Source organism: Ooceraea biroi, chromosome 3 (assembly GCF_003672135.1).
Source record: "Ooceraea biroi isolate clonal line C1 chromosome 3, Obir_v5.4, whole genome shotgun sequence".
Lineage (NCBI taxonomy): Eukaryota > Metazoa > Arthropoda > Insecta > Hymenoptera > Formicidae > Ooceraea > Ooceraea biroi.
Window position 1 is genome coordinate 8994729 of NC_039508.1, and position 143043 is coordinate 9137771.

At 40.3% G+C, this 143043-nt stretch overlaps 15 protein-coding genes and 1 pseudogene across 22 annotated transcripts; 7 read left to right on the forward strand and 9 right to left on the reverse strand.

The window, feature by feature from the left end:
- Positions 1-12336: 12336 nt before the first annotated feature.
- Positions 12337-13452, reverse strand: LOC113561600 (annotated as a pseudogene).
- A 13302-nt stretch (positions 13453-26754) lies between these two features.
- On the reverse strand, positions 26755-27332 carry LOC113561657. Its single transcript, XM_026968394.1, has 2 exons — positions 27110-27332; positions 26755-27020 (listed from the first exon to the last, which is right to left on the reverse strand). Exons 1-2 carry the CDS (start codon positions 27179-27181, stop codon positions 26775-26777), a joined length of 318 nt encoding a protein of 105 aa, XP_026824195.1. The 5' UTR covers positions 27182-27332; the 3' UTR covers positions 26755-26774.
- A 3531-nt stretch (positions 27333-30863) lies between these two features.
- On the forward strand, positions 30864-32699 carry LOC105287118. Its single transcript, XM_011352551.2, has one exon. It carries the CDS (start codon positions 30864-30866, stop codon positions 32697-32699), a length of 1836 nt encoding a protein of 611 aa, XP_011350853.2.
- Positions 32700-32775: 76 nt separating this feature from the next.
- On the forward strand, positions 32776-35889 carry LOC105278128. Its single transcript, XM_011336979.2, has one exon. The coding sequence runs from the start codon at positions 32776-32778 to the stop codon at positions 35887-35889; it is 3114 nt and encodes a 1037-aa protein (XP_011335281.1).
- A 10407-nt stretch (positions 35890-46296) lies between these two features.
- LOC105278106 (ribonuclease Z, mitochondrial) lies at positions 46297-50531 on the forward strand. Of its 2 annotated transcripts, XM_011336934.3 has the most exons (7): positions 46297-46484; positions 46547-46700; positions 46797-47544; positions 47658-47977; positions 48102-48494; positions 48560-48903; positions 49113-50531. In XM_011336934.3, exons 2-7 carry the CDS (start codon positions 46599-46601, stop codon positions 49507-49509), a joined length of 2304 nt encoding a protein of 767 aa, XP_011335236.1. In that variant the 5' UTR covers positions 46297-46484; positions 46547-46598; the 3' UTR covers positions 49510-50531. The 2 variants fall into 2 exon arrangements, with proteins under 2 accessions (XP_011335236.1, XP_011335235.1); XM_011336933.3 differs by having other exon boundaries at positions 46297-46700.
- Positions 50509-63791, reverse strand: LOC105278105 (protein singed). The gene is made up of 8 exons (XM_011336932.3): positions 63471-63791; positions 55578-55722; positions 55026-55269; positions 54324-54457; positions 53628-53923; positions 53117-53277; positions 52563-53033; positions 50509-52333 (listed from the first exon to the last, which is right to left on the reverse strand). The coding sequence occupies exons 2-8, from the start codon at positions 55638-55640 to the stop codon at positions 52128-52130; spliced, it is 1575 nt and encodes a 524-aa protein (XP_011335234.1). The 5' UTR covers positions 55641-55722; positions 63471-63791; the 3' UTR covers positions 50509-52127.
- A 4991-nt stretch (positions 63792-68782) lies between these two features.
- LOC105278103 (rho GDP-dissociation inhibitor 2) lies at positions 68783-77568 on the reverse strand. Of its 3 annotated transcripts, XM_011336923.2 has the most exons (9): positions 76502-77397; positions 76187-76426; positions 75921-76116; positions 75520-75826; positions 74458-75433; positions 74211-74327; positions 71947-72132; positions 71294-71518; positions 68783-71081 (listed from the first exon to the last, which is right to left on the reverse strand). In XM_011336923.2, the coding sequence occupies exons 1-9, from the start codon at positions 77202-77204 to the stop codon at positions 70882-70884; spliced, it is 3150 nt and encodes a 1049-aa protein (XP_011335225.2). In that variant the 5' UTR covers positions 77205-77397; the 3' UTR covers positions 68783-70881. The 3 variants fall into 3 exon arrangements, 2 of the variants coding, with proteins under 2 accessions (XP_011335225.2, XP_011335231.1); XR_003406348.1 differs by lacking the exons at positions 68783-71081; positions 71294-71518 and adding an exon at positions 77488-77568 and having other exon boundaries at positions 71997-72102; positions 73405-74327; positions 76502-77221; XM_011336929.3 differs by lacking the exons at positions 74211-74327; positions 74458-75433; positions 75520-75826; ... (1 more) ...; positions 76187-76426; positions 76502-77397 and adding an exon at positions 72754-73264.
- LOC105278100 (phosphoribosyl pyrophosphate synthase-associated protein 2) lies at positions 77506-80439 on the reverse strand. Of its 3 annotated transcripts, none has more exons than XM_011336921.3 (6): positions 80423-80439; positions 79795-79948; positions 79014-79422; positions 78454-78732; positions 78230-78376; positions 77506-78161 (listed from the first exon to the last, which is right to left on the reverse strand). In XM_011336921.3, exons 2-6 carry the CDS (start codon positions 79872-79874, stop codon positions 78003-78005), a joined length of 1074 nt encoding a protein of 357 aa, XP_011335223.1. In that variant the 5' UTR covers positions 79875-79948; positions 80423-80439; the 3' UTR covers positions 77506-78002. The 3 variants fall into 3 exon arrangements, with proteins under 3 accessions (XP_011335223.1, XP_011335222.1, XP_011335221.1); XM_011336920.3 differs by lacking the exon at positions 80423-80439 and adding an exon at positions 80200-80416; XM_011336919.3 differs by lacking the exon at positions 80423-80439 and having other exon boundaries at positions 79795-80416.
- A 273-nt stretch (positions 80440-80712) lies between these two features.
- LOC105278099 (exocyst complex component 7) lies at positions 80713-85165 on the forward strand. 3 transcript variants are annotated; one of them, XM_011336916.3, is made up of 7 exons: positions 80713-81076; positions 81676-82027; positions 82108-82646; positions 82728-83279; positions 83954-84191; positions 84293-84562; positions 84789-85165. In XM_011336916.3, the coding sequence occupies exons 2-7, from the start codon at positions 81799-81801 to the stop codon at positions 85058-85060; spliced, it is 2100 nt and encodes a 699-aa protein (XP_011335218.1). In that variant the 5' UTR covers positions 80713-81076; positions 81676-81798; the 3' UTR covers positions 85061-85165. The 3 variants fall into 3 exon arrangements, with proteins under 3 accessions (XP_011335218.1, XP_011335219.1, XP_011335220.1); XM_011336917.3 differs by having other exon boundaries at positions 80713-81056; XM_011336918.3 differs by having other exon boundaries at positions 80713-80943.
- Positions 85166-86014: 849 nt separating this feature from the next.
- LOC105278098 (ras-related protein Rac1) lies at positions 86015-89099 on the reverse strand. The gene is made up of 3 exons (XM_011336915.3): positions 88664-89099; positions 87653-88040; positions 86015-87374 (listed from the first exon to the last, which is right to left on the reverse strand). Exons 1-3 carry the CDS (start codon positions 88696-88698, stop codon positions 87219-87221), a joined length of 579 nt encoding a protein of 192 aa, XP_011335217.1. The 5' UTR covers positions 88699-89099; the 3' UTR covers positions 86015-87218.
- A 277-nt stretch (positions 89100-89376) lies between these two features.
- On the forward strand, positions 89377-91923 carry LOC105278097 (alpha-(1,3)-fucosyltransferase 10). Its single transcript, XM_011336914.3, has 7 exons — positions 89377-89635; positions 89711-89753; positions 89837-89961; positions 90043-90262; positions 90485-90674; positions 90747-90924; positions 91000-91923. The coding sequence occupies exons 1-7, from the start codon at positions 89567-89569 to the stop codon at positions 91483-91485; spliced, it is 1311 nt and encodes a 436-aa protein (XP_011335216.1). The 5' UTR covers positions 89377-89566; the 3' UTR covers positions 91486-91923.
- LOC105278096 (tubulin-specific chaperone D) lies at positions 91590-96981 on the reverse strand. The gene is given in 17 exon segments (XM_026968401.1): positions 91590-92246; positions 92381-92683; positions 92783-92981; positions 93071-93225; positions 93363-93570; positions 93572-93740; positions 93849-94055; positions 94133-94291; positions 94366-94543; positions 94637-94742; positions 94829-94968; positions 95044-95273; positions 95367-95515; positions 95602-95836; positions 95927-96113; positions 96228-96366; positions 96461-96981. Coding segments are annotated over 17 exon segments (3567 nt in total). The 3' UTR covers positions 91590-91964.
- Positions 96982-101149: 4168 nt separating this feature from the next.
- LOC105278095 lies at positions 101150-103944 on the reverse strand. Its single transcript, XM_011336911.3, has 5 exons — positions 103926-103944; positions 102324-102407; positions 102012-102200; positions 101776-101909; positions 101150-101668 (listed from the first exon to the last, which is right to left on the reverse strand). Exons 2-5 carry the CDS (start codon positions 102377-102379, stop codon positions 101607-101609), a joined length of 441 nt encoding a protein of 146 aa, XP_011335213.2. The 5' UTR covers positions 102380-102407; positions 103926-103944; the 3' UTR covers positions 101150-101606.
- LOC105278085 (THAP domain-containing protein 4-like) lies at positions 103152-104103 on the forward strand. Its single transcript, XM_011336903.3, has 3 exons — positions 103152-103411; positions 103517-103773; positions 103873-104103. The coding sequence occupies exons 1-3, from the start codon at positions 103338-103340 to the stop codon at positions 104016-104018; spliced, it is 477 nt and encodes a 158-aa protein (XP_011335205.2). The 5' UTR covers positions 103152-103337; the 3' UTR covers positions 104019-104103.
- Positions 104104-113044: 8941 nt separating this feature from the next.
- LOC113561629 lies at positions 113045-113930 on the forward strand. The gene has a single exon (XM_026968239.1). The coding sequence runs from the start codon at positions 113156-113158 to the stop codon at positions 113909-113911; it is 756 nt and encodes a 251-aa protein (XP_026824040.1). The 5' UTR covers positions 113045-113155; the 3' UTR covers positions 113912-113930.
- Positions 113931-122416: 8486 nt separating this feature from the next.
- LOC113561628 lies at positions 122417-125950 on the reverse strand. Its single transcript, XM_026968238.1, has 2 exons — positions 125616-125950; positions 122417-124138 (listed from the first exon to the last, which is right to left on the reverse strand). The coding sequence occupies exons 1-2, from the start codon at positions 125915-125917 to the stop codon at positions 123583-123585; spliced, it is 858 nt and encodes a 285-aa protein (XP_026824039.1). The 5' UTR covers positions 125918-125950; the 3' UTR covers positions 122417-123582.
- Between the last annotated feature and the right edge of the window lie 17093 nt (positions 125951-143043).

Below are 143043 nucleotides of genomic sequence, written 5' to 3' on the forward strand. Positions count from 1 at the left end.
AGCGCCGACATTCACAACAATCCCTGATCAACGGTGCCGGACCGTCGATGTGCGTTCGTTGCCACGGTTGATTATAATGTTCGTAACAACGGCGGAAAGTCTGCACCTCTGAATCCGCTTTTATATGTTCCGGGAGCTTGTTCCGCACGTGTTCGATATAGTTCCCACACACTTGCAGTAGAACTACCTTTGGCACAAATTGTAACTGCTCAGCGGTTAAATCAAGTATATCGAAAGGACTCGTCAGCGTGACAAACATTTTGATACTGAGCGATCCGCGGTTTCACGCGCCTATAAATACGAGTGCGACTCCACACCTAGCAGTGACAAAATGAGATTCGTGCAGCAACCATTGACGATACGGGTTACAAACTGCGAGGACAGATTACGACAGATGGGGGACAATGAGGCGATACGTAAACATGGCCCGATGCTACCGACCACTATACGCGCGATCATCTGCGGTCCCTCGAATTGTGGTAAAACCAACGTTCTGATAAGCTTACTGGAAAGTCCGCATGGTGTACGTTTCGAGAACGTGTATGTGTACTCGAAGTCGTTGCAGCAGCTGAAAAGCAGTACCTAGAGAATCTGTTGACATCGATCGATGAAATCGGCTACTTTACATTCTCCAATAACAGTGACGTCATTTCACCGTGCGAGGCACGTCCAAACTCGATCTTCGTCTTTGATGACGTGGCGTGTGATAAGCAAGATACGGTGAGAGAATACTTCTCGATGGGATGTCACTCGAACGTCGACTCCTCTATCTCTGTCAGACGTACGCGAGAATACCGAAACATCTTATACGTGACAACGCAAATCTGCTGATCCTATTCAAACAGGATGGTACCAACTTGAAACATGTGTACAATGATCACGTGAATACCGACATGCCGTACGGTGATTTTTGTTCATTGTGCCACAGTTGTTGGCAACGCGAGTATGGATTCTTAGTGATAGACAAGGATAGTGCGCTTACTAACGGGCGGTACAGAAGAGGATTTAACGAATGTACGGTACCGCAAAGCGGTTAGTCGTTGTGGATATCCTGTCGGGGTGAAACGCGAACGATCGACAACATGGTTGGAAGCAATGATATTCGCGAGCGTGAAAAGATCGTGATGGAGATTGAGAAAACGAGCGAATCGATCCGCAAGAAACATCGTGCTCTGAAGACTGGTAAGATCGAGGATGATATCGCGGTAAGGAGACACCTCGGACCTATTATCGAACCGCTGCAAAAGACCGTTGACAACTCGAGCATGCGCGCGATGAAGGATGAGCCGGACGTGGTGGTTGAAGTACCCAGCACCCCGAAGCGCGAGTCAGACGTAGGGCTTGAAATACTACGCGCCCCGAAGCGTGAGAAGAAGAATGTGATAAGGACTGGGATAAAGAGGAAACTAGTTGTTGAATATTGATAGTTTAGTTGTGCTTCATTTAAAACAAGTCAAATAATGTATACGAGTGAATGCGAGAGACAACGCTAATCAATGTAAGCTCAATTAGTCCGGATATAGCGATCTCTCAGGATCATTCGAGAAACGTCGAACCACATTATTACTCATGCGCAAACATGTGGATCACAATCGTTTCCGTACAAAGTTGGGCACTCGCATTTCAGTAGTCGATCGATGAAGACGTGTTTCGTAATCTTCATTAAAATTCATTGTTCTTTCTTATACTTGAGTTATTTTTTTCACATAATCCTCATAATCCTTATCACTAGTGAACGGCTCGTTGAATCGCAAATCACATAAATCGAAACAGCTTCGAATCGAATCGAGCGATGCACCGGGTGCGCCAACGATAACCTCTACACCGCTTACGACGATTGGAACCGTACAATCGCCGATGAATCTTCCAACCGAGGACGAGAGCATTTTCGAAATCACGAACGAATCGTTCGCGACGTCCGTTCAACGAGAAGTGCAAACGCCAGAGGGTCAAGAAGCGTTGTGAGCTCAATTGGGTCCACTGGGCCAAAAGTACATCGGGGCTGTTATACGTGGTGACAAAGACATAGATAACGTTTACGGAGTTTATTTGAGCAATGATGGAATGAAGTTCGGTTGTAAGCCGTTCGATGTAGACTACGAAGATCACATAATTCTCGACAATGTTCGATACAAAGGTACACCAGGTCTTTACGAGCTGGTTTTCAAGAGAATTCCCGATGACATCGTGTACACGGATGACGATTTGGAAAAGTACAGGAGCATGCTGTTGGTGACGAACGCGTATAGACGCGATCACAGCGCGCGAGGTCAGGTAAAGAGTAACAGGGGACACAAGTACAAATACATAATCGCACCGTTACTACCAACTGCACCTAAGACGAAATCCGGAAGAGGATTACCCCGCGCTATGACACTGAACGACAATGCGATCGATTACGTGCATTGGGACGATTCAGTGAGCTGGTGGAGCGTCTACGATTGCTCAACGCTTTGCGTCAGGCTGGATACAACTCTCACGACAACGAGATGCTGTCGATCATCGAGGAACTTCGAGAAGCTGGCCTCATAATAAATTGACTCGTGTATCGTTAAAATGACTCAATTCGTCGACGTCACTCGCATCGAACGTGTATCAAACGTGTATAAACGGCTCAACAACGGCTAACGAACGTGTTTGAACGTGTATTGAACGTGGAACGAACGTATATCGAACGGCTTTCGAACGTGTTTGAACGTGTATCGAACGTGTATAAACGGCTCAAAAACGGCTAACGAACGTGTTTGAACGTATATCGAACGTGGAACGAACTTCGCGAGGCTGATATCATTATAAATTGAACGTACCATCGGGCACGTGAGTCAATCGAGCGGTGTTACTTGTAACGCGAAGATGACAATCAACGAGTCTGAAACGTTATTGCAGACGAGTGATAACATTGCTACGAAATCTAATATGGAGAAGAGCATCAATACTTTAAGAGTTAAACATGAAGAGCTCGAGAAGGAAATCATCGATATGCAGAAAAAAATCGCCATGTTAGATTTCTACCGAGACAGTGTTGACCGGAAAATAGACAGAAGAGTCGCTGAATTAAATGAAAAAATAGATAAGATGGATAAAAGATTCCCTACCGTTTACAGTATGCTTAGAAATCATGTGGCAAACAGCAACTACGAGACACGGGTAGGCTTCATTGCGGATTTGCAAAACGTTAACGCCCGTTTGGATACATATCAAAAAGAATCTAACGATAGAACACGTGAGCAGGAAAAGATTAATGCAGCTCAAAAAGAATTTAACAATATGGTGCATGAGCAGAGAAAGGTCAATGCAGGAAACATAACTGCAATGGAGAAGAACGTTTACTCGGCATGGGATGCTATAATGGAGCTCCGATCGAAGCATCCAAAAAATTAAATATAAACGCAACAGTGTATTAGAAAACAGCGTCATTACGAGTTGATTGGTCGATAGCTCTTCACTCCCTACGATATGGCATCGGTGAAATCTGTTGTCAAAAGTTTCGAAAAGCGTCGACTCGTCGAAGAACTGCATGCACCAGCGAGAAGAAATTTCCCACGAAGACGGGTCATTGTGTGTGGATTTGACGATCTGTGGCAGGCTGACCTCGTTGAGATGCGTCCGTATTCTCATGTCAACAGAGGATACTATTATATACTTACTGTCATCGACGTACTGAGCAAGTACGCATGGGCCGTGCCGCTCAAGAGCAAAGGTGGAAGCGAGGTAGCTGCTACGATTGCCAGAATAATTCGAGGGAGCAAGAGATGTCCGAAAAACTTGCAAACCGACCAGGGAAAGCAATTTTACAATACTGACGTACAACGACTCATGCGGAAACATAACATCAATCACTACTCCACGTATTCGGTGTTCAAGGCTTCGGTCGTCGAGCGATTCAACCGAACGTTGAAGAATAACATGTGGAAGATGTTTACGCTCAACGGAAATTACAAGTGGGTCGATGCGCTACCGCGGCTCGTTGCGGAGTACAACACCCGAAAACAACGAACGATCGGCATGCGACCCGCCGACGTAACCCCCGTGATTGCTGAGAGACTCTTGAGTATGGTGTACAGCGCGATAAAGATAGCAGGTCCAGCCAGGTTTAAAGCGGGCGCCTCGGTACGTGTCAGCAAGTACAAGACGGTCTTTGAAAAGGGTTACACACCAAATTGGACCACCGAGGTGTTTAAGATCATCAAAGTGCAACATACCAATCCCGTGACCTATATACTTGAGGATTATCGTGGAAAATCTATCTCAGGAGCGTCCTACGAGCACGAGTTGCATCGCGTGAGGTATCCGGACGTGTATCTCGTGGAGAAAGTACTGCGCAGGAGAGGTGACGAGGTCTACGTGAAGTGGCTGGGATTCGATGGATACACAATTCATGGATACACAAAGACAATGCTGTTTAATACATTTATTTCTTTCTTCACAAATATAAGGATATATAACAATATGATATATACGATATATGAAAATATAAGAAAATACAATGAAATACAACTCTTTATTATTATCCTATGATACATATTTTATTATTATCCTATGATACATATTTTATAACGGTACGCGGTAATGTCCCCACGGTAAGGTGTTGTAGACTTGGATACGATGTATCGTTTATCGTCATGCGGACTCAGAGCGATTTTCGTCTCACGAACGGTGTACACGTTATGCAGCTTTGACTGTACACGGGATTGATCTCGAGTCATTTCTATGCGATCTTTCAAACACTGCGTGTAATCGTCGAACGTTATTGTTCGTGTGACTACATTGGTCTTAACACCTTTCGCTTTCTTCGTATTTTTTTTACCGTCTACCTTCAAAGCATACATTTTCGCTCTAAGTCCAACGAATTCGGTCATTATAGCGCCATTGTTCTCGTCTTTCATTAAACCTGGTACTTTTTTGTTCATGAGCGGAATACTATAAATGTTGTCGGGCGCGTAATCACTCGTGTCGAATCTCGGAATGTCGCGTTTCATTTGATCGTACACGTCCTCGCACTCGATATGGTAAATTAAACTATCGGTATCCGTGTACACAACTTTGCATTTATCACGATAAAGAGGTAACATGTACTCGTGGTGAAACTCGTACAAACAGACCTTGGATATATCGAGGATGCACATACCCACGTAGATCGGTTTGTTGAATTTCACCTCGAGCTTACGCATTTCGATCGCGACTAGGTTTTCCGAAAAGACGCTCCGACTGTGAAAATTCGGTTTAGCGATCATTGCCTTCGCACCGTACCTTCCGTTCCATTTCGTTAACAGCTTAACGTCTACGTGATTGCGAACGTTCTCCATGGTTTTTCTAAATACCGCGTTATTCATCAGTTTATATAAATGTTTTTCAAAATCGTTTTTAGCGGCGGTTCTAAATCGCGTATTCAGTTCGATGTACTCGCGGAGCTATGGAGATTGTGTAAATTCTAAGACGCGATGAATTTTTGTGACGCGAAGACCGTGACGCGTACACTGTTGCAAATTGCGGTAATGAATGACGTACCGCTTCTTATCGTGTAACGTTGCAAGCAACTTATCCTGTCGGCTGCCCGGCGGCTTATCACGCATCGGACAGAACGGTAGGTCGGCGTGCGCGTCATGGAGATGCTGCGGATACTCGAGATCGACTTCAAGTACGTATCCTTTTGGCGAATCGGGAGCGATAGCGTTCACGTCGAAATTGGAAGTGTCGTCGACCCAACGAAAGTTCGCATAGGGCAGTGGTTGACACATCGTCTAACCGTACAAATTATTAACATCAAAATACATTAAATAAGATGAAGGTTTTGATGGGTCGTACAACTGCATGTACTTATTGTTGGCTTGTGCGTACCTGTGCGAACATTGGCTTAGGCCGCCGCGTATACTGCGTTCTACGAACATGACCATATCAATATCGGTAAGGAGTTCGAAATTTATACGAGTATGTTTGAGCATCGCGTCCCATGTAAAACCGGACAAAATGTAATAATACGCGGGATCAAGACCGTAACTGTTGATGCAACTATCGCGGAAATTTTCGAATACGTCTGCCAACAACAAGACATCCGTTTTCAAGTATAAATCGCTGTACTCGCCGAGCGTTCGAATGGCGAACCGTTGCCACACGCTAACAGCATGCGCGTAATCGCTCTCGGATACCGTATTACCGGTTAGCGAACTGTAGAATGATTCTCGCGATGGTAAGCGAGTATCCTCCAACTTTTCGGCGCAATCCACATATTCGTACGGGAAGACACCTTTTCGCGTAAGTAAATCAAAGTCATCGGTAGAGAGGTGCGCAAATTCGGACCGTACGATTCTGAGTTTATCTTTACTGAGAAATGATGACAATTTATCCAAACTACTATTCAGAAATCTTAACGAATCGATGAACCGTAATTGCACGTGGTTTCGGTATTTTTTGTCATCCGACTCATTAACATGTTTTGTAAAGGAAATATATTTTTCTTTATTTATCGGTAATACATCAACATTGCCCTCGAACGCGGTGGCTATTTCTTTAATGATAAAATGTGAGTCGTAGCCTGAGAAATTATGAAACACTATCGGAATGGTATAGGAATCTTTGTAATTTAAGTTACAATTAGAATGTGCGGGATCTCTGTACCGACCGGTGAGATGGCAATGATCGTGTACTCGCGTGTCGTCTGACGCGAACGGTTTCTTACAGATATGGCAATGCGTTGAACTGTTAAATTTTCCACACTCATCTCGCGTTAGATTTTCCATGGGGACATTTCTCGATAGAATTGATTTCACACGATGCGCTAAATCTTTTAATTGTTCGACGAACCACGCTATGCAGTCGATATCGCGACGGGATCGATACCCGGATAACGACTCGTCATAATTACATCGCACGTAATACGCAATGCTGAATACCTGGTGACGCTGGTACAGCTTCGGGTCATCCTCCTCCCCCGTCTTCTGCAGGATACATTCCAGATCGGCGTACACGACGAACGGTATTCTCTCCTTCCTGTTGTAGTTGGTGAAACTTAGCCACTTGTCCTCTTCATTTGGCAGAACGATGGCGCAGTCATTCATTCGTTGGCAATCCGCGGTGTGGGCCTCCAATTTCTCGTTGGTATGGAAATAATGTAGGCATCTGCAAGAATGGATGGATTTGTTACTTAATTTATTCTAGCAATGCATAAGTATTTATTGATTATATAAAGGTATAATAACGCTACTTACCGATCGCAAATGTATTTTTGCCCGTTCTTCTTGCTCAGTTGCGAGCTCACCAGCCGAAATAGATTCTTGATGCACGCGAAATGTCCCACGTTGTCAAGCGGATCCTGCATGTACAGCAGGTTCGCATGCTTGCACTTCTTCTCATCAGCGAGTCGTATCGGCACGATCATGAGTTTTTCCTTTTCCTTCTTCTTCTCCTGGATGGCGTATACGTTTACTGAGATATCGTTCAGAAGCTCAAAGTTTTTTATTTGCTTCAACGACACCGGAAACTCTATGCCCTGGAGATTCAGCACCGTTTATAATGCGGATGGGAAGATTTGCGTTCTGTGTGTTCTTCCGCAGGATGAAGAGCGGCAACCACCGACCACGCGAAACATGCATTGTCCTTCGATTGCACGTTCACCACTGCTTTTTTCAGCTTTATCTCCTCCGGTAATTTGATTTGACATCCAGCGTGCATCGGATTGTGCTTGTTGATGTTGATGGTCAAGTTCAATATACGCGACAATGCCCACCCGCTATCGCGCTCCTGGAACTCCTCGAGAGACGCCAGGGTGGGTTCGATCACGTATTGTGTGAACCACTCTTGCAAATCCAATGTCTTAAAGAGTTCACGATTTCTCGTGTTTATACTTTTATTGGCGGTCTTCTCATCCGCCACGAACTTCCCATTGAACATGGTGTTCACTTTTACGCTGTTGTGTCTATCAATAGCGTTCCGCACATGCTTCAGCACTATGATGCGAGCATCTTCCAAGAATCGTCGTGGGTCGATGTAATCCACATTGATCACTGCACCGGTCAGAACACGGTTTTTGAACGCGGTATCAATCTCTCGCCAAGAGAGTTCCGCGCTGGAAGGCTGTTCGGCGTGGTCACCGCCACCGACGTGTATGAAGCGTTTTTCCAATTCCTTCTTCAATCCCTCGAGCTGCGCAATTCGAGCCACTAACGAGTGATTTCGTCCTAGAGATAGTCGTGGACGCTTAGCACGACATTGTTCCTCTAATTGCTCGATGCACTCGTCACAACGTTGCACCCATGTGAAATATTCACCCAAAGTTGTCACTCGCGATGATTCTTCAACAAGATCTTCATCGATTTAGTAGAGTTCCATTTTGAGAAACTTTTTCCACAACACTTTTACTTTTCACACAAATGTTTCTTACAAAGAACTTTACTCGAAGTCCTTACTCTTTTATATTAGGACAATGTCTTATGAGAAGTTTACCGCAAATTTAGAATTTATGGCTAGTGGAGGGGAGACATCGCGTAAGGCGATTGGTCAGAGACGTGGGTGGGGGTGTGGCAAAGAGATTGGTTTCAAACTTTGTGAGAGATGGGACTTGGTGAGGAGGGGAGACATCACAAAGCGATTGGCTAGAGGCGCGGTGGGTGGAGATTATGTGAAAAAATGAGAGAAAAATTTTGGAATTTTAGTTTTGTTATCGATAACCTAACTATTGATAACCTAACTTTGTGTAATATAATAGTTTAACTTTGTACGTATGAAATCGCGATCAAGAATATAGCACAGCGCAAGATTAAGTTCTTGATATCATGCAAAGGAACGGAAGAGGCGATGAGGTATAAAATTGTTATTTTTATATATATATATATGTTCTTTTATTTTTTTATAAAATTTGTATATATTTTGAATGTTTTTTTATTATTTTTTATAAATCGTCATCATCTTCTTCGGAGGAGACCTGCGATTGTGAAAAAGGAGGCCTATGACGGTGGAGGTTGGTTGGTTGATGGTGATGATTCCTTCTGTAAAATAAATATTATAAATTGAAGACTAAGATTGACTTTTTCGTAATATACATTTTTTATTTAATATTACATACCTTTTTATCAGAGATCCGAGCACTTGCACGTGCATTGACGGCAAACGTCACAAAATCGCGTGATGCTATTAAAGGTATTGTGTGTACCCTCAAAGTAACTCCAGTCGAAGCAAGATGTATCGCTATTCCAGTACTCCAGGTGGGAGTTATACATCGATGATGACATTGATGGTCGACAAGGCCAAGTACGTTCATAACATCTACCTAAATCTTTATCCATAATTGTCACATCCACATGTCTCCTGAAACCCGCAGAAATCTTAAGATGCATAGAATAGTTGCTACTATAAATCTTTTCAACAATTTTCTCCACGTAATAAAGATTGGTTTCATTGTATGGTTGTACACCTTCACTTTCCTTTCTCCTACACTCTTCACGTGTTTGTCTGTATAATTTCCATTTTAAGCAACGAGGCCACTCCCGGACATCCTCCTGCCACAGATTCTCCTCAACAGCTTGTCTCGTGCATCGTTCACTGGTTCCATGTATTCCGAGTTCTCAGTCTCGTAAGAACTGTACTGGTGATATACCCGCGAACTTGTTCCACTTTTCTCGTGGGTCATCGAGAACATCGATTATATATTTTTTTAGCTGCGAGTGAGTATTCCCCATTTCTTCTCGAAGAACTTGTTACCATAGCACTTCTTTCTCACATTGAAAACATGAAATCTCGAAATGCTTCTCGTATTACATATATTGGATATGTCTAGGAATGAGGAGGAGTTTGCTGCTACTTTGGGTTTTGGAATGATGGAGGGGAGACATCGCGTAAGGCGATTGGTCAGAGACGTGGGTGTGGCAAAGAGATTGGTTTCAAACTTTGCGAGACATGGGACTTGGTGAGGTGGGGAGACATCACGCAAAGCGAGTGTCTAGAGGCGCGGCGGGTGGAGATTATGTGGAAAATGAGAGAAAAGTTTTGAAATGAATTTAGAAAAAGTATGAAAAAAGATAAAAAGTAAAAAGAATAGTGTTTATAAAACTTTGTACATATGAAATCACGATAAAGAGTATAGCATAGCGCAAGATTAAGTTCTCGATATCATGCAAAGAAACGGAAGAGGCGATGAGGTATAAAATAGTTATTTATATATATATATATATATATATATATAATATATATATATAAATGTTCTTTTATTTTTTTATAAAATTTGTATATATTTTGAATGTTTTTTTATTTTTATAAATCATCTTCGGAGGAGGAGACCTATGACGGTGGAGGTTGGTTGATGGTGACGATTCCTTCTGTAACATAAATATTATGATTATTACCATTATAATATTATAATAATTATACTTACATGATGATACTGAGTAACGTACAATGTTTTACTATGTGCATATTGAACACATGTAACGCGGGAAAATCATATATAGTGTAGCTCTGCAAGATGTGCACCAGAGACCGCGTATTCCATCCCAGGTGTCTACTTCGTGTCTTCGTATAACATACACTGTAGATCCTAGGTTTACTTCTCTTGGATTGATCGTACATGACATGCATAAGTATGTAGACCTAGCATTATCGTTCGTTGTATAGTAACAATATGTTGCACATACGATGGTTAGTGGGGAAAGGACCACTCTTTGGTATTCCGGCACTGCTCTGTGGATGACTTCTACGTGACTGTCATCACTACTGTACCCACTTTCTTCTGCTGTCAGGCTTTCCTCATCGCTGTCCATTAAAAGGCGTTCGCGGGCGGCCCGGTTCTCAATATCATCAATATCCATCTCGTGCCATTTCTTCAAACACTTTCTCACTCAACACTTTATACAGAACTTCTTTCTCAAGCTTCAAAATTCGGAATGCTCGTTTTGGAAATATCTTAGAAGAAGGAAGCTAATTTTAGGATGATGAGAGAACAAACAGGAGTAGGGTTTGCTAGAGGCGAGGGTGGAGACTTTGCGAGAGATGGGACTTGGTGAGGAGGGGATTTGTTGTTAATTTTGGGAACGTAGGTAATAATCTTCAGACCCGTGGTTTATCCGCTGGAATGTTTGATATCTTAAAATATATCTAGCATTCTAGCAACCGAGTGTCGGCGCTCAAATGGCGGCCGACCCGTGGTTGCGTAAACATTTTTTATAAATATTCATTCCTAGAAAATAGATAGAAAAATGCCGCAGAGTCATAACCATAATCTTAATTAATAATCCCTAAAATAAAGACTGATAAAGTGCCGCAGGGTCATAAACATACCCTTCGTGATGTCATACCCCCCCTCACCCCCGGGTTTGAACCGCCGACTTAGAACCGACTTGGGTTAGGACCGCGCATGAGTCATAACTGACCTGGGTTAGGATCGATCTTACCCCCTCCCCAAAAGTGGATTAGAACTCTCCTATACTCTCTACTCGCACGGGTAGGAGCGTTCAATTTTCCCAATCTATTATTGCGGGATCGAGAGCGTCGGTTGCTATTACCTCGAACGTATTCTTCTTCAATAGATTGATCATCGCTTTCGATAGACACAGATGCAAGGGCAGGGTGCGTGTTATGACTATGAGCGATTACATGCTTATTAAAACAATTATTAAAGTACTGAACGCAGCCTTCTTTAGGTATACAAAATAATCTAAAAATATAAACAAGCTACTTATCAGTGAACATTTAACTGTTATATATATAACAATCAATCCTATAATAGTGTATAACATATAATTAAACCAGCTTACGGTCTTTTCATACAATGTCTTTGTTCGATGGTGTTTACCTATTTCTTCCGCTTCCTTATATAATTCACCCAGGCTAGAGCTAGCCGATTTTAATAAGTTAATATCTAAGTGAGGTGTTTTACCGATATTCAATAATTGCAGCTCTGATACATTTACGTCATTGCGCTTGATATCCTCGCATAATTTATTGATCGTGAGGTTAACATTTTGAATAAAATCTTTATCGCGTGTGTCTATTATGCTTATCTATGCTTATCGTTTGACTGTGTAGTAAAACGTTATCTGAAATGGCATCGCATTCCGGGGATAGTTCGATTAGGCCGGTCGAAAGCAATTGTGTACTCCGCGGTTTGTCATCATTACAAAGAACGTGGAGGGTCTCCTCCCGCGGCGTAGAATAAAGCCAGGAATTTAAGGATTCCAATTGATACCAGACTGTGCTATGAATTTTCATTAGCCGAATATCGCATAATTCTTTTAAAATATATTCTAATCTAGCCGATCTCAGCAACTCTGATTCGCAATTATGGATAGTCGAGACTTGATATAACAGGTCTGTTTGCCTACATATCATCACATCGTTAATCTTTTTACATTATGTGATATCTCTATCGGTTAGATGGGTATACAATTGTTTATCAGTTCTAAGTCCTAAATATGTATGTATCGGATTTATAAACGCGTAAATGTTTTCTTTGTTTTGTTTAATGGGTAACGGAAGCAAGCGATATAGAATAAAATCGTTTTGTTCAATTAACGGAATTTGAATTACATATACTAACCTATGGTTTTTATAAAATATATTGATTTCGTTTGAGTCAATTAAATTAGTAAACTGGTTGGGTTCTAGTACTACGGGCAATTTCTTGTTCTTGTTCATATAATGTGAGTCTCCTAAATTATGGAATAATTCTTTCGGTGTGAGAATTTTGGGATGAAGTAGCCCCCTGCGCGCTAGCAATATAGCATTGGTAAGAATTTCTAGTTCCAGTTCGTATTCTAATAGCATCTCTGTACATTCCAACAAATATGAGTTCGCTTCAGTGTTCATTTGCGTCACGCTTAATCCAACGGAATTGTTTAATAACTGTTCGTTAAGTTTGTTTAAATTAAAATCGGTCTCTCTGAATTTCAGGTTGTTTGCTGCAAAAGCATTACTAAATTTAGTAATAGCTGATTATACGATACTGGTTTGCTTTTATATAAATCTGCTAATTGTCTGGAGTTATTATAAGCAAGGTCGATCTGGTTATTGTAATAATCGGCATCGAGCGAATCTAATGTGCCGAATAAAATTTTCGTAATTTGTCCTACGAAGTCGAAAACATCACACTTAACTTTACCACTACGATTAATGAACTGGAGTGTGTTATCGGATCGTCCTATCATATCATTGATAGTTTCTCTGTCTGTTTTTAAGACCGTTAATTTACGTTGGATACGTTCTAATTCTTGTAAACCGGAACATGTAATGTCTCGTGCGTAAAAGCTATAACATAGAATTTCGATTTTACTCGTATAGAATCTAAGTATGTTTTCTTTTCCTTCAAGAGGCGCAAGATTTACGTAATTAATAAATTTCCAGTGATCTCTAAAAATAGAAAGGCCGCCTAAATTCTCGAAATAGACCCCTGTCAGTCGTTTCAATGGTTGATTTACAAAGGCCTCGAAGGATTCTGACCTAGACGTCACTATCCACATCGTCCTGCAACGGAAAATGTGCACGTTTTAATTTATTGACATGCAGAATTTGCTTTCGTTTACCCCTTTTAATCTCGTAATTTACATTGCTTATCCTACGTATGATTTGGAATGGACCATCACATTGGTCTGTTAATTTTTTACTACCTGTTCGGACCATTTCATGTAATACGTAAACATAGTCGCCCGGATCCAATACTAATGGTTTTACCTTTCTGTCTTAATATTCTTTTGCCGATTCTTTCGCTTTGAGTAAATTGTCTCTTGCGTTTTTCCTTAAATATGTTAGTTTATCGATCAAATCTACTAAAACTTCTTTATGGGTAACCCCTTGTCGCGGTTCTATAAAAACAGATGGTAAACGCGGTTTTCGTCCGAATATGAGCTCATATGGTAATATTTTCGTTCCCTCGTGGTATGCAGTATTATATGAAAACATTGCGGCATTTAAGAATGAATCCCAGTTGTTCTGATTTTGGTTTTAAATATTCAGCTAATACGTGATGTGAGCGCTCCAGTGCCCCATTGGATTGAGGATGATAGACGCTAGTTTTTATTTGTTTCATTTTGAAAATTTTTGCAATCTCTTTCATTAGTTCTCCTGATATGTTACTATCCTGATCCGAAAGCAATTCCTTAGGCGAGCCAAAAGTGTAAATATATTTATTAACAATTATATCGGCTATGGTCGTACTATTTGTGTCTGACAAAGGGTATGCAGTGCAAAACTTTGTTAATTGATCTTGTGTGGTCAATATGTATTTATGTCCTTTTTCTGTTTCCGGGAGGGGACCTACAATATCTATTGCTACTTTGTCAAATGCACTTGGGATGTCGGTTATGATCATGGGTGCTTTTGTCTTTTCTCTAACTAATTTGCGTTTCTGGCAATCGTGACAAGCTCTGACATAATCTTTTACATCTCGTTTCATGCCATCCCATGAATAATACTGTTGTACTCGTTTTAACGTCGTTGTAACGCCTTTGTGACCTCCAATTTCTGAGTTATACAATTGTTTGAGAATGCTTTGTTTTATAACCGGATCGTCAATTTTTTGGGTTAAGGATTCTAATGAATATACTTTAATTGGCGTATCTTTAAATATTTTATCATCTGAGTTACTTTGGGTTTATGCACAGGATCTCCTATAGATGCCATTGAAATTACAGTTTTATTATTCGAAATAACATATTGTTTTAATTTAATTAGACAGTTAAACACGGTTTCGAAATTTATCGGTGCCGACTTATTGTCGCGCGTGACAAGATTTACTTCGGTTAAATTTTTCCTTTTTGTGATTTCAATGTTTCCGGGTGTAATTGTTATGTCCTTTGCTTTATTTTCGTTAGTTGTTGTGCGAACAATTTTAATTTTAGAAGAAGAATGATTTCTTTTACCAATAGTCCTTTTATGGTACCTGAAGTTTGAGGGATTATATTGTCGGTCCTCCACAAGGAGTCGTTCAGCGCATGCTGTAAAAACAGGCTGTAACTTATACCTGGGTCCCTACTACATGACGCTTCTATTGGCAAGGCCGATATTGGCGGATTTCTGGAAAGCGCGTCGGCATTGGTATTCTGTTTTCCTTCTTTATATAGAATAGTGTAGTTGTATTCTTCTAATTTTAATCGCCAACGCATTAATCGGGATGACGGATCTTTAACGTTGAAAAGCCAAACTAAAGGTTTATGATCGGTAATTATTTTGAAAGTTTTTCCATATAAGTACGGTCGAAAATGCTTTGTTGCCCACACAATAGCTAAAAGTTCTTTCTCTGTAGTATCGTAATTTCGTTCTGCTTTATTTAGGGTTCTAGAGGCGTATGCAACAGGAAAGTCGTTACCTATTGGTCCTTGCGACAGAATAGCACCTATTCCTTCATCACTGGCATCAGTTGTCAACAAAAATTCTTTATTGAAATTGGGATATTGTAAAATCGGTTGGCTTAATAATAATTGTTTTAACTTCTCGAAATTAATTTGTTGTCTTGTCTCCCATTTAAATGGTACGTTCTTCTTAAGAAGCGAAGTGAACGGTTGCGTAAGCTCACTGAAACTTTTAACAAATCGACGGTAATACCCCACAAGTCCCAGAAATTGTTTAATGTGTTTAACGTTTTTGGGGACGAGGTATTCTTGTACGGCTTTTAGTTTTTCCGGATTGGGTCGAACCCCCTCATTTGATATTACATGGTCTAAATATGTTAATTCTCGTTTAAAAAATTCGTACTTATCTAGTTGTAAACTAAGGCCAGCTTCTCTCAGTCGCTCGAAGAGTTGAATCAGCTTTTGTTTATGCTCTGCTAATGATTCCGCATAAACAACAATATCGTCTAAATAAACGAAACAACCATTTCCTAGTAATCCCATTAGAACATAGTCCATCAAACGTTGAAATGTCGCGGGAACATTCTTAAGTCCGAAAGGCATTTTTATATATTCAAAGTGACCATTGGGTGTGTTAAAAGCAGTTTTTGAAGCGTCTTTCGGATCCATAGGAATCTGATGAAATCCCGAAGCTAAATCGAAACATGAAAAATATCTAGCTTTGCCTAGTTGGTCTAAAATATCAGATATGTTTGGTAAAGAGTACGTGTTCCCGACTGTTTTTTCGTTCAATTTACGGAAATCGATCATTAATCGCTATTGCTTATTGCCGTCGGCGTCAGGCTTTTTGGGTACTATCCATAACGGTGAATTGTATGGTGACATCGATGGCTGAATGTCTTGTTCGAGTAGTTTATTAATTTGAGTTTTAATTTCATTTTTATGAATCGGCGGGTACCTATATTGTTTTACGCATATAGGAACATCATCGGGTGTATGTATAGCGTGTGTAATCTTGTCTGTTCCTTTTAATTTGTCTCCTGGTAAATAAAATATATCATTAAAATTTTCAATCACGGGTAAAATTGATTGTTTTTCTTCCTCGTTTAAGTGATTTAATCGGAGGCTTTCTTTCAACGAGTTCAATCTTGGTAATAAATTATTCGAGGTTACCGAAGCTATCTTATATGTAGGGCTGTCCCTCGGGCTCGTGGTGATGTCCACTGGCTCTACATCGATTACTGGTATCTCTAGATTTATTTCTTTGTCCGTCATATTAGCCGCATACATATGTTACGTCGCGGTAAAACCTCGACGACATATACCTGCAGGATTTTCACTGATTTCATGACCAAATGTCACAATATTGAGATAAGTAATAACGAACGGCGCCGGTATGCGTCTAGGCTTAGCGCATGCTGTGACCACATGGCCATCATAAAATAGCTACGAAGGGCTAAACGCCGCTGGCACTGCACAAGAATCTATTCAGTTCCATGAAAATTCCTGTAGCGCATTTTATTTATGTATAGATATATAACTAATAAATTTTAGACATATAAGAACCGCCTTTTTGTAGTGAGCACGCGATGCCGCGAAGAACGACTCTCTCAATAGAAAATAAGGTAAAAAGTCATTTCACAAAAACATATTATTCTATCTCTGGATTGCAAAGAGATAGAATAACCGTTGAAAAACGCAGTAAACATCCTTCACGTTGTAAAGTTATGGCGCAATCGAAAATATATTAGCTACACCGTAAGTTGTAAATTTAACGAAGTAACAATTTAGGGCAGGTTCTGTAGGCCTGGGGTAGTGTTTACGCGGAACCTCCCCACTATAGAACCGTGATAACACTAGACGACGAAGGCGTGGGTCCCAAAGTTCGAGACACCCTTAAACCTATTGGTCAAAGTTAACCCCCACAAGCGCAAATTTTAAACGCCCACCCCTTCGTCTAAGGTATAAAAAGAGCTGTCGATGCTCGGAACGGCGGAATTTTTCACTTAGAGTTTTCCAGAGTGTTTCCTAGAGTGTTTCAGAATTCTTTCGGTACCTTAATTTAGTCGATTTGATTCCGAGCATCTAGCATTCAGTTAGAGTCAGTGCGTAATTCGAGAAACCGAGCGCAACCCAACCAGGGCCCAGAAAGAGTGAGAGAGAGTCTGCGGCCGTTCACATCGTAGGAACAAGATAGGAATTACAATTCCTACGGTTACGAGTTCGACTACCAATTAACATGTTTAAGACCCTTTATTTTAAATACCTTTGTTTTAATTACCTTTTATTTTCAATAAAGAAGTTAAAATATAAAAACGAGAAATCTTGGTGAAGCTTCTTTTCCATTTTATCATTTCTCTCCCGTTCACATTTGTTAATTCCAAGTTATTGAAAGATTCTCGACTGGCGCTGCCGAAAAGCGTGGCCCTGGTCGCTCAAGTTGGCGCTACCAAGGAGTGTGGCTCTACCTTGTGTTCATAATCTCTTGATAACCCGCGAAATCAGATAACGTATAGTATACTTATGCCTACCAAAAAGGGGCGTAGAGTTCAAGAGAAGAAGTTTCGCTATCAGGTGCGACTCGCTTTTTCCAACAACCAAGATCCGTTCCCCTTCTTACAAAAATTATCAATCCTCGAAACGAACCAAACCTTGAGTAAAACACCCTTACGTTATCCGGAAAGTAACTATAGAGAACAATTACCCGAATTACCGTGCGATTCGTAAGGGTGATCCGCGACGCGTGGTCTACCGTTTACGAGCATTGTTTGGATTAACCAGGAAAGAAATAGAAATACCGAACTCGTACCCGATTCTTCCACCCGTTACAGAATCATAAGTCCACATTTGTTGCAACCTGTACTCTCCGTCCCAGGGTAAATTACTTGAATGTATTGACCCGAAAAGGAGCCTTTCAAATTATCATCGGACGTAGCAATTTTCCTTATAATTTCAATTATCCAATATAATTAAATCGGGCAATGTGCCGCGGAAGAGTACACTCGTTTCACCCTTCTCGAATTATCAACTCGGTACTCGAATACCAACGGCGAGCCTCCGCGGTTTCGTGTATGCAATACAAGGCGTTCCATCAATTCACTAGCCGTAGCCTGTTTTGCTGGAACTGTGTTAACGGACTTCCCTTGTCGGAACAACGCTCTTGTATTTACATATATAAACACGATCTAATGGTTGGATTCCGACGGTACGCTCGACGTGCCAAAATTGTAAAACCAAACTCGCCGTGTATTCGCCATTTTACAGTTGTGTGGCGTGTATAGACTGGCATTCTGCGTTGTGTGAGGAATTAAGATCCTCCGGGGAGGATATTCTCTAACTCGCGGATTCAACCGTGATTCGTTTTCGGGACGAGTTGATAGTAAGATTTCCGCTCGCTGTTGAACAGAGTTAGTCCGCGTCATTTCGCGACCGGCCAGGACGTAACACGTTTATGCTTTTCCCGTGTGATTTGTCTTTATTACGCCTTCTATTAAGGAAACACCGTGTTCTAATTCTTGTTGACTTACAAGTGCATTGTCCATATTGCATTGCATAGTTTGAATTTCTACGGCACAAATACTTCGACTAGGTAATGTTGTTCGAGTACTGAACTCTAATGGAAACGTTTGATTATTACTGATTGTTACCGTCCGTGTTTGAAAATCAATTTTTGCGTTTTCTTGGCGTAAAAATGTAATGATACCCTGTTCCTTTAAAGGAAATTTATTGGGCACTACATGAAATTCGTGAATTCCTGTATCGGACTGTAAGTATGCGGTTCCGAGGGTCTACTGTTTTTCCTCGGTTATGCCTTGAATTTCTATTTTATTGTCTATGTATACGAGTGTATCTTGATTTAGAGCGTTAGCTTTAATGATATTTATATCTGCGCCGGTATCTAACAAGAATCGGTCTCCTGGATTTCGGAGTTCGTGAAAGGGGATGCAGACGAGGTTTCTGGAGACTGTTCTAATTGTATATGTTCTTGCTCCCGATTTAAGAGAAGAACCGGATTCGCGCGGCTCGGTGTTTGGCCTGGGCGTCGCGCGCTTCTCGCTGGGCCTTGGTAGTTTAAATTTTGCGAGTATGAACTATTAGATGATTGACTATTATATCGATTGGATTGATCATTGCGTTGATTATCGTTTGAATAGTTTCTGTGATTATTGAGGCTAGACTTCCGTATGCGACCCACCTCCGATTTTGACGAATTTTTACAGACATGTAGTACATACTATATGAAGTCTATGACACAAGTGCGAATGTGCGGAAACGTGTAGTTTCTGAGGTATTCAAATTTTTATTATTGTCTTAAAAGTAGGATTGGTAAATCTACTGATTAGCGTACCCACCTCCTATCACCTTGTCCTTGACATATATTATAGAGGTCACCCTCCTGAGTGACCTTCAAAAGGTTTTAGCCGTCGGTCGTTGTTTACTAAAAAGTTATTAACAAAAGAAGTTTAATGATTTTGCACGAATTTTCAGCCGTCCACGACAAGCAAAAGGTTATATTTTCCGAAACTGGAGCCCCGGACACATACGCTCGGTTTCAGCCCGCTTCGCGGGAGGGCGGGGGGCAGAGGCTTCGCCCCCCCCCCCCCACCAGAACCAGTGTAACAAATTTCACACAGATTTCGATCACTTGGTACACGACACGGATGCCGGCGGGGGGGAGGGGCGAAGCCTCTCCCTCCCCGCCCTCCCGCGAAGCGGGCTGAAAACCGAGCGTACATGTCCGAGGCTCCAATTTCAGAAAATATAACCGGTAATTATACACATAAGGAGACATAAGTTTCGAAAATATAGTAGTTATTTTGAATATGAACGAACAAAATTTATTTAAAGCAGTGAATCATTAATATATAGAATAGTTTGTTTATAAATACAAAGTATTCTTTATTTTAACCAAAAGCACAAAACAGGTAAATACAAATTATTTTCTGCTTTAATCGAAATTAAAGACTTTTTCGAAACTACTTTAATCGAAAGTGAACAAACAATGACCGACGGGAAAGGTCAATGACCTTGACCTTGTTAGGGGTCAAGGTCAGTGTCAAGGTCAGTCAGAGATCATTTGGTGCGGGCTGTATAAAAGTAAATATTTACTAATTATTTTTCTTTTTATACATCTAAAAAGTGCATCTGAAACTTTATTTAGCTCGAATATGCATTTAGCTTAAAATGTGAATATTTCAAAAAGTAGAAGTTTCCGCACATTCACACTTGTGTCATTCGTCTTCATTTAGTATGTACTAGATGTCTGTAAAATTTCATCAAAATCGGAGGTGGGTCGTATACGGGAGTCTTACCCTCGTTAAGATCAGCTATGGGGTAGATAGATCTTACTAGCGCGGCATCTCCCGTCAATTTTGTCTGTAAAACCGCTCTGAAGAAAAATAGTTTGTCTTCAGGATCGACTAAGTCAGAAATCCCCTTACAATCGGCCGTAAATTGTGTGACTGGTACATTTTGGCCATCGAACACTGGTAAGAGTGATAAACTTTGACGAACAGGGAAATAACTACCATTGCTCGCAATAGACGATCTTCGACTTCGTCGGTCTGTGTCTAAATGATCCGCTTCTTTCGCAAGATTCGCTAACCTATTCGCGCGATCGCTTGCTCCGTCCATTATTATTTCCGTTAAAATCTAATGAACTATTGGTAATACAATAATTTTTACAGTCTCTAGGAATTTGAAAATTTATCGCTTACAGTAGTAAGATGCGCAGCATGTCGATGATCTGCCTCTCGAAATGTTCTACTTCCTTCGCTGTGACCCGTTATCGTGTTGGTCCTCCACGGAATTCCGTCGTCGTGGTTGCGCTCTTCAATCACTGGTTGCCACGTTCCTCGGAACGCTCTAGTCTTCGCCTTTTGTCTCGATTGTCACCGTCCGGGCTTTATCAGTCGCCAGATCCCAGCAGATTAATTGAAGTTCACGCTCTGGAGCTCGCTCGCACTCTTTACCAAATAGGGATATGAGTGACCAGAAGTCTTCTACTTCAGAAGTTTTCTCGAACTCTAGTCCTCGAAGTCCTCCACTTCTTCATTATCAGAATATTCTCGTGGATTGTATCCCGATGGATAAAGAGAAAATGTTCTTGCATTTTTAACAGCGTATCCCACCGCTGCCACCAATTGTTACGTTCCGCTCAGGAGAGGACGTAATAATATTTTAGGGTTACGTTGTACGCAGTGCCTTTATTAGAGTAAGCTCACAAAGATATTGCTTGAGTGCGATTAGGACAAGAAGTGACTACGGTTGGACTACGGCTAAAAATGGTGCAAAAGGGATCCGTACAGGGAAGGGATGGTATTTACAGCATGCATTCAATAGATGAGTCGGAGTTGTAGCTCTACCGGTAAGGTTACGGCACGTAACAGTGCACGCGTTCGCTGTTGCTGTACGCACCCGCGGTCACGTTACACTCTATACGGATAATGTTCACGTTGATGATGTTGATCGACGTGTCCGATTCGTGCTATTTTTGCGGTTGCAATATACGCTTCGACGAGAATCCCAACAGCAATCCAATGTTGTTTGGTTTTCCAAAATTTATTTTGTAGGTACAGTTGATCTCACTCTCGTCGTATTGTGATTAATACGAAGCACTATCGGAGATTCTTCGATCTTGTCGATGTTGCGGTGTTTGTCGTCGTTGGAACGAACCACGCGCCGCGGACGTTTCCGTGAAATTGTATGTTTCAAAAACTCGTTTATGTCTCGCAGTTCGTACGATCCCTCGGGAATCGTAATCTCCGTGTCGTCTTCGCCAAAGTAGAATTTATTGTTCGATGCGTTCACGTTCGGTATCGTGTGATAAGTCTCAAAGTCCAGTAGACCGAGCTCGTAATTACCGTCACTCAAATCTATGGTTGGAGAGTAGTTTACCGCGAAGATGCTACTCCTCCCGATCAGCGTAAGTGTCAGCGACATGATGAAGAAGAAACCATCTAGCAAATACTGAATATTCAAAGCACCTCGGTAGGCTTTAAATTCATATTGATCATCGACCGTTTGGAGAAACCTTAGACACATTTGTCCGCAGATACTCTGGTCATACGTTTGATATGATGTACGATTGTATTGAATCTTCACCGCATCTCCGAAATAGCGCACCAGTTCCTTGGGTGGCCGGAGATTACCAAAACTGTCAAAATATATCACGTGGTTTCCCCTCTCTGCATATGCTACCCAATGAGTACCAGTACCAGGACCCAACGCATCGTCCAGATTTACGATACCGCTCTCGTTTCGACGTACACCGCTTATCGGTAACTCATTACGCATGAAAACACCTCTAAAGTATGGTACGTGCATGCGCCTTGCCAGTTGATCCAATTGTAAATTGCTGTTTGCACACGCAGGCATCTTTATCGCCTTTTCGTCGTTTTTTTCTCTTCTTCGTTACTCCCTCTCCTTTGTAAAGACCAAGATACAAACCCTGTCCATAGTTGTACGGAGCGAGATACACTCCACGACCTTCCATTGCGCGATGGTGACGTTGCATTTCTTGTAGTTGACGTTGCACGGCTTTGCTGTCGTTCACCGCTTTCGCGACTCCCGCTGCCCCGGCGGCCAACGGTCCAAGCGCACCCAACATCGGTAGAATCGGCAATATACCGCCGCGGTTTGCTATCGGAAGTATCCGTTTCTTCGTCTTCGTCTTCGTCTTCGTCTTCGTCTTCGTCTTCGTCTTCGTACCCATACCGATCTTCGTCTTGGCTTTCATCACTGCCCAGACAGCCGTGGCGGCGGCTTTCTCACCTAGGGCATGGTATAAGAAGAAAGGTATACCCATAGACATAATAAGAATAGACCGAGCGTGAAGCGCAAAACGTGAAGCACAGCTAGAAAAGGACGGAAAGTAGGTGGAGGATCTCTTTCTCTCTCTGTTCGCGTCTTCCCCACTCTCCGCTCTTACCCCCACTCTTCTTTCCTTAGAGAGAGAGAGAGCAATCCTTCGCCTGCTTTCTCTCTTTTTCTACCTGTGATTCACTGCCAAGTTGAGAACACGCTCGGTCTATTCTTACTATGTCTATGGGTATACCAATGGAACGTATGCGCAGTAGTCCATGCGTCGACCAATAGGAATTGGGTCGAAATGCTCGAAACCAATATGGCTGCGAATGTCTGCGTTTGTATGAAAGGTGATAAATTGTAAAAGTAAGTTTTTATAATGTGCAATGTAATGTGTAATATTGTATAGTATAGTGCTATATAATCTTGGTATGTTTTGTAAAAAGTATATTTCTTTCATTCTAACTTATTGCACTAGTTCAGAAGTGCAACGAAAATGAACAGCCCTATAATATGCATATACGGTAATATTAATAAATATAAATATTCCATTCTACGCGATTCATTGCACCATATATTGTACATAGACTTGTAATTATTTTCAGCTTGTGTGTGTGTTACGGTTGCGTATAGTTACCAGTATTAATATTAATATCTCTTTCATTCCGTTTACACGCTTTCATCCATTGCTGTCGGATGGATTCATTTTTTGGAAATTGAAATAATTTATTAATATTTCTTTTGCATGTACTGTCTGTGCGACTGGTACAATTAATTACACAGCACGCAGGCATTTTCCTATGTAAACAAAACATACCAAGATTATATAGCACTATACTATACAATATTACACATTACATTGCACATTATAAAAACTTACTTTTATAATTTATCACCTTTCATACAAACGCAGACATTTGCAGCCATATTTGTTTCGAGCATTTCGACCCAAATTTCATTGGTTGCCGCTTGTCGAACCGCCGCAGCTATGCGCAATGATATACCTTTCTTCTTATACCATGACCTAGGGTAGAATCTCTCGCGCCGATGCGCTCTTTCGCTTTCCCAGCGAGTATCCTATCCGCCGCGTATCGTTCGGCAAGATCCGAAAATACGCAACATCGTGCTCGCGGCACGCTGCGTCCAACGGATTTATACCCGTTTCACCTCTGGCTAATCGTTGCTCCAAACGAGTTCCCGGGCACACAGAATTGGTAACCTGGGATATGTAACTCGAAAGGAAGCACGTTGATCGCGCGATTCACCAAACCTCTACCTCTCACTGCTGACACCGTTGTGCCGGCCGACATGCGTAACAATTTTTTATCAAAGGTGCGGGACCGTCGATGTGCATTTGCTGCCACGGTTGATTGTAATGTTCGTAACAGCGGCGGTAAGTCTGCACCTCTGAGTCTGCCTTTATATGTTCCGGGAGCTTGTCCAACACGTGCTCGATATAGTTCACACAATCGTAGCAGAACTGCCTTTGGTACAAATTGTAGCTGCTAAGCAGTTAAATCGCATATGTCAGAAGGATTCAACAGCGTGATAAACATCTATGCAACTGAGCGAGTCGCGGTTGCACGCGCCTATAAATAGGTGACTCCACTCTTCCACTTAGGAGTGAGAAAATGAGATTCATGCGACAGCCATTGACGATACAAGTTACGAATTGCGACGACAGATTACGACTGATGGGAGACAATGTGGAGAAACGCAAACATGGCCCGATGCTGCCGACCACTATACGCACGATCATCTGCGGTCCCTCGAATTGTGGTAAAACCACCGTTCTGATAAGCTTACTGGAAAGTCCGCACGGTGTACGTTTCGAGAACGTGTACGTGTACTCGAAGTCGTTGCAGCAACCGAAATATCAGTACCTGGAGAATCTGTTGACATCGATCGACGAAATCGGCTACTTTACGTTCTCCAATAACAGTGACGTCATTCCACCGTGCGAGGCATGTCCAAACTCGATCTTCGTCTTTGATGACGTGGCGTGTGATAAGCAAGATACGGTGAGAGAATACTTCTCGATGGGACGTCACTCGACCGTTGACTCCTTTCATCTCTGTCAGACGTACGCGAGAATACCGAAACATTTTATACGCGACAACGCGAACCTGCTGATCCTGTTCAAACAGGATGGTACCAACTTGAAACATGTGTACAATGATCACGTGAATACCGACATGCCGTACGGTAATTTTTGTTCATTGTGCCACAGTTGTTGACAACGCGAGTATGGATTCTTAGTGATAGACAAGGACAGTGCGCTTACTAACGCGCGGTACAGAAGAGGATTTAATGAATTTGCAGTACCACAGAGCGGTTAGTCATTGTCGATATCCTATCGGGGTGAAACGCGAACGATCGACAACATGGCTGAAAGCAATGATATTCGCGAGCGTGAAAAGATCGTGAAGGAGATTGAGAAAACGAGCGAATCGATCTGCAAGAAACATCGTGCCCTGAAGACCGGTAAGATCGAGGAAGATATCGCGGTGAGGAGACATCTCGGACCTATTATCGAACCGCTGCAAAAGATCGTTGACAACTCGAGCACGCGCGCGGTGAAGGACGAGTCGAACGTGGCGGTTGAAGTACCCCGCACCCCGAAGCGTGAGCCGGACGTAGAGCTTGAAATACTACGTGCCCCGAAGCGTGAGAAGAAGAATGTGATAAGGAGTAGGGTAAAGAGGAAACTAGTGAACGGCTCGTTGGATCGCGAATCACATAAATCGAAACAGCCTCGAATCGAATCGAGCGATGCACCGGATACGCCAACGATAACCTCTACGCTGCTTACGACGATCCGAGCCGTACAACCGCCGATGAATCTTCCAACCGAGGACGAGAATATTTTTGAAACCACGAATGATTCGTTCGCGACGTCCGTTCAACGAGAAGTGCAAACGCCAGAGGGTCAAGAAGCGTTGCGGGCTCAGTTGGGTCCGCTGGGTCAAAAGTACATCGAGGCTGTCATACATGGTGACAAAGACATAGATAACGTTTACGGAGTTTGTTAATGTTTCCGTAATAGCCGCAAGGCGAAGTGAACATTAATATGCTCTTGTGAGAACACGTTTTATTAAGAACACAAATATGTATTATTCATGCACTACGTGTGCAGTTACAAGGTCGTTACAAAAACGAGAACGAAACGAAACGAATAATCGGATGTGCGGGGCGCGTGATCGGACGGACAAGCGCGCGAACGCGACAACTTAAACTTTTCTAACAGTGATACCAACTCACTAATGCACTACAATGACGTATATATCTAGACCAAGCATTCTCGAGAGGGAGTGAAGCCAGAAAATGGCAGTTTAAGACAGAGTGAGAACGTTGCAATGGGATGCAAGCTTTCTCTTTCTATCATACATATATATCATACATAAAGCAAATGGCCGACCTAAATCTTGTCATATGATATGTATAGCTACATATTTTTCCACGTGTGTGCGTGCGTGCGTGCATGTGTGTGTGTGGGTGTGTGTGGTACAATAACACTAGATGTATGCAACTTTTAAAATAAGCATTGAAATAATCTATCAAGTGGATAATTATAGTAAGTAGAATTATAAAATTATATAATGGAATATGGTAATTCCTTATGCAAAGTAATGTAAAATAGAGTATAAGGTATTAAATAATTCAATACAACGATGAAACATTTAATTGTAAATAAATTATTTATTGATTCTTAAAAGTTATCAATTTATTCAATTTGCTTCGAATGCGTTGTATGTTTTGACGATGTTTTTTCTGAGTAGACTTGTTTGATAAATGACCCATGATTGTTGTTCCTTGTGTAGTTGTTTCCGGAATTGATTCTTTGCAGATAGATTCTGCACGTTCTTCCTCACAATATGTACTGGATGCTTCTATTATAATATTTTCATTTTCATTGCATGTATTTTGCGGCTGCATCTCCTCATTCTGATTAATAAAATATATTAACATAATTATTAAATAATACAAAACAATATTTACAAATTGTATAAAAATAAATGTGAAATTTTATATACCGTATCATGTATATTATAGTTTGCTTTTAATGATGAATTAAATATTGTTGGTACAGCATCAGGTTTTATCATAAACTTGCCGGTGGCCGTTACGTAATAACATTCTTTTTCAAAATGTTGATTGCATATTACTGACGTAGCAGTATGTGTAAAATTACGTATTTTTGTTTTACGTATCGCAAGCCATCGATTTCTTTTCTCTACATTTTTTGGAAGCCTGAAATTATACAGTATTACACAGTATTTCTTAAATATATTTTCTAAATTCCTATGCACTACATTCGTAATATCTTCTATTAACAATAATACAACTTTACTATTATATTTGTTAATCAATGTTTGCAATTTTAATATATTAGGTTCATACATTAGATTATGTTCTTACTTATGAAAAATGATTCCATATGATTTTGGTACGTAGTAGATGCCGCAAATATAACACGAAGACATGTTTTTCACAATTCACAATTCACTTTTCTAATATTTATATATACTTTACGTGCTCACTGTCACAGTACACATTCGCACTTTTTCACATGATTTACACCATGTACACTATTCGACGGCGCCATATTGCTCTTGACAATAGAAAGAGAAAGCCTGCATCCTATTGCAACGTTTTCACTCGTCTTAAACTGCCATTTTCTGGCTTCACCCCCCTCGTCTACAAGCTATGGGAATGCTTGATCTAGTTATATACGTCATTGATGCACTACGCAATGGGCGGATTTACATATCCTCAACAGAGTTTATTTGAGCAACGATGGAATCTTCTTCTTCTTCTTCTTCTTTTTTGTTTAGCACCCGATCCCCATACGGGTTCGATACAGCCAGTGACACAAAACGATGGAATGAAGTTCGGTAGTAAGCGGTTTGACCACAGTATAAGGATATACAGTAGGGACAACGAGCGTCAGCACCTTTGATCTTTTTCAGCCGATCCGCCATGTCTTCGGGCGGCAAGTAGCGTATCAATAATATTAGAAACCACCGCTATTAGGAAATATTTTTAATATTCACAAATTATAAAAATAAGTTTTAGATATAAATGGATATGTTAAGGAGAAGTATAATAAAAGAGAAGTATAAATTATATTTTATATCTTAATTATATGCTAAGGAAAGGTAAATATAAATTATATTTTATAATAACTAATTGTAGTGTGTAAGATATTATTATTATATAATTTATATAATAAACTGTGAAAAATTAGAAACAAACATTTGGTTATATATAACATATGTATATAAAATATATATACATATAACAATAATAAGTAAAAACAAAAAATACTTATACTTTTAAAAACTTTAAACTTTTAAAAGAAACAAACATTCGTTATGTAATCTGTAATCACAGATTTACCTGTAATTACAGGATTACCTATAAGTAGTAAAATATTTGTTATTCGACATAAATGTGGTTTTCTTAAAAAAAAATTACATATTTTATTAGTGAAATAAACAAACTGACAAACTGTTTATTAATATAAAGAATGTGGTACACAAAAATATAGACAATAAAATAGAAACATTTCTTATATAAAACATTGTTTCTATTCTATTGCATATTATAAATTATATATATATATATATATATATATATATATATATATATATTCTATATTACTTATTTTGCCAAATAAGTAATTTATTTTTACTACTTCTAGCTTTAAAGTTTCTATTGATAAATTTCAAAGTAAAATATAATCTCATGCGTGCAAATAAATGTATTACGTAATTATACGGAAAATGTTTACATGGATGTGTAAAATGAATGTTTTTAAATTGCATCACAAAGTTGTTTACAACATTATTTTGTATAACAAATTCTTCGAATCTTTCAAAGAAAATTGTGTTCATTTGACTAACAAAATGTACAAAAGTGTCAGATGGCATGTACAATGAGCCAAATGGTTTATCCACGTTACCAGTATAGGCTTTAAAATGAGAATATAATGTTCTATCGTCAACATGCTGTTGATTCGTAGCATATAAAGTACAAACATCACAAGTATGTTTTTTAAGACATTTTTTGATAAGAAAATCGCATATATATTGAATTGAATTTTGTTCCAGGATGTCACATTCCTGATAATCTTTATTACATACAGGTAAATCTTGTGGTAACATATCGATGTCTGCTTCTTCATGTAATTGGTGAAAATTGCGAAATTTTAAAAGCGTATCGCTAAAATCTGCAGCACAATTTTCACTACCATTGTGAAAAAGTCTCGTACAAAATAATTTTCTGAATGATCTAATAAATTGAATGGGTGTTGGATTTACACAATTTCCGTTTTGTTGTCGTAAATAGCCAAAAGTATTTTCAAGAGCATCTTGATTTATTCTACGAGTTAAAAGAAACTGATATATCTGACATATCCCTTTTGATGTAAAAAATCCCACAATAGCATGATAGCTTTTATTGTAATTTTCCACCCTTGAATCGACTTTATAGAATTAGTTATATCTTTGCCAGTTTTCTTGTTTTTCACTACTACATTATCTAAAAAGTTTAAACATTCAAGCATAAAGCTTTCTTGTTCTGATGTACCTTTGTATGGTTTATTAAATTCTTTTTTTGATCTTAATCTTGATGAATTAAGAATATCGAAAAGCTTATCGAATGTTTCTATAAATTTTACTGTTCCCATAGCTTCTTCAGGCAATTGTTTAAAATATATATACGTTGACATTGCAGAAGAAAGTGAATAACTAAATATTTGTGCAGCGTATTTTACTTTCATTTTTTCAAAGTTGGTTGGTTGTATATGAGCGTCAGTTAATTTCGGACATAATCAATTTGTCTTTGCTTTATCATTATTATAAAAGTCTGATATATACTTCCAGGATGTAAAATTATTGTCAAAACGGTATGAATGTAATAATAAATTATTTCTAGTTGCTTTAAGCAAATGACATGTATCATAAGCAAAAAATACTTTTTGATCATCAACGAAAAAGAATGGATTTTCGGGTGTAATTCTTAATAAATTACACAATGCAACTTTATTGGAACCCATGTCACAAACAACTATACAAACTATTAAACCTATTTCTTTCAATTTTTTAATACACTGTAAAAGTGTAAATTTTAATATTGCAGCCGTACACGATGTACGCGGTAACAAATAGCTAATTGGTTGTTTCCAATTTTTATAAATTCCACGTGGTTCGGAATGTTCACGCGAAGCTAAAGTTGCGTAACTCGGACGCCTTCGGAATCACTGAATGATTCGATCTAAATTTCGTGCCGCTCCGAGTCTTGTCCTCGACCGGTTAATAACACGTCTGTATCGTTCATTTTGTTTACCTCTCCGAATGCGCCCCTACTCAGCTGATCAAAAGAAATACCCACGTTCGTATCCTGTGCTCGACGCCGAGCCAAGAGTCAGTCCTATTGTAACCGTTGTGAGAATTAAACGTTGTGACAATTAAAGTACTCATCCTCTGTCGCTCAATACATTCCGACGTCTCCGGCAACCGGAAACCAATCCACTCCTTTCCCTAGCTACTCTCGCTAATCCTGACTCAAAGTCTCAACATTTTTTTTGGTCCTTCGAGCCGGATCGCCAAAAAATTGACGCGAAAAACTTTCGGTCGAAATCTACCGGATTTTCGAGTTCTCAAAGTCATATCGCGCTCTCTCGGTTATTCTCTTTCGCTATCAACTAAGTGTGTGTGAGTTACTCCGCGAAACGCGAGTGAGGTCCGCAGCAACCGAAGCCGCTATCAAGACGTCAGGGGAATCATGGCTCATCTTGACAACTTCGTCGACCGTCAGCATCAACTCTTCGGCGTGATCTCACGCGCAGTCGAAAATTTAAAGAAGCTCGGCGCCTCCAAAACTAATCGCGACAATGTGCAAAGTCGCATTGAAGCCTTGAAGGCGAACTGGGAAAAGTTCCAATCTAATCATGAAAGCACCTTTCGATCAAGCACGTCCGAAGACCGAAAGCTACCGTATTTCCGGGACGATATTTATGCGCAATGTGAGGAAGAATTTATGAGCGCGTACGGCTCGATGCTCAACACACTCGAGAACTTCGATCCGACGGCGACTCACAATACGTCTTCCGCCGACGCTTCACTCAACGCCGCTACCGTTTCGCGATCTCGACGACTGCCTCGCATCGATGTGCCGAAATTCTACGGCGAGTACTCGCAATGGCCTCATTTCCGGGATCTGTTTGTCTCTATCATTATTGAAAATTCCGACGTATCAGCGGTTAAAAAATTACATTACTTGAAAATGAGTCTGTCAGGCGATCCTGCTCAACATCTGAAGAACATCGCGATCTCGGGCGATAACTTTACACGCGCTTGGACAAGTCTTGTAGAGCGCTACAATAACAAACGCATTCTCATCAACGCTCAACTATCTTCGTTATTTACAATTCGCAAGGTCAAAACGGAGAATCCCGCCGATCTCAAAAGGCTAATAGGCGATCTAAAGGAATCGCTCGGAGCTCTCAAAACCCTGGGATGCCCGGTCCGTCAATGGGACCTCATCATTATCTTTATGATGGTCCGGAAGCTCGATTCCGAATCTCTAAAGGAGTGGGAAAAAAATCTTGGCGCACAACCAACCCCCCCATCCTTCGCGGAATTCGAAACGTTCCTAGTGAATCGTCTCTGCACTCTTGAAGCGCTCGAAAATTCGCTACCGCGAAAACAACCGAACAGCTCAAATCCCTCTCGGACCTCGCTGAGCGCACGTGCCCATACAGCCGCCGCCAGGGAACAAAAGTGCGCGTTGTGCTCCGCGGAACATTATATCTCATCGTGTCCGAACTACCCTGAGAAGACAACGGATCAACGCCGGGAGGTCGTCACCTCGAAAGGTCTGTGCTTCAATTGCCTAGGGCCGCATCCGATCAAGACGTGTCGGAATTCAAAGCGCTGCCGCACTTGTCGCAATCACCATCATACGACTCTACACCCGCAAACCTCCGACCTGCACTCTGCCGCGACACCCTCGACCTCGCCTCCGGCGAACTTCGCGTCAGTGTCTTCGGCTCACGCCCGTGTGCTACCAGAAAGCCATGGGGCCCCCCTGCGCGAAACTGAACAAGGTTCTCCCGTAAGATCACACCTCGCTAGTCGCGCTCCGACCCTGCTTGCGATCGCGCTTGTGAACGTTCTCTCTCGAAGAACTGAACCGGTTTTACTTCGCGCTTTACTTGACCAGGGCTCGGAAGTGTCGTTTATATCTGAATCCGCCGTTCAACTCTTAAAGCTCCCGCGCCGCTGTGTTTCAACTCCAATCATCGGCATCAGAGCCCGACGCAACAGCGTTTCCAACGGCTCGGTATCTCTCACTCTCAGATCCCGGATAAATCCGACGATATCGCTCGACCTCGAGGTTCTAGTACTCCCGCAACTTACGGCTCTGCTGCCTACCGCTCAACTCGAACATCGGCAATGGTCGCATCTGCAAGATCTCTCGCTAGCGGATCCAAACTTTACGTCTCCTGGAAAAATCGACTTGCTCCTCGGAGCAGATATTTACGCTCAAATATTAGAAAAGGGCCTCCGCCGCGGAGAAGTTGGAACGCCCATCGCTCAAAAGACGTCCCTCGGATAGATTCTCTCCGGACCACTATCGGCGGAACCTGCGAGCGCTCTCCGCTCCGTGACCGGGCTGCATTGCGCGCTCGACTATGAGCTCCTCGAGTTATTGCAACGATTTTGGAAACAGGAAAAAATCGTTCCTAGTCATCAATCAACTCTTACTGCAGAAGAATCTCAGTGTGAAGAACATTTTGAACAAACTCATTCCCGTGACTCAAATGGGCGGTTCGTGGTTCGACTCCCGTTCAGAAAAACCGTGGCGGATTTCGGCCGCTCCCGCCCAGCCGCGCGCAACGCTCTATTTCGATTGGAAAAACGCTTTGCGTCAAACCCCCCCCCCCCTCAAAAACGCGTACAGTAAGTTTCTGCGCGAGTATCGCGAGCTCGGTCACATGCGACTCGTAACTACGCCCGGCCTCCCTCAACAGCGCGAATTCTTTCTGCCGCATCATGGCGTCACCCGGGAGTCTAGCTCCACCACTAAACTCCAGGTGGTATTCAACGGATCGCAGAAGACCTCGCTCAGATTTTCTCTCAACGACGAGCTGCACGTCGGACCGAAGCTGCAAACGGAGCTCACTAACGTCCTTACTCGCTGGCGCCAACATCCGTATGTATTCGCCGCTGACATAGAGAAAATGTATCGGCAGATTCGCGTTCACGAAAAAGATTGGCCGATCCAAAAGATTTTATGGCGCAACTCATCCGCGGAGAGAATTCAAGAGTACTATCTATGCACGGTGACCTACGGGCTAACTTGCGCTTCGTATCTCGCTCTGAAATGCGTTCGAAAGCTTGCGCTCAATAGTGCCTCGACGCATCCCCTCGCGTATGAGATTCTACTAAATGACATCTACGTTGATGACGTCTTCTCAGGTGCGTCGGACCTAACCCTAGCAAAGGAACGAATTCGACAAGTGAACGCGGCCCTCAAGGCGGGCGGTTTCAATCTCAGAAAATGGATCGCCAACGATCCCGCGATTCTCGAGGACATACCACGGCCAGACCACGAGTCCTCGTCGACCATGAAAGTGGAAGACACAACCTCGTATCAAACATTGGGAATCGTCTGGAATCGAGAATCCGACAGCTTCGTCTTCTCCGCACCGGCACCTCTGACGTCTGACGTCGTCTCGAAGCGCTCCGTATTATCCTTCACTGCGCGAATGTTCGATCCTCTGGGCTGGCTTGCTCCGATTCTCGTTGTCGCCAAAATATTCATGCAAGAACTCTGGGCTATTCGCCTGGATTGGGATAACGACCTGCCCGAAGAACTAGCTTCTCGTTGGATCAAATTCACTCAAACTCTGGCTGAGATATCAACGATCTCCATCCCGCGCTGGCTCGGAACAGATCAGTCTACAATTGCGATTGAGCTCCACGGATTCTCTGACGCGTCCCAACGTGCGCTTGGCGCTGTGATCTATTCTCGCATCATAAATCAAAAAGGTGAAGTTCGCGTCGTATTGGTGAGTGCAAAAACAAAAGTGGCGCCACTCAAACGCATGACCGTTCCTCGCCTCGAACTCTCTGCAGTCGTCCTACTTACTCGTCAGGTTCTCCAGCTTCGAGAAACTCTCGAATTACGTCGAGCTCCCATTCACCTCTGGACCGACTCCACCGTCGCACTCACGTGGATCAAAAGTCATCCATCCCGATGGAAGGATTTCGTAAGTCACCGCGTATCCTTTATACAGGACCTTCCTAATTCCCGCTGGCATCATATATCCGGAAGGGAGAATCCGGCGGACCTCGCCTCCCGAGGCACCTCCCCTCAGCATTTACAAAGCCACCAGCTTTGGTGGACGGGACCGCATTGGCTGCGAAATCGCCTCACCTCATGGCCGAATTCAACGCCAGACCTCAGCTCAAGTATAGATCTCGAAGAGAAACCGAGAACCTGTGCCACAGCGACCGACGGGGGTCCCGAAATTTGGAACCTTATAGACCGATATTCGACGCTCACCCCTCTACGTCGCCTCACGGCATGGCTTTTCCGAGCTCGCGAGTGCTGGCAACGCGCTCGCAACGCTCCTTCACGTCGCACCGTTCTCACCACCGAAGAACTTGAATATGCTCTCCTCTTCTGGGTTAAAACAATGCAGCAGGCCTACTTTCCTCAGGAACTTCGAGCCCTTCGTGATCAACGAACGATAGCGACCTCGAGCAATCTATCACGCCTCTGCCCAATTCTCAATTCAAACGGGCTTCTCAGACTGCGAGGAAGACTCCGATTCTCTCAGCTGGATCCTTCGGAAAAACATCCTCTAATTCTACCGCGCCAATCCCGGCTGACCACACTCGTGATCGACTATTACCATCGGCGTACTTTGCACGGCGGGCCGCAGCTCACGTCAGCGTCCATCCGGCAGAAATTCTGGATCATCGGTGGTCGTCTTCCCATCCGATCATTCATTCATCGCTGCATCCCCTGCTGTCGACAGCGTGCTATTACGAGTCAACAGCTCATCGGACAGCTCCCAGCTTCACGCGTAACTCCTTGTAGACCGTTCTATCACTCTGGAGTGGACTACGCCGGCCCTCTAATACTCAAAACCTTTCGAGGACGAGGCTTCAAGACGTACAAGGGATATTTCATCATTTTTGTTTGTTTCAGCACTTCAGCTGTGCATCTCGAAGTCGCGACAGACTATTCCACTGACGGCTTTCTCGCGGCATACAAGCGCTTTACCAGCCGTCGCGGGCTTTGCGCCACAATAACGAGCGACTGCGGAACCAACCTAATCGGTGCCGACGCCGAGCTTAAACGGATGTTCAGCGCCTCATCAAAAGAATGGTCTCATCTCGCTAACCTGCTCGCTAACGATGGCGTTACGTGGAAATTTAATTCCCCTGCGGCTCCGCACTTTGGCGGAAAGTGGGAGTCCGGCGTGAAGTCCGTTAAACATCATCTTCGCCGCGTGGTCGGGGATACTCGTCTAACTTACGAAGAGCTTTCAACCCTCCTGGCTCAAATCGAAACTATCCTAAATTCGAGGCCTCTAGGAGCCCTGACGGACGACCCCTTGGACGCCTCCGCTTTGACGCCCGGGCATTTCCTCGTGGGATCCGCTCTGACTACGGTCCCAGAGCCGTCTCTCTCTGAACTCCCGCCCAGCCGCTTATCGCGCCTGCAACTAATCCGACGGATGCTCGAATCATTTTGGCAACGATGGGCATCCGAATATCTGCATCAATTGTAGACTTCATCTAAATGGAACCAAGTCCAGATTAGAATTACAAAGGGTGCTCTCGTACTCATAAAAGACGAGCGCTTTCCTCCGTCGAAGTGGCCTCTCGGCCGCATCGTGGATGTTCACCCCGGGCCGGACGAACTTGTGCGCGTCGTCTCCATCAAAACCGCCACCTCGGTTCTCAAAAGGCCGATTGTGAAGCTTTGTCTCTTACCCAAAGTGTCTTAAATCGACTTTCGTGACGTCACCCCCTTATCATTCCGCGATCAGCTACTCAATTGTAATCGCATTTGTATACCGTATTATTTTGTCAAGGCTCGCATGACAAGGCGGGCGGAATGGTTCGGAATGTTCACGCGAAGCTAAAGTTGCGTAACTCGGACGCCTTCGGAATCACTGAATGATTCGATCTAAATTTCGTGCCGCTCCAAGTCTTGTCCTCGACCGGTTAATAACACGTCTGTATCGTTCATTTTGTTTACCTCTCCGAATGCGCCCCTACTCAGCTGATCAAAAGAAATACCTACGTTCGTATCCTGTGCTCGACGTCGAGCCAAGAGTCAGTCCTATTGTAACCGTTGTGAGAATTAAACGTTGTGACAATTAAAGTACTCATCCTCTGTCGCTCAATACATTCCGACGTCTCCGGCAACCGGAAACCAATCCACTCCTTTCCCTAGCTACTCTCGCTAATCCTGACTCAAAGTCTCAACACCACGAATTAAAAATACTGTTGCCGAAGAACAAGGTTCAAATAATCGTTGATCACCTAAGTCTGTAAAACCAAGCACTTATCTTCGCTTCACTTTATCTTCGCTTATATTGTAATATAAATGTGATTTTAATGCCATCTCATCGAAACATAATACACAGTACTTATCTAATTCTTCTAAGTCGCTTATATTTATTAGGAGAGTATTAAATAAATGTTCATTTATTCCAGCTTGAAATGTGCAGTTTTGTATATACCTATTTAAAGTACGCTTTGTGGGCAAGTGAAATATAGTTTCTAACTGACGATATACTTTTGGACCTTTAAAATATAATTCTAAACAGAACTGTTTTAATTCGTTGGAGTACTTCACAACTTTTTTTTGTTTAGAATAAAGTGCTTGATTTTGTACAAATGTTACACATTCTGGAGATAAAAATTTTGTACAATATTGAGACCATTCGTCAAATGAAAGCTCCTGCGTTTTTTCTTTTTCTTCAACATCTTTAAGTTTATGTTCAAGATAACGTATACGGTTTTGTTGCTTTTTATACTTATGTTTAAGATCTTCCATTTTCTGATAAATCCGGTCGGAAGTCTGTACTGCTCTTGTAGCACCTTTATCTGCTTTCTCTATATGAACGATTTCCTCCAATTCTATTTGAGATTCTACATCTTCCAGACTTACTAAATCTGTGTGTGTTATTTGATGTACTTGTTTTTCATTCTCATTCAAAACTGTGTTAATTGAATCTAAACATTAAAATATAAATTAATAGTCTAGTCGTTAAGAACTTTGGATTATATAAATTAATAGATTGAAAAAATACATGAAAAACTATTAATCAATAATTATATCAGTTTATACCATTTTCTATGTTTTTTTGAGTTGCATTTTCATTCAACGGTAATATATATTGAAACACGGTTGGAACTGCATTTGGCATTAGTCTGTTTTTTAAATCATTTAAAAAATGTTTTTCCTTAAAGTGGCTAGTACATAAACGATGAGAGTTATATAATTTTTCAGCATTCGGTATTAAATCGTCTCGCCTAGCTGCTTTCGCCCAAATTATGGCTCTGCATATATAAATAATTATGTTTCAATTTCAAACCAAGTTTTAATATATTATATATATTAAAAACCTACCCAGACAGCACAAAAATTAATTGATCAAAAGATGTCTAAAGGATGTCTTTACGATGTCATTTGGATTTTTGTGCTGTCTGGGTATAATATAATTAGCTATATTTTTATATTAAAATTTATATTCGTTATAGCTCACAAACATACAAATACTATATTGAAATAAGAATATTTTTATATTTATTATTATCTTTCTTTATTCATATTATTAGAGTAATAACAATAAATACATAAGTAATGCATACCTTTCTTTCTCTTTTGGAAAGCGAAAAAATGATATATTGTCACAATCATTGTGCAAACAAGTTTGCACCGTACACACTCGACGTATTCTCTTCGACATTTTTATGTTTGGTTATATTTCTCTGATCACAGTTACGGCGATAATGTGCGTTCTTTACTGTGAACGGGATTGGTGCGCCTAAGAACATGGCCGCTTGGGATGCGCAAGCAAATCTGCGCGGCTGAATCGAAAACGGGTGTTGTCCCTGTATGTATATCCTTATACTGTGGTTTGACATAGACCACGAAGATAACATATTTCTCGACGATGTGCGATAGATACAAAGGTACATTGAGGTGCATAAATGACTTCCTTTTTCGGTGTAAATGGTGTAGATAAGCGCGCCATCTGCGTGGTCGAATGTATGCTGCGCTTATCTACACCTATCTACACCGAAAAAGGAAGTCATTTATGCACCTCAGTGTACACCTGGTCTTTACGAGCTGGTTTTCAAGAGACTTCCTGATGACGAAATGTACACGGTTGACGATTTGCGAAAGTACAGGAGCATGCTGCAGGTGACGAACGCGTATAGACGCAATCACAGCGCGCGAGGTCAGGTAAAGAGTAACAGGGAACACAAGTACAAATACATAATCGCACCGTTACTGTCATCTGAACCCACGACGAAATCCGGAAGAGGATTACCCCGCGCTATGACACTAAACGACAATGCGATCGATTACGTGCAGTGGGACAATCCCAACGAGCTGGTGGAGCGTCTACGATTGCTCGACGCTTCGCGTCAAGCCGGACACAACTCCCACGACCACGAAATGCTGTCGATCATCGAGGAACTTCGAGAAGCTGGTATCATTATAAATTGACACGCGTATCGTCAGGATGAATCAGTCCGTCGACGTCACTCGCATCGCACGCATATCTCTCTCACCAAATTTGGGCGTGGAACGGTACGTTGAAACGTTGAGGAAGTTGACACGAAGCTGCTTGCGTTCGAAAGGAACATGGACAAGTTACGAGACCCGTTTCGCCGTATACAGTTGGAAAGACAGGGTTATAGACGGGTTCCAACCAAGGGCAGCGGCACTGACGACGACGAGGAAAAGGCGTTGGAAAAATGGATGGAAAAAACTAGATCGCGAATGGCAAAGGAACGGGAAAAATTGGCTAAGGACTGACTCAAGCACAAGCACAAGGACGACGATGACGACAAGAAAGAACGTGGAACGAACGAGTCAAGAACATGGAACGAATGAGAACGCAGGTTTTAAGAACGTGGAATCAACGAGTCAAGAACGTGTTTGAACGTGTATCGAACGTCTTAACAACAGTTTTGCGATGAAATCATTATATCTTCGCACATATTACACGCTGACCAGTCACCCATACAGCACAGAACCTTCCAGATATATTGCAACAACGTTATAACGTTGCAAGTTGCAATGTAATGTAACAGAGATATTACAGAAACATTGAAATTATAATATAACATTAACAATATTTTAGAAATATTGAAAAAAATATTGCTATCAATTAACGTTAAAGGAACATGAAAAATGTAATTTTAGTGTATTAATTTATATAAGACGTACATATGGATTTACAAATTTATGTTTGCGATTCTCAGGAAGACAGATATTATTGTTTGAAAAGGAATTAATAAACAAATTTCTATTTTTGTTATTTTATCAAAATAAAAATAGGAAGATAAAATGAGAAATTAAATAAATAATGTTGTTATATATATGTAAAGAAAGTAATTAAATTTCAAACGCCGTTATCAGTTATTTAAAAAATATTACTCTAATTCGCGGCCTGTTCTCCACGTAGTGTCATTATAATTAGAGATCCTATAACAGAGATCGGACAACGTGCCGCCATAGGGTAAAACCGGATATGATGGTTTTGTTGAGCCTTTTGTATCTATTTGATTTAAAACAAAAAAAAGTATTGGACTTACTTTTGAGCTTACATTAACTAATAAGTTACATTAAAGTAATGATAATGTGAAGTGAAATACATATCTTATTCTGCGTTTAAATGTTGTTTTGACTCGTTTTGAAAGACAGGTATGGTTAGAAAGACAGGTCTTTGTTAGATATATATATTTTTCTCTCACATTTCCGGTTATACCACTGAGATATAATAATACTGGAGGAGGCACTGCTATGCTTCGACCGTAAGCGGAAAGCGGCTGTGAGACAGTAGATTTTCAGGTCACAGTCTGTCTTTGTCTGATGTACGGGACGTATACGCAATCACTCGCAGTACAATCCGGGCCAAAAGTTATTGATCAGTTTCGTTTGGATACTCGCGGGCTTCTGTTTCTGCCGACGTTTGAAGTCTTGAACGTGACTGTACAAGACCTGAATTTTAACTATCTCACTTGGGCCGCGCCAGGCGAGCCAGTTCCTCCTCCAGTATTATTATATCTCAGTAGGTTATATTAGAGAACCTCAAGTAAGCATAGATCTTATAATACCTGGATAGGCCTTGTTAATGAAAATCGGGGACCGAGATGCCAGAGCGAGAGAGCAATATATTTTCTGTCCTTCTATTGAAAAAGGAAAGACTGCGCAAGCGCGGAGGAGCAGGGACGTAATATCTGATGAAGCATTAGAAATATAATCAAATGATATATTAAAGAATATAAATAAACAAGTATAATAAAAAATCAAGCGGCAAGGGCTTTTACGGCTATTAAACAAACAGATAATTATAAAACTTCAGAATTAAGGAAATTGAAAGTGGAATACCTGGAGATATTTTATAGGGATGTAAGAAGGAAGGAATTATTTTTCCGGGAAAAGAAAACAAGAGAAAATATAAAAATTAATGTATGATTGAGAAAAGAAATAATAGCAAATATCATTAGCATGTTATTTAGTAGTATAATATAAACAATATTAATATAATATAAATACTATTTCTAACTTATAGTATCTATAAACTTATAGTAGTACTTTTACATCAAACTTTGTGGGATGATTTTACAAGGAATCAGTCATGAGAAAATAAAATTAATTTAGTTAATTTTTTACATATTTTATTTGGCTTTTCGTTATTTTCACGTACTATGTGATGAAATCTTATGTCTATGTAAGTAGAAACAATAAGATTTATGAGCTGATTTCTGTGATTACAATAAAAATCTTGGCCCTGAAAGTGACCTGTAATAATTTCAGTGAAAACAACTTTATTAACTGAATTTTTTACTTTACTTATTCTAAATCCGACTGTAGCACAAAGCAGATACATATCCTTTATATGCGTCTGAATATTTTCAATTACTTTTATCACATTTTTAACCAATATCTGCCGCATACTTTACATCTTATCGTCATTTTATCGATAAATGAATAAATCACTTTTATAGGTTACATTCATGACACATACGTGAAACCGAACTGTTGGCCATTTTTAATACATCATTTCGCGCATGCGTTTCGTATACTGTAAAGTGAAGGATGGACGATGAATGGATATGTTCTCACTCTTTCTCTCTACAGGGAAAGGCCTATCCAGGTATATAAGATCTATGCAAGTAAGGGTATGGACATCGTGGATTCGCACCTGATTGGTGGGATCGAAAATGGCGGAATTGAGGTTTATCAATTAAGGGACTCTATCTAAAATACATCTTTGTTAGAAAAAGAAATTGCACCTAACATTAATTGTGAAAATAACAATATCTGTATAAAATAAATATTCCTGGTTGAAAGATTTATTAGATTTTCTAAAAGAATTGGAACGTTTTCTCAGAATAAATCAGAAAATGTAAACAATTTGAAAAATCATAACTTTTTATTATGTTTTACAAATTTTCATACATAGAGATACTGAAAATTATCATCCAGTCATTTCTGAAAAATATTGAGAAAATAATAATTGTTCAGAATTTTGCAGAAATAACTGGATGAGAATTTTGAGAATATTTCAGTATCTCTAAAGTATCAACATTTCTGTAAAATAGTAATCAGTTTTGAGAATATGTCTGATTGTCTGAGTTATGAGCAATAAGAATCGTTCCAATCCTAACAAAAATTCTGAGACATCCTGAGAAAATCTGAGATATTTTTCCACCAAGGATATTTTGAAGAAAACAATATAGTTTTAATTATTAATATATGTAACACGCATTGTCATATTTTTATTATTAAATAAAAAATAAAGTATACATAAAATAAACATCTTCTCTTAAAGAAATGAGTTATTGACTTATAACAGTTATAACATGCCTCTAGTACACTTTACTATAAAATAAAAAAAAAAGAACATAATTAACATATAAATAAAGTAACAATTGCACAATTATTGTCTTGTAGCATGCATTGCCATGCTCTTGCTACTAAATATTTTCGACTTTCGTTGTTGTTTTGTACTAGCAATTCTCAGTCTATAAATAATAAAACGATTCGTTAGTTTTGAAAGTAAATCGTGACAATCTTTCAAGCCAGGGCATGCAATAGATGCCTTTTTTCCTTAAAAAAATATAGTATATTGTTCTTTAACTGTTTAAAATGTGGTAAATATAATCTAATTACCTTTTCCATTTCGATAAAGTATAAAAATAAATATTCATTCACATAAAATAATGTATTTTTACGGAAACATCTCAGTTCGACGAGCTTAGAAAATGTTATAGGTGATAAAGGTGTGATAGAACCAGCAGAATCTAAGCATTCTTTACATACAGCTGCAGACTTTGAAATACTTGAAAAAATATAACCAGCAATGTTGTATAAGATATTCAATTCTATAGTGCCCAGCTGTATATTTACTGAAGATGCAGGCAATGTTAAGTCTGGTGTAGAAAGTGCAATTATTTCAGATGTTTTCTTTGATTTTTGTCGATTAAAACAATTCAAAAATTGACGATCGTCTTCATCATAACTGCTATGTCGCAAAGGTTTCATATATTGAGATATAGTAATTAATTTTAAGTCTTACTTGAATTGAAGTGCATGTGGTATCACATTGCGAACTCTTATTAAAGAAAATAAATTTTCAACACAGTTTTGTGTTAAACGTCCACCTAACACGAATAAAAATCCTCTATTCTGCAATAAATAATTACTTAACTCTATTATTGACTTTGTAGTTAACATAATTCCAGCTTGTACTGGTTTAAAATCACATGTTTCACAACCATTGTTTTCGTAATTACTTTCTATTCTAGTACATTCTAAAACTTTAGATCGCTCTTTGGTATTTTTCCTTCCCATACCTATATTTAAATTTCTAAACAGATCTATAACTGATTGCAAAAATAATACTGTGCTATTATATTTATTTAAGCTTTCTTCCATATCTTTTCTTATTCCAAGTGCCATTCGTGGACTTCTTGAGGTAATAATAGTAAACCATCTTGACATGGTTTCAATAAACCATGCGGTCGAAGTATATTCTTCTTTTGCATTAGTTTCAGCTAACAAATGTAGTGCCGAACTTACATCTCTACTGAAAAACATTTTTAGCCTTATTTACTTTCATTTTACCAAATGTGCCACAGTTAATATCATCTAATGTTAGTTTGGGTGTGAGTCTAAATTCTATATTTTCTTGTAACTCAAACAACTCATCAAGATGCTTACATTTTATGATAGGAAAGTTTAAATTATTTTGCATTATAACTCTTTCAGGTATCGTCATTATCCTATTACTAATTAAACAGTTTTTCATATTTTTTAAAAGATGAGGCGCATCAGCAAGAAAAAATAATTGGCGATTTTCATTACATGGATGTGGTATTGCATGTCTAATTTCGGAATGTCGATTAACGCCAATTTGAAATGAACTCCACATCTTCCGATTTACAGGCCCCATATCAGTGGTAATACTATGAATTCGTAAACCAATGTTTTCTGCTTTTTCGATTATTTCTAGAATGATAGGTTTTAATAATGAACCGTCCAAACTATTGGGTGTGAAGTAATAGGTCACAACTTGTTTCCATCTCGCACAAATACTCCCTATCATAAAAACTAATGCATGGGTTGCAAGTTCTGTGGGAAAATGAATAAGGTAGGTAAGTTAATACAATTTTATGACAATAGTGTAATATAATCTTTCTTTATTGTTGCCTTTAGTTACCTTTGTTATTATTAGGAAGCGTTGTATATCCACAATATGATTTTGTTGATTGGTCAAATATTATACCACTAGTTATGCCCATTTCATCTATAGCGAGCATACAATCTTTATTTCTCTCATCTGTAAATGTCTTTACTTTACTGCTTAACATTTCCAAAATATCATTGCAAATTCCTTCCTTGAATTCAATCGTTTCTATATTTCTACGAAGTGTTCGTTCTGAAGGTAGAGGTATATTTTGCTTCATAATTTCGTGATACCCACTGCTGCCACATGTTAATTTTAACCGGATAGCTCGCTGTATTGTTGCAGGTGACCATATCACTTTTTTATTTGGATTACAAAGTGCTTTCACTTGATCTTCATTGAAGATGTTTGACATCATTGTTTTTAGCTTTCCATACGTTTGCAAATCGTCCTTCAATTTCTTGAAACGTTTCTTCATCAATGTTTTGTATTTGTGATTTGTTTTAATTATTTTACTAAATTGGTTTTCCTGTTTTTTCATGTAATTTTCAAGGTTTTTATACTTTTGTTCACTGTTTTTTAGTAAGTTTGTTAAGTTTTCACACTGTTTTTCTAAATTTTCTTTTCTTCGCTCATTTAAATGGTCCTCTAGTGTCATATTCTCATTTATGCTGTCACTTGGATGGTCCTCTGGTATCTCATTTGCACGCTTATTTACATGGACTTCTGGTATTGTATTTTCATTGATACTATTCAACTGTAATTGTTGATTTACTCCAGTCTTCCTCGTATGATCAATTGCCATGTTTATTTCATTCATATTTTCATCGTTATTATCTATATGTGCATCGTTATTGTCATCTAATAACATTGTTTCACATAGTTGGGCATATGATGGAAAGATTGTAGGCACAGCATTATTTTTCAATTTTAATTTACCATCACAGCGGACTTTCTCCCACATATGCTGAGCAAAATGTGCCTGAATAGGACAGATAAAAGATAAATAATAAATACATTAAGTAGTTGTCAAACATTGCACAAAAAGATCAACAAAATATATAATTCATACCTGACATATGCGATGATGTTTCTTAGGTAGGTAAGTACTCGAAAATTGTTTCATTTTTGATATCCTGTAAAATTCAAATGAAATTAGGTTCAAAGCGAGGAGAAGAGCAGTGTCAGAGCATGCACCCTCGAAATGTCAATGTCAATGTCGTAAAATCGGCAAAGTGCTACGTAACGCTTCGTGCCTAAGGCTTAAAATTAACGTGCGAGAGTGAATGGAGAAGCCAACCAATATCGCGGGCTTGTGACTGCCGCTTATTTCGGGAGTTTGTGTCTTGACAATTATGTAATGATTTTCTTATCTCGACTCTCTTTCTTTGGTAAGTTTTTACATTTTATATTTAATTATTTACATTTTCAATCTTGTTGGATTTATCAATATTTAATCAGTTCGTATCCTATTAATCCACAAGCAAATTTCAAGGAGGGGTTGCAATAATAATTTCAATTGCAGGCTCTCCTCGCAGTGTGAGGCTCGCACTGAACCTAATTTCATTTAAATTTCATTTTATTTGAATTTAATTTCAAAGCTATAGGTGTGCATTTGGCCCTCAGCCAATCAGCGCGCGATCGGTCACGTGACGAGTTGTCGACTCTCTTATTAAAGGCTCTTTAGGTTATACTCCACGCGCGCGAGCCAATCAGGAATCGTTCACCCGGTGTCCGATCTTTGTTATAGGATCTCTAACCGCGTTCCCTTCCCCCTCCCCTCCCCTCCCCCATTAAAAGCATAAACGGTGGCTATTTTATTTACGTATTTCAACATTAAATGTCTCCGATGACACGTGTGATAGGAGAGCAATCGAGCGCGATTTTTTTATTTTTGCGATTTTTCACGTGCAGTTAGTTGCGATACGACGGCCGTGTTCCAAAATTCACTGCCAGCGCTGAAACTCTATAGTTCATGTCACGTACACTATAGCTTTTCAGCGCTGGCAGTGAATTTTGGAACACGGCCGACGGCTGTTCCTCTGGTCATCTATCACGTAACTTTTCCCCTAGGATGGAAAATGAAAAATGAAAATTTTTCCGAACTTTTACGTTATGAAATTTGCTGCTGAGATGCAAGAAATTTTCATTTTTCATTTTCCATCCTAGGGGAAAAGTTACGTGATAGATGCCCTAGTCTCTACCCTCAACCAATCAGAGGCGATGAGATCACGTGACCCAAATTCGCCTCCTTTTGGACTCGAAGCGGCTCGAGAAATGTTGCAGAAATTATAACCTATGTTACACCAGCGAGAAAGAGAGAGATGTGTTATAGATTATAATTTTATAGCGCGCATCAACAACTTTTTCTTTTCTTATAATTATTAGTGAATATTCCTAATACACACACTAAAACGAGAGGCCAACGAATGAGGTCCAACGTATGTTCGTTTGTACGTTATATGCAACGTGATTATCATAAGTTATTACTATTTTCCATTAGAGGACGTAATTTCCAACAAAACGTGCCAGTTCGTTACGTTAAAACTGACAGAATGCCACGTTCAACTTCGCACGTGCTTAATATGCAAAGGGTAAGACAGAAGATTATGGAAAAGTCGGTAAAACACTTGGGCAATACACAAGTATCGTTACAGGTTAGTATTACATTGCATTGAACGATGGTTGAATAACAGTCGTAAAATGAAATTAGCGCCAAGTGTTGACCGATAAATAAATTTCTTTATTTATAGATTCTGGGCAGTGGTGCTCGCGGTACGCCAAGATGCGTTTACTTGATGACGCACCACAGTAAATACGTTTTCAATTGCGGAGAGGGAAGCCAGAGGCTGGCACATGAGCACAAATGCAGGCTTGTAAAGTTGGAGCACATATTTGTAACATCGGCCTCGTGGAACAATTTAGGTGGTGTGCCAGGAATGCTGTTAACGTTACAAAATGTAGGTGTACCTGGCATCAATGTCCATGGTCCTAAAGGAAGCATAGAAATATTTAATGCGCTCAAGAGATTCGTGCAGCTAACTGATTTGAAGATCCACGAGGCCAAGTGCGACGAGTTGAAGACGTTTCAAGATCAAGTTATGACCGTTATGTACGTTCCCGTTATAAACCCAAATGTACAGAAAATGGAGCCCATCAACATAGGAGAAGAAGTCACCGATGACATCATCAATTACTACGATTACACAACGAACTCTAATGGCAAACGAGTACTTGATAGCACAGCGCAGAAAGAGAGCAAAGCACCAAAAATCGAACGGACGCCCAATAATGAGAGGATATCAAGCGTGATGTCGTACATTTGTAAATTGCATCCTCGCGCCGGCAAGTTAGACTTGGCCAAGTGTGTGGAGAAGGGTGTGAAACCCGGTCGTGATTTGGGCCAGCTCAAAGCTGGTCACGACGTTACTTTGCCAGATGGCACGGTCGTTTTCAGCAAGGATGTCTTGTCTTCATCGACACCAGGCCCTGTTTTCTTAGGTACTTTTTTTTTGTAATTGACAAATAATACCGGTTTTGTTTGATAAGTAAATTCTATGTGTATTTAGTTATCTATTCAAGAATAAATTTTTCACCCATTATTTTATTTGCAGTTGTAGAATGTCCATCAGAAGATTACCTGGAGCCCTTCGTGAGTCAGCCCGCTTTTACAAAATACCAAACGGGAGGAGTATCGAGTGCAGATGATATTCCGTATTGCATCGTTCACTTCACGCCTCAGAATGTGATGGACGATCCTCGGTACGTGGATTGGATGGGTAAATTCGGTCTCAATACCCGTCACATAGTCGTAAATGAAGAGAACGAGTGTATGGGCACCGAAGCGGTGCACAGGCATCAGCACAAACTCCATACGTTACATCCCGACATATTTCCTTTCTTGAACGAGGACAGTTTTAAAAAGAGGACTCGGGTAAGGCATTCGTCGATTTCATCGATCGTTTTTTCTTGGATCTTGGAGACATCTAAGTGTTTTTAATAATACTATTCGTATATAGTAACAATAGATAATAATAAATAGTACACTTCTACTTCAGCCAGAAGATCTGCCTGTTATACATCGCGCCAGAACGCTCGACACCGTTCACCTGCAACCAGAACTGCTATTCGATAAGAAGAAGGAACTGTTGTTGCAGCCGGAGGAATACTTGAACGAGATTTTCGAAACTGAAGGTTTCTTGGATGAATTGGCAGAGGTGCAAACGATCCTCAGCAACCGAGAGAAATCGTTGCCCAAGAACGAGTATCCGAAAATTGTCATGTTGGGTACCGGCTGTAGCATTCCGAGTAAAGTGAGAAACACGAGCGGCATACTTGTACGAGTGGACGAAAATCACAGTATATTGTTGGATTGCGGTGAGGGCACGTTCGGGCAGATTGTGAGAATCTATGGGAGGTCCGAGGCAGACAACATCGTCAAAACGATCAAAGTATGACGATTAATCAGCTACTCTTCATAATTTAGCAATGATGATGAATCCGGAATTCGTTTCAGGCGGTATACGTGTCGCATTTGCACGCGGATCATCACATGGGACTGATCAATTTACTGAAGGAAAGGGAAAAAGCCACGCAGGATCTTTTATATCTGCTCGCGCCGAAGCACATCGCCTCCTGGTTACAGATGTATCATAAACGCTTTGAACCCATTTTGCATCGGATGAGACACGTATACAACAGCGAGTTTTTAATGGACGTCGATCAATCAAAGGAACCTGTATATGCGGATGTATACGCGGCGCTGAACGTGCAAGCCATAACGATGGTGCATGTTAGGCATTGTCCCTACTCGTACGGCATTTCTGTGATCCTCCGTGACGGAAAGAAAATAGTATATAGGTAACCATTTTTTTACTTTGTTGATTGTTCTTATAAATTTTCGTAGTTGTACTTACTTTAAATAATCTAGCGAATTCTCGTCTTCGAGATAATTTTATAATTTAATTCGTAATCTGACACGGAATTTAATAATAAATTTATTATTTAGAATTTAATTGAAAAGATTTCTTTCGAGGAAAGTGCTTTACTTTTTGACGTGACGTTTTCAGCGGTGACACTCTACCCAGTGAGAATCTCGTGAGACTCGGTCAAGACTGCGATTTGCTAATTCACGAAGCGACGATGGAGGACGATCTGCTGGAGGAAGCGAAGGTCAAGCAACATTCAACGGTGTCGCAGGCTATACAAGTAGGCAAGCAGATGCAAGCTAAGTTTACGCTGCTGACGCACTTCAGCCAACGCTACTCGGTCATACCTCAGTTACCGCAGGACGAGAATCGGCCCAAGTTCGACGACGTTGGCATTGCGTACGATAATATGCACATCAGCCTGTCACAACTGCCGCTCTTATCCCCGATGTATCCAGCATTAAAGTTAATGTTCAACAAGCATTATGTAGGATTGGAAGCGAAAGCTGCTAAACGACAGCGGAGGGTAGCGGATTAAAAGAAATATTTTTGCTATAATCTATCACAACGTCGTAATTTTTGCCTTACAGTACACCAGGCATAATTTTTTACTGTCGATTAAAAATCAGTGCTTTAAAAAAAACTGTTTTATGAACATTGTATGATAATGAAGCAACTAGGTAATAATGTTTTATTACCGACGCTTTTTACTTTAAAAAATGTGACATAAATCCATCATACAAAGCGGATCCTCCAAACGTAAAGTCAAATTCGATCCACATGGAATATGCCGTAGGTATATCTTTTACAATATTTTCGTAAAACTTTAATTAAAGTCTTGTCGAAAATGAAAAAGGACACGATAAATTTGACCGTATGTGAGCCGACTGATACATGTTTTCTGTACATAATCATGTAATATATAATGTATATACATTATACATACAGGATGTCCGTAAAAATCGTAGTCAAATTTTATATTTATATAGCATGTTAATGTGGTCAAATAGATGAAAAATGTTCATATTAATCTTCTTTTTCCTCTCTATATTATGCTTAGGGCCTGTTTTTCTTCTGAAACTAGTATTTCCGGTGATCGGAATTTTGAGCCAATTCCAACTCGGAGATGATGATGAATACGTCGCTAGCCTAACCCAGGTTCATATAAACCTATATTTATAAATACTTTATTAGAGTTATAGTAAACGTTCAAAAACTCACCAGCACAATTGTTCTTATAATATATTTGAACATTTATATGAACTTGTTTCATTCGCTCGATTTCATTAACGTACTACATAAATTTAGCCCCAATTTTTCTGGACGTCCTGTATAAGTCTGCAAATCTCTTAGTTGCATGTTATAGAAATTAGTTTCGTTACAAATTACATGTATCGTAACGTGTTATACGAGATTAATTTATCGCGTTATACGATTGTTTTGTATCATGTTGACAGCGTTATAAAAGGTCTATTGTATATGACTGACAATGAGAGAGGAACTTTATCTGGTTGAATAAGCTATTCAGCCGAAATCCTGATCAATAAAAAATTTTCTTATTACATTCTTTAATTTATTACATCCATTATTCTTAAAATGCGTTTAACGTGAAAAAGTAGTAAAAAGAGATTGCCGCTTACATAAGTATATAAAACGAGCGATGCGTATTATCGTCATCGATGGACCGAGACGTACATCTACCCCGTATCTTGTCTAAACAACTATACGAAGTATTGTAAATCGCTAAAACGAATGATTTTCGCACGCTTCACGTCATATTATACGTGTCTCGCTCTCGTGACGTATGAAATTAAGCAGCGCGAGACGTACATAATATCATGTTGCACGATGTTAAAGAGGCAAACATATATTTACACGAGATTGTGACTTACTTCAATGTCTCTCTCGAAAAATAATCCGTCTGAAGGACCTACTTTCGTACTTCGATTCTACATGATACACCAAGAAATTCGCAATGTCTCGCAAGACAGAACGTAAATGTTTCTTCTATCGATCTGCCTACGACTTACGAAAAGAATACAGAGACTTATGAAAGTAATACAGATCGCGAATCTATCCTATCGCTAAAGACGCGTAATACCCGTCGAAGTATCTCGTTCTCGAACGAACGTGAAAGAAGCAAATAGAAACGCCGAATCCGTGTGCTGTTACGAATCTTTCCATCACCAAGCCTTAGATCGGCATATTTCATCTATATACGCGGCAGGCTAATATGTGTGAAGCATGTGTGAGTATTACAGCGAAATTCTCGTGTGTACGTTTCGTCAAAATGCGCATTTCCTAACTTATGATCGTAACGGGTAAACGGTGTTTCAACAATGGAACCGATAAAAATAATCGACATTCGCCTAATCGAGGCAGTGATGGGATATGGATTTAGCTTTTCTCCTCGATCGTGCCTTTTCAAGTGTAACTTTTATCCCTTCATATATGTATATATAAATCATGTCTGATGAATAAAATGTGTCCAGTGACGGTAACCGTTGCCACACTGCGAACGGAAAGAAAGATCTGTTTCTTCTCCGATAATACGCGATACCTCATTGACAACTTGCGTTAAACAAATCTTTTTTCATAGATCAAGTTAGCATAAAAATATATAATTCTAATAATTTAAGCAGATATCCATTATTACGTAAAAAACAAAAAAACGATCGCAGTTGACTCATTAATTACAAATGAACGAATGATACATGCGAAAGGGATAAAATCGAGTTCGCAGCGTGACAAGCCGTGCTTACGGATATAAAACGGATATACGGGTAGAAAAGTGTGTCACTTATAAAATAGAATGTAGACGGTTATAAGCCGTTCCTTAGGACTGTTGCATTACTCGTGGATACAAATCGGTTAATCGTCAGTTTTGGATACACTGAGGATTCACGAAGCGTTTTACCAAGATCTAGGAAAAGAAATGCATTAGCCGTAAACGTCTACGTAATATAAACCCTTAACTCGACGCGGACGCGGACGCCGACGCGGTATGCTCGATTAAGTACGCGACAGGAACCTAGCGCGAACAGCGATCTCCTGCCCTTGTTATTCGGGGAATACGAGTACTGCGAGTTACGACCAAAGCTAAGGAGGCAGTGGAGTACTAATCTTGCGCTCGTTGTATTCGCGTTGTCCCCTGCATTAGAACTCCCACTTTGTAGCGGAATCGTAGTCCGTCTCCCCCAAACGCAGCGCGCCGTTCTTGCCCGCGGTGAGGTACCGGCCGTCCACGCATTTGATGCAGATCCGTGACGGCTCGCGCAGCTCCAGGTAAAATCCGTCGGACGGCACGTCCGAGTCCACGGTCACTCCCTCGCTGTCCGCGTGCCAGTACTTGCCGTTTTGTCCTATATTACAGTGAATTAGTAAAAGGAATCGCATTTCCCGGCGCGATAGGAATCCGTTGACTAGTATCATACATATTATTTTACATATTACATATCTGATTTGTTGTAATACGTTATTTGTCTGCACTTGTTATATTCTGGAGTTTTCAAAACTTCCAAAATAATTAAATTAACTTGATTAACGTTGCAATCAATATTATAGAATAAAAAACGGTGGGAATTACCTTACCTTTGAATCTGACTACGCCACGCTCACACCGTTCGACGCGTATCGTTTCGTAAACAGCCTTATTGCACTCAAGCTTGGGACTGGCTGCGCTCTTGGGCCCGACAAAACCCTGTTCGCATCTCAGTACCAGCACAGGTCGGTTCATCAGGTAGAAGTAGTACTTGGCGGCGTCGGAATCATTGCCGTTCAATGAATCGGCGTTCGCGTAAAGGTGTCCCGACCGCTTGGTAGCCAGAAACTTGCCATTGTTGGCGCGCAACGCGACCGTGCCGTCACTCGACTGCCATGCCAGGTCGAAGAGCGCATTCGACGAGCGCTTGTGATCGGACGCCTGGATACCGCCGCCAGCCTCCAGGCTCCAATAACGGTCCTGCATCGTTCGCACGTACCATCGTTTTGTCACCCGATCGAACTCTAACTGGAATGTCTCATGACCGGAAATTTCGTCCTGATTGGCCGTTACGTCGACACCTAAGTTTCAATCCAGTTTCAGTCAACTCTCTATTTTTTTTATTTTCTCAATAACAAGCAGCCGTAAAGTAAAGAGAAATTACCTTGCTTCACGGAAACGTATCGCTGATTCAACGCCGCGACGAACGATGCCTGCGGCAGAGATTCTTCCAAGGAGAAGAGCTCGTCACGTGTAACGGTCGTCGATCTTGATTTCAGAACGGCCTTACTTCCGATCGGTGCCAAGTATGCGCCATGTATATCTCTGAAATATCAATGTATTCTTTTAGCATTTATATCGTTAATGCTAATACCTCTATACCTTGTTACGATATTTCTTTCATTAATAATCTAAATTATATTAATACTGACACGCTAAAACGTAATTATTGCTAATTGATAACTTCAACAATTTTATCTATGGTAATAGATAAAGTCTATTATAATATTAATTATATTCCTAATTCCAAATATTATTTATATAAATTATAAATTATATTACAAGATACTGAAAAACAGTTAAAACAATGAACTAAAATTATCTAAAATTTTATTGAATATATTATAATATTCTAGAGAGAAGCTCGATGTTTCCTTTTACGTAACAGGACGTACCGAAGAGCAAGGAGACCAGCGTGGAATTCTGCGGCATACAGGCAATCTCGCGTGCAAGCGTCCAGCAGCTTACCATCACGTGCGAGGTATTTATTGTTGCAAGTATGGAGCGCGTAATGGCCGCCTTCGGACTTAGTACGATCTCCATGACTGTCGTCGTCGCTCATGGTTGCAGGGCGAAATTCCAAGGTGAATAGAGTGTCCTCACCCCAGGGCACGGGCGCGTCCACATGAATCTCATCCTGAGTAGCGCTCAGATGTGCAAAACGTTTTCTCCCGGCTGATCGAAGATTCACCTGACAAATTTCATCAAGTTCATTTCAGAAAAGTGTAGTAATTATCTCGTTAGCGTCATTCTTTTTCAACCTATCATTTCAATTTCATGGGGATATAGTTTTATATACTTATAAATATATTTTAATTGACAAAATTGATTGAAGAATTATGTTGAATTAAAGCAACTTAAGAAGATATGATTATGACATCCTGCATAGATGCACGGTATAATTATGGAAGAACGAGCGGATACAGTGTAATCGAGGAGGAACAGATTGAGATTGTTGTTGAATCAGTTGTTTGAGGAATACAGTTATTACCGAAATTGTGTGCGTGTAGCAACGATCAGATTGCATAAATAGCTCACCGTAAACGCTTCATTCGCGAAACTTCAAAACGCAACAGGTATTTAAGGTGTACCTGCGGTCTTGCGGCAAGATGTACGAGCCAGTACTCCGCCTCGCCTGGGGCCTTAGCGGTACACTTCAATTCATCCTGACTCGAGCCTAAGAAGTAGCCTCTCTGGATGTTCTTCAGCGCCCATCGTCCGCTACCTGCAATTTATTGCGATCAGCCATCCGCCGCGAGAATCGCCGATGAACGGGCTTTTGCCCGTTCGTAGCAAAACTCTAATCAGTGTCGAATATTTCAGATAAATGTTGTTCGATATTTAGGTAAAAGATAAAAAGAGAGAAACACCGTTATATCTTCATCTTCGTTTAAATTCAACCAAAAAACATCACTTTGTAGCTTTTATGATATTTTTATCGAATTACATGTTTAGAAAGAGAGTTTAAATGTTTCCAAATAAAAACTCTGATACCTGAACAATTATACTATTGATTCTAGTAATCAAATATTAATTATCAAAGTTCTTCCATCTGCTCTCTTGAGTTTTATATATATAATATCTTTACAAAATAAGTATAAAATATCTTTACCTCTCTAAAAAAAAAATCTAATTTTTGAGATTATTTGAAAAATTAATAATTTCTCTTGAACGTAAAAGATAAACTTGTGATTGAATTCGAAATATCTTGGATATTTCTGATAACAATAAAATAATTTTTGTAGATTACAAGCAACGTGTGATTATGAATTAATTATAAAACTCATGTATACCATCAGAAGCGAGCTGTATTTGAAAAGCGCATCCCGGATCCGACGAGTCTTCGCTTTCGCACGTCACGTTACCAAACTGGTCGACCGCTAGATATCGATCCAAGTGGGAGCGAAGGAAAACCTGCTGTTCACTGCCCTCCAGAGTCCACAATTGCTTCTTCTTCAAACTCGACCCATTGGCGTTGATTTTAAAACCAAATGTCTCCGCCGTCAGATATTTGAATTTCCCATTGATCAAACCAACCTGAAAGAGCACATATAGTTATTATAATCTATTTAATTTATTCTTAAGAAATAACAGATTCACTCAAGCTTGTCGCTGTCAAATAATTAATAGTAAATTAAATAATAATAATAATAATAATGAATAACATTACGCAATTGCATTGCAATCATAATTATGGCAATTCTATGTAAGAGATATAGATAATAAATTAAAGTTTAGTGACATAGAAATCTCTGAGTGATACCGTTACATCTTCGTTGTAATCAACTTATAAATAATTATATAGTTTATATCAAACTAATTTGCATTTATCAATCGGCACGCACCGTCCATCCTGATTTATCGACTCCGTTCTCAGATCCTACATTCTCCGAACCGTTACTCTGCATCGTACTGGCGTGGCCGGACTCGGAACTCGGTTATCTTCACTCGAGCTACCAAAATGTTATTAGAAGCAGCTTCTCGACACGTCTGAAAGAAAGAAATAATGTTAATTGAACAACGGCCCCTCGTTCGCGTTATTAAGCAAGCTGTAATTATCGGTAATTGTTATAACAAACAAGAGAAAGCGTTCTTGAATTTGTTACTGCACTGTTATTGTGGTGAAAATTTTAACTGCATCTCCAGCCTCGGAGGAACGTCCAGAATATGTGAGATTCATTCATCGATTTTAATTGAAGGACGTTTAACGCGAGAGGAATTCACCAAGTCATTATTTCACGCTGCGTTGAACGTATCTCACACGTGGAATTAATTAAAGAGCGCAATCAATTAAATTGCAGAAGAAAAATCCGATGCGCGTTCATCCCTCCCCGTTTTATCAGACAGATGAATTTCCTTTATACGAGCGCCTTTCTACGTTTGTTTCAACTGTGCAACTTTGAAGTAGCAGATACCGCTCGCTGTTCGCGGGGCACGGAGCGTAGTTGTAAGTTACAGTTGGGGGTGGAAACGCGAGGCACGGCGCGCCGATTGAGAAATCCGCCACTGTGCGCGTATTGATCCCCCGAGTTTCATCCCATCGCCAGCAGACGCCTACCTACCAACCCGAGACAAAACAGCGCTATTATTTGCCGGATAAGCGTCCTCTCGCCGCGCTTCTCTGCGTCTCTCTGCCTCGCTCCACTTGCACCTGTCCCGTCACGCGTGATTCGCGACACGTTACGATTTTAGCCTTGCTACTTTACTCGCCTCCACGATATTTTTTGTCGCGATAATATAAGCGATTATGGCAATAATATCAGTGTCCATCCTGCTTTACGCTTTGCGGGATCTCCCTCCGTAGAAAATTATTTTCCACAAATCTCTGAGACACTTATTCTGCAAAGAATTTTCGTAACTTTAGTAACAAGCTTGAATCAATTAATGAATCTAATGGATTTAATAAATCGCGGGGGAAAGCTGCACTCTATGAAAATTACAGAGTGGAAATTTTGATAGAAATCACTTGCGAGATTAAATTGTATGTGCCTTTCACGCTATAATGCTGATTGGTGCTGATGGCACAATTAATTTTAGCGGTTTCTCTAGCGGTTATATAACTCAATGTAATTCATTTACATGTATCGCGTCTCATTTAACGCCGTCAGCTGTCAGGCTGTCACCGGCTTTAAATTTACATGCAGTTAGTGGTGCCCGTGATTCTATTGGGTAATATATTTTATCTGGTTTGTCGCCCTGACGATCGATCTTACACATCCCGAGAATCTCTTGCCAGTCACTTAGGATCAATTCGTGCCTGTTAAATCGGCATTCACCACCAGCACTCTAGCGTAGTTTTAACCGTTAATTTAACCGGCCGAGTGAGAGAACTGCTCACTCAAGAGGCTATTAACCTTTGACTATATACCACATCTATCTTTGGCTACATGTGCCAAACTACCTGAAAAACAGAAGGGGTAGCTTTAAAGGCGAAAGCCATATTTCAAAATTATTTAGATTCATATTTCAAAAAATCCATATATATGTCTTGTCATTTTAATTCACAATTAATTTAGACTGCCAACTTGCCTTAAAAAATGTGCACTGTAAAATGTTATAAGACATATAAATGGCAAATATAGAAATGATAGACATAAGCAAGCAACTCTGTTTAATCGACATCAAATCAATTGTTATATCGTGATGCCTTAAAATTAAGAACATTAGAAACAATATAGTTTCGCTTTACGACGATCAAAAGGCACATAATTTGTAACGAAATAGCGTAATTGCTAGACGCGAGATTGCTTGTAAAGGCGATTTTGCGCCGCCAATAAAACGGTACGTGGATTAAAGTGTCCTTAAAACGTTATGTACAGGAATAAGAAGAGGTCCTTGAACTCTCCTGTGAAAGAAATTTCTTCCTTCAACCTCTGGGAGGCAAGCGTGACCGTGATATTCAAGGATTCGTAACTCGATGGACAAAGACTGTATATTTTTAGCTCAAAATTTCAAATGAAATAATTTTATAAGATATATAAAAACTATACTTGAAATCGAAGATTTATTTTTGTTACAATTTTCAGTTATTTACGAGTCAACAGTTGTGAATTATGAGCAACTGGAAATAAAAAGGCAAAATAATTTAATTTATATTAATAGATGCCTTAATTATAGACAGACTTCTATTTTGTATTTATAAGCTTCGAATATTAATTATTAAAACACTTGTTGCAATTTTGGAATATATATTGAAAAGGTTGTACAATGATTTCGAAGTATATCAAACGTAATCTCCATCTGGCAAAAATTCAAGCTAGAAGCGTGAATAGTGAAAGCAGACGTCGCTTTGTCAACACGAGCGGATGAATTCACTCTTAAATTTTCCCGTCACGAACCCGAACGGAAATACTTTCAACAGCAGCGAACAAGGACAATGTTAAAGCACAAAGATACGTTGAGTATATATTTCGACGTCGACCCGACGCGAAAATTGTTTTTACTTTGTTTTCAATGAGGCATTACTTGAAAAACTAAATTTCTACTAAATCGATACATTTAATAATTTTATGTATAAATTGGAAATGTATTAGCCGAGCATCGTTCCCTCTCTTTCCTTCGTCGTTGAAGGCACAGCTGTGAAAGAAAAACGGTAAACAAATAGTTGCCGACGATAAAGGGACCTAAAAGCGTACGCACATCGGTCGGATTTAGAACGATAAATGTGGCACGATCCTGCCATACTCGAACTTGGCGAGTGGCGGCACTTTTACGAGCGATGAACAGCATGAATCCATGGTACGAGTATCGGTCCAAGAAAAGCCGTGGACGGGTCTTTGGCCGAAGTTGGTCACCGCCGACATCAATCGAGATTATCGTCTTACTTGATCGCTCCGTTAGTCCTTACTCAATCCTTGCGTTTCCAACTGTGGACACACGCTTTTCCTTGATTGGCAAGATGTAATCATCCAATATTAATGCCTTATAAGTTTTATACCAAAATGCGCGCTATCTTTTCAATTACTTCAAAATTTTATCGAAAGATATAAGCCAAGAATTTTAATATATTCTTAATTAAATAAAAATAAGAAATTAGTAAAAAAAATATAACATGCTTATACAAAAATACTGTTATATTCAATTCTGTTATAAATGTATTAAATATCACATAAATTTTTAAACTCCAGTATGAAATGTACAACTACATCAATGCAAAATGTAATATTATTTAATCGACATTTAATCGAAGCGAGAGCAACCTTATTACTGGAACTAGTATATTAACTTCTCGACTTGAGGTAAAGACTAGTGTGTACCACATTCAGACGTCGTTTAATTAATCGCCTCTGCTTCCGAATTGCGGAATGGCGTGGCTCGCGTTCCCGTTCCAAGATATTGACACTAATTGGAGAAAACCCGCGGTGTTTACGCTCGAATATGAGCTGTAAGTGATTCAGTTACGCTTCCGACGAGGGATTGCAACGATAAAGTCACGCAAGCCTCTTCATTCGAGCTGGCAGGGGAATCCGTTACGCGTCGGAAATGCGAGAGACCGGGCGTGAGATTAAGTGTATAAATATAAAAAAAAGGCAGCGCAACCGCAGGCAGGATGCGTTTCGCGCCGCATGTTCTTCGACGCGGTGAAATGTAAGAGATATTGAACGGTACAGTAGAACTTCGATATGAGTAGTCTCACTCGGTATGAGATCCTCCTGCTTCACATGTGCAATACTTTTACCGATACCAGTATCATCCCCTTCCATGTTAACAATAGGCGGTGAATGAAAAACAAAATGATAGCATGTGCTCCTCACATGCGTATGTTACTAGAAGTCTCTATCGTATACATGTATAATGTCTCACACGCAAACAAAAGATAAATCATTCATAAAATTAAATATAAAGTAATGCTACGATGGAGGAAGTATTCACTAAATCCAGTTCTAATAATTCTCCATCCAGCTTGTATTGAGATTCTGTACAAACGTCCTGCAGTTCATCTCTCATGCAGTAATAAAAAACGATAATTTATTATATATAAAATAAACTAACGATTTACTGGCGATCGTTTCGTTACCGAAATATTAGTAACGGTAAAGTCGCGTAACGATGGGAGTGAAGGAGCCGCGACGAATTAAACGATCGCTGATCGGATAGGATATATTTCGCCGGGCGAAGACTTGGCTCGCAAAACATTTCAACCAGACTCTCGGCTCGTAATCTCACGAGGAGAGTTTTTCCCTCTTTTGCGCTTTTTTAAAGTCGCTCGAAAGTTGCAGCTGCTCCATGAAAAATCACAGCGAGAAACCGGTGCGGCACGTACGAGCGCGAAAGTCTTGTGGCGTCTCGCGTTTCTTGCGCCCGCACGCGCGCGCGAGCCCTTTTTTGTCGCCGGGTAACTTTTGCAGATATCCGCCATCGCCAGTACTAAGTAGCTCTGAATACATGATAACGGTTGCTCGAGTTATCATAATGATCGAACAGTCCGAAGTACCGCACTGATACGCCTGCGGGATCAATCTAAATGATCGCGGCAGTTTGACAATCTGTAATATTAAGTTTCCACTGAAACTAGTTCTCTAGCTTGCCATGTATAAGATATTTTTTTTATGTTTCGACTGATTTTGATTCCTCGACTTACGTTTTGCAATGGTGTTAATTGCTGAATGTTTTGATTTGTTATAACTGATATAATGAAATATATTTCGCACCTGATCAATTATATTATTACATTTACAATAATTACTTCATGTAATTCAAAGTGTTAAAAATATGACAACATGATTATCGAAATAAATTTGGCGAAGCGTTTCAATCATACGAGACGTTCTAAGATCATCATTAGAATAAAACATCGCGCACGAGCAATGTAATAGCGTTCACATCGTTTAGCTTTAATGAAAGTAATACGTAACATGCAATTGTCTTAAGTCTAATTCAAGTCCATTTTGCATTCTAAATTGTGGACAGAGATTTACCAGCTCTGATTGAATTAAATTTAGTTTTATATTCTTGGCTCGTGTAACAGATTTAATCACACGAGAAAAAAATAAATTAAGTATTATATCATGTATTAAAAAAGAAAGAGAGAGAGAGAGAGAGGGAGAGACTACTTATTTATAATCCTAGTCGACTAATATTCGGACATGAAAATCAGATGCAGAATACGTTATATTCTATCTATACATATAAAATCCCTATTCTGTCTGTCGTTGAATTGATCGGGTATTTCCCGACATGCTAGAAACACCAAATTTCGCATGGTGATAGGGGTTCACCCCCAGGTAATGGGAACATTCTTGAAATCTTTAATTTCAACAATGATAACGTCTGGCGTAGACAGGCGTTTCCCTAGTAATTCTATAAATCACAATTTAGAGACTGCTGTAAGTCACTATGGTTACTTTAATATGCCTTGATGAAAGCGTTACTCTTAAATTGTTTCTGACGAAAGGCATTGTGTTTCGTCGCATAATTGCGCGCTTCTCTTTGTGTCGAACGGAAAAAGGAACAAAGGTGCAAAGAGCAAGTTAACCAGTGCATAAGTACATAGTTCTCGTTTAATTAATGCCACGATTGTCACAATCTCGCGGTTGCAATCATGAGACGCATTAATCTCGCAGTGATAACGCCGTTCCGAGGGAATGCTCCAAGTGCTGCATCGGTTCGACGTTATCCCGCTTGGTTCCGCGACCGCGAGCTTTATATTTCCCGATAGCAATTCCCTGTTCTTTGCACATAACGGTGTGTAATCAGCGGAACGCGGGTTTCGTTTCAACCGGCAATTCGACGCGCGTCAATGCAAAATTTTTTCTAGGTCTCGCACTTGATTCGTCACAATCGGGACAGTAACCGCGCATACGTTTCAACATAAATTACACATCACGTTAAATTAAAGACGTAAACCGTTTACTGTATTATAATGGAAGAGACGTGGATACCGGGAATCCCAATGTAATTGTTCGCATAGATTCCTTCACGGTGCGTGCGTAAAATTCTCATTCCGCGAGAGACAATTACTTAGGAACGGGAAGAATGCGTACATAGATCATGACTTTTGTTCACGAATGTGCTTGTTAGCTATCTACGAGCGAGAGATCCCGAAATAATATCCCACGCATTTCAAGTCCTTGACGAATTTGCTGATACACTTGATCCACCAGTACATCTAGAATGTGTAGGAACACTTATTAAGCTTCTTGGCTTTTCTCTGCAAGAGAATACGGAGATCGGAAACAGCTCGGGTGGGAAAAAATCGAATGCGATCGATCGATCGAGGCTTCGTAACAATTAAAAATATATCCATTACGTTGCTACCCGTAAATGTGTTTGGACAGTACAGACTGACTTTTCGGAGTCAAAGCGCGTTGGTAAAACAAGGTAAATGAGAGTAAATCACGCGAGAGAAGATAGAACGATTTGAGCGGCGGGCCTCTCGAGAAACTCGAATTTGCCCGGTCGAGTTGGAGAGCAAACTGGTTCTCGGGCTCTCTTCCTGGTTATTTGCCATCACCGGCGGTGTCACACGTCGCCCTTTCGTTTCGTTTCGACCGGGCCGGGCCCCACCCAGCAGCAGGCGGTCGGGCACTGGGCAGGCGAGCGCGAACGAAGAGAAACTCGGAGCGCGGAACGAGCACCGGACGAGCGAACGACCGGCCGGCTGACTCACCACCGTTCGTGGGGCTTCCGCACGAAATAAAAACACGCGCTGCCTCGCAACCCCCGCTGGCCGGTGCATCCCTCACGCGAAGGTCGGTAAAAATAGTCCGTCGCGACGAAGCGAAGGCTGCGGGCTGCGCGTCGATGGTGTTCGCGCCGCGGCGGCAGCCTTGCCTCGCGAAGGGCTCTTCGACCCCGGTCTCCATGGGAACTGCCCCGCGGTGACCTCTTTCAAGGTTGCGGACTCGCGCGAAAGGATTACCAGTCCTCCTCCTGATCGCATCATCGCCGTGAAGCAGATAGTTAGCGCCTAAGTGGCAACGACCCTGCCGATTATCGATTTCGAGAGTTGATTTTCATGCTTCTTTTTTACGGTACTTGATTTGAACTTTAATTTACCCGGAACTAATGGAAGACCCCTTCTGCGTGTTCTTTCATCCGTTTACCGTTGCTTTTGCCTTGAAGAACGTCGAAAAAGGCTTTAATGACAATCATTAAATTAAAGAGCTTGTCAAAAGATATAAAGTTCTAAGGCGAATGTACAGTAAAACCATTGCAAAACCCTGTCATGTTTCTTCTTGATTTTTAATTTATAGTAATGAAATAGATTTGATTTGGATAGATACGTGATAAACCCATTAAATGAGACTAGCAAGTAAGCGTCGTGGCGTTCGATTCGGCTCGCTGAGCAGCAACACACTCGGATTCACACCGTAGTCACGCCGTCACGTCTCGCGAGAACGAAATCTCTTTGTCCCTGTCACACCCCGCGCGCCCTTCGTTGTCACAGGGCGCGGGTCCTTGGTCCTTCCACCACGCAATCCGAGTGTTCTGCGTGTGCAAAGCGAAAAACCTGCTGAAAGAGAAGCAATCGAGACCGCTTTGACCGCAGTGACATTTAAAAGCTATTCCGGAAAAACGTAAACCGCGAGCTCTCCTTGTTATTTATTCCTGATCGTTTGGGACAACAACTCGGGTTGTTTGGGCGTGCGCTTCAGTGCGTTAATGCGGAAGGCTCGTACAAAGGACGAAGCGATAGATGACGACGACAGCCTGTTATCCGGAATTCGCGACGCCAAGCTACCGCGTTCCACCGATAAGCACGGACAGGAAGCTGACGGACCAGCCCTCCTCCTTACCTCTCTTCGTCGCGTCTCCTTCTCACTCTTTCGCTGAGTCTCGTCCTGCTTCCCTTCGAACGTTGGCTCCTGTCGCTCGTTCACCGAGCGTATCGATGGCACCACGCGCGCGCGTCTCGTCCCGTCTCGGATCCGATTCGGCCGCTGGTCCTCGTCTCGACGTTGCCGCGAGAACTGGAGACGCCAGCCAAGGGGCCAAGGTGAAGGAGAATGGACGCACGTAAAGGACAATCAGGAGCGACGGCGCACACGCGAGAGGAGCGCGAAGAAGCGGAGCACGTACACAGGGCAGACGCTCGTCACGCTACTGAGGCCCGACGCGCAGCGCCGGCCGCTCCTAGGCAGGCCCCGTCGCGACGACGCGGAGCACGCGAGGGTGGGGGCTGCCGGCTCTCTCGCGCCTCTCTAGCGATGGCGATGACACCCTCGCGTGTACACGTACATCCGAGATTCAGCTGCAAAAAAGACCGGATTTAATTTTAGTCTCCTTATTCTAGGAAATACTTATCTTGCTTGAAGAAAGGGAGAAACTTTTGAGAGCAAGATTCAGTTTCGGAAAGGTTCAACAAAGTGCGATACTTCTTGCGTAAATAACGCGTACGTTGACACGCAATTCTTTTACTTTAATAATGAATTATGTGAATTAAGGAGGTGCGCCTAAAACATCCTTTAAAAATTTTATTAATCTACGGAAGCTGTAAAATACATTATATGTATACTTAACTATCTCACGATAGAATAATATTGCAAAGAATCTATAATAAATAAGGATTTATAATACACTAATCGCTCGAAAGACAAGTGTCTGCCTTCGGCAGACAACCCGAACACTCTGAAGGGACCAGACACCAGCAGTCTTGCCCCCTGGGACAGGTGCAACGTGCTTGTTTGATAGGTGCGAGCAAATCGAGACCGGTCTGGGCCCATCGCTGACAGCTGACTCGCCGTGAAGCGGCCGCGCAAGAGAGACGCGTGCAGGAAGACGAGAGAGCAAAGCAAGAGAGAGGGTAGCGCGTGTGGCGAGGGGTGAACGCGCATCGAGCTGTCGGCGGTTAAGTTTCCGCAGGGGCGGTGAACCTCCGTTCCGTGGTTCTCGCGTTGCTGACTAACCGGCCTTCGTGATCTCGCGCGGACTTGATCTACTCGCGCGACGACGAAAGGATCGATATGAGACACACCGCGTGCGTGCTGACGAAGCGAAAAAGTGCGGCAGATTCTCTTCGCGATCGAAGAAGAATTGCACACGTGGACGTGTGCCCCCCAGGATGTCCTACGACTATCAATGTCCAGGACGTCTTTGATCACTGCAGAAAGGTCGAATTAAATAAATAAAATTAATAAATTTAATAAATTAAATAATTAAATTTTGTGTCACCTTAACCTTCTCCAACAGTGGGGACTCTTGTGTGGCCAGATTTTACACGCTTGGCCAACTTTCCGCCGCGGCAATAATGAAGACACTCATTGGTGAAGATATAGAACCGTAGAAATCCCACTGAACTGAATTGCCGGACAGTTAATAGAATATCTCGCTATCTCCACTTGTAATGCGATTTCTCGCCAGATGGAATCCGACGAATAACGCGATCGCCTTTCGCGAATGACTCGAGGACTCCGCTGAGATGCCCAGCATCCGTTATTCAGATCTGGACAGTATCACGTTTATTGCTTCTTGAAACCTGACGGCGAGGGAGGAAGCAGAAAATTTCTCAAGGAAGATAGATCTGATCTGCTCCAGATCCAGAACCAGGTCTGTCGAGAGCATGCAGATTTCCCATCAGCGGACCGGAGACTGACGAGATCAACCGACAGGCTTGACCTAACTCGGTAACTCGTCTAGTGGGCGCGTGCATGTTTACCTTCCAATTAAAGCGAAACAATGATATCGCATATCACCTGCGATAATGGCACGGTAACCCGCGCTAACGGTTCCTCCTTCCCGCTCACAGGATGTAATCCTGTTTCTCAATTTCAATTTACGACGTACTGAAAATTCATGATGCATTAACATAGGATTAGAAATTCTTGAAAAATTGCTAGACTATTTACAGAGATTTATAGAGATGAAATCATCGTATACGCAACTTTCTGAATCTGACGGCCTTTTACTTCATCCGGATTAATCTCTGAACTCATTAATCTCGATATCGCGTTATTAGTATTGTTAAATGCCGTAGAAAGTCAGAAGAACTCGCAGAAAAAGAAGCTATTTATGTTCGAGTAAAAGCGACTGAGGCTTCGTCGCGACGTGCGTTACTTTGCATTTTCAAGCAACGAGAACGATCTTTTCCACGCTCGCGCTCAATAGTCACCGCTCATTAATCCCATTGGATTTCGCAGGATCCGATCAGCAGCGAGTGATTTGCGCGGCGGCAACAACGGGGCAGTCCCGTTACGAGTTTCGTATCGAGCGCAACCGTTTGAGCCGAGCGACCAATTAAAAAAGCTATTCTTAATTAGTCGGATAGCCGCGACTTAATTTGATTTGGCTCGGGGAGTTACAGGCTTTTTCGAGCGTGTCTAACGAGAACCTCGCGTCCGCCCGGAATCGCTCGCTCGCTTTCCGGGAATGCACCGTCTCTTTCAGCAAGAACATCCTTCTTGCTCGCGTTTTATCGCGTCGCGAATCGTGATCCGTCGAACTCTGTCGTTTGCAACGTTTTCTTGCTTTTCGAGAATTATCAATAAAGTTTTGCAATCTTCATTATCTTTTTTTCAAATTCTTTTCATCTTCATTATTCAGACCATTATGCTGGCTAATTGTAAAATAAAGTTTCGTCTTTGTTTATACGGCTTTAACTCGAATAGCGCTTGATGTGTAAAACTCCAATCAGAGTTTACCAAGAAGGAAATCTACATCATAATCAACTTGGTGAATGAGTTCCACGAAATCACTAATGTTCGCAATTTATATTTATGATGCAAGTTCCTTTCGGAACTGTTGCTGAAATCTGATGACATGTTTTGGATATTCCTTTGATGATAATCGTTGCACAAATGTAATGGGTGCTCAACTAAAAATCTTACTTCGCGTTTCAATAATTTGCAAATCAATAAATTTGCAAAGGTTGCATTTAACTTTCAAGAGATATAACATGGCATAATTTAGGCCCGCATGTCAATCAAACGCGTATAATGGCAATAATATATAGTTAATTTCTTAATAAAATCAAAAACCAAGAATTATTATTCTCGCGACAACGACGAACATTTTATGTCGTATTTGACACAACAGAGCGAGACAATTGGTTTTTCCGCAGAACTGCTTATCTTAATGAAGTCGAGTTTTCGCCGTTGTAAATGGATTTTATAACGCTTAATCACAAGATTCGCGCTTATTTATGCACTCAATGCGTTTTCACGATCACCTTGCCGAAGCAGATAGCAAAGCTACGAACTAACATTCATCAAAGTAACGACATCGCGACCTCGTTTCATCATCGAGTTCTCTTTCACAAGACCGCGCTCTTTTCAGGCAATAAACTTCGCTACGGTCTTTAATCCCTTTTAATATTACCTCCAATCGAGTGCGCGCGAGGATGCCACACCCCGTGCGCACGTCCTTCGATTTTCCTGCGACACCTCTCATCCGAAATCTTGGCGAGCGCAGTATCAATCTTCCCTTTCTCAAATTTTCCGACGTTTTCTGTTTTTTTCTCTTTTATCTAAAAGAACAAATATTTACCTATTGAAAAATAAAATACGACATGCAAGTCGAATAAAAAAATCCATTCTTTTATTTTCACAAGAGTAATTTTAACCGTTGTTGCAACTCGGAGGAGTGATCAATAAATTCACTACGGAAGCGTGCTCGTTTATCACGGAAAAGCGAGTTATAGCTCTCCCGCCACGGATCGCCACTTTGCATTTGTTTAACGGCAGATTTTAATCTCAATTGCACCGCGTGTCTCTCGCAGGACCGATTGACTTCTCGTTCTCCCGTGCGAATTCAATCATTATTACGCCGAGTGTTTCGTGCCCGTCGGGTCTCGCGAGGAACGGGCTCCCTTCGAGTTCGCTGACCGGCCGCCGCGCGAGAGAGCCTGCGAAAGAGGCAGCGCGGCGGAGAGTAGACCGTGACCGTGGCCGTGACCATGACCGTGGCCGAGTTGTTGCGAGCGCAACAGACACCGCTGGTTGTGGCAGTGGCGACGACGACGGTGCCAAGTAACTCATCAGTCATGATCTCGAATGAAACAAATTCGGATATATCGATACCTAGTGATAAATGTAAAATTTGAACCTGGAGAAAAATTCGAAAATCTAGAAAAAAGGAAAAATTTCAATCTCTGAGAAAAATATACTTGGATAGAATTTAAAGATGACTCATCGTGTAAAAGATTATCGCCCATATTTTCAACTCACTTTATTCGATAAAGGCGCCTTCGATGTGGCTTCTCAGCCAATCAGGTTGTTTTTAAGCCACTTTTAGAGGCGCTTTTATCCATAAAAGTGGGTTGAGAATGTACGCCTATGGGTACTCATACGTAAAAGTAATATTTGGACATAGAACAGATACACTTCACGAAAGGTATGTTCCTGGAGTAGCGCTGTTACCGAAGCAGCTACTTTACGTTGTAAGTGTGGCGGAGCAGTCCCGCTTCCTTGAAATGGAGAACAATATTTTTAGTCCGCGTACGTCACGATTTAGGCGCATAGCAGTACTCGGTTTATTTCGTTTAGTTGCGAGTAATAAACCGCATCCGCACTGACCAATTTTTGACGTTTACATAACGTCCTACAGCAAAAGACAAGTAACATGGAGTGGCTGACGTGAAACTAATCTGTACGACGAATACTCGATATGTAAGCTACCTAAAAAGCTTACCACAATTCGATATCGAAAATTCATTCAAAATGTCAAGGGATATTTTTAAGACAGTCCAGATATGAGATAAACGTCAGCACCGAGCAACGATTGACGTATAACTAATAATAAGAGAGAAACATTACATTGTTGTGCAGAAATCCATGCCACTTCTGTGAATTGGTAACACCGTTTTTCAAGAATTTTCGATAATTATACGACACATACTCTGTTAATTTGTAATTAGAAACGAGAAAAGTGCAACGTATATTATACTAGGGAAACGCCTGTCTATGCCAGGCGTTATCATTGTTGAAATTAAAGATTTCAAGAATTTTCCCATTACCTGGGGGTGAACCCCTATCACCATGCGAAATTTGGTGTTTTTAGCATGTCGGGAAGTACCCAATCAATTCAACGACAGACAGAATAGGGATTTTATATGTATAGATAATAAATGCGTTATCAATGAATCTGGAAAGACCTATTAGTAGTAAAACATAGATTGGCGTAAATTGTGTATATATTTGCTATACAGTAATCGCATTCGCCGTATGCAATATATATATATATATATATATTGCGTCACATAATACAAATGAATACACGTGATATACAAAGTATGATAGAGTACACACAAATCCTAAGTGTAATTAATTCCACAGGCAATTCTAAGACATATTTTCTATTCCTCTCCGCTTATACGAATGTACAAAAAAAAAGAGCGACAAAGAAAACCACGGAATCCGATATTAAAAAGGAGGCACAATTGTTATTGCGGGGCACAATCAGAACGACTGTCGTCACGTGTAAATGGAAAAATATAATCTTCAATGAAATGCGAGACGATTCGATTCTACTTGGGCGTACACATATATATCTCAATATATACTTTGTCACATTTCTTTTTTTTTCTTTTTTCTAATGAGGTAACTATTCTCAATCTACTTGTTTCTTCCATGAAGCTCGTAGTAAAGGTACAAAACGTCTAATATATAATAACTCTATATATTCCTCTCTTCGTCATCGCTCGTTATCATACAAATGCGTGGCGATCCTAGTCTAGCTACACGATCGGTCGTGGTACGACGAATGACTCGAGATCGAAATGACACCGCAAGCTCTAACACGGTATGGCCATACGCGATATATAACATTTTTTTACACGGATCGGTCGTTCGTGATGTGCGCGTTCCAAATTAGGGCAATTAGGGCTCTTCAACGATTCTAGCTACTCTGTGATAAACCTGTTGCGTCATCGTGAAGAACATGGTTGTCGAAACTTGTCGTACGTACATGCACGTGCAGGATTTGTATTCTCACTTGATCCGACAATAATCTCTGCAACTTGGAAGAAGTGTGTGGAAATCGAGATACCATGATCCTTTCTATGGTAATCAAGATTTTTCATTACTGATAAGTGCACCATTGCTGGACTACTTTATACTTATATTAATAAAATCATTCGTCGGGTAATGAGGATAAGTCGATATATCTTGATCGGATAAATTCACATTGACTGTGTGAGCGCACAGGCTTTTACCCATAAAAATAATTATTCTGTAAGACAATAAAATATAACATTGATCTGAAACGAATAACGTTTACCGTAAATCTATCTATTGCGCTGCGGAGACTCTTTTAAAATCTCTATTATTGTAAATAATAGTATGGCCATAATTGTACACATTAAACTTATGCCACCAGTTTCGCGCGATAGTAAAACTTATTCTGCTCGCGAGAGATTGATAACTGACGTATTTGAAATGCAGATCAGAATAATTAAAGTATAACTTACTTTTCGGCAGGAAATTGATCGTAAACACGTTTAAGATCGTCATTAAGAATATTCTGCTTTTTAGAAGTAAAAAATGAGAGTACTATTATTGGTTGTTGCAATCTTTCTCTCACCAGCATTATTTTCTGCACCAGTTTACCAGTTTTGCGCACTCGGAATATAATTTTACGTTTTATGCGTACTGTAAAAAATGTTGAATGTATTATAAACATACCGAATGATGTCTGATCGCTTCTCGAGAACCGTGTGTTGAACCTCTCTAGGTTTTCCATTAGAGCATTTTTCATACCCCTAATAAATATTATTGCTGCTCGTGCAACATTCATTGTAAATGTCTCTCGTTTAATAACGCGTCTAATGCTCACTTCGAAAACTGGTTTGTCACGTCGTGCACGTCGTTTGAATAATTACTATCGGTGTAGGTCTGCTTGTACTAATATACTAAAGTATATGTATATATATGTTCTTTTTTTGTGTGTGTATACGTGTACTTTGCAATTCTCCAGTACTATCATTGAATCCAACCGATTGTGAAGAAAAATTCTTAATAAATACCGATTTCGATCCATCCTCTCCTCTTTTTTTTTGTTTCTTAAAATATATGTATAAGTAACCTTATGGCAACACCGACCACTAAAGCACTAAAGATCATTAAAAATCATCCATCCAATCCATCCGTCTGTGTTTTGGCATTTTGTGTCCTTAATTATTACTCGCAGAGTGTAGTAAGGCTAAGGAGTTGCATTTATCGTCTCTCTCCCTCTCTCTCTTTTGCTCCTTTATATCTCGCTGGAATGGAAGACAACCTATTCTTTCCAATCCTTCTTGATTTCGAACGCCCATTCCCACTTGAGGTGCTCATGCTTGTCGTCGTCCGTGAAGAGGGAACTGACGCTGTAGGAACCTCGCGCCATAACGCCGGCTGGTGCATCCTCGGCTGGAGTGGTGTAGGATTGAATCTCCGTCTTAGGAGGATACGAGCCCACCATATGTGTCATCTTGTCAACTGGAAGCCAAATATTATAAATATTATAAATAGGTAAAGAATGTTTGCATTACACATAAAGACACATTGTTTCATATCCTATTTACCTGTGACTCCTTATTTAAATTTTAGAAGCATTAACAGGAAATGGAAATTATTTTTTCATTTATTTTAATTGATTACAACAATAATATACATATTAATGTTTATATTAAATATCGGGGAACGCATACCTGGTACACCAAGGCGATAAGTTTTCTGAACGTATTTCAATCCGTGCACGATCTCACGTTGAACGATGAAGTCGATCCTGATTCTGTAGCTCACGCCCTCCTTAATAACAAACGTTTGTTTCTTCAACTGTCCTAAATCACCAGTCAAGTCCAGCTCCATGTCAGATCGATCGACAACGCACAGCGCCAATTTCTTTACTATTACTTTTCTAGGATCATGTGGATCTACAAAAGTCAAATGTAACAATTAAATTAGTAATGCGTTAATATTATGAAGTAGCTAGTCTGCCCTTCTATTGTAATTTAAATAAAACCATGTCACGTGGTCATTTTTAAACAAGTTTTTGTAAAGTATGCTAAATATATATAATCAATCCTTTCTTAAAATATTACAGATGTAACTTACATAAAAATCAAATGACATAAATTTATACATTAGTTTATAATCTATTTATGCAAAACTTTAATAAATCATAGAAACAGATATCTATAAAAGTTCAAGACTGCACTCTTAATTACGTTGCACAAATAATAATGAAAAGACAAGGGAAACTCAAGCTATTTCACAGAAATAACTTTAAGATAGCTTATGCCTAAGGTATAAACACGAACGACTGCATAGGTGTTACCAATATTTAAAAGAAGGCACCTACCTACTACGATACCACCAGCCTTCGCTTCTCCCAGAAGCGTCTCCTTATACTTGCGTAGGCTCTCATCCTCCTTGTCCGTTTCCAAGATCTGCTCGATGGACTTCTCCGGTGGAGGCTTGTAGCTGGACTCCACCTCCAATTCCTCGTCCAACGCATCTACATGATCACCCGTAGGGTCAGACATCGCTATGTTCAAACCAGGAAAGATATATATGTATAAAAAGGCTTGCGAGAGAGGGAATAAGAAAGAGAGAGGACGAGAAGACGCGTTCTCGCAATCGCGGCGGTGCGATATATCCGCTCGCTTCGTTGAAGGAAAATCCCGAAAATTCGGCGGCGGCGCGCGACGGCGAATCACGAGCAACAGCGAAGACGGAAAAGCGCGCGCGTACCGCTGTATATCGGCGAAATATTTTTAGAAAGTACTGAGAGATCGATCGGGCGGCCGCGCGTAATGACAGAAACCATCGAGAGATCCTTTAATCCGTCGCGCTCTCGCCCGCACTCTCCGCACCGTCTGCACTCGAAGCGAAACACGTACATACGCCGGAATGAGAGAGAGGAAAAGGGACAACGATGCGGAAGGTGCAGCTGAACGAACGCTCTTCGGGAACCGTCCGCACGTGGGAATGACGATGTACATTTGTGTTTGTTGCAATCACGTTTTCCCGCGTTTTCCTCGTGCAGCACGCACCCGAATTTTCGAGTAAAGAAAAAAAAGAGGCGGAGTGTAGAAAGTGCAACTGAAATTTCATGGCGCTCAAGACGGCTGTGAAGCGTGTTCTTTTTTGTCTGGACTTTTTGTACCTCTCGCCGCGACTGCCTCTCCTCTATCCCCTGCAGCACTCATGTTGCCTCATGTCAAATACGGAAGAATAACAAGATGCAGATAGGAGAAATATCCACAGTGAGGAGCGACAGGGATCAATCAAGATTCCATTCCGTTCAATCGCACTTTCTTCCGTTTCTCCAATATTTAATTACCGAAATTTGAACCATTTAAAATTTAGTAAGGCATTAAAATCACACACACACGCGCACACTATATAATTCCTCTCCTTTTCTCTCTCTCTCTCTCGATGGGATCGATTTTTACGCTAGAAAATAACAAGACTCTACTCGCGTTTCGTTCGCTCGTAATAGGCTATATGGCAATAAACGTAAGGCTCATTATCGCACGCACCACCACCCGAATCTGAGCTCAGCAAGATTCTACCGGTTCGAATTCTCGCTCGATCGTGTATTAATTTTATTACGGATGCGAAGAGAGCGATATCTCGAACCGCGAAGGAGCAGATCTGTACGGATCGAGGACCGACTCCGAAAGTCAGGGTTCATCACCGGAAAAAGGCCGGGATACTCGTTCGCTGAACCTCCGCCTCGCTGGAGAAGATGCGAACGACGACGCGGATTCGCGTTTGTAGTCACCGCACGGTATCCGCACTCTCGAACACTCACCGTCACTCTCGGATGATTTGACAGGCGGCTTGTGACAGTGCGACTGGCCCTCGCGTCCACGAAAATCCGCACCGAATTATTGGCCGATTGTTAATCTCGTTTGTCTCTACCCCTCCGCTTTACACTTCGCCGAGCGGAAGACACGGACAACATGGCGGCGCCTTCAGAAGGGCGGGTACTTCCTGCCGCGTAAGCACGCTCGAGAGAGGTTATGTCGCACGAGCTTTGTGCTTGCACCTTGCGTTACACAATAAACGCAAGCGCGTTTCTGCGTTTAGTCATTCGATTGATTATTGTCGTGGGATTTGATACGATCAGCTGGCATTCTTCTATGGAAGTGTTTAATCTCTTTCGGGAATGTTCGTATCGATTCTGATACATTGGCTTCTCTTGTCAATATGGCGTTAAATCTTTTAGCAATTTTACTTTGCGCTATTTTTGTAAAAAACCGTTTATATTCACGTGGCATCGATCCCTTTCTTACGTGTACTCTTAAATCCGTCTTAACCCAATAAAACGATGTCACTGAAATTATTGAATTACGTGTAATCCGTATAAATACATGTATTATATAATTCCTGAATTATTAATTAATGCATATTGAATTTGTTCTTATATCATCACTGTGTTTATTAAAAAGTTTAGTGCACTAATCTGATATAATAGAATTTATATCTAGAAAAGTCGTTTAATCTATCATATTACATTATTATATATATATATATATATATATATCTGAAGAATTAAACATTATTATAAGATATGAATGCTGTACAAATTACAACATCAATCCTTTTTCATTACACTTTGGCAGTGCCCCAGAAGCGCATTTATTCCTGTTTGGTTTCTGAAATTTTGACGACAGCCATGCAATTTTTGGTGCAGCAATTCAGGGTAAATCTTTGTGACACGCTTTAATGCATCTAAAACAACAGTAAAATGTTTGAAAACTAGTATCGGGATTTGTGTTATACTAAAATAAAAATAACTAGCATTACAATTTTATTAAGAGATACGAAAAAAGGGATTGTAGTAAATATTTTATATGATCACCTAACATTATCTCTTGAAAGTAGGATTCTGGATCGTCCAAATGGACGATCATCGTCGTGTATAGAGCATCGACGTGACTTCTGCTGACGACGGTATCGTAATTTTTAGACGCGGTGCTCCAGATGTCCACGAGTGCTTCCACGGCAGCGTAACGAACATCGTCGCAACCATCGTCGAGTCTTTTCAATATCACCGGATATGTACGGTGAATATACTCGTTACTTAGACAGGCCAACCTGTCCCCAATCATCATCAACAGGCAAATGGCACGCATCGAATATAGTCTGGTCTTTTTGGCTTTATCATCTATCAGACTGACTAGGACGGGTGCAACTTTGTCAAAAATGGATGGAAATTGCTCCACTGTGATGGATATTCTACATTTTTCAGGCTCCTTATTTGAACCTTCTTCAGTTTTCTCTTCTTCATCGGGATTAATTATCTTGTTCTGCAGAGTGGCGCAGAGGCAACAGACGGCAGCTGTGCGGATAGCTTCCGCTGCTCTACCGGCAGTCCAAATCAGTCCGGGCACAATCAGCTCCTCAATAATCGTGCCTACGAATTTACGCGGATCATCGATATATTGGTACAAATTCTGATTGTCGGAGAAGAACTCCGAAAGTAGGATAAAGTGTCGCAACTTCAGTTCGGGGTCGGCGTCTTTGCACATCGTCTTCTTGAGGATAGGCAATACGAGATCCATATTACGCGCCGTGGCGACTCCAGCACGGCTCAAGTAAGCGCTGAAAATTTGCGATTCCGCGTTATGAACCGACCACGAGGTACAGTCGTCGTGAATCGACGTTATTAGACATTTCATGTGATTGCAGAAAAGATCCTCGACCGTTTTCAGCGAGTTTATGGCAACGAGTATTTCCAGCAATCTGTTCGCTTCCTCGCGAACAGGAGCCTCCGTGGCCATCGCGTACGCGGTGAACGCTATGGTGAATAAAGGCTGAGCAACTACGACGCAGTCCTGTACTAACATAAATAAATTGCTGGTAATTAATAATAAGGATGAAAAACACATTGCGAAGGTAGAAAAAAATTTCCATCTCGAACCTCTCTGCAAACTACGAGGAGGGAGTTGCAGCAGGACAACATCTGACGTTGGTAGTTGCTCTTTTTGCTTCGGCAGACGTACGGCTGCTGCAGGAAGCTCGCGATTTTTTCTAGCTGCAACGAGAGAGCTCGTCGCTCGCTACCGCCAATGATCGCTGCAAAAGCGCGCAAGTGTCCGGCTGTCGGAGACTCGTCCAGAGTGGGAAGCACCAATTCGCAGTAAATTTTCGGGTCTATAAAGTAGCCTAGGTACCGCGCCGCAGTTTCCACGCAACCCACCACTCTCTTGTCCTCGTCATTGCAAGCACTGCAACAATTTCCCATTTCTTTATGTTATAATATTGTAGTATTGTCGTCTTTTCGAATGGATTAATGAAGGCACTGTAATCTGCGAGTTTTACCGATATATAGGTGGCAAGAGCCTCTCGACATGCTGCGTGACGTCCTCCTCAACATTCAGTATCATCACGCAGAGTAATTGCGCGGAGCGTAGACGGATGTCCGGCAGCCAGTCCCCAAGTTCGACGCCAATGCCATTGATAAGCTTGTACAGATTCTGCTGCGCGATCGTACGGCATCCCAAATTTGGCCTACAGACTGATGATCACGATCTTGAAAAAGTCGCCCGAGTTGAGCGTGCTTTGCTCTTCATTGGTGGCCGACTTACCGTCTGGAGGATAATGCTCCGAGCCTTCCATGAGAAAGTCCATTTTGTCCTTTAACTTCTCGTCATTCTCATTTTCTTGTAGGTATAATTTCCCTGCAGCATCCCACATATCGGCTGCCTTCACGCGAATCTCCGCGAGCTCATCGTGGAGTCCAGTCATGATCAGAGGAAGGAGTCTGTGCCACCAGCTGTATCTATCGGGCAGCTCTGTCAGCCAATGGCCCGACACTTCAACTACAGCTTTAGTTGTGCAAACACATTGAACGATTAACGCTCATGGAAGATACCATAAGATGCTTAAGATGCGGAACATACCTTCTCTGACAATCCCGCTTTGATCGAACAGCCTCTGTGCCATGGGAGTCGCCACTTCTTCCATCAACTTGCTGTTTCCGTATTGAATCGTGTCGCCTATCGCCCTGACAGCGGCGAGCCGAACTCTGTAATGCTGATGCGTGAAATTGCCAAGGATAGGCTTTATCAGATGTTCCGACTGCGTGTAAAAGTGCCTCGGTAGAGTCTTCGCGTAGTCCGATATGCAGCTACAGCTCTCCTTCTTCACATCCGGATAATTATCCGTGACCGTGCGTGCCAATATTCCCGTCACATCCTGCACGTACGGCACCAGTAAGTCTTTGTACTTGAGGATTACCGTGTGCAAGAGAGACACGCACTTCAAGCGCACTTCTTCCGACGGCTCGATCTGTTCCTGCGCGCCCAATCGTCTGAACATTATCGGTATAACGTAGATTACGTGCCTGTCGTCGGCTGGCAGAGCTTCCAGAAATATCTTCAGTATTTCCACAGTCAAATCTCGACACGTTTCCACGTTGTCGTTTAAGATTCTGACTAGGAACTTGTGTGTACCCTCCCATATTCTGGCCAGTTCATCGATCCGGCTTGACACCTCCTCCCGTGAGATGTTGCTCATTATTTCCTCCAACGCCCGTCTGCGACGGTGCTTCTCGTCCGCTTGCAACGAGACAGTAATCTTGCTCAATTCAAGATCCAACACCATGTTTAAAAGATTTTTCTCTAAAATTAAGACGAAGAAAGATAAGAAAGGACTGCTCGTATGAAGTTGCAGCGTACACAGGGGAGAATTTACGTATGATCTAAATACTGTGTATCTCCATGACAACAGGAAGCCCTAATCGGTTCGGCGATGCATCACTTTTTGGATCATGCAAAACAAATTATAAACTTAAATATTTTGTAAGTTAGTTATCCTGTAGTTTAGTATTTTTGATAGATAAAATTTCCCCTGACAGACTAAAATGTCAATAATGTATAATACTAACGAGAAAAGGAAATTTTTATATCTTGAAATAGATTTATTGTGTCTGTCTAAAATACAAGGAAAGATTTGTTAGAATTATACAGTAAAACTAGCGCTAGGTCACTATAAGCACAATATTTACGGACATTACATTTATAAGACTTTCCAGCCCCTAAAACTCGGTAGTACCTAATACTGCATAATCACAGTAGTGACTTCTATCCGACTATACAAAGCTATACAAGAAAAATATATATGACTACAAAGGAGATATATATATATATATATATGTATATATATATATATATATATATATATACTGTTAAGACATTCGGCCGATTATTATCACTCATAAACGCAAGGGACTAGTTTATGTTCACTGCCGTTTCGAGATGAAGAAATATAAAAATAGCATAGAAAAGCAAAAGACGGATATGTATTTCGGACATGGTCCCCAGCATCGAATCGTGCGACTTTCAGCTGTCGTTTATTCATGATTGAACTGTAATATCTTATATGCAATAGTCCGCTCGTTTCCTAATCCTCCAAAGTTACATTCTTAAACAGGTAAGACATCGATTCCTTGTTATGTATACGCCGAATCGCCTCCGCCAAGAGAATACTGATATCGACAGTCTTGATTTTCGGACATTGCATTTTCTGCGCGTCGTGCGGAATCGTATTAGTTACAACCACCTGAGGAAAAAGTTCAACGAATTTGCATTAGGGGCTTAACGGTTTGTGTTAACGCTGCGGATCGTTACCTCGTCGATTGGAGACTCTTCGATGAGCCTAGGTGCGTCTGAGCTAAGCAGGCCGTGCGTAGCTAAGACGTATATTTTATAAGCCCCTCTTTCTTTAAGTACCTCAGCAGCTGCTACATACGATTGTACATCATCTATCATATCGTCCTGAAAAGATCCATCCTTCGGCAAATGTAGATCATGATGCGCAGCACATGTAGAACGTATTGTAACATCTTACCCACCACCATAATAGCGATACGTCCTCCAACATCTCCGACGACGCTTATAGGCGGCTTTTCTTTCGCTGGATGCAAAGGTACACCCACGCCGACTTCCATGGTACGCGCGGCCATTGCCAGCGCGGGCGGTGAATAACGACCGTCATTCATGTCGGATTCTGCCTCTCGCTGCTCTCCATGAATCACTGCAATTCCCAGCCGCAGTCTCTCTGCATAGCTAGTTGCTTTCTTTGCGCTACCTGGATTTCTTGCAACGATCACAGAATTATGATAGTCAGGAATCTGACAAAAAGAAGATATAGTTTACATGAAAAAGTACAATACAAGTAAAACAGTCAACAAACGTGTATGCAGGAAATATATAATACTTTAATATATTTGAATTAGATTGAATTAGATAAAAAAAACGTATCATTCCGTGAGATTACTTTCAGAAATACAAAACACGGAGAAAAATGTTATAAAATAAATTGCCACTCTACAATACTGAATAGAATAGTCAAATAAATTATATAGATTATCATTTTATCATTATATCGTTATAGTAAAGTTTTGTTACATACGGATTCTTGAATGTACTGCAGTAGGAATGGACTAGCTCTCAGATTATCTACAGGAACATCGAAAAACCCTTGGATTTCTTTCTGATGAAGATCCATAGTAATAATGTGAGTTAGACCACTTGTACAAAGCATCTTTGCCAAGAGCTTGGACACTATGCAACCACGTTTGCGCATTTTGCACTGCTTGGAATAAGGTAGGTATGGGAGCACTCCGACAATATTTTTAGCTGACGATGTCTTACAGGCGTAGGCCATGATAAGAAGCTCCATTATGTTATTGTTCACATCCTTTGTACCGGTTTGGATCAAGTACAAGTCTTTGCCACGTACAGAATCCCCTATCTCCACCATCGTCTCACGGTTGGACTTGTGATATACGGAGCATCCACCAGTCTTCACACCTAAACGACTTTGAGCATAAAAAATACTTTAACGTGCAAATGTTTGCATACTTTTTCAATGTATCCTTATTTCCCTTCAATAAATTTATAATTGCAATAAATTTACATCAGATCAAGTATCGATCTTCTAATAAGTTACTTAAAGATTGTTTCTATACTTTATGTTTAACTTTATAGGCACATATAATTGGAATAATATAATGCTTTTTCTATTTCAATATTCCAACTAGTTAACTTTTAATAATATACAGCTAACAAGACACAACACTTAGTTTTGCATATAATTATTCTTGCGCAACAGCCACAATGATACATCAAAATCAAGCAGTAGGAAATGATTCTTTTGATCATATTTTACATTCTATTGTGACATCACTCACCTTGCGATTAGGTTGGCAAGTTCCGGGTGAGAATTACCCGCGATGATGACTATGTCGGATGATACAGGTTTCTCCATCATTTAGATATTTTAGATAATCGCCAACCGTTGTGCAACAGCACCAAGGCTCTCGGAAAATGAACGGTGAAATTTTCCTGTGTAAGACACTTATAAGTCTTCTATCCTACATTCTTCGATTTTAAAATGATGTAAAAAACGAAGCTACGGTGAGAGAAAAGCAACTTCGCAGTACGCGATCTTCTCGTATAAAAAAAAACGTGGATTTAAAAGTCCGAATGATTTAAAAATTAATTCCCCGAGTGTTTTACGTAAAGGTGAATTTGGAGGCGAGCACAGAAGAAAATCAAAGAACATTCACACGTAGACGCGCATAACTGTTGCGTACCTCGCAATAAACAAACAATCGATCAAACTTCGTCACTTCATATACAGCACGTTCTTCCAACGAGGTGCGAGCTGCGCCCGTTACAACGTAAAACCGAAAAGGTTATTTCCTCGTTCGTTTATTCCATTCCGACCGACCGCTATTTAATCGCGAGATAATCACCACTATCTGATTACGAATCGAGCTAAAAAACATTCGCGCCTTCCTCAGTTATCTCACTCACTGATAATCCATTAAATTAAGAGCCTCTGTGTTTTGCGTACATTTAGCGTTGCATACGTCCTACGTGTGAAGTTAGCCACTTCCGGATCGAGCGCGATACAGCTAGACAAATCAGGACTCTCTATCGGTTAAAAAAAGATCAAAAACCATTTCGCTCCCTATTTAATTAATTAATGAATTTAAGATTACATAATTTATCGCTCACCTTTGAATTTTTTATTTAACTTATGTTCGATCTCGCTTCCAACGTGACGACTTTTACCGTTCGGTAGGAAGGCAGGTACAGTTCTGACACAGCGACGGTCAGCGCGATGCGCATGTATCAAGATTTTACGCTTCGATGTAAGTGAGCAACTTTAGACGCGAGAACATGTATGGCATCGAATGTAATACACGCCCCTCACCTCACAGAGGTTATCGGATTTGTTAGTTTAGCCAGGAGGAAGTTTCGTCGGCGATCACGACGGAACCAAGTAGGACTTGGAGATGACAGTTCCGTCTAACCTCAAGTGTCTGCTCATTGTAAGAAAGTTGAGAAATTATTGGAGCATCTAGGCAGGAATACATTGATAGTACATGATAAAGCTCTTCCTTTACACGTTAACATCATTAAAAACAACTAATGTGTCACAAATGTAATGTGCAAATTAACCAAGTAAATATCATTGCACGTATTTATTTTTTTATGATAGTCTAAAATAGAAAGTGTGAATGTAATTTACATACTTGGACACTTAAGGGGATCCTGGAGTGGCTAGTGAACTCCTTGTATTACCGACGGAATGAATGAGTTTTTTTAATCAATCTTTTCATTGATTGCGCAGAATGAAAAATCCTTTTGCATGATATCAAGGGCCTAATTTTGTGCTCGTTTTATTCTTCGTCGACACAACTTGGATATGCACAAAATTGTCAATTGCAGTAATCTTTTATACTACACTTTGAAAACTTCTTTTCAAACCCTCCTCATATTCTTCTAGTCTGTCTTCAACCTGCAGTACTTCAAGTTTGTACGTACAAAGTCCAACACTTTATATTAATCAAATTATCGCAATTATCGTTTTATTACTGTGTGTACTTTAATTGTGGAAAAGGATTTCTTCTTCTGTACAATAAAAAAAAATTAGTGTAATTTCCTCTCATGGTAATACAGACGACTCCAGAATCTCCTTAATTCTAGATGCAATTCTTAATGCAATTCTAGATCCATTGCAGATCTACACTTAAAACTGATTCTTTTTTTTTCACAAACAGGGTACTCAACCGCCAAAGATGTTCTTTAAATCACTTACGATATTCTGCTGGAAGCTTACCTGATTACCGCTGACTCAGTGAGCTCTATTTTTGACCGTATGCACAAAAGTGAATGAAGAGAAGATGCATGCGACACGAGCTGACACTTCTGAAAGGCGATTCGAAATACAATGCAAGCTAGAATCAGAAATTGCTGCTCTGGAAGCCCTGAAGGAAGCGGAGGAACGTAGCCGACGACTAACGAGTGGAGTAGTGGGAATACTTTCTTCCTTGGAAGAACGTTTAGCTACGCTGCGGCGTACAATACTCCCTGTTTACAATGAAACTGGAAATCTTCAAGCACAGCAGCACAGTACGTGTTTGATATTATTTTCTAAATATTCCGAAATCTCTCATTAATTGTTCTAACATTCTTTGGTTTCTGTATCACAGATATAGAGAAAACGTTAAGTGTGCTGGACCATGCTATCGGATATTATGGCGTGTGCCAAGAAGTGGAAGATGCGGTACGCGCCGAGCCAAGTGGGCCCGGTGGCTTGGATGGCTTCTTCGAAGCAATGAATCGCCTGTACAACGCCCAGCGGTACTTTCAGAAGAACAATCCTAGCTCCGTCGAGTTAGAGAACGTCACGAGTCTCTTCTCAGTCGGGCTGGAATCACTTTACGCCGAGTTTCATGATATTCTCACTCGCCAAAGTAAGCCGATTCTTCCCATTGTGCTTCTCGATCTGATCGGTTCCGACGAGGACACTAGCGGCGAGGACGCGCCGCAATCGTTGTGTCAATTGCCAGAGAGTGTCATGAGCGATTTACTTAAGATTGCCGGGTGGCTGGAAGAGAGGGGTCACTGTAAGCACATAAAGATCTATGCCTCTGTACGTTCCGCGATCGTTCTGAGGTCCTTGCAGCTGCTCAAGGAACACCAGAGGAGTGCTAGTGGCGGTAGCACGCACGCTGGAAGTCCTATGCCTGTAAATGAACAATATGTACAGTAAGAATACGTGTTCGTTCGAAAATTACCTGTTTTAATATACGAATATTATCATTCGCAGAGAGCGAAATTTGCCAATCGGCACTCGTTGGGCGGTCAGGAGAACGCAGGACGCAGAGCCTCGCGACGACTGCAGCATGCCCTGGAAAAGAAGGCGAACAGAATGCTGCTGAAAGCGTCGCAAACGACGGGGTTGAACCTGTCGTTGACGGCGTCTAGGAAACCGACGCCGCAACTCTCCCCATACTCGATGGAGGACGCAGCGCCCGACGAGCAGGAGATGGAGAATTATCTTCTGCTAGCGGCCGGCTTGCACAAGCTTATGCAAGCCGAGCGAACGTTGGTCGCGAAAATCTTGCCCGTCTCCCTGCAGGCACAGGTGCTCGAGGCCACTGTACGCGACGCGATGGACCTGGTTGCTCACGATGGAGACAGTATAGCCACGCGTGCCAAACGCTGCATCACGAGACGTGACTTCTCCGCGGTGCTCGTGGTTTTCCCGATTCTCAAGCATCTCGGCGAATTGAAGCCCGATCTAGAGAGAACGGTCGAGGGATGCGACTATGCGCTCCGCTCGAAATTCGCGTCCGTGCTCGATACGTTAAATGCAACCGTACGTTCGCTTTTACTCTTAAATTTCCATTTAAATACGTGATTTTAATTCTTAAATTAATGCATTTTATTTCTGCTCTATCAATATTTTAAGGTTCGCTTAGGATTTTTTATCAGAATGCTCCACACATCGAGCCACAAAGTTACAATACCTAGATACTTAATCAGTACTCTTCGGGAAGTACGTTGATAATGTAGCTTATCATAAAGCATGATTCGTCCAGTCTGTTCTTGAAAATGAATAACGTGATCCAGTATTTTTCCAGCGGTTGATGTAAATGACCTTTTTTTGCGCGGTGGAACTCATAGATATGCTTACCAAGTGAATCATAGTATAATTTCTGCTACATTTCCGGCATTGTTCCGTTCGCGAGCAAGTTGACACAGTTTCTTTAAAAAGATGATTTTAATATCGTGAACTAACTATTATTACGGGATGTCATCTATTCCTACGGATATTATTAATATTTATTAATATTTTTAATTATTAATATTAATACTTAATAACGTACATAATGTACAAAAAAGTTTTGTTCCAAGTAAAAAGCAAAATATGCATTTCTACAATATTAGTTTTACTCGACTGCTTATTATAATCTTGATCAGTGTAATATAGATTACATAAAAAAATATATACGTAACTAGTACAATGAAATGAACTATTTTGCTTTGCAGGGTGCTAAAGCCTTGGAAGACTTCGCGGAAAGCGTGAGAAATGAATCCGGTACGGCTCTGCCAAAGGATGGCACCGTGGCGGAGGGAACTAGCAACGTATTGGTTTTTCTAGAACAATTGGCTGAATATGCAGACACAGCTGGCGTTGTTCTTCGACGTAACACTGACATCGATCAAACTGTGTCATCCGCAAAAGCTACGGAGAACGGTCACAGAACGGTTCTTGGTGTATACGTCAGTAAGTTGACAACTCTGTCTACCCTGTCCTAATTTGATTCGAAAGAAAAGAAAATTGACACGATCAATCTGATGAAAATTGTTTGATTTTTTTTCTTACAGAAAAGGTACTGGCTCAGCTGAATTTAGCGCTAGTGAGTAAGAGCGACGCGTCTTACTCCGATCTCGCTTTACGGGCTTTATTTCGGTTGAATAATCATAATTACGTGGTTAACGCCCTGCGCCGAAGCTCCCTCATGGAACTGCTGTTACTAGCCGAGCCGACCGCGGAGCAAACTTATCGCGATCTGCTTCTGAAAGACAGAAATAATTACGTCACCACGACGTTCGCGAAAGCGCGATCGTACCTCGAGCAATCCACGGACGAACCAGGTTTGTGTTCAACATATAAAATTTCCACAAGATTACAAACAAGATTCTTAGCTCTTTAGTGATGTCATAGAAAGAAATGGCAAACATACGTGTTTGGCTCGTACTCATAATATCGTGTATTATGTTAGTCTACTTCATGAAACAATGATGGAAGTATTCAACAATCAGCTCGGACCTAGACTATAATCGCTGGTCGCATTAATTTTCGTATGCATTCTCCGCGTAGATCTTGCCGCCAAAACGCTGAAGGAGAAGTTCCTGGGTTTCACCAGAGAACTCGAGGAAGTGGCCAAGTGCCAGCGTTCTTATTCGGTACCTGATAGACGCTTGCGCGAGGAGTTGAGGAAGGAACTGCACGAGGCGATCGTGCCGCTTTACACCGCGTTTCACAACAAGTATCGCGGCGTGTCGTTCTCGAAGAATCCGACGAAATACATCAAGTACACGCCCGATCAGATCTCGGCGCTGATCAACACGTTCTTCGACACCGCCGCGTAATGATGTATATAAAGTGCATTGTACCGAAGAGATTGTTCTTTCGACGAAGGAATTAGCAAAATATTTAATAAACACCCATTTAATAAAGCATATTTAGTTACAATAGTTTTATGATTCTTTTTTTCCGCGTGGACCGAATCTTTACTTTTTTTTTTCCTCAGATTGCACAAGAGTCCGTGAATCTGCGACGATTGAGAGTAGTTAGGTCTTGGTCCAGCTCCCCCATGTTTTATATATATTTATAATATATATATAAAAAACAAGTAACGTTCGATTTAGATTCGATCAGCGACTTATATATATATATATATATATATATATATATATATATATATATATATGTATATGGCTCTCATATTACCACTCATAATATACGCGCGTAATGTGTATACTACACGTGGTAATAAGTAGGAATACATTTGAAGTTCAGCACTTTTATGTACAGTTGTTACATACTATAGTATATTCTCTCTCGTTACATACGCATTCGCACTTCTCGTATTCTCTTTCACTCTCTCATATTAACGACACACTTTCAATTTTTCGTGCGCTTTAGCATTCACACAATCCTCTGCTTCAGTGATCGCGTCTTTCGTTTATCTTAAATGATGATGATGATATTTTTCTCAACTTTCGTCCCGGTGACACGGTGGTTCCTGTGAGAAGGAACGTGATGCATCGTGCGCACTAGTCACAGACCACGCCGTGTCACGTATAAGAGAGATATAACACGAAGCAGAGGAGAATCGTTAAACTCTCGATTTGACACATGTATACTTATATCACATACATCTAGAGCTCTTGTACAGTTAGCTATCTGTTAAATTATGGTATGTAATGTTTACGGTAATGTTAACCAATTTAGTGGAAGAAGGAAGCCATGTTATGCGGCCGCTGCTGCGCTACCGATCACGCTTGGAAAATATATAGCTATCAGTTTTCCTCTCTTTTTTCTTTTTTTTTAATCGGCGTCTATTGATTGCTATCGTTTTAGGATCATCACAAACTCACGTCGAAGCAAAACTATTGTTAAACTATTGCGTTACGAACGAACAGAATTTAAATATCGGACGTGCACACTAAACATTGAACGGCATTCGATTGCGCATCTAACGCCACCAATTAGATTTTATATACAATTTCGCAAATAAATCTAGGACGTTCACGTACGAACTCAGTAAATCTGTGTTTTTCATATAGGATAAACGGGTTCCCTTTGCAAAAGCAATATTAAAGCTTTTAGCAACATACTGCGTATCGAATATCCTGAATCAAAAGAAATGCACATGCGTTGCTCTAAGTACTTGGAGAAGTGTGTATGCATGAAGTTATACTGTTATTCACATCTATAATGAACATCTAGATCCATCTAGGTCCAAACAGGTTTTTGCCACGTATTTTATGCACATCTCTAAAAAATATTCTCTTTTTACCTCTTTCCTTGAATTTTTAGCTTGATGCATATTGAAATCTGTCATAATAACGAGAACTACTTACGCGCGCGCGTTTTTTCTTTTCTTTTTAAGTCCATCAACTCTATGTCTCCTACCTAAAATGTACAATGGCAAATAGCATAAAATGGTTTTCCTCTTTGATTAAACTGATCAGTATACAGTGTGTTTGGACGCTTATATAATTACATGGTAATATCTGCTTTTTCTTTTTTACCATTCATATATAATTATTAATCATAATATTAATATTTGTAGTCTAGTATACTGTACAGCAGTTAGTTCAGTTATTTTGGCTTCTTTTACGCTCCTCTCAGAACATCCAGTCAACTTCTTGCAGTTATAGCCCTATTGTGTCATCAGACCGTCTAGACTGGAAGCTTCGTTCGCGCAGACAACACAAACCTCCTCATTTTTAATTCCCTTCAGGATGCTTGGAGGCCACACACAAAAAGTGAATTTATATTCTGAATTCGCGATTTCTTGTGAACCCTCTTTTGTCTCGCTCGTTGGAATTTTTTTACACCGAACTAACGTTTGTGCGTTTTATGATGCTGGCAGATGGTTCGCAGCCCGTTGACTCTCGACGTAGGCTGGTACAACTGGGGTTCCAAATGTCGGTAACTCGTCCGATTGGTACGACATGAAACGATGAGACACTTTAACACATTCCGGTACCAACGTGCATAGAGGGGTTACATTTAATATTATAGAAGGAAACATCTGCGCTTTGGCTTCACTTGCAGAACGGGGCACAGGACGGCGCGTATCGCCTCGTCAAACACAGTCTTCAAGCCTTTCTGCGTCAGAGCAGAGCATTCCAAGTATTTGACGGCACCGATTTCCTTCGCCATTGCCAAACCCTATAGACGTGAGACACACTTTGAAATAACATTGTACCAAATACCTCTAACGGGTTACACTATGTACATTCATTGAAAACTGTCATTTGTATGGCTAATTTACTTAATTTATGATTCATTTACTCTGTGAATGAAAATATAACAGTGACGTTATTACTACTATTGTTGGGTATTATTATTATTAGTATTAGGAAAAACAATTTAAACAAGTTAGATGTTAGATACTTTTGGTATTAAATCTTTCCATTGTTGCATTATGTAACAAAGTTAAGACAAACCTGGGGATAGGTAATGGGTGCTAATTTCTTGTCTTTCAAGCGCTCAATGGTCTCCTTGTCTTCGCGTAGATCTAGTTTAGTGCCGACCAAAATGATTGGAGTGGCGGGACAATGATGACGTACTTCAGGATACCATTTAGCGCGTACATTTTCGAAACTCGCCGGGTTTACCAGCGAGAAGCAGATCAGAAAGACGTCGGTCTGTGGATAAGACAGCGGCCGTAGTCTGTCATAATCCTCCTGTCCGGCTGTATCCCACAGGCCGAGATTAATTGGCTTTCCGTCTACCATTACATTTGCAGAGTAATTGTCAAACACCGTTGGAATGTACTCTCCAGGAAATGCATTGGTGGTGTAGCTTATCAGCAAACATGTTTTACCCACCGCTCTAGAGAACACAAATATAACAATTCGTGCATAACGTCATCCAGCATACTCTCTCAGATAATATAAAAATCGGAACGCTCTTTTTTTTCGACGATAAAAAAACGCGTGTGCTTACTAATAGATGAATCATCAAGTAACAAATGGCAAAAGCACCAATCTAGACTTCTACAAACGTGAAACACGAGCTTTATTTGCGAGTATTTTGGCGCATTTTCGTGGAGGGGGGGGGGATGACACCGATATTTCTAATCAAGAGCTTTACTAAGAGCGAGATCCCGACCTCGCGCGTTCCAATGATATACGTCAGATCGCGACGGGCGGCCGTGGAAGGTGCGAAAAAACGTGACGTCCTCGTGAAAACATGCGTGAACACATCAACGTCGTTTCACGGGCCCGCACGGGCGTGGTGGGCTCACGGCGGGGCACCAGGCTCGCGTTCCGGAAAAGTATCGAGGTGACCGAGCTGGAGCACGGCCGGGAGAGCGTCCCAAGGTAACCGCTCGCTCGCGGTCATCTCTGCGAGCCCAAGCGGCCGATCCCTTCGTAGATCGCGAGGTTCCCGTTGCGCCCGAGCTTCGATGTTAACGGGTATAAATGTTGATGACGATCCTGTGTATTACGTACCCGTCACCGACGACCACGCACTTGATAGCTTGCATCCTGGATGCCTGAAGCCGTCCGTAATGCACACAGGAGCACGTAAAACCTCGCGACGACGATACAGTAGTCGATTTTAGCGGGAGGGAGAGAGAGCTGCGAGGAGCGGGAGGAAGAAGACACGGATGGCGCGGTACGTACGCGACAGGAAGAGGGCAGCGGCGGCGACGGAGGAGGAGGAGGAGCAGGAGGAAGAGGAGATGCACGGCAGGGGAGTTGGAGGTGGTCAGACGTGCGGAAAAGAGAGGAAGCGCGCGCGCGAGAGAGAGAGAGTGAGATAACTCGCGAGCGCGACGGAACAGCGATTAAGGTTAGAGCGCGACGGAGATACGTCAGCAAGAGTGACCGAAACGCGATGAGCTTCAAACGACCGATGATTGGTCGGTCGACCTGACTAGTCAACTAGCTGGGTGGCTGACTAACTTCGGAGCGGCCCGAAGGCACACGAGCACAGCGAGAGATAGCACGAGCGCGCACGAACGCGACAATCGCAGCGGGAGGTAATATGGATATACAAATCGCGACGCTCCTCCGGAATTCCTGTGCGATACCGTAGTTCAATGACGCGACGCGACGAGACTCCGAGCGAGTAACCGTGTTCCGATTCAAGTATCGATACTTGGAAGTCTGTGAAACTATTCCCAAGTTCGTTGATATACCGATGGATGTCGAGACTATCGCCCTGATATTTCAAGTTGAAACACGATCAGCCAATCAGAATGACCGATAAAATGAATTCACTCGCTAATTGAGATAGCACCTTTAGCGTCGTAATTTGACGTTTCGTTAGTCTTTAGGTTATGTATTATTAGTCTTTATCATGTATTGAAAGAAATATATAGTATTTTAATTGAATATACGTGCAAAATTATGGCACGAAAAATACGTATTATGTTTGCAACCGCGACAACACTAGGTATATGTATCTTAGTATTTCAGGTAAATACCACCTAATCAATTAATGTCACATCAAATTGACAGTTGCAAAAATTTATCAATTTATATAATTTTCAGTTATGCTTACTGCTTTATGGCCATAGAAATCTTTTTTTCTCAGGTAATTCTCAGGTTATATCATATTAATACTTTTAATTAATATTCAACAAATTATACACTTATATATTATACTGTAACGTCTAGATGATGATACACCGGTCATATTATGGTGGACACCGTTTGGTAGTAATAATCAAGCGAAAACTTGCGGAAATGTTAAATGTTACGTTACACATGACAGAAGATTTGAGAGAAATGCGCTGTTAAAAGTATGATTCTTTTGCATTCCTATGAAAATGCAAAGAGTTGCTCAAGTTACTTGAATATTATGCATGTATGAATTTTTGCAGAGTATTTTGTTTTATGGGAGTGATTTCCATGTTCATGATTTACCTAATCACAAGAGTAGTGCCATATCGTGGGGCTTGCTTCATGAAGAATCTCCTAGAAATAATCCCATACTCGTTCATGAAGAAGCTCTTAATCTCTTTAACTATTCTTCGACTTTTAGCAGATTTAGTGATGTGCCACTCATCTCCTTTTATTTACCTAGACTAGAAGAATTAATAGGTAAATATAAAACCAAATTTGAAAAGGGATATAAATATAAATTAATAGTAAGATATAAACTAATTATGTTAATATTACAATAATGGTATCACCACACAAATTGCTTCTAGTTTTTTCCTCTTAATAATGAATTGTGCAGCTTTAATAATAATATATGCAACTAAACATTTTGCAGATTATAAGTCATGTGAAAAGATAGAAAAATAAAAAATATATTTGTAGGGAAATCATATTACGTGTCTACCAAAGAGAAAACTGTATTAATACGCACAGAAAATATAGCACCAGTATTATATATTCAATCCGACTGTGATACTGCTAGCGATAGGGATCGTTACATCTTAGAATTGATGAAACACATTAGAATTGATTCTTATGGTGCTTGCTTAAATAATGCTCGACTTGACGAGAGGTATATTGTTTTATATAACACAATTTATACATGTTAACGAAACTGATCAATAGATAAAACTTATTCGTTTAGATTGAGAAATAATTATCTCGATATCTTGAATGGCCATGAATTCTTGTCGTTTGTGAGCAAATACAAATTTACTATAGCTTTTGAAAATGCGATTTGTGACGACTATGTCACAGAAAAACTGTGGCGGCCGCTTATTGTTGGCTCCGTACCTATATATTATGGATCGCCATCTTTTAAGGTAGTATTTGAAAAAAATAAGTAGTGATAAATTTTAAAAATGTGCTTCATTCTCACTAAACGTTTAATTTTCTAGGATTGGTTGCCAAATAATAAATCCGCTGTTTCGATATTAGATTTCGCCAGTCCTCTAGAACTTGCCAGTTTCTTGCATAAACTTTCGAAAAATGATTCCGCGTACGAAGAGTACTTGTCTCACAAGTTAGGTGAGCGGGAATATCAGGTTACAAATCGTAGATTACTGGAAGTGTATAGGAGAAAGCCGATGGGAATTCCTGATGAATTTGGCAATTACGTAGAAGAATTCGAGTGTTTCGTGTGCAAACGAATACACAATCGCAAGATAGAAACTAGTGTAGTAACAAGGAGACAATACGATTGTCCTTCGCCAAGGGATCCCGTAACGGGTGAGATCACAAAGCGTAACTGGTGGATGACACAGTGGAACATTGAAAAATGCGGAGCTAAACTATTGGCTCATTACATAACTCGAAACATCAGTATTAACATAAGTCACTTTGATGAACAAAAAATGTCCATGCATGACAATAAGGAATGTTGAGACACATGGAAGAAGTGTTTCTCAATGATTTTTCAAATACTCGATTATGCCATAAAGTCAGATAGTATATCTCATATAATTAGAAGTACGAACACTTGTAAATCTGAATGCAAGTATTTCTATTTTAGTATTACAGAAATATTTTTTACACAATTCTCATTCTCTGTATAAAATAATACAATAGAAATTATAAAATGCATTTTACAAAATATATAGGCCTGCACATGATGGAAAAAAAATTATGTATCCTTACATGTGCATATACATATGTACAATATTTTTAAACTGCAAACAGTATTGCAATTTAGTATTAAAGTCTTAACTTGACCGTAAAAACTGCCAAAACTTCTGCTTTAGTTATTTAGCATATTCAATTAAAGTTATCTTGCTCTGTTATGTGTTATATAAATATAAGAATAAAATATAATTCTTTATAAAGAAAAGCATTAAGATTTTTGTGATGTATCAAGTAGCCTTTCCTAATTCGTCGGTTTTATTTGCAAAACTGGAGCAGGTACTTTCATCAGCTCGCACAAATGATTTCTTATCGGACGTAGATCTACGATAGGTTGTTCCCAATCCGTTGCATTTAATTGTACGAGTATATTTGCTAAATCTTCCTCCGCTACATCCATCTCCTCTCCATAAAGAGTTAATGCTTCGTAAGTACGTAAAGCCGTTGTTTTTCTTAAGCACGTGTACTTGTGGCACAAAAATATACTCAATTGACAAAATGCTCTCTTTGCAACGGGACCTCGCACCTAAAGACAATGATATTTAACATGAAAACGCGATAACGATACAAATCATCTTGTACATATAAATTAAAATTATATTACATTTTAAAATCAAATTTTGTTGTTATTGGTTATCATTAATTAATTATTATACAAACCTGTAGCAATTGACAAAAAACATTTATACTACTGATGAGCAGTTTCATATTGCTGGAATATTTTATTTCATGCTTCAATAGCGCTAGTATACGTTCCGAGATTGTATTATCTGCGTCGTCCAGAATAGACTGGATGCAGCCTGAGCTCAATAAACGGTCTAGGAAAGCTAACATCGATGTTATCATTCTCTCATTCTTATGACTCTCTTCGAATATGTTTAGTATCTTCTCACATAAATCCTTCAAACCTGCTTCATCGATTTCTTGCAGATAATTAAATAAGGAAACACTTGAGTATTTCACCTATATCGATAAAAGAGAAATATTCAGTTACATAAAATTGAGAAGATCGTAAAACTTTTTAAGCGTTCACGTTGAGATTATACTTTTATAAATATTTACCAATGACTCGCTTAAGCCGCCAACACTGAATATAATTCCATGTAACAGATTCATTTTATACGGTTGAAAAGTTAGCAGCTTGATGAATCGCGGGAACGTCGCGGATTCCATTCTCCACTCAATAGTCTCCTTACATTCGTTGTAGGGGAATATAGCTTTTAACTCGTTATGATATGGAATATTTGGAAGCGGTGGGTCGCTGCGTGAATTAAAAAGAAATTAGAATCATATATAAAAAATTAAAAGTTAATTTGAAATTAAAGGAAGAATATATCAAAGCATTTTTACCTATGTATAAGCGCGCTAAATACAGTCCCAGCCTGTGCTCGAATTCCATCTATTCTTTCAACAGCTTGTTGTGCAACACCACCGATAATACTAGCCATCAAGCTTTCGTTTAACGCAGATAACAATTTCGCTTGCGACACTAGATTTGTCAATACCTGTGGAAACACAGATCTAGCTCTAGTTAATTCTGAAGTACATAATATAATAATTGTAAATTATCTTTCTAGAGATATATAGAGATATATCCTGTTCTTCTGATTATTCGATCGTAGAGATTCCAAATAATACGTACATGCAATCCAATCATAGCTGCTTCTCTCACCCAAGCGCCAATGTCTCCACGACTATCAATTGTATATTCCTTGAGAGCCAATAGATAGCAACCGTACAAATCTGGTATAAATGACTGCCACTTATCTGAGAAGCATACACATTGCACTGTACAAATTCTATAAATGATTAGCAGATTGTCGATTGAAATGTGAAAACGCATAGGGACTCTTACCAGCTTCGTCAACTCCTAATGTTTGCAACACCATTGTTAAAGAATGTAAAGCTTCCTTTCTGCTTTCCGCCCATTTCAACGTGCTTTCGGATATGTGAGTGCATCTTGTTAAAGTTTCTATAATATCTTTGACCCTCTCGCGAATCACAAATAACGGAAAATGACCTAGACAAAATTTAAATAAGTTAAGAAACATAAATAATATACTTGGCACATACAAGCAAAATCGAATTATTTCCTCTTTGTTATCATGTATTTCTTTGATTTTTTTACCTATTGCTTGTGCAAATCCTATTCTTATGGGCTGATTATTCGATCGTAAAGATTCCAAATAACGATTAATTACAGCACTTCGAGCATTATAGTCGATGTCTACGTCGTAATATTCTACGAAGAAATTCGTATGTGCTTCGGCCGCCTTCAATTTTACCGCCGACACCTCGTGGCTCAAGCATTCCTCTAATAACTTCTGCCAGTCATCTATTCGATTTTCGTGTACAAGCAACCATTTAGTAACAACTCGTAATATAACACACGTGATAATTATTTAAACTTACCAATAACATCTGTAAAGTGGACAGGAAAATGGACAACAGAACATTTCTTTATGAGCACAGCACAAGCCTGTTTCATGAGCTCTCCTCCAAGCCCTTTGAATTGTCCTCTGCTTCTCAAAGTTCGTACTATGTTCTGTATATTAGTTACGGCCGTCGCTCCTGTAGAAAATCGATATTACTTCAGATATTTAAATCGAAAACTTAAGTTGCATGTTAACTCCTTAGGTTCTCACCAATAATATTTTCAATTTTGTCATTAAAGTGATTATATAAAGCTTCCAGAATTTCCGCGATGGCTAATACCGCGCCGTGCCTAACGTTCAGATCGATCGAATTTAGCATGTCCAATAATGCCGGTAGTACAGTGTCTATCATGTAATGCGGATCAGCTGGTGTCAAATTGAAAAGCGACTGCAACAAATCGCTAATAACATATACAGAACTGAAAGCTTGTATAATAATCAAATCGTATATATTAACATGAATATTAAAATATAAACTTACTCGAGCCGAGAGTTCCCTGATCGCGGTGTCCCAATGCGTTACCTTCTTCGCGACTAGGTGGTCTATTAAAGGTTTGGTGTACTCTTCGTACTGCGCGATCTGCACACTGTCATGGACAATGTCATAAATATCGACTATACAAGTCACAGAAGAATCGAACATGCAGGCCGGAATATTTGCTAAATTCCCTACCTGATTTTGAGATACGTGTGACTCCTCACACCAACTTCGAAATAATCGGCAACAGTCAATATATCTATACCGTGCGGGAAGTTGCCCTGCCTTCCAACGTTTTCTTGAAACGCGGCGGACGCTGCCCTTCTACAGTTTATCTAACAATATAATAATAATGTAACAACGCACTGTTGATGCAACATGCGAAATATATTTATGAGTATGATTCGTACTTCTCGATCGAAGCACGTCACCACTAATAGCATCGCCGCGATTTCCTTAACGTAGGGTTCGAAAATATGCGGATCGTAGGCTCTCGGAAAGGACCAGCATATGTAGCAAGCGGCATCCCGGATTAGGTAACCGATCGATCCATAAGCTCTAGGTTCGTCGAAGACCAGAGCCTGCAGAACTACGGGAATAACGTCGCTCAGGCGATGGGGTAACAATAGGCCACGTCTTCCTGAAATGTAATAAACATAAAAATATGATTAATAGAAACAATGAGGATCACGATACGTCTTTCTAATACTAAAAGGAGATATTCCTCAAATACCAAGTTCCGCAAGCGCTAAACATCCGCCGTGCCAGGCTGAATCTGATTCACGTCCAGAAAATAGGTTCAACACGAATCCTAGCACGTCGTCAGCTAAGTCTACTGGCAATCTCGCCGTTATTCTGCCAATACCTTTTGCTGCAGACCATCTATGCGATACGACAATTAAATAATATAATTTAATTATATATCCACGTGCTGTAAAATAAAATTACGTTAATGGATAATAAAATACCTTATTGTAATTGCTTTATCCCGGAGACCTTGTATGAGTTGCTCTATTATATCCTCGATGACCGGAGGAATCTCTTGATCTTCATTATCGTTTGAAATACTTTTCTTAAAATCGATAATACTCTCAATATTATCAATATTATCTATATTATCTTTAATATTAGGCATAATGTTTATCGGCCGACTTGTCTTTTGATAGCGCCAGGATGCTAATTTTGTCCTCAACAATACCAAACCTATCACGTATCAAACAATTGTCAAATTCATAAAAAATAAATAAAGTTATCAATTGCATTAATAGCATTAAAACTTGGGCTTTCGTATACCTATGCGCTGAACAACTTTTATGCCAAATTTCCTAATAAGATCTGCAGGATTGTCACTTAGACGAAGCTTCAACATATTATCGAGAAGCATTTGGCTGTACGGCTTAACATCTTCTCTGGCACTGTGTTTCAATATCGAGGCTATTACAGCCAAAGGTCCATGCCTCAAAGGATCATTTTCTATGCACTAAAAAAAGTAAAGTAGCATGAAAAATACTTCAATACTTGGAAATATTTTATCTAAAATCTAATGAAATTTTGAAGAAAATATCACTAACAATATTATTAACAAAGTACTTACTTTTAGACACCACATAATCATTTCCTCCAGATATAATTTCTTGACATCTGACCTTGTTAAAAAATTTGCTATTAAAAACACTGCTGCCACGGCGCATGCATCTTTAGACAAGCAATACAATTTACATACTTTTAAAATCCTGAAATACATAGCAAAACAAAGTCAATGTTCCATTAGTTTACAAATATGTCAACTTTCAAAATTCATAGGTATTTGTTTTTTATATACAATACCTGACAACAATAGTTTGCTCCAAATCTACATTCTCAGACATCTCGAGGCGAGAGAGGGGAAATGGTATTTTCGAGATAATGGATAACCATACGAGGAGAACATATCTGGTTTCCCAAGTCTCCACATCATTTGGATCTTGCTTTTCAAGCATCCTTAGTACAGGTAAAAGGTCTACCACCTCGTGCGGAAGATAAGTGACAATCTTTTTGTACGTTTTCACAGACATGATGATAAATAGATATTTGAACGTGTTGTGCTTGATGCTTTCTGTACAGTTGTCATCTTTGATAATCGACAACAGGGAACCCAGAATCCTCTCGAGATACGGATCCAGGAGCTGATGTTGGTCCTGATACTGTGACAGAATGAAGTTAAAACGATCCCTGTTCCTCTCGACGAGACTGGGCGACAGGTCTGGCTTTCTCAATTCCGCTATCAAAGCGGTCACTTCGTCTATTTCCCTGAACGCACTGAAGCCACATCCCACCCTTTCCGGCTCCGGATAGTCATTCAACACCATCGTTGGCGAGAATTCGCTTTGCCGAAAATCTCAAATCTCACGTTCATGTACAAGTTACAAACTCTATGAACCATTCACCGTTCGCCAAAACCATAACCGTACATTGACTTTGACAGCTCAAGATTCGCACGTTTCTCGTCCACGAACAAACGAACATGTAGAACGTACAACGTTCATTTCGGTTGATTGTCAGATTTTTATGATTCTAGTCCACAGACAGAGAGAAGCCTGAGAGCGGTCACGCTCGCGTTTTAACTGTAACGCCTCAAACGTGGACATTGAAGTGATTGAAATGATTCTGTCTTTATTGCTCACTGAATATTGAATAAAGATAGAATGACGCCGCAAGCGTTGGGAGCGTCAAGTGGAACGCATATGTCCACGTTTGAGGCGTTACAGTTAAAACGCGAGCGTGACCGCTCTCAGGCTTCTCTCTGCCATAGACATTTATACTTAAGGTGCTATTTCATGCTGACGCTCATTTTTAGCGTCAAAACAAGTTACGTGATCAAAATTAACGCTGGATAATGGTCAATTTTGATCACGTGATCTGTTTCGATGCTAAAAATGAGCGTCGAGCGTCAGCATGAAATAGCACCTTTATAGCATTTTCGACTGATTGGAACTAGAGAACCTCAAGTAAGAGTATGGATATCGTGGATCGAAAATGGCGTTCGTATGGTCACTATCTATAAGGAGTATACAATATAACCTTCCTTACTTTAGGATTAAAAATATTAGTGTAAGAAAAGTAAGCGAAATGACTGGGTATTGTGTACGAGGTTGTACAAATAAGGATAAAAGAAGATGTTACATGGCAACTTTGCCAACAAATGCAAAAAAACGAGCAGTATGGATATCCTTGGTGGAAAAATTTCTCAGATTTTTTCAGGATGTCTCAGAATTTGTTTTAGAATTGGAACGATTCTTATTCCTCATAACTTAGACAATCAGAAATATTCTCAAAAATTATTACTATTTTACAGAAATGTTCATACTTAGAAATGCTGAAATATTCTCAAAATTCTCATCCAGTTATTTCTGAAAAATTCTGAAAAATTATTATTTTCTCAATATTTTTCAGAAATGACTGGATGAGAATTTTCAGTATCTCTATGTATGAAAATTTATAAAACATAATAAAAAGTAATGATTTTTCAAATTTTTTTAGATTTTCTGATTTATTCTGAGAAACGTTCCAATTTTTTTAGAAAATATGATAAATTTTTCCACCAGGAATATTTATTTTATAAAGATATTGTTATTTTTACAATTAATGTTAGGTGCAATTTCTTTTTCTAACAAAGATGTATTTTATTTAGTAGAGTCCCTTAATTGATAAACCTCAAATCTGCCATTTTCGATCCCACCAATCAGGTGCGAATCCACGATGTCCATACTCTTACTTGAGGTTCTCTAGAACTGACATGGGTTTTAGCGCTCCCCGAGCGATTAACCTAAAGTTACTAGGAACATATATTCGATCGAAAATGTGTTCCTTACATTTCTACATACAATTACAATTCTATTATTATTACAATTATTACAATTCTAACCTTACAAAGCTGCTTGGCACTGATTGGTCAATTCGCAATTGTATGGGTCGAGTTTTGGTTTGTCTAGTAACCTAAAACAGGGGGTCTATTACGTATCTCTTCACGGAGTAAAAATGCGAAAAGTGAACAAATTCACTAGGTGTTGACCAATTAAATTATAAATATTCTAGTAAATTTGCTCATTTTTCACATTTTCACTCCGTGAAGAGATACGTAATAGTACTCCAGAACTCGTGACGTCATTTATCGCTCTGAGAGCGATTAATCCTGGTCCAGTCGAAAACGCTAAGTCCCTAGAAATAGGAGTCTGGACAATGTTCTAGTTGGAAATAATATGGCGTCCGTAAACAAAAGGTATATGGTGTTTTGACATTAACGATTGGTCGCGCCATATTCTTTCCTGCAAAAACTAGAACATTGTCCAGACCACAGACATCTATACTATAACTAGACCGCTAACTTGCGTCAAATACATGGCCGCAAAATCTATGTACTACATACTCGCGCATACGTAACGCTGGTAGAAAAAGTAATATGGCGGATAGTATATACATGTGGCCACGGTGAAGTTGCGCTTAGCGATTTACATAATTCTGTGCTTTATTACGTGTTATTTTTATACAATTGATATTCACGCGAGAAAAGTCTTTATTTATGGTTCTGCTATAGCTGCTATGTCAGTTTTGGATGTGGCTGAAGATTTATGCAAAGAAAATAAATCATATAAATACATATTAACCTACAAATTTTGACAGGACCATGTTGAACTATTCTTTTCCAAAATAAGAAGTCGCCACGGCCATAATAATAATTTTAATGCGTTTCAGTTTAGAAATGCTATGCGACAATTATTACTTCGCAACGATATTAGACATTCTACAAATGCTAACTGCATTAACTTCGATACAGATGTATCAAGTTCTATATTTCCATTTCTTAATTTATTTAATAGATTCAATGTGTATAAATATTTTATTATAATCATCTACATATATATACAGTATTATATATTACATGTAAATATTATTATATATGCATATCTAAGATTAAAAAGATATATAATAATATAAATATCCTTATATCATTAATTTTTACTTTTGTAATAAAATAAATATAAATATATAGATATTTATATTTATAATAAATACGTTATATATCTTTTTAATCATCTCGTTCTAATCATATCACTTTTTCAATATATATATATATATTTATATTTATATTTATATTATATATAATCTACATTCAAATTTTATATTGAAAAAGTGATATGATTAGAACGAGATGATTAAAAAGATATATAACGTATTTATTATAAATATAAATATCTATATATTTATATTTATTTTATTACAAAAGTAAAAATTAATGATATAAGGATATTTATATTATTATATATCTTTTTAATCTTAGATATGCATATATAATAATATTTACATGTAATATATAATACTGTATATATATGTAGATGATTATAATAAAATATTTATACACATTGAATCTATTAAATAAATTAAGAAATGGAAATATAGAACTTGATACATCTGTATCGAAGTTAATGCAGTTAGCATTTGTAGAATGTCTAATATCGTTGCGAAGTAATAATTGTCGCATAGCATTTCTAAACTGAAACGCATTAAAATTATTATTATGGCCGTGGCGACTTCTTATTTTGGAAAAGAATAGTTCAACATGGTCCTGTCAAAATTTGTAGGTTAATATGTATTTATATGATTTATTTTCTTTGCATAAATCTTCAGCCACATCCAAAACTGACATAGCAGCTATAGCAGAACCATAAATAAAGACTTTTCTCGCGTGAATATCAATTGTATAAAAATAACACGTAATAAAGCACAGAATTATGTAAATCGCTAAGCGCAACTTCACCGTGGCCACATGTATATACTATCCGCCATATTACTTTTTCTACCAGCGTTACGTATGCGCGAGTATGTAGTACATAGATTTTGCGGCCATGTATTTGACGCAAGTTAGCGGTCTAGTTATAGTATAGATGTCTGTGATTATACATAGAACGGCTAAGCGAAACTACGTCTGCTCCGAAACCATAGAACTTATACATATGGAAGGGGAATAGCATATACTTTCCGTAGGCTGAAACTGTGTCTAACATCTGTGCGACAAGGATAGATAGAACATGACTTTGGTTCGCTATGCGCACGCGCTAAATCGTTGACGTTGCTCATAACCTGTCGTGTAGCAATGGCTGCATTCAGCAGAAAAAGCAGATCAGTGAGCGCTCAGTGATTCTTCATTATGATTGGTTTCTGCACTTAGATCCAGCGAAGATCTAAAGGCAAGAACCAATTATATTAAAGAATCACTGAGCGCTTACTGATCTGCTTTTTCTGCTGAACGCAGCCAATGTATATAAAACAGTTGTATGATATGTATAGTGTATGTAAGCACTTTATTATATATTATCTTTGGAAGGAACATACATATTAAGAATGAAGAGATACGAATGTTTTAATTTTTACCATAAATGTGTAATAAATGAAATATATGTATTGTTTTTTATTATAATAGAATAGTTGTATTGTCTATTACATAAATAAATAGAACATTAAACAATAAAAACATAAAATAAAACATTAAAGCACAAATGAGATTAATACGATATAAAATATAATATTATGTACAATTACATATGAATAATCTATATGTAAAATACGTATGAATGATCGATTATCTATTCTAATCTATTATATAAAATTGCACTTACGTGTGAATTCCATAAATTATTTACAATTGATGTTATATTACAAATTCGTAACAATTACAATTATATTTCATTTACAATTGCAGTCATCAGTATATTTGCAACGCAAACTTACCATCAAATTGTCAAAAGCACTTTCAGAAATTAAATTCTTTCGATTCAACTCGGTTAATAAGTCTTTTATGCTTTTTATGCGCGCACGTAATCTGTTTCGTGACTGCTGCAATGATTTAATGGTCCTCGTATGTTGACTGATAACTCGTCGTGTCAGAGCTATAGCTCGTTTTGCTCGTCGAGGTGTAGCTAAATGTGGCGTTCGAATGTCACCAACGTATCGAGGTTCGAGAACAGGTAGGTGTTGTTCTTGGAGATGTTTGACAGTTCACTGAAGAAGTATATAATTATTAATATTGCTACAATGTGTAACTTTATTATTTATTATTTATAATTATATAAATTATTTCAAAGATATAAACATAAAATAATTATTACCTTCGATCAATATAGATACAGTATTAGCTGCTGTCTGAGAATTATCAGAGGATGTACTAGCTTCCACAATGGACATTTCATCCCAATTGTGTTTTTTCATTAGTGGCTGATATTTGTCATCTGTTGTATTTGATCTGCAATATATTTTTATTTTATAATTGTACATTCGTGACACCCTCAAGAATCACAAAGTCAGACACACAAAAAATTACCACATTATTTTTATTAAATAGTACCTTTTCTTTCTTTTTTGTGTCTTGATGAATGGTATTGCTCCAGGATTTACAATAACACAATTTATTCTCTTTGTTAAATCCTCTTCCTTAAAATGATTAGAACATAGGAAGGTAGCGGTATTGAGATCCTTCTCTCTGATTCCACAGAAAGATAACCATTTTTCTCTACTATGCCTATCTTTCGGAAACCTGTAAAGCACATATGAGTATTTTAATTTTTAATGCCAAACCAATTAAATTTCACAGTAAATAAACGTATGTATTCTGAAACATATACATAACCTATATAAAAATAATTTTTAATTTCTTTACCGGTGATATGAAACGATTTTGTTCCGATTGCCGCACAGCACACAATAAACTCCCATTTCTTCTTCTCTGACAATAGTACACAACCTATAATCACAAACTGACACATAAACAATACAAATACAATTTCACACTCTCGCTTCAGCCGCTCATGCGCATTGCGAGGAAAAGTAATGAAACGAGACAGGACTATAGTTTTCTATCTCACTTCTTGGACACAGTTGTGCGGGTCCTTTTCCCTAGAGTCCTAAATAATCAGAGAAGCACAATCGGCGTCTCACTTGCTGATTGGCTGACCGCCATGTTGAGCCCGTAATACATTCTGTTGGGAAACTAACTGCAATCTGTGTACTATAAGTGAGAAAAAAATATATTTATAATATATTTATAATGTTATTTTCTAAAAAAAATATTTTAGATATCCCTGAGACATTTTTGAAACATATTTCTATTAAGAATAACCAAATGGACCAGATACATAGGCTACGTTGTATACAAATAGACAGCTGCGGGCCCAACATGGCGACCGTGGGAAGCATGGAGGGGGTAACGATTGCGCTTCTCTGATTATTTAGGACTCTACTTTTCCCCTTCCATATCTATAAGTTCTATGTCCGAAACGCGCCTGGGGGTCTATTACGTATCTCTTCACGGAGTGAAAATGCGAAAGTGAGCAAATTCACTAGGTGTTGACCAATCAAATTATAAATATTCTAGTAAATTTGCTCATTTTTCACATTTTCACTCTGTGAAGAGATACGTAATAGACTCCCTGATTAGCGAGAGAGGCGGAGCCACAGACATCTATATATACACTAGACTGCTAACTTCTTTATATATCGTGCATAAAAGTTGTCTCCACCCGTTATGTACTACATAGCGTGACGTAAGGGGGACAAATGGTCATGTGACGTGATCACGTGGTGATATATGTAATATGGCCGATGCAATCCGTGATCGATGTGATACACGTGTCGAGATATTAAAGTGAAATATTAAATATAACAAATATTTACAATGCCGGTGTGTTGCTGCATTATACATTTTAAAAATATGAAGCGGAAAAAAAACTTAGACATAATATATCATAGGTAAGTGTAATCAAGTTAGCTTTATTATACAGAAGTAACCTCGAAACATCAAACAATGGTCGTGATTCCTTTCCTTTTCTATTCTGTATTCTAATCTAATTTTAGATTTCCATTTAAAAATACAAACATCATAAACTATTGGATTGCGGCAACAGGACGAGATAATTGGATTCCATATTCAGATGCTCGAATAAGCAGTGTGCATTTTACACATAACGATTATTATAATATAAACAGCAATCCACAGAAACGATATTTAAAACCGGATGCAATACCAACACAAAATGTATGTGCAAGTATATTACAATTATTACAACAAAATACTGCAAATGCTAATGATCAAGACGCATCAATATCAAAAGGTGTGTATAACCTTTTCAATTTAATTTACCTTGTACTGTGGATTAATACTATATGTATGCGTGTAATGTTAAACAATATAAATAAAACGTTTGTTACAGATGATCAAAATAACGATATTTTCGAAGAAGAGGCGACTCATCGGACAACTGACCTTTTAGCTCCTCGTACAGCGTCTGTAGAATCCTACATTCGAAACCTGAAAATAAAACAAAATATTACAATTACTAGAATTGTTTCGTATTAGATAATAATCACTAATCAATCAAATATTATTAGTGAATCATTATTAAGAATGATAATCTGTTTAATAATTTAATAATTTTACATAATATATTATTAATATATACATGTAATATATATACAGGGTGTTTCCTAAGTAAGTAGACAAACTTAAGGAGGATATTCCTTGGCATATTTTAAGAAGAAAAGGTCATATAAACATATGTCCTAAACTGCTTTGTTTTCCAAAAAAAGTACATCACTGTTTTCGTTCACTTTTCGGATAGCGTGCTTTTGCAGTACGAGTCAACAGCGATGGGGATGGAGTGGGGATGGTCTCGCGGCGCCGCAAGTGAACACTCGTTTCAGACTGCGCCGCGCGGCCGCCGCGAGACCATTCCCACTCCATCCCCATCGCTGTTGACTCGTACTGCAAAAGCACGCTATCCAGCATCACTGCTATCACGTTATCTTTGACGCAAACTTTATTAGTTCCTATTAAGTTTAGTAATTTTATTAATTATGGTAAATTACACAAACGCCGAAATGGCAGATATGCATTTCGTATACGGTCTTGCTAATGGAAACGCTTGTCAAGCAAGACGTATTTACAATGACAGATACTTTTTTTTGGAAAACAAAGCAGTTTAGGACATATGTTTATATGACCTTTTCTTCTTAAAATAAGCCAAGGAATATCCTCCTTAAGTTTGTCTACTTACTTAGGAAACACCCTGTATATATTATTTTTAATACATGATTTTTAATATATTATTATTCTAATATATTATTGTTTTTAAATATGAATTTGTTTGTTATAGCTTTCAAAACAGAAGAAAGAACCAAAGAAATAACAATAATCGAAAAAGAATAAAAACCATTACATATTATTTACAAATATTTTTATTCGAATGTATGGAATAAATTATGTGTACTGATGCATACATAGATTTATATAGGTGTTTGTGGTATGTATATCCCGGCATATTTTTTGTTTTAAATTTGTCTCTCACAGCATGCATCGTCAACCTATTCGTATCGGACGCACAGCATCTATATATACACATATATCTATCTATATATATGTGTGTGTATGTATCTGTGATCGGATATAAGGTTATAACAGAGGCACACGCATATACATATACATTTACTGGTGTCCCCCTTGCGCCACGCATGCGCAAGAATTCTGTACATACTTTTCAGAGCCATGTATTTTGCCGGAGTAGCAGTCTAGTGTATATATAGATGTCTGTGGGCGGAGCACACGTCGCTCGGCTTCAAGAGCTCAATACTCGATCGTTCACACATGCGTACTTCCATATCGATTATCCTATCTATCGATTTATCCTTCGATTACATACATCGATTATATATCCCTTAACACTTCCTCTTATAATCTATGTATTTTATATTATTTCCTGTACGCCGATTAGGTCCCTCATCGCTTGGAATCTTAGCTTCCCTAAAGGTTTAGTAAAGATATCTGCTTCTTAGTATCAGTATCAGAACTGACATATTTTAAATCAATTTCCTTGTTTTTATATTTCTCTCTAATAAAATAAAACTTTATATCAATATGTTTACTTCGTTGATGCACATCAGGATTTTTAATTAGTCGAATTGTACTTTGATTATCGATCCGCAACTCTGGTATATCAATTTTATTATACGTCAATTCTGATACTAATCTTTTTATCCAAATTATTTCTTTGGTTGCTTCGCACGCTGCCACAAACTCCGCTTCGGTCGTCGAGAGAGCTATCGTTCTCTGTTTTTTTGATCCCCATATTACTGGAGAGTTTCCTAACTTAACCATATACCCGCTCATTGATCGCCTTGTCTGTGTATCACCTGCAAAGTCCGCGTCGCTAAACGCAATTATTTTTCGCCAACTTTACCACTTTTATATCTAATCCATACCCATACAGCACGAAAAGATTACATATATATTGCAGGAATCTTCCACCGCAACGTAGCAACATTGCAAATTCACTGCGAAATGTTTCTGCAGCATTGCTATGGGATTGCAGAAATGTGAAAATGTCCGCTTTTCGGAACATTGCAACGAAACGTCATAAAATATTGCAATGTAATGAATTTGCAATAATTATAATTATTCATTATTATATACTTTAAATATTTTTATTTATATAACTTCAATATTTTTATTTATTAACATAAATAGACAATTATATGTAATATAACAATAATAATAAAAAATGAAATAAACATTTTCTCTATTTTTGTTATAAAAAAGTAACTGTTCTTTATAAAAAAAAACTTAAAAATCCTCTTCTTGAGATATTATTTTTCCTTTAATTATGTTAAAATATTTTTCCTTTAATTAAATAATTGAATCTTCTTCGTTTTTGTTTGTATGGTGCTTGTAAAAATAAAATAGGAATTAAAATTCATATATTAGCATAAAATTACATAAAAATATACATACTGCAAGTATGTATAGAATTATATGTAAAATGACATACTTTGATCTCTCAATCCTAACCGGAGCTTGAGCAAGCCACTTGGAAATGCATTCAGCAATTTCTGCATCAGTGGCATGATTGTGTATTTCACGAACAGCTTCTATAACAGAAAAAGTTATTAAAAATATTATAACTATTAATATGCAGTTTTCTAATGAATTTCCATAATTTTGAGGTTATAGTGATATAAACCGTGAGATAGGCAAATAGAGTAATTCTCTATTATAATTAATGTATCTATTAATTATAATTCTCTATTATAATTAATAAATATAAGATTAATAGCACACAAGCGCTATAATTAGACATAATATTATAAAAAAGTACTTACCTTTTTCTTTTACGTAACTACTTTCTTTTAGAATGATGCTCGCGTCGTACAACCAACATGTTCTTTAGATAGTCGAAAGAGACAAACACCGCATGCACATATATATTACCGAGCTCAGATTCTGGTCATCACACATCATTGGTCGAATAGATTTGGACAAATCTCGTTAGGATAGGAAGACTCCAATGTTTTAATAAAATGAATTATTAATATTAATTAATTACAAATTTTGATTGTGCAATGTTTCCGAAATATTAATGTCATGTTGCTACAAGTGTACTGGTATTTTGCGGATATATATCTCTGCAATGTCTTTGTACTGTTGCATTGCAATTTGCAACGTTGCAACGTTGCTGCAATGTTGGTGCAAGCTTCTGTGCTGTATGGGTAATTAATCGTTCCTTTAACATATTTAATAATTCTTTTTACGGCATTCCAGTGAGCTTTACAAGGACTTTCAACAAACTGACTTGCCGTTATTACCGCGAACGCAATGTCAGGGCGCGTAGTCTGTACTAAAAACAATAAACTACCGATCGCTTCTCTATACGGTACATTCACTACATTATCACCATCTCGTTTAAACATGGAGATATTTTGATTATTATCCGCAGGTACCGCTACGTTATTAGCTTCTATCATATTAAATTTCTTTACGATGTGATTAATATATTTTGTACTTTTTAGTGAAATATTACCATCTTTGTCCCTTTGCATTTCTATTCCCAAAAATAAATTTACATTAAGTACTTTAATTTCAAATTCTCGATCTAATACCCCGAGTATTTCACAGATTCTCGCTTCACTATCTGATACAATTATTCCGTCATCCACATAAATTATTATATATGTTTTATCTTTGGCTTTAACACTTATAAATGCACACGGATCGACTTTAGTTGCTACAATACCAATCTTTTTCAGACAATTTGTAAATTTTACGTTCCAACAACGCGGCGCTTGTTTTAACCCGTACAGACTTTTGTTTAGCTTACACACACGTCCCGATCCGTCATCATGACCTTCTGGCTGCTCTATGTACAGTTCCTTGTCCAGTTCGCCGTTCAGGAAAGCGGTCTTGACATCGAATTGCTTCAGTTTCAGATTTTCCGCTGCCGTCATTGCCAATACTGCTCGAATGGTGTTGTATTTTGCTACCGGGCTGAACGTCTCGTGAAAATCCACTCCTTTTCGTTGTTGGTAGCCTTTTGTCACAATCCTTGCCTTGTAGCGCTCCATGGTGCCATCAGCCTTGGTTTTAATTTTAAAGATCCATCTGTTAGCCAGTACTCGTGCCCCGGACGGACGTGTGACCAGCTCCCAGGTCTTATTTTTTCGGTGGGCTTCCATTTCCTCCTTCATGGCCCTTTTCCACATTTTTGCCTCTGGTCCTTGAACTGCTTCCCTGTAAATTAACGGTTCATCTCCCTTTGCAACATACAAATAATTATTAGAGAAGTCTACTAAGTTGAGATATCTCTCGGGAGGTTTCAGACTCGATCTGTCTCGCAGAACTCGTTCTTCAGGAATTTGTTCAATTCTTGGCCTCGGAGTATCGTTTTCTTCTTCTTCCGAGGTATCAGAGACTATTATTTCCTTTTGATCTTCGCTGGTTCTTTCGAGTTCAGAGTTTGTCTCTCTTTCTTCCTCTTCTTCCTCTTCTTCTATATTTTCTTCATTTTCAGTCTCTACTGTTTGCTCTTGAATTGTTCCATACACATCAATCCAAGTTTTTTTATCCTTCTCTTCTTCTCCTCTTTTGTCTTCGATTTTTCCAAGCTCTTCTTCAAATATGACATCTCGTTGTGTATTTATTTTACTCTTGCTGGGATACCAGATTCTGTACCCTTTTATTTCTTCTCCGTATCCTACAAGTATTCCTTTCGTGGCCTTCGCGTCCCATTTTAAGCGTCGTTGTTTCGGAATATGTACATACGCCTTGGTTCCAAATATCTTAAGGTGTCTTATGCTCGTCGGTTTACCATGCCAGTGCTCGTATGGTGTTTTATTGTCCAGTTCTGTTTTGCTAGCGCGATTCAGCACATATGCTGCTGTGTTGACAGCTTCTGCCCATAGTTTCTTGGGTAACCCTTTCGCCTGCATCATCGATCTGGCCGCTTCTACGAGTGTCCTGTTCTCCCTCTCAGCTCGACCGTTCTGCTCTGGCGTATATGCTACCGTTCGTTCGTGCCGAATTCCTAGCCTGTCAGTCTCCTCCTTCAGTTTTCGGTTTACGAATTCTAGTCCGTTATCGGTTCTTAACGTTCGCAGCTTCTCTCCAGTTTCGTTTTCCATGCTTACTCTGAATTTTTTAAATAATTCCGGAATTTCAGATTTACACTTAAGAAAGCATACTTTTCTGTACTTGGAGAAATCATCTTTAAATAGAAGGAAGTACCTGGAGTTACCGATCGATGTTTCCTCCATAGGGCCGCATAAGTCTGCATGGACCAACTCTCCAACCTTCTTTGCGCTGCTCTTGCTTGTCGGAAACTTCAATTTATGCATTTTTCCTGCAACACACGCTTCACATAAAAAATCATTTACTGGTTCTGTCGCTTCTATTCCTTTGTGACTCAGTACCCGTTTGACGTCTTTTACGTTTAAGTGTGCTAGTCGTTCATGCCATACTTGTAAGGAATTCTTTCCTCGACCTTTTTCTACCAATAGAGCTTCTTCCGTTGGCACTCGTTCTATTTTCAATTTGTAGAGATTGCCTTCCTTTTCTCCGATCATTACGGTGCGTTTGCCTGAGTACACAGTACACTGTTTATTATTTCCTGTGACCGTGTAGCCTCGGTTAGTCACTGCTCCATACGACACGAAATTGTACTTGACCTTCGGTATATAGTGTACGTTGGACAGATGTTTGTTTTCTTCCCAGTGTTTGCCTGTGTATGCTCGAATAGGAACGTCGCCGATTCCGTATGAAAATAGATAATTACCGTCACCGATTTTAAATTTTTTCGGTTCCTCAAATGCCACGTAAGTTATCAGCCAGTTCTTGTTCGACGTCATGTGAGCCGATACTCCGGAATCTAGATACCAACTTTCTTTTTCCGCACCGTTCTCACTTTCCTCGCCTATTAACGCCTCGCTCGTTCCTCGCTTACCCTTTTTTTTCCGATGGTCTTCGTCTTCAGCGTCGTCCTTCTTCTCCTTGCTTCTACACTCTCTCTGCCAGTGTCCTTTCTTTCCACATTTGTAGCATTCTCCGGGCCTCCGTCTTGATTTCGTCTTCTCACTTTCCTTGCCTTTTTTACCTTGGCGAGCTTTCACTGCCAGAGCGCTGTCCGTGGAGTTATCCTGGCTACTTATTCTAGCTTCTTCCAACGCAAGCCTTGATGTCAGATTAGCTAACGTTCTTTGTTCCTCGCCTAAGGATTCCCATGCGCATGCGAAATGGTTCAAACTTGGAGGTAGAGTCAGCAAGATCTTCGTAATTATCATGCTATCCGACATCATTTCTTCCATTGCTCTTAAACGGTGACTAATGTCTTCTACTTTAGCAATATGAGAGGATATATCATCCTGTAGATTCTTCGTTAATGCGAACCATTTCGCTTGCAGCATATGCACACTAGTAGCATTTTTTCCTTCGTAAATTGACGTGAGTTTATCCCACATCTCTTTGGACGTTACGCAATTGACTAAATGTAACATTGGTTGCTCACTTACATTCAGTATTATCTGTTTCTGCGCTGTGCTGTCCACCTTCAACCACGTCTTCAGCCTCCTCTCAAAATCCGCTTGTTCGGCTGGAGTTCCTCCTCGTGGTGGCTCCGGAGCACGTGCCCTTGCACCACTTCCCATACCTCTCCAGATACCAGAAGAATCTTCATTTGGAACCTCCACATGTTCCACTCTTGCTCTCCTTTTAATTTGTTGATTCTCTCGTTCTCACGCTCCATTTCCTTCTCTATTCTTCCTGAGGTTTCTATTGCACTAGTTGCACGTGGCCGGCAAACTACTTCAATTTGATCTTAATTTTTCGCGGCTGTTCAAATTGAAGTATGAGCGATGTGCGAGACCCCTTCGACCCACCGTCACTGAACGCGGGAAAATTCTACACAAGGATAGGATAACTACAACCCTTCGTAGCGCCGAAACTACGTCACCCTCGACATTTTGTAAGAGGAACATTCGTCTCAGAATCACCTCAGGAATCTACCATTAACCGGTGATACGGTAGGTCTGGGACACCCTGTATATAGAACGGCTAAGCGAAATTACGTCTGCTCAGAAACGCGCCTGATTAGCGAGAGAGGCGGAGCACACGTCGCTCGGCTTCAAGAGCTCAATACTCAATCGTTCACACATGCGCACTTCCATATCGATTATCCTATCTATCGATTTATCCTTTGATTACATACATCGATTATATATCCCTTAACAGTTTCATCAACTACAACAGGAAGGAGAGAACACCGTTCGTCGTGTACGCCGATCTGGAATGTATCCTGCAGAAGATGGGGGAGGAGGACGACCCGAAGCTGTACCAGCGTCACCAGGTATCTAGCATCGGGTATTACGTGCGATGCAATTACGATGCGTCGTTATCCGGGTACCGATCCCGTCGCGATATCGACTGTATAGCATGGTTCATTGAACAATTAAAAGATTTAGCACATCGCGTGAAATCAATTCTATCGAGAAATGTCCCCATGGTAGAATTAATACGAGACGAGCGCGAAAAGTATAATAGCGCAACGCATTGTCATATCTGCGAGAAATCGTTCGCGTCAGACGACACGAGGGTTCGCGATCATTGCCATCTCACCGGTCGGTACAGAGGTCCCGCGCACGCGAATTGCAATTTAAATTACAAAGATTCCTATACTATTCCGATAGTGTTTCATAATTTCTCAGGCTATGACTCACATTTTATCATTAAAGAAATAGCCACCGCGTTCGAGGGCAATGTTGATGTATTACCGATAAATAAAGAAAAATATATTTCCTTTACAAAACATGTTAATGAGTCAGATGACAAAAAATACCGAAACCACGTGCAATTGCGGTTCATCGATTCGTTAAGATTTCTGAATAGTAGTTTGGATAAATTGTCATCATTTCTCAGTAAAGATAAACTCAGAATCGTACGGTCCGAATTTGCGCACCTCTCTACCGATGACTTTGATTTACTTACGCGAAAAGGTGTCTTCCCGTACGAATATGTGGATTGCGCCGAAAAGTTGGAGGATACTCGCTTACCATCGCGAGAATCATTCTACAGTTCGCTAACCGGTAATACGGTATCCGAGAGCGATTACGCGCACGCTGTTAGCGTGTGGCAACGGTTCGCCATTCGAACGCTCGGCGAGTACAGCGATTTATACTTGAAAACGGATGTCTTGTTGTTGGCAGATGTATTCGAAAATTTCCGCGATAGTTGCATCAACAGTTACGGTCTTGATCCCGCGTATTATTACATTTTGTCCGGTTTTACATGGGACGCGATGCTCAAACATACTCGTATAAATTTCGAACTCCTTACCGATATTGATATGGTCATGTTCATAGAACGCGGTATACGCGGCGGCCTGAGCCAATGTTCGCACAGGTACGCGCAAGCCAACAATAAGTACAGTCATAGGCACAGAGGATGCGACACTTTTTTTTTACCTGAGTTTATAAACACGCAATCAAATTCAGGATGCGAATCACTGTGACGCGCACATGTAACTGTGTTACACATGTATACGCAAATTTGACAACTTCATGATTGTTCATCGAGTAGGCACGCGTCACAGTGATTCGCATCCTGAATTTGATTGCGTGTTCATAAACTCAGTTAAAAAAAAGTGTCGCAACCTCTGTGCCTATGACTGTACATGCAGTTGTACGACCCATCGAAACCATCATCTTATTTAATGTACTTTGATGTTAATAATTTATACGGTTGGGCAATGTGTCAGCCACTGCCCTATGCCGATTTTCGATGGGTCAATGACATTTCCAATTTCAACGTGAACGTAATCGCTCCCGATTCACCAAAAGGATACGTACTCGAAGTCGATCTCGAGTATCCGCGGCATCTCCATGACGCGCACGCTGACCTACCGTTCTGTCCGATGCGTGATAAGCCGCCGGGCAATCGGCAGGATAAGTTGCTCGCAACGTTACACGATAAGAAGCAGTATGTCATCCATTACCGCAACTTGCAACAGTGTACGCGCCACGGTCTTCGCGTCATAAAAATTCATCGCGTCTTAGAATTTGCACAATCTCCATGGTTCCGCGAATACATCGAACTGAATACGCGATTTAGGGCAGCAGCTAAAAACGATTTTGAGAAAAATTTATATAAACTGATGAATAAACGTGGTATTTGGAAAAACCATGGAGAACGTGCGCAATCACGTAGATGTTAAGCTGTTAATGAAATGGAACGGAAGGTATGGTGCGAAGGCAATGATCGCTAAACCGAATTTTCACAGTCGCAGCGTCTTTTCGGAAAACCTGGTCGCGATCGAAATGCGTAAGCTCGAGGTGAAATTCAACAAACCGATCTACGTGGGTATGTGCATCCTCGATATATCCAAGGTCTGTTTGTACGAGTTTCACCAAGAGTACATGTTACCTCTTTATCGTGATAAATGCAAAGTTGTGTACACGGATACCGATAGTTTAATTTACCATATCGAGTGCGAGGACGTGTACGATCAAATGAAACGCGACATTCCGAGATTCGACACGAGTGATTACGCGCCCGACAACATTTATAGTATTCCGCTCATGAACAAAAAAGTACCAGGTTTAATGAAAGACGAGAACAATGGCGCTATAATGACCGAATTCGTTGGACTTAGAGCGAAAATGTATGCTTTGAAGGTAGACGGTAAAAAAGATACGAAGAAAGCGAAAGGTGTTAAGACCAATGTAGTCGCACGAACAATAACTTTCGACGATTACATGCAGTGTTTGAAAGATCGCATAGAAATGACTCGAGATCAATCCCGTATACAGTCAAAGCTGCATAACGTGTACACCGTTTGTGAGACGAAAATCGCTCTGAGTCCGCATGACGATAAACGATACATCGTACCCAAGTCTACAAACACCTTACCGTGGGGACATTACCGCGTACCGTTATAAAATATGCATCATAGGATAATAATAATAATAATAAAATATGTATTGTTACGTCCAGAGACTGCACGATTCCTTGTGTTACGTCCAAACCACGTACCTCTCGCGTAAGAACGCGAGTCGAGCCGACCAAGTTATCGGGAGGAAGGTCAGCGGCTGAAGGCCACTCTTACACTTCTTCCGAACGGAGGTCTGCTCGTTGGTCCTTTTTATGTAAAGGAAATGAATCCTTATTACAAGGGACAGGACCTCGTGCGATTAATTGAGGAGGGGAAAAGGTAAATAAATTAAATGATAATTATCGTAAGCACATAAAAAAGTTTTATTTAAAATAATCAAAAGAGATAATAACTCATTTGATAAATAAAAATGTTATTCTTCAACCCTTAAAAATTATATATAGTTAAATCAAAATTATGTTACGTCCAAACCATGTATCTCTCACGCATGAACGCGAGTTGAGCCGACAGAGTTAACTAGAACAAGGTCAACGGCCGAAGCCACTCTTACACTTGTTCCAATAAAAGTCTGCTCGTTGGCCCTTTTTATGTAAGGGAATCGAATCCCTATTACATGGGATAGGGCCTCGTGCGATAAATTGAGGGAGGAAAGGAGTAAATAAATTAGGCTTGAATTAACATGAAAAATTAAAAATGACTTTATTCATTCAAACAGTCGAATGATGATTTGATAAATGAAAATTAAACCCTTAACTCTCGGAATTTATACATAATTGAAACGAAAGGTTATACAAATATAATTACAAAAATTGATATTTAGATTAATTATCAGTTGACTGGGACTCTTCGGCGTCCGCAATGTACGTTAATGGTGGTGAAAGGGTTGATGGTGCATCAGAAAAAAAAGGTGGAAGATGTGAAAAGAGTGGAAAATCGGTAGGGGATAAATTCTGACTGGGATGGTCAGCGAAAATTTCAATGTCCTCCAGCGGGATTGAAGAGGGAGACCGTGAATTGTTGCGCACGGGGGAATCTTGAGCTAATTGATCTAATGGGATAGGCGAATATGATGGAGATGAGAGCGGAGGGAAAATGTCTGTGTCTGTCAAGAATGCCTCTATTTCTTGTAAAAAGTCTTCGACTTCCTCATCAAGGGTAGGCTCTGGTTTGAGTTGTGAGAATTCAAGGCGATGAGGCGGGACGTTGAATTCGCACGGCACCACTATATGAGGCAAAAGGTGAACGTGTGCAATAAAAAAAAAGGAAAAATAGAGGAAAAGGCAAATGAAGAAAAAACAATGACAACCAATCGCAAAAAAAACAAACCAACAATATAATTAATAAAAACTTACTGCTGAGTGATTCGGTGAAAAATTGCAGCGAGAAAAAGAGTGCGGTGTGCCGAATCTCCTCTAATTCAAGGTGGAACGAGAGTAGGTTTGTTCTGGATTGCACTGACTTTAGATTCCCGACTGTTACTTTGCAAGATGCTCGACATTAAAAACTGCGACTAATACGTCTGTTCGATTTGAACGAAAACTATAGAATGGCCCAGGGCGGTTTCTCGGCCCTTTTTATAAGATAGGAAAAATCGTGTAGGAGGGGATTCTTCTAGAACATTCGATGAGGGAAAACGCCCGAAGTTAGGTAACAGGAAGACACAAATAGCTGAAGTTGAAGGGCCACCTTTGGACCTTAATAAGTGGCCGAGAGCGTGATCATCACACACACGTGTATTTCGTCACCATGACCATGAGGTCATGGTGACGAAATGCACGTGTTCACGACCAAGGTGACCCAACAGTCGTGGTGATAAGGTAGATGATGCGCTAACGTTCAGGGTTGCTGCAAGAAATATTTGTTTAATGATCACGCGACGGGCACATGTACTGCGTGCCTTACGGTTCCCGTAAGGTTCCCGCTTGATATCGTGTATCGAAAAATAAAATTTAATTGAACTTGTGCAACAACCGTGAGTGTCTTGGCTAATAATGCGTGAATGATAAATAGCACGCGGTAATTGCTAAAATGAATGTAATTTTATTATCTATTTCTTACGAAAGCAAGGGACCGTGGAGTCTGGACGTAACAATTACAATACAATAAAAATATAACTATATGTTAAATGTGAAATTTAATGATCCATCTGCTGAGACTCTTCGGAGTCGGTTATGTTGTTTAAAGGTGGGGGAAGGGTTGATAGTGCATCAAGAAAAAAAGGTGGAAGATGTGAGAAAAGTGGGAAATCGGTAGGGGATAAATTCTGACTGGGATGGTCAGCAAAGGCTTCAATATTCTCTAACGGGTTAGGAGAAGGAGACCGCGAGATGTTATGCGCGGAGAAGTGATGAGATAATTCATCTGATGGGATAGGCGAATATGATGGAGATGAAGGTGGAGAAAAGATGTCAGTATCGGTCAAAAATGCCTCTATTTCTTGGAGGAAATCCTCAACTTTTCTTACTCAACTATTTCTTACGAAAGCAAGGGACCGTGGAGTCTTGAACGTAACACTTGCTTCCAGGAAATATAACGATATTCTTTTTTAATTATCGGACAATGTGTGACGCAACACGTCGATCCGGTCGCGTGTGATCAGAAGGGCCTCAGTGAGGGATTAGTAAAAAACAAATGTTATAGTTACGTCAGAATATTTCCGGGAAAATACCCTCATAAGAGCTGCGGGTTTTGACGCACGTGTCCGGACAGGCGCGATATTAGACCCCTATCATTTGAGTTGAAAGACGATAAGCCGCATTGCAACAAATTCGGTCGCGCGTAACTGCGGTATCGCTCTTCCAGGAAGAGCAATGATACAGCTGCGCCAGATCATCCCCAGGTAAAACCCCTCACAGGAGCCGCGAGTCCAGACACACGTGTGTCGGCGCGAGACTTCTGTAAGGAACCCTTCCGGCCTGGAGGAACCATCTGCGAGTGGCTTATCGGCTCATAGACCGACTGTCGATTATTTGCAATTAAATTAACAAACGATCCCCGAAAGGTGGTTCCCCGAAAAACGATTCCCGGAAAAGCTACCTCTCTCCCACGTCATCCCTATCTTATAAAAAGGCGATGACCACTCCGGAGGGCAGCTTTTTCACTTCTGTCCGTGTTCGCGAACGAAGCTCTTTCATTCCTGACCGTCTTTGCGAACGAAGTTTCATTTCATTTTTATCAGCGTTCGCGTTCATAACCATTGTTATCTTGGTGTTGTGCGGAACACGTTACCGAACATTAATCTTGGTGCTGTGCGGAAATCAGTGGATAGTCCAAAGGTGCAATAACACCAGTTATCTCTGTGCTGGAGACCAAACACGCCACCACAGAATCATAAACATCCAAACGGCCACCACTACACCAATCGATTGCAACCGGATTTACAAGACGTTTCACACTCCTGGAAACAGTAAGCGAACGTTCAGTTTGTACATCTTTCTTTCCCTTTCTTCCTTTTTTTTTTACTTTGCTAAATCATCACCAACAACTTTCATTTTTCATTTTTCTTCTAGTTTCCTCTACTCTTTCCTATCCATTTTCTCCTAGACTCATTCGGTTTGCCCTTTTAAGTGTTTTCCGGGAAAAGATCACGGAGTCCGTCTCCCTCTGCGGGACCTTCCCCAGTGAAAACGTTTTCGGCAAAATGATGTAAAGGCACCGGTAACATGAGAGGGCGATGACGGCACGAAAAAACGCAAAATGTCCCATACGTTGCCTGTTCTCATGACGTTATTTTCGCTTTTGATTGATCAGCCGCCATGTTAGAGTCGCCATGATGGTAGCCCTGCGTTATAGTGCAGTGAGAGTGGAACGCGAGAGTGGTGCGCAAAAAGAATTATAATAACAAATACAATACAATTCGGATATGGATAGAAGACAGGTAAATATGAATTATCTGTATAATATTTATTTACTGTATAGTATTTATTTCCAGGTCGTTCAGCATATTTATGTAATAGATTTATTTCTAAGCGATTAATATATAGGTTAGGTGATAACTGCTTCTTACATGGCTTATCTGCATGACCTGATGAACACAATAAATGTTTAAATTATGTAATCTTAATGTTTTTTAATTCATAACATAACTTCCATTCGCAGTCGCACTTGCATTACGGTTACATTGTTTAGTATCACAGATGGTATATAAAATATACATTGTAGTATGTTTTTCCAATTGATAATATCATTTTATTGCGTCTTTGTCTACAGGTGTAGTTAAACTACAACTTCCTCGTACTTTACTTATTGACGCTGAAGCCAAAGTCAAGCGTTGGTTCCAAACTGCCAATGCAAGGAAAGTGAATGAGTCTCCTACATGTTAGACTTAAAATCTATTACTTTTTCATTACTTTTATTTCGATTGCATTGTTGTTGCTTATAGTTAACGTCAGTTAGTGTGTTTGTGTACTTTTACTATCTGCCAGATCTGGACAGTTTCGTGATGTGTGATATTTGATTTTTATGATACATTGATACGCAATATTTTATTTTTATCACACGACTTGAGAGTTATTCTTAAATAGCTATTATACCAATGTGCAAATATTTATTATAGAGAGAGATACAAAGCAATACCAACTATTTTTTTTAATGTTTGTAGTTTATTTTTAAATATAATATATTCTATTTTTCAATAAATATATCTTAACTTATTTCTATGTTGCTTTACTAATCCTAAAATATCCTCTATTCTTTTGTGTAGACATCCAATAAATACTGCCTGAAACCTTTGAAATTTTTTTGCAATTTGAATAAATAATCCTATGTAATATAATTTGTTGCTTTATTTTAACCTATCCTTTTTTCCTATTCAATATAATTTTATTTTAACCTATCCTTTTTTCCTATTCAATATAATTTTATTTTAACCTATCCTTTTTTTCCTATTCAATATAATTTATTTTTACTCTTGCGATTAGGCCTGATTGCACAACTTATTTTCATTTCAGTTTACTTCTTTAATGGACAATTTATATATTGTGTTTAAACTTCATTGTAATAGTACATTTGAATAACGCGGGGCTAACATGGCGACTCTAACATGGCGGCTGACCAATCAGAAGCGAAAATAACGTCATGAGAATCGGCAACGTATGGGACATTTTGCGTTTTTCCGTGCCGTCATCGTCCTCTCATATTGCCGGTACCTTTACATCATCTTGCCGAAAACGTTTTCACTGGGTCCAATTCTGACCAAGGGTCGTATTCTGGGGGTCATCCTACAACGGAACCACCGCGCAAAAAGATCGCGACAGACATTAATCCGCGGGCCCCCTCAGCATCGTCGACTAGTTCATCGGTCATAGTTTTAGATCCTGCTCGGCCTCCTTCCTCCTCCTCCTCCGTTCAATTAATTTCTTCCCCTACCCATCGGGGTTACCCATCCTCTTCCGTCCAGATTTTGGAACCATACCCTCGATCGCCTTCTCCCTTCATTCCTTCCTTGTCATCTTCTTCTTCGTCTGCCTCGCACTCCTCTTCGCGTCCTTCAACCCCTTCTAGTGTTTCCCTCTCTTTATCTCCTCCTTCTTCTTCTCTTACACCCCCTTCCTGTTATTTCTGTCTTTCCGAGTCTTCCTCAGGAGCATCTCTCCAAGCATCACCGCCTAGCTCTCCCCGTTACTCTCCCTCTATTACCCCAGCTCCCTCTTCCCTATGTTATTCGCCCATTCAACCTGGCGATTTTGAGGATCTTCCAAATTCTCCCCCTCCTCGTTCCCCCTCGCTCTTGAGGGACGAAGATCTAGTTGAGGAGTTCGTCCACCGTTCCCTAGTGGAACTCGGCGAGCGATTCCTCCACATCTTCCCTCCCGTCACACACCCTCTACCACCTAATGCCATCGTAATAGACCCCGATTTCTTTCCCATTCCCTCTCTCAGGGCCGCCCTTCGGCACACGGACCCAACCGTCGGGATCCCTCTTATTGTCAGGGGACGGCTATATCCTATCCTTTTCCCCGCCACACTCCTGCGCCGATATTTCTTAACCAACGATTAATGTTAATCCTAGAAATAGACTTTAGAAATAGATCGTTCACAGCAATTTTTATTTATGCAATATTATATTAGCTAAGCTGTTATCACTTCGTTTTTTTTTTAATAGAATTCACTTGGGAAATAAACTTTAAAGGTAGGACATTTGTGTGTTAAATATGTTAGTTTCGATTAATAGATAATTATTAATGTTTAATTTGGAATTGACAACAAAACATTTTGGTTATTACTCATGTTAGTCTCAGTTAATAATTAATTACCATTTGCCAGTAAATTATATTGCCGTTTTCACAAAATACACGTTTTATAAACACAAAACAACATGAACACACTATTTCTTTCTCTGGCAGATGTAACTGTTGTTTCCAAAATTGTACGCAAACAAAATTCTTTTTAAAATATAATGTTAATATTAACAGATTAACCGTGTATTGAATCATTTGACATTCCCTCTATTCGTCCTCCTTCCCAGCAGGTCGTACGGGTCCTATCCCAGGTAAAAGGGAAGTTTCCTTGATCTAAAAAGGGACCTACGGGCAGACTGTTCCGGGCTTACGGTAAGATCGACCCCCGTAGTCGTTGACCTTTAAGCCGGAGCAAGTGGTCAGTTCGACTCGTATTTTGGGGCCTGACCGCCACAAGATACGAGAGGCGTCCTGTTGCGCCCTTCCTTCGAGCTCACGGAGCTCTGGACGTAACAGTATCATAGGATAATAATAATAATAATAATAATAAAGAGTTGTATTTCATTGTATTTTCTTATATTTTCATATATTGTATACATCATATTGGTATCATATTATATTAATATAATAAAGAGGTAAAGTTTGTTCCATTGTTCGGGGTAATCTCAGAAACTACTAAACCGATTTTAAAAAATCTTTCACTGGTGGATAGCTTAGATCTTCCTGAGTAACATAGGCTATGTGCAATTGTCTTGCAACTTCTAAAAATGTGCGCGTCGTAAAAAAATACGTTCTTTATGCTTTATATTTTCCAAATATACCGAGCGCGCGAAGCGCGCGAGGAACAAGCGCCAGCTAGTATATCCATATGTTTGTGAAGAAGAAATAAATGTATTAAACAGCATTGCCCTTGTGTATCCATGAATTGTGCGATCCATCGAATCCCAGCCACTTCACGTAGACCTCGTCACCTCTTCTGCGTAATACTTTCTTCTCAAGATACACGTCCGGATACCTCGCGCGATGCAACTCGTGCTCGTAGAACGCTCCAGAGATAGATTTTCCACGATAATCCTCGAGTATATAGGTCACGGGATTGGTATGTTGCACTTTGATGATCTTAAACACCTCGGTGGTCCAATTTGGTGTGTAACCCTTTTCAAAGACCGTCTTGTACTTGCTGACGCGTACCGAGTCGCCCACTTTGAACCTGGCTGGACCCGCTATCTTTATCGCGCTGTACACCGTACTCAAGAGTCTCTCAGCGATCACGGGGGTTACGTCGGCGGGTCGCATGCCGATCGTTCGATGTTTTCGGGTATTGTAATCCTTGACGAGCCGCGGTAGCGCGTCGACCCACTTGTAATTTCCGTTGAGCGTAAACATCTTCCGCATATTATTCTTCAACGTTCGGTTGAATCGCTCGACGACCGAAGCTTTCAAGGTTGAATACGTGGAGTAGTGATTGATGTTATGTTTCCGCATGAGTCGTTGTACGTCAGTATTGTAAAATTCCTTTCCCTGGTCGGTTTGTAAGTTTTTCGGACATGTCTTGCTCTCTCGAATTATTCTGGCAATCGTAGCAGCTACCTCGCTTCCACCTTTGCTCTTGAGCGGCACGGCCCATGCGTACTTGCTCAGCACGTCGATGACAGTAAGTATACAGGGTGTTTCCTAAGTAAGTAGACAAACTTAAGGAGGATATTCCTTGGCTTATTTTAAGAAGAAAAGGTCATATAAACATATGTCCTAAACTGCTTTGTTTTCCAAAAAAAGTACATCACTCTTTTCGTTCACTTTTCGGATAGCGTGCTTTTGCAGTACGAGTCAACAGCGATGGGGATGGAGTGGGGATGGTCTCGCGGCGCCGCAAGTGAACACTCGTTTCAGACTGTGCCGCGCGGCCGCCGCGAGACCATCCCCACTCCATCCCCATCGCTGTTGACTCGTACTGCAAAAGCACGCTATCCGAAAAGTGAACGAAAACAGTGATGTACTTTTTTTGGAAAACAAAGCAGTTTAGGACATATGTTTATATGACCTTTTCTTCTTAAAATAAGCCAAGGAATATCCTCCTTGAGTTTGTCTACTTACTTAGGAAACACCCTGTATAATAGTATCTTCTGTTAACATGAGAATACGGACGCATCTCAACGAGGTCAGCCTGCCACAGATTGTCAAATCCACGCACAATGACACGTCTTCGCGGAAAATTTCTTCTCGCTGGTGTATACAGTTCTTCGACAAGTCGACGCTTTTCGAAACTTTTGACAACAGATTTCACCGATGCCATATCGTAGGGAGTGAAGAGCTATCGACCAATCAACTCGCAATGACGCTGTTTTCCAATGTACTGTTGCGTTTATATTTAATTTTTCGGATGCTTCGATCGGAGCTCCATTATAGCATCCCATGCCGAGTAAACGTTCTTCTCCATTGCAGTTATGTTTCCTGCATTGACCTTTCTCTGCTCATGCACCATATTGTTAAATTCTTTTTGAACTGCATTAATCTTTTCCTGCTCACGTGTTCTATCGTTAGATTCTTTTTGATATGCATCCAAACGGGCGTTAACGTTTTGCAAATCCGCAATGAAGCCTACCCGTGTTTCATAGTTGCTGTTTGCCACATGATTTCTAAGCGTACTGTAAACGGTAGGGAATCTTTTATCCATCTTATCTATTTTTTCATTTAATTCAGCGACTCTTCTGTCTATTTTTCGGTCAAGACTGTCTCGGTAGAAATCTAACATGGCGATTTTTTTCTGCATATCGATGATTTCCTTCTCGAGCTCTTCATGTTTAACTCTTAAAGTATTGATGCTCTTCTCCATATTAAATTTCGTAGCAATGTTATCACTCGTCTGCAATAACGTTTCAGACTCGTTGATCGTCATCTTCGCGTTACAAGTAACACCGCTCGATTGACTCATGTGCTCAATGGTACGTTTAATTTATAATAAGTCCATCCTCGCGAAGTTCGTTCCACGTTCGATACACGTTCAAACACATTCGTTAGCCGTTTATACACGTTCGATAGACGTTCAAACACGTTCGAAAGCCGTTCGCTATCTGTTCAAACACGTTCGATACACGTTCAAACACGTTCGATACATGTTCGTTCCACGTTTTTAAAACTTGCGTTCTCGTTCGTTCCACGTTCTTGACCCGTTCACCAGCGTTCGAAAGCCGTTTCTGAGCCGTTTATACACGTTTGATACACGTTCGATGCGAGTGACGTTGACGGATTGATTCATCCTGACGATACACGAGTCAATTTATTATGAGGCCAGCTTCTCGAAGTTCCTCGATGATCGACAGCATCTCGTTGTCATGAGAGTTGTTTCCGGCCTGACGCGAAGCGTTGAGCAATCGTAGGCGATCCACCAACTCGTTGGGATCATCCCAGTGCACGTAATCGATTGCATTGTCGTTCGGTGTCATAGCGCGGGGTAATCCTCTTCCAGATTTCGTCTTAGGTTCAGTTGGTAGTAACAGTGCGATTATGATTTGTACTTGTGTCCCCTGTTACTCTTTACTTAACCTCGCGCGCTGTGATCGCGTCTATACGCGTTCGTCACCAGCAGCATGCTCCTGTACTTTTCCAAATCGTCAACCGTGTACACGATGTCATCGGGAATTCTCTTGAAAACCAGCTCGTAAAGACCAGGTGTACCTTTGTATCGAACACTGTCGAGAATTATGTGATCTTCGTGGTCTACGTCGAACGGCTTACAACCGAACTTCATTCCATCGTTGCTCAAATAAACTCCGTAAACGTTATCTATGTCTTTGTCACCGCGTATGACAGCCCCGATGAACTTTTGGCCCAGTGGACCCAATTGAGTTCGCAACGCTTCTTGACCCTCTGGCGTTTGTACTTCTCGTTGAATGGACGCTGCGAACGATTCGTTCGTGGTTTCGAAAACGTTCTCGTCCTCGGTTGGAAGATTCATCGGCGGTTGGATCGTTGTACGCGGCGTAGAGGTTATCGTTGGCGCATCCTGTGCATCGCTCGATTCGGTTCGAGGCTGTTTCGATTTATGTGATTCGCGATCCGACGAACCGGTTACTAGTTTCCTCTTTACTCTACTCCTTATCACATCCCAGCAAACACAGAATATAACTATTATATATCTCAGAAGTAACACGTAATATAACAGTTGTTATATACTATTAATATTAAGGCTACATAATTTCTTTTTATAACTGTAATATTACTTTGTTTTAAAACTTTATTATAACTGTGTTATTTCCTGGTTATAATAATATAACAGCAATATAAATTGAACATAACACGTGATATTACAAATGCTATATTATTATTACTTTGATGTTATACAACGTGTTATATAGAGATGTTATATTCATTTTATATTATATATATTATAACATGAATATAACATATATATTTAAAATGTTGCCTCTTTTCGTTGTTGGTATCCTTGCGTTCTTTTCAGTTCTTGCTGGTTCTTTCATCGTGTCAGCGTGTTGTTGCGTGGTATGGAAGTGCTCTCTTTATCCAAGGTAATCCTTAATTTCTAACATTGATTAAAAGTATTATTATAAAGACTAACTATTTGTGCATATATTTTTACTAGTATTCTTTAACTTATTGCAGTTAACCTATGTATATGTAATTAAAATGGTGTAGTAGGTTATGTATGCAAAAGTCACATTGCAAGAATAGAATACCGGTCGTCTTCACTTCTACGGAACATTTAGAAATGCTTATCATTATCAAATGTACACAACTCTAAAGATTGATAATGAAATTAAGTATTTCTAAATGCTCCGTAGAAATGGAAATGACTCGGCGTTGCATTCTTGCAATGCGACTTTTGCATCTACTACCATTTTACATATGCATAGATTAACTGCAATAAGTTAAAGAATACTGGTAAAATTATATGTACAAATATTTAGTTTTCTTTATAATATAATACTTATTTTGAATACTCTTAATATTAATGTTACTGTTAGAAAAGATTACCTTGGATAAAGAGAACGCTTCCATAACATGCAACAACACACTGTGTATATTTTATATGTATATGTTTAGAGTGCAAAATCTAATGATTAAATATTTATATTTTTCCCTTTCCTCTGGAAAAACTGCATCATTATAATAACTATAGCGTGATTGTTATTGTATATGTTACTGTATTAACTTATATATTTTATACATACTAATTCCAGGAAAGGTCTTTGAATTAATTTCGAGCGAAAGCAAATGAAATAGTTTGTTCTCGCTTAGAATTAATTCAAAGACCTTTTCTGGGATTAGTATGTATAAAATATATATTTTCATTCTACAGTTACTATTCAGTTACAAAAAATATAACAGTAATATAACAATTACATAATTTACATCACGATTATATATATGTTATATAATTATTCGCTAACTTTGTTAAGAGTATATAACGTGTTACGTACGTATTATATTCACGTTATATAATTGTAACATGTGTGAGTAGGAAATTACTACTAACGTGTACATAACCTAGTACATCTATGTAATATTGCGTGTTACATTCCGTTTTATTACGGTAATGTAATAGTTATATACCCGTGTTTGCTGGGATTCTTCTTCTCACGCTTCGGGGCGCGTAGTATTTCAAGCTCTACGTTCGGCTCGCGCTTCGGGGTGCGGGGTACTTCAACCGCCACGTCCTTCACCGCGCGCGTGCTCGAGTTGTCAACGATCTTTTGCAGCGGCTCGATAATAGGTCCGAGGTGTCTCCTCACCGCGATATCGTCATCGATCTTACCAGTCTTCAGAGCACGATGTTTCTTGCGGATCGATTCGCTCGTTTTCTCAATCTCCTTCACGATCTTTTCACGCTCGCGAATATCATTGCTTCCAACCATGTTGTCGATCGTTCGCGTTTCACCCCGATAGGATATCGACAACGACTAACCGCTCTGCAGTATCGCAAATTCGTTAAATTCTCTTCTGTACCGCCCGTTAGTAAGCGCACTATCTTTGTCTATCACTAAGAATCCATACTCGCGTTGCCAACAACTGTGGCACAATGAACAAAAATCACCGTACGGCATGTCGGTATTCACGTGATCATTGTATACGTGTTTCAAGTTGGTACCATCCTGTTTGAATAGGATCAGCAGGTTTGCGTTGTCACGTATAAGATGTTTCGGTATTCTCGCGTACGTCTGACAGAGATAGAAGGAGTCGACGTTCGAGTGACGTCCCATCGAGAAGTATTCTCTCACCGTATCTTGCTTATCACACGCCACGTCATCAAAGACGAAGATCGAGTTTGGACGTGCCTCGCATGGTGGAATGACGTCACTGTTGTCATCGATCGATGTCAACAGATTCTCTAGGTACTGATATTTCGGCTGCTGCAACGACTTCGAGTACACGTACACGTTCTCGAAACATACACCGTGCGGACTTTCCAGTAAGCTTATCAGAACGTTGGTTTTACCACAATTCGAGGGACCGCAGATGATCGCGCGTATAGTGGTCGGCAGCATCGGGCCATGTTTATGTATCGCCTCATTGTCCCCCATCTGTCGTAATCTGTCGTCGCAGTTTGTAACCCGTATCGTCAATGGTTGCCGCACGAATCTCATTTTGTCACTACTAGGTGCGGAGTCGCACTTGTATTTATAGGCGACTGAAACCGCGGATCGCTCAGTATCAAAATGTTTGCCACGCTGACGAGTCCTTCCGATATACTTGATTTAACCGCTGAGCAGTTACAATTTGTGCCAAAGGTAGTTCTACTACAAGTGTGTGGGAACTATATCGAACACGTGTGGAACAAGCTCCCGGAACATATAAAGGCGGATTCAGAGGTGCAGACTTTCCGCCGTCATTACGAACATTACAATCAACCGTGGCAACAAACGCACATCGACGGTCCGGCACCGTTGATCAGGGATTGTCGTGAATGTCAGCGCTCGCGACGAACGAATCAGTGAGAGGTGGAAGTCTGCTAAATCGCGCGATAAACACGCTTCCTTTCGAGCTGCACATTCCCGGCTATCAGTTTTGCGGGCCCGGTACGCGACTCACGAAACGGTTAGCCAGAGGTGATCCGGGTATAAATCTGTTGGATGCAGCGTGCCGCGAGCACGACATAGCGTATTCGCGGAGTAAGGATCTCACTGAGAGATACGCGGCGGACAGGGTACTCGCCTAGAGACACTAGAAGTAAGAGTCTGGACAATCTTGTCAAAGTTTTCATTGGCCGTAGATTGCTTTGAAGCAAAATGGCGGAACCAATCAATGCTATCACATCACTTCATACACCATGAGCGCGTGGCAAGGTTTGGATTTGAGAAATAAATAACATACTACTAACAACATAAAATAATATGTTTATTTAACAATAGAATGCCTTGCCATTGTTAAGCTATTAAATACAGGTGTTTTTAAACGCCCTTTTGCGCATTCTATTTTAATCCTAAATCTAAAACGTTTTATTATTACATCTGAAATATTATGACAGGATTTAAGTACATTACAGTGAAGATGTGCCATTTTATCAATGAAAAATGTAATCAAGTCATAGTTAACATTTTTTAAATATGAAATGTATCGTCGAAAGATGACTTCCATCTGGTAAAAGTAATTAAATGTTGCATTGTTGACAAAAAATAATGTATTTGTCCTATAACACTTAAGCTGTACTAATTTGGAAAATTTTATAGTAGGATCATACGTTTTTGATCCTGCAGATTCTAAACAATTAATGCAAATAACATTCGTCTTAGAAATTCTGGACAAAATATAATCGCTGACATTATATAACGAGTTCATTTAACATTAACATTACATTTAATTCATGGTATAATAGTTACTTACACGTGGTATAATATCAATTTCATCAATCTCTGTGACTGCCAGTGAATAACTGAACGCATCCTACTCTCCACAGTCGGTAACTGTCGACGCCATTTTGCTTCAAAACCAAAGATTGTCCAGACTCTTACTTCTAGTGTCTCTATACTCTCCAAGAGAGCGCGAGAACGTGTTTTCGCGAGAGATTCGACTTTGGGAGAGAGAGCCGCCTCCACGGCTGTCTGGGCAGCTATGAAGGCCAAGACGAAGCTCGGTATGGGTCTGAGGACGACAAAGAAGAAGACGACGAAGAAAAGAATGACGAAACAACGGATACTTCCGATAGCGAAACGCGGCGGTGTATTGCCGATTCTACCGATGTTGGGTGCGCTCGGATCGTTGGCCGCCGGGGCAGCGGGGATCACGAAAGCGGTGAACGACAGCAAAGCCGTGCAGCGTCACCATCGCGCGATGGAAGGTCGCGGACTGTATCTCGCCCCGTACAAACGAGGACAGGGCGCAGTAACGAAGAAAAAGAAACGTCAAAAAGGCGATAAAGATGCCTACGGGTGTAACCAGCAATTTACAATTGGATCAACTGGCAAGGCGCATGCGCGTGCCTTTCTTTCGCGGCGTTTTCATGCGTAATGGGTTACCGATGGGCGGTGTACGTCGAAACGAGAGCGGTATCGTGAATTTGGATGATGCGGATGGCCCCGGTACTCATTGGGTAGCGTATGCAACGAGAGGCGACCGCGTCTTATATTTCGACAGTTTCGGTAATCTTCAACCGCCCAAGGAACTGGTGCGCTATTTCGGAGATGCGGTGAAGATTCAATACAATCGTACATCATATCAAACGTATGACCAGAGTATCTGCGGACAGATGTGTTTAAGGTTTCTCCAAACGGTCGATGATCAATATGAATTTAAAGCCTAACGAGGTGCTTTGAATATTCAGTATTCGCTGGATGGTTTCTTCTTCATCATGTCGCTGACACTTACACTGACCGGGAGGAGCAGCATCCTCGCGGCAAACTACTTTCCAGCCATAGATTTGAGTGATGGTGATTACGAACTCGGTCTGGTTGTATTCGAAACGTATCACACGATACCAAATGTGAACGCTTCGAACAATAAATTCTACTTTGGCGAAGACGACACGGAGATTACGATTCCCGATGGATCATATGAATTGAACACCATAAACCAATATCTAAAACGCACGCTCATACACTTACAGCGTGTGAAACGTCCCATCGACGGTGCACGGCGCAGCGTCACGCATCTAACGAAACGAGAGGACGACAACGATGAGGATTATCCGATAGTACTGCGCGCTACTCACAGCACGATAAAGAGTGAAATCAAGTGCGCATACAAAGTGAATTTCAGTAAACCTAACAACATAGGATCGCTGCTAGGATTCTCTGCGAATCGTATCTTACAACCGGGAAAATGGCACGAATCGGATGTGTCGATAAAAATAATGAATGTAAACATTATTCGTGTGGAATGCAGCGTGACTGCCGGTGCATACTGCAATGGCAGACGCGTGCACACGATACATGAATTCTCGCCGAGGGTGGAACTGGGATATAAAATATCAGAAACGCCTGCGCAGATCATTTACCTTCCGATCGTCGTCAGGAGCGTTACGGAGCTAACGATACGCGTTGTAGATCAAGAGGGACGACTACTCGATTTTCGCGGCGAGAAAATTACCATTAGATTACACGTGCGGCGACGGCGGCAAGAGTAACAGAACGTTGGAGCGTTGGTGATGCTCGTATTAAACGACAATTTTGCGAGAGGTAATATTTTTCCGAGGAAGTCAACTGCTTACGGTATCGAGTGATAATACAACTCAACAGCCTGATAAAAGAAGGAAGCTCACCGCATCGAACGTTGCATTTTTGAGATCTTTGTGTTGAAGTAAAGCTATTAAAGCGAAGGATGCTGTGTGGTTAAACCGCCTATTCCAGGAAATTGCACCATTGGAAACTGTGCCTCTACTTCTGGTGGATAACGCCAGTGCCATAAAGCTCGCTAAAAATCCAAGCTTCCATAAGCGATCCAAACATATCGATGTGCGCACACATTTTGTGCGTGAACAGATTCAAAACGGAGAATTGAGAATTGAACACATTTCAAGCGAACAAGTCGCGGATATTTTAACGAAACCAATTCCACGCGTGCAGTTTCAGCGGTTGCGTGATAAGTTGGGCATGATTGAATTTTAGTTATGGATTGTTATGTATATTATTTTAAAATTTATAGTTTAAGGGCGAGTGTTGAAGTAAAGCTATTAAATTTTAGGTTATCATTTGAGTTATTATTGTTAAGTTGGTAGTATTATAGTAATTTTATTTTTCGTAAGGTAGCGACACTACAGCCCTTAGTTTTATTGCGCTGTTTCTTTTGTCTTGCTTGCGCGCTCTTTTCTTGTCAAGTCGAGTCAAGTCTCGTGCAATACTTTGTGTTAATTAAAGTATAAATACACTTCATATTGATATTCATAAGTGTGGTCCACTGTATCCTGAATCATCAACACTTTGGGTTTCGCAGTACGAAATATCTAAAATGACAGAGATTCTCAACATCGGGGACAAACCGATCTTTGATCACATCGTCAAAATCGAGACTCACACGTACAATCCGTATGCCAACGCAACGTTTGGATACAGCGATGAGATACGAATACCTATACAACATCAAGATTTGTATACATTACCATGCGAGAGTTTTCTCTACGTCGAGGGTAAATTAACGATAAGAAACCCGCAGCGAATAAGCATGTGGTATTGGAGAACAATTGTGTAGCGTTCATGTTCGATGAGATTCGCTACGAACTCAACGGTGTGGACATTGATCGCAGCAGAAACGCCGGAATAACCTCCACTCTGAAAAACTATGTATCTCTGACGGCATCAAGGAATGGGATGTTGAAGAATGCTGGATGGGATATCGTGAATTTTTCAAACGGTGAAGAGGGCCACTTCAACTTTTGCGTACCGCTTAGCATGCTGCTGGGATGTTGTGAAGACTACAGGCGTGTGGTGATTAATGCACGTCATGAATTGATTCTCATACGCTCGCGCAACGACAACAACTGTCTAAGAGGAGATGCCGAGATTCAGCCTGAGATTGAATTACTCAGAGTACAGTGGCGTATGCCCCACGTCGCATTGAACGAGATCAACAAGCTGGCTATGCTACGAACTCTGGAGAGTGGAAGATTTCTGAGCATGAGTTTCCGCTCGTGGGATCTGCAAGAATTTCCTCTGCTGCAGAGCACGACTAAGCATTCGTGGACCGTCAAGGCAACAACGCAACTCGAGAAGCCGCGATACGTCATCTTTGCGTTGCAGACTGGTCGAAAGAATAACATAACGAGATCGATAACTCGATTCGACGATTGCAAATTAACTAACGTGAAACTTTATCTAAACTCGGAATTCTATCCATACGACGATTTGAACCTCGATTTCGGCAAGAAGAGATACGCCATCTTGTATGATATGTACGCGCGGTTTTACAAATCGTATTATGGAGGCAATCATGATGAGGTGCTTCTTCCCATCGACAAATTTGGATTTTGCGGCCCCTTCGTCGTCATCGATTGTTCGCGACAAAGCGAATCTGTGAAGACTGCCACCGTCGACGTGCGATTAGAGTTCGACTGCATGGAAGACATACCGGCGAATACTACAGCCTACTGTCTCATCATACACGATCGCGTAGTCGAATACAGCCCGTTGACCAACGTTGTGCGCAGAATCACCTAAGCGCGCGACAACATCGAGAACCTGATATATAAAACATCCGCGATTCATCGAGAACGATTGTAGTCGTCTTCTTCTCGACGCATTGATACAACAACGATCAACCATGTCTATACCAACGTTCGTGGATCTGCAAGGCTTCATCGTCGGCGGGAACTTTGTCGTGAAGGAGGTTGCCGTGCTGAGAAATGGAAATATTCTCTCTCACTACATTTTTGGACCCTGCGGACCATGGCGCGGTCTCACTAGAGTGGAGAGATCACAAGCCTCTTGGCTGACGACGCATCATCATGGAATACAATGGGAGGATGGAATGATTCCGTACTGCTGGGCCAGGCGTTTGATCACGAAGGCGGTGATGGACGATGACGATAACAACGACGACGACGAAGCACCACCCATCGTATACGTCAAGGGACTCGAGAAACGCGAATGGTTGCGGAATCTGCTTCTGAACGATGATATCTACATCGAGACTATTGACGCTCACTATGAGGATATACCATCTTTGAATAAGCTAGACGTTACACACACTTTACGTTGTAACATACATGTATCGCACTGCGCTTTGCAAAATGTATTTAAAATGTTCAACTGGTGGTCTCAGCATAAAAAAAATATATTATGTATAAAATACGTTTTCCATTTTTTTTTTACTTCCTTTTCTCCTTCTTTACAGTAAAGAATCCCCTCCCCTGCGGTAAATAATCGTATACACGTTCGAACCTGTTCGTTTAGTTTAGATAATCCCCTCCTTGTTGCTGTAAAGAATCCCCTCCCCTATGGTAAAGAATTGTATATTATATATATACATATATATACGCGTTCAGACATGTTCGCGCACAGTCAGTTTTAAATCAGCCACAGCGTGTGAAAAACCTCGATTCTAACCAGCAGCAATGTATACCGGTCAGGAGAGCAGCAGCAGCAGCATGAACTATTACGTTCCATACGTTCCTCCTCAGGATGCGGAAACTCCACCGAAAAAATGTACCAGATAAGTTAAAGAATTTTCCCCTTTGTCTTATACTTGGATTTTTACATTTTTAAAGAAAATAGTTTTATTCATGATTTTTTAAAACATAGCGTTTTACCCACGCGTCGTGCGAATCGTATACTGAGCAGGAGATACGCGCTGACGGCTACGGGGTATAAATACTTGGAAATTGGTATCAACGCTGGCCCGTCGAGCTATATCAAGATTGCGATAGGAGATAATCGCGGGAACGAGCTGATTCTGTCACTTGAAACATGAAAAGGACTCTACGGACAACGATTGGATATTCAGTACCATCTCTACAATGATGTTCGCGGCCGCTCTATCAGCGTTGGACCGTTGACGGTGCGATTCAGTGAGAGTCCAGTATGTGATAATAAACTCATATATCTGGAATCATCCAACATACATTTGGCGATGACCGATTCAACGTTCTTCTCCATGTTGAACCTGGACCGATGTATCGATTTGATGTTCGACCGCTTGAACCGTATGGTCGATAAAGTCGACACAAAGTTCGCACAATATTCAAACATGGCGTCCATCAACCCTAAAAATGTATCGAACGCCATACGCGCCAGCAATTGTTTCGATGAGAATCACCTTATCGATTGTGAACTGCTGGCTCTAGTTTTTAGCAAGCTACACATATAACATGTAAAAAATATTATTATTAATAAAAAATACTGTTCTAAGCATAAATTGTAATATTATTTTTCCACACCTATTTCCCATTTTCCTCCCACGAGTGCATCTATGCGGCATTCGAAGTGTTAGTCTTTAAGGGAAGCTGCAGTCATCTATATTACCGACGGAATGACATTTTAAAAAAATCTTTTTATCGGTAATACGGGATACTCCAAGATCCCCATAAAAATCGTTTACTCATGTCGGTAATACAGACGACTGCAGCTTCTTCTTAACTAGCGTAAAAAGAGCAGGTAGAAAAGACAGAAGGGGCTATGGGGATAGCGAATAAGATTATAATTATTTTCTATAACGTTTTTATTTTATATAATGAAGTGTAGCTTTTTCGACCGTTAATTGGCAAAATTCATTTTATTTCAATGTGACGTTTTTATTTTATATATATAAATTGTGTATTTTGTACATGTTTTATATTTTTCATCTTCTTCTTCCTCTCTGCTACGCATCTTCCTCTTTCTCCTCTTCATCCTCCTCGTCCTCCTCGTCACTTTCCTCGCTCTCCTCTTCGCTCTCCTTGTCACTCTCCTCGTCGTCTTCCTCAGCAAACCTCACGCGTTTGCGTTCACAGAGGAATACTGAAAAAATAACATCAAAGACGTTCATTAGTTATTTAAAAATAAAGCATTAATAGAAAATAATAAAATAAAAATAAAAAGAAAACTCACCGACATCCTCGTCATCGTCGTCGTCCCTCCGAAGCCTCTTTCTCTCAAATACAATTTCTGTAACAAGAAAATAGTTGGTTATTACACTTATTCGTAAAGAAATGTTATTGAAAATATACAAATAAAGAAACTCACTTATATCATCATCCTCCTCCTCCTCCTCGATCCTCAATCCTGATTGTACTTCCTCCCCCAGTGTCTTCAATATAGCATCTATAACAGTAAAAAGACGTTTATTAGTTTACTATTGGTAATAGAACAGTTGTTGTATAAAAAAATATGTAAAAAGAAACAAATAATTAAATAAAATATTCACCGATGTCACCATCCCAATTTTGTTCCAACCATTCCACTCATTCCTCCTCCTGCTCCCACTCCTCCATCCCGAACAGCTTTCTTAGGTCGAATATGTCCTCACCCTCGAGGAATTCTTCCAACATGTTATTAAAGTAATTGGCGTACTGCTTCCTCTCCTTGCGCACCCACCTAATCCATCTCCTCTGTTGGATGTTTACATATCCCTCGATGTCAATATTTATTGGATCTATGATCTGAAAAAGGATACAGCAACGGTATAAATGTATGTATGTATGTATGTACGGATGAATGTATATACTGTTACGATATAAGGTTCTCGAACGATCTTCGAAGGCTCCGGCAGTCAAGCCTGCTAGCCGTAGCGAGCGCTATCGCGAGCCTGGCAATAAAATGTGTAAACATCCGCGCATACCAGCATCTTTCTAGAACCTTCTAGCACTTTCGAAAACCTTCAAAAACTATATTATATCATATTATATATATAGTTATTTTATAATTTAGGAAATTTTATATTATTATTTTCTTGAACGCAAATGATCATATAGACGGAATTTAATACGATTGCAGCTTTTAAAACAAGCATTATTTCTTTTCATATACATATCTTTTGATTAAAAACAGATACAACAACCATTCAAAATCCTAGAAGATCCATTTTGCAATCAGGACATTAATATCGAGAGGGAAATATTGTAATCATAAGGCGAACAACGTAATTAATTAACTCAGGTATTAAGGTTCTGTACGGGGATGTTTACGCGAAGGACCTCCCTCCATAGAATCGAGATAACCGTTGAAACGAAGACGCGGGCCCGATTTTCCTAAACATTATTGGTGGAAAATCAGTCCCACCATCGATATTTTCAACCACCCGCCTCTTCGTCCACAATATAAAAGGGCCTGCAGAAGTCCAGGGAGCTCAGTAATAAGTAATAAGTAATAAGTAATAAGTATAAGTATCATTTTTCGATAGTGCGTTTCGTTTAGTAGTCTTGGGTATAGCTTAACCGGGCGATTACTTCGTTAAAACTTAAGGTAAAACTCAAACCGTGACTTTTATTTTACAAACGCCAAGACTCTCGTATTCTTATGTCAAACACCTGTAATAATTTTCACTTTAACAATATATATATATATATATATATATATATATATATGTGAACTTTTAAATCAAATGTTTTCTTTTGACACTTTTGCGCACTCCGTTTATTCCTTCTGGGTTTGATTCGAATACGCTTCAGAGTGATAAGGGCACGAGCAGTGTTCTTCCGCACCAGCCTGTTCACTCAGTAAGCTGAGAACTTGAAGCAGCGTTCTTCCGCACTCTCGTTCTTGTTTCGATTCACACCCATTTCCATGAAACGAAATCGCAGGGGGGGGGAATGAAGAAACGCGCATGAATTCAATTGTTACAATACTTGGGGGCAACTAACCGGCTTCACTATTCGCATGATCTAGGGGTGGATTCCCCGCACGTCGACCCGGAATACGAGAGCCTTTTTACTCCAACTAAACTCGAATATAAGTTAATTCCGATTGATTTCCGACATCCTCGGATGCCATCATTTGAATATCTGCCTAACGATCCGCGACGCACTCGATATTCTGAAATCCGCGCCGAACTTCTTCATATACTCTACGACGGACCAGTTCCAGCACACTGGGGGACGGCCGAAAAACCCCTCGTATTAGACTAATCGACGTGTTAATAGATGTGCCCGAGATTTAATTGTCGCCCGCGAAACTCGGTTTCCTCGAACGGGCTAAAATTTTGCATTGCGTTTATATTCCGGGCTACCAACGACTAACTGACCGTGCCACGTTTTGTGTCGCGTGTTTCCTCTCACATTTTCCTCTTTAAAATCTCGCCACACGAGAAATTAAACTGCGAATATCGGGAGACGCATGATTTGTTCCTCGGAAATCGAAAGATACCTCTCACATGCGATTACTGTGGGAACTACCTATCCACTTACAAACCGTACCTCGAATGCCCTGATTGCACGGCAACTCATTTAGATTTCGTCGACCGAACAGCCAACTACCGCGACCTAATCTGGAATCTTCGCGATCCCACTATCATACGAAAAGAGGGTGTACTCATTGCGTTAGATCTGGACGATCGACCACCATCTCCACACGATTGATCCACTTTATTAGTCATTCGAGTCAGTGTCATGAAACGGGTGTAACCGTGGCTAAATCGGACGTGACAATACTTACCGGTGAGGGATCGAATTTAATACTGACCTCGCGATATAGCTCAACTGCTTCGAAGGGCTGGTCACCCACCCATATATACTGAAACAAATAAAAAAGAAAAGAAAAGTGTGCAAACGGTTAAACAATGTTTCTTGAATATGTTACTTACCTCGATATGCGGGTATCGGACCTTTACCAGATCCACGATGTTTCTGCGATGTGTCTGCTGCTGCAGCTCCATTTTTCTTTGGTATGCAGCCCACATGTTTTTATTTCACTGTACTGTTCGATCAAACTGACGATCAACTGGCTGAATGTGAAAAAATCTTTTGCATGTAGCCAGTAGAAAAAACAGGAGTAGGGTTTGCTAAAGGCGAGGGTGGAGACTTTGCGTCAAAACTGATTGGTTTCAAAATTTGCGAGAGATGGAACTTGGTGAGGAGGGGATTTGTTGTTAATATTTAGGAACGTAGGTAATAAACCATGGGAAAACTGTGCGAATTTTTTGGTGCGCTTAGCCTGCAGTGCAATCGTAGGCCGCTGCCTTTGTTGAGCCGACATCCTTTGTAGTAAACTTCCGATATGTAGCGTCGGTTGCAGCGAGTGAGTCTATATCACCTTTATATTTTCCAACAGAAAGAAAGTTTATGATTTTCAGAATAATATTTTTCGCGCAATCGAGTACGTGCCGGAAAATGTCTAGACGTTTGTCGCCGGACTGGCGCCGGACCCTGTATGATATCATAACGTACATCCGAGCAAAAAAGTCCTGAAAGAATGCAGTCGTATAAGAATATGTTCATATTATTATAATGATAAGATATTGTTAAGATATAATGCAAAAATACATACCTATGTCAGGATCGAACCTGGGGCGGGTCGCTCATATGACCACTCGCTCAATCACTTGAGCCACACAGGTTACGATAGAATTTAAACTTTACACTACACTTGGTTTATCCGCTGGAATGTTTGATATCTTAAAATATATCTAGCATTCCAGCAGCCGAGTGTCGGCGCTCAAATGGCGGCCGGTCCGTGGTTGCGTAAACATTTTTTATAAATATTCATTCCTAGAAAATAAATAGAACAAGTGCCGCAGGGATATAAACATAATCTTAAATAATAATCCCTAAAATAAAGACTGATAAAGTGCCGCAGGGTCATAAACATAATCTTAATTAATAATCCCTAAAATAAAGACTGATAAGGTGCCGCAGGGTCATAAACAGACCCTTCGTGACGTCATACCCCCCTCACCCGGGTTGGGAACGCCGCCGGCCCGCAACCGACCTGGGTTAGGACTGCGCATGAGTCATAACTGACCTGGGTTAGGACCTATCTTACTCTTTCCCCAAAGTGAGTTAGAACGCGCTTAGATACTCTACTGTTTGACACACGTGTCCGGGCAGGCGCAATATTAGACTCTGATAATAAATCTTTGAATTGAAAAACGATAAGCCGGATTGCAACAAATTCAGTCACGCGTGACTGTAATGTCGCGGCGTCGGTATCGCTCTTCCAGGAAGAGCAATGATACAGCTGCGCCAGATCATCCCCAGGTAAAACCCCTCACAGGAGCCGCGAGTCTAGACACACGTGTGTCGGCGAGACTTCTGTAAGGAACCCTTCCGGCCTGGAAGAACCATCTGCGAGCGGCTTATCGGCTCATAGACCGACTGTCGATTATTTACAATTAAATTAACAAACGATCCCCGAAAGGTGGTTCCCCAAAAAACGGTTCCCGGAAAAGCTACCTCTCTTCCACGTCATCCCTATCTTATAAAACGGCGATGACCACTCCGGAGGGCAGCTCATTCATTCCTGACCGTCTTCGCGAACGAAGTTTCATTTCATTTTTATCAACGTTCGCGTTCATAACCATTGTTATCTTGGTGTTGTGCGGAACACGTTACCGAATATTAATCTTGGTGCTGTGCGGAAATCAGTGGATAGTCCAAAGGTGCAATAACACCAGTTATCTCTGTGCTGGAGACCAAACACGCCACCACAGAATCATAAACATCCAAACGGCCACCACTACACCAATCGATTGCAACCGGATTTACAAGACGTTTCACACTCTTGGAAACAGTAAGCGAACGTTCAGTTTGTACATCTTTCTTTCCCTTTCTTCCTTTTTTTTACTCTGCTAAATCATCACCAACAACTTTCATTTTTCATTTCTTTTCTAGTCTTTTCTACCCTTTTCTATCCATTTCTCCGAGACTCATTCGGTTTGCCCTTTTAAGTGTTTTCCGGCAAACGATCCCGGAGTCCGTCTCCATCTGCGGGACCGTCAGGGTCGTGGTCTGGGGGCCACCCATCAGGGGAACCATCCCGCAAAAGGAGCGCGATTGATAATAATAATATCCGCCCCCTCTCTGCGTTATTTACGTCTTCATCGATTATAGTTTTAGATCCTCCTCGGCCTTCTTCCTCTTCTTCTTCCGTACAAGGAATTTCTTCCCTTTCCTATCGGGGTTCGCCATCCTCCTCTGTACAGATCTTGGATCCCTACCCTCGATCGCCTTCTCCATTTATTGCTTCTCCGTCATCTTCTTCTTCCTCCTCCTATTCGTACTCCTCCTCGCGTCCGTCAACCCCTTCTAGCGTCTCTCTTTCGATATCCCCTCCTCTTTCTCTTACACCGCCTTCGTATTACTTTTCTCTTTCTGAAACCTCATCACGGGCATCCATCCAGCCCTCACCGCTCAGTTCCCCTCGATACTTTCCCTCTATTTCCCCACCTCCGTCCTCCCGCCGCTACTCATCGGTACAACCGGCTGATTTTGAGGATTTTCCGAATTCCCCTCCTCCTCGTTCTCCATCGCCTATGAGGGACGACGACATAGTTGAGGAGTTCATCCAACGTTCACTGGTAGCTCTAGGTGAACGGTTCCTCCACATTTTTCCTCCAGTCGCACACCCTCTACCACCTAATGCCATCGTAATAGACCCCGATTTCTTTCCCATTCCCTCTCTCAGGGCCGCCCTTCGGCACACGGACCCAACCGTCGGGATCCCTCTTATTGTCAGGGGACGGCTATATCCCATCCTTTTTCCAGCCACTCTCCTGCGCCGATATTTTTTAAGCAACGATTAATGTTTAAGTTAGAAATAGATCTTAGAAGTAGATCACTCTTAGCAGCCTTCATTTATTTATTGTTTTACTGGTTAAGCTGTTCTCATTTCCAATCATGGTCTTTAGAAATAGATTTTACTTGTAAAGTAACCTTAGAAAGGAAGCACTTTTATGTTAAATATGTTTAATTGCGATTATTAGATAATTATTAATGTGTTACGTCCAGAAGACTCCAAGGTTCCTCGCTTCCATAGGAAAAATATTAAACTTAGAAATAAGAAAAAGTAACAAGTAAGAATTAGTCCCCTCTAACGGGAAGAACGACCGGACGAGCTCAGGGGCCAAGTAGATAGGCATTATGCAAATCACAAGGCTCACGGTTTTCCAACCCCAGCTGTGCTCGGCCGGAACACTCGATAGACAATAAACAACCGGAGTTAGTAGCAAAAAATCACTTAGCGAAGACCGCTCCCGATCTGGGAAAGCGGAGCGACACTTGGGAAACGTGACCGCTGACGGCCATAAAGTAATCCACCGAATTTAAATACTGAGAAATCTGCCATACATGGGGAGATGCAAACTAAAGATACGACGCAAATGGACTAAAGGAAACGCGAGCATGGATTGCAATATGGTAAACGGAGGGGTCTTCACAAGTGCCGCACTTTAACTTTCAAGAACAAAATCATAAATCCATCGGATACCAGCTGCAATTCGGGAAAAACAAGCGCTCCAATAGAAACGAATTTGTTTTACTTTTCTTTTCTTCTGGGAAACGAATAACCCGCACCTACACTCTTTTAGCCCTATATAAAGGGAACAATTTGGTCAGAGGCTCTCTTCATCTTTGGTCAGCCTGCAATTGCACATCGTACTGTTACGTTCCCGTGATCGGGACGTCGCGTTTAAGAAATAGAGTCAGTGTTGAACGCCAACAGAAGAATTTCTGGCCAGGTTGGTCCCTTCAACGTATCGAAGAACGACTCCTACCGAAGATCAACTCCATTAGAAAAGCAGTACCACCAAAAGTAAGCCTAAGTTTCATATCAATTTCATTTCACTCCCCTCCAACCGTCTTCGTGGTTTCATTTCGGTTTCTTGCACAAAGAATCAATTCCGTTTTATTTCGTTTAAGTGTCAAACTTTAATCGCGGACGCAGTAATACGCCGACAGAATCGTTGGCAGAAACTGTGACGTGCAGCCAAGGGGCATCTTACTTCGAACCGACAATTACCAACAATTCAACACAGTTAACCGATAACACCGAGCGTTACTCACCCCTTTTTGTAAATATTCCGTCACCTGGATCTAGCATTATCGCGAATCCATCTTTTACTCCCGGCCACTCCCCCCTTTCCCTCCCTGATTTGTCTCCACGGTGGTATTCACCCATTTCCTCTCCTGAGTTCGGGCAGACCCCAAACTCGGCCATCCCTTCCTCTACATCCGAACTGAGTACCTACCTTCCCCCACTAACTTCAGTCCCTGAGAACCCCGATTTTTCCGGCTTGCCCATCCCTACCATTCCAACGTTAAGGGAGTTTTCGCAGGGCGCTTTCCACCTATTATTAGAGTACTTCCTAGATTTCTTTCCCACCTATTCTCTCCCACTCCCTTCTAACACTATAACCTGCGGACCAGGACCCATAAATATTCCTGCTCTCAGGATCGCAGTCGAGAACGCTGATGCCGACACATTTATACCCTTCAGAACCCACTACCGCGTTCACCCTGTATTAATCCCTGCAATTTATATTAGAGAATTTATTTTTAATTTGGACATTTAGGTATGATTATGGTATATAATTTTTAAATTCTCAAAAAATAGCTCGCATTAAAACTCTCTATAAGAAATCTTTCTTTTTTTATCATTATAGTTTTGAAATTTTGAATATGTATCGATGGTATAGAGAGTTTTAATGCGAGCTATTTTTTGAGAATTTAAAAATTATATAGACAACCTTATATTACTGTTCATTATGCGTTCGAAATTATAGTTACCTTATAAACATCCGTACAAGATCTATCGATATTTAATGCATCACCTTTTCGAATTATCGAATTTATAATTTAGATTTAATTTAAATGCGTCCTATGAGTTTGTTTCCGTTTTACAAATAGGCAAAATTGTAGTTCTTGATTTGAAGTGAGTTCGCAATCGAAAGAATTGTAATCATGTTCTATTCTGTAATCCGTTATAAGCATTTGTATCTGTAGGAATTATTTATTTGACTTATGTAAATATACCATATTAATTAGTAGAAACTACCCAAATTTCATTTAATTAATTACCCTCGCTTCACCCTCTCCTTCGACAGATCGTACAGGTCCTATTCTTGGTAATAGGGATTCATTTCCCTTACCTAAAAAGGACCATCGAGTTGACCGTCTCGAATAATAGGGTAAAATCGACTTTGGTCGTTGACCCGAAAATCGAAGCGTATCGGTCGGCTCGAACACACGAGGTACTGCGGTTGTGTACCTACGTACCTCGAGAGGCGTCTGGTTGCGCCCTTCCTCGAGCTCACGGAGGTCTGGACGTAACAACAGGGTGTATAAAAATGTTTGGTTGTCACTTCGCCAGATGATTCTCCAGCTCATGATCGGAAAAACTAACCTCCATATAAGATGCCGTAAAATTGTCCTTCATCGTCAAATTCAATGTCAAATTTTTTTATTGGCTTATTCGATCCTCCTCATCGTCAGGATCAAAAGTGTCAAAGAAACATAGGTCGCAAATGCATCCTTGATCTTCAAAATCAAGGTCAAAGTGTTTCCTTACTTCAAATGAATGATTGCATACCATATAATAAACCATTACCGACAATTGAACTTTGACCATAACCTTGAAAGAATCTGAAAAATAAAATTGTAATAGAGCCTTCCGTTTCTTAGCCGGTAGATGTCATTGTTGGAAATAATGGATCTTTCCATTACCCAACTCTCACCGCGAGGAAGTGAACGGATAGGCACATGGTAAATAGCAACAAATTTCAGTTTCTGTAGCCATACCTTTGAGAGTCGTCTGTCTGTTTATCTGTCTGTCCTGGTCAATTTATTCTGTTTGTCTGCTCTTGTCCTTCTGTTTTTATCTTCATTTTTCTGTTTATCTTTTACTGTCTGTCTTTCTTCATTTGTCTTTGTCTATCTATCTGTGTCAGAAAGATAGATGAATAAAGACAGACAGTAAAAGATAAACAGAAAAATGAAGATAAAAACAGAAGGACAAGAGCAGACAAACAGAATAAATTGACCAGGACAGACAGATAAACAGACAGACGACTCTCAAAGGTATGGCTACAGAAACTGAAATTTGTTGCTATTTACCATGTGCCTATCCGTTCACTTCCTCGCGGTGAGAGTTGGGTAACGGAAAGATCCATTATTTCCAACAATGACATCTACCGGCTAAGAAACGGAAGG

Excerpts from the sequence above, each read along its gene's own strand:
- LOC113561629 (XM_026968239.1), top strand. The coding sequence starts at position 113,156 with ATGGAGAACGTGCGCAATCACGTAGATGTTAAGCTGTTAATGAAATGG.
- LOC105278100 (XM_011336921.3), bottom strand. The coding sequence starts at position 79,874 with ATGATGGAGAAACCTGTATCATCCGACATAGTCATCATCGCGGGTAAT. Across the intron at positions 79,423-79,794 it reads CTTGCCAACCTAATCGCAAG|TCGTTTAGGTGTGAAGACTG; the intron begins GTGAGTGATGTC and ends TTATGCTCAAAG. Across the intron at positions 78,377-78,453 it reads GACGTATCGCTATTATGGTG|GACGATATGATAGATGATGT; the intron begins GTGGGTAAGATG and ends GGATCTTTTCAG.
- LOC105287118 (XM_011352551.2), top strand. The coding sequence starts at position 30,864 with ATGGCTCATCTTGACAACTTCGTCGACCGTCAGCATCAACTCTTCGGC.
- LOC105278098 (XM_011336915.3), bottom strand. The coding sequence starts at position 88,698 with ATGCAAGCTATCAAGTGCGTGGTCGTCGGTGACGG. Across the intron at positions 88,041-88,663 it reads TGCGTGGTCGTCGGTGACGG|AGCGGTGGGTAAAACATGTT; the intron begins GTACGTAATACA and ends TGTGTTCTCTAG. Across the intron at positions 87,375-87,652 it reads CACCCATTACCTATCCCCAG|GGTTTGGCAATGGCGAAGGA; the intron begins GTTTGTCTTAAC and ends TCACGTCTATAG.
- LOC105278097 (XM_011336914.3), top strand. The coding sequence starts at position 89,567 with ATGGCACGAAAAATACGTATTATGTTTGCAACCGCGACAACACTAGGT. Across the intron at positions 90,263-90,484 it reads TAGACTAGAAGAATTAATAG|GGAAATCATATTACGTGTCT; the intron begins GTAAATATAAAA and ends ATATATTTGTAG. Across the intron at positions 90,925-90,999 it reads ATGGATCGCCATCTTTTAAG|GATTGGTTGCCAAATAATAA; the intron begins GTAGTATTTGAA and ends TTAATTTTCTAG.
- LOC105278105 (XM_011336932.3), bottom strand. The coding sequence starts at position 55,640 with ATGCAGAGTAACGGTTCGGAGAATGTAGGATCTGAGAACGGAGTCGAT. Across the intron at positions 53,278-53,627 it reads GCTGGTCTCCTTGCTCTTCG|AGATATACATGGCGCATACT; the intron begins GTACGTCCTGTT and ends TTGATATTTCAG. Across the intron at positions 53,034-53,116 it reads ATACGTTTCCGTGAAGCAAG|GTGTCGACGTAACGGCCAAT; the intron begins GTAATTTCTCTT and ends ATTGAAACTTAG.
- LOC105278106 (XM_011336933.3), top strand. The coding sequence starts at position 46,473 with ATGAGGTCCAACGTATGTTCGTTTGTACGTTATATGCAACGTGATTAT. Across the intron at positions 47,545-47,657 it reads ACCAGGCCCTGTTTTCTTAG|TTGTAGAATGTCCATCAGAA; the intron begins GTACTTTTTTTT and ends TTTTATTTGCAG. Across the intron at positions 47,978-48,101 it reads GTTTTAAAAAGAGGACTCGG|CCAGAAGATCTGCCTGTTAT; the intron begins GTAAGGCATTCG and ends CTTCTACTTCAG.
- LOC105278095 (XM_011336911.3), bottom strand. The coding sequence starts at position 102,379 with ATGGGAGTTTATTGTGTGCTGTGCGGCAATCGGAACAAAATCGTTTCA. Across the intron at positions 101,910-102,011 it reads ACACAAAAAAGAAAGAAAAG|ATCAAATACAACAGATGACA; the intron begins GTACTATTTAAT and ends AATATATTGCAG. Across the intron at positions 101,669-101,775 it reads TGTATCTATATTGATCGAAG|TGAACTGTCAAACATCTCCA; the intron begins GTAATAATTATT and ends ATACTTCTTCAG.
- LOC113561657 (XM_026968394.1), bottom strand. The coding sequence starts at position 27,181 with ATGATAAAACCTGATGCTGTACCAACAATATTTAATTCATCATTAAAA. Across the intron at positions 27,021-27,109 it reads ACTATAATATACATGATACG|AATGAGGAGATGCAGCCGCA; the intron begins GTATATAAAATT and ends TTTATTAATCAG.
- LOC105278085 (XM_011336903.3), top strand. The coding sequence starts at position 103,338 with ATGCCGGTGTGTTGCTGCATTATACATTTTAAAAATATGAAGCGGAAA. Across the intron at positions 103,412-103,516 it reads TTAGACATAATATATCATAG|ATTTCCATTTAAAAATACAA; the intron begins GTAAGTGTAATC and ends ATCTAATTTTAG. Across the intron at positions 103,774-103,872 it reads AGACGCATCAATATCAAAAG|ATGATCAAAATAACGATATT; the intron begins GTGTGTATAACC and ends CGTTTGTTACAG.
- LOC113561628 (XM_026968238.1), bottom strand. The coding sequence starts at position 125,917 with ATGGTTGGAAGCAATGATATTCGCGAGCGTGAAAAGATCGTGAAGGAG. Across the intron at positions 124,139-125,615 it reads AAGAATCCCAGCAAACACGG|GAGTAGAGTAAAGAGGAAAC; the intron begins GTATATAACTAT and ends GGATGTGATAAG.
- LOC105278099 (XM_011336916.3), top strand. The coding sequence starts at position 81,799 with ATGCATGCGACACGAGCTGACACTTCTGAAAGGCGATTCGAAATACAA. Across the intron at positions 84,192-84,292 it reads GGTTCTTGGTGTATACGTCA|AAAAGGTACTGGCTCAGCTG; the intron begins GTAAGTTGACAA and ends TTTTTCTTACAG. Across the intron at positions 84,563-84,788 it reads GCAATCCACGGACGAACCAG|ATCTTGCCGCCAAAACGCTG; the intron begins GTTTGTGTTCAA and ends TTCTCCGCGTAG.
- LOC105278128 (XM_011336979.2), top strand. The coding sequence starts at position 32,776 with ATGAGCTCCTCGAGTTATTGCAACGATTTTGGAAACAGGAAAAAATCG.
- LOC105278103 (XM_011336923.2), bottom strand. The coding sequence starts at position 77,204 with ATGGTGTTGGATCTTGAATTGAGCAAGATTACTGTCTCGTTGCAAGCG. Across the intron at positions 76,117-76,186 it reads GGAGCATTATCCTCCAGACG|TCTGTAGGCCAAATTTGGGA; the intron begins GTAAGTCGGCCA and ends CGTGATCATCAG. Across the intron at positions 74,328-74,457 it reads CTTTCAAGAGATAATGTTAG|ATGCATTAAAGCGTGTCACA; the intron begins GTGATCATATAA and ends CTGTTGTTTTAG.